This window comes from Scyliorhinus canicula, chromosome 20 (genome assembly GCF_902713615.1).
Source record: "Scyliorhinus canicula chromosome 20, sScyCan1.1, whole genome shotgun sequence".
Classification (NCBI taxonomy): domain Eukaryota; kingdom Metazoa; phylum Chordata; class Chondrichthyes; order Carcharhiniformes; family Scyliorhinidae; genus Scyliorhinus; species Scyliorhinus canicula.
In genome coordinates this window covers 79,123,120-79,267,298 of record NC_052165.1, presented here as the reverse complement: position 1 = coordinate 79,267,298, position 144,179 = coordinate 79,123,120, and the positions used below count along the sequence as shown (strand labels likewise).

Genomic DNA, 144,179 nt, shown 5'->3' with positions numbered 1-144,179 from the left:
CCAGACATGAGGAGCAGGAAGAAGCTCAGAGGAATGCCAGCTGGCAGGAATTCCTCGGACCTTTGGGGGGAGGGGTGTAATGAACTCCAATTGGCTTTATAGGTTGGCCAATTGGAGTATGAGCTCCCTCAATGATAACTCATTGAGAGGGCCCATATAATCACCTGTGTAGGCTTATGTGAGCCAGTCTTAAGTTGACTGGACTGCTAGCAGCACTGTTTGTAGCTGCTCCTGTAATATTGTTATTGTAAATAAATATTGGTGTGGTGACGGAACTCCTGCCTCCCGTGGATTACTACAATCCCTCTCCCTCCAGGATCACCTGGCCCACCCCTGGATTCCCTCTCCTGGCCCCATTCTGACCGCCCACACCCACTGATCACCCAACACCCCTCCCACCCACCTGAACACTACAACCATCCACTCGAATCCCTAACCCCTCACCCACTTACCTTCTCCATGGCTTCCCAAAGTGGTAGGGAGCTTTAATCGTACCTTCTTTATGACTGCTTGTGTTGTAGAAAGGGTATGTGGTTTCCTACCCCAAATGCTACTGCTCTCTACTGGAAGAAGTTCAGAGCTATTGCGCTGCTTGTTTCTCATCCATCCTGGGTCGAGAAATTGGACGTGAAATGTCCAGCTGGGTAAGTGTGAAGGAATGGAGTGGCATTCGGACGATGTCACTCAATATGTTCTGGCCTAGGTAAATACAGATTTTTCTCTGGAAACTGCAGTTTTGCAATTCCAGTTTGGTGCTTGTTTGTGAAGCTCTCTTTTGTCCCAGCTGCCCCTTAGTAACTATGCAAAATATTAATTTTATTCTTTCACGGCATGTGGCTATTCTGGCTAGAGCAGAATTTTTACTACCCTTGAGGTGTAGTAAATTCCTACAATTGAAGGAATTCTTCCATCTGGGGGCTAAGTCCCCTGGTGGGGGTGGGAACGTGAAAAATGAAAATCGCTTATTGTCACGAGTAGGCTTCAATGAAGTTGCTGTGAAAAGCCCCTAGTCGCCACATTCCGGCGCCTGTCCGGGGAGGCTGGTACGGGAATCGAACCGTGCTGCTGGCCTGCTTGGTCTGCTTTAAAAGCCAGCGATTTAGCCTTGCGAGCTAAACGTGGAGTGTATCCTGCAGAAGAGGCAGAAGAGACTTCATTAATTGCACATCTGGGCATTTTGTGCCATATTCTGTGCCAGAAAGGTGACATGCAGTCCGCTGTCATTTCTAGGCACTGCATTGAAAAGTCGCCCAACATCACTGACCCACAGATGCAGAAACAAGGCGGACCTCCTGAAAAGGATGATGGAGTTCCAGGAGCATTCGGAGACCGGAAGATAGACCTCCTGGAGATGGATCTCCAGGAATACTCTGAGGCTAGAAGATGGACCCCTCCAGGACCCCGGATCTGGGAGGACTCACTGCTGTGATGTTCTGGGATCCGGAGCAGCCCCCAAGCATTGTTCAGGTTCGTCCCCCATTGTTGCAGTTGTGTTTTGCACTGGTGTGTTTTACCGCAGGTGTGACAGAGAATCGGTCGTGGGTGTTCGGACCTGCATCTGCATCTCAAGAGCGGGATGTAAATCCGCTTCTGGCCTCCAATGGCTTTCCCAGATCCAGATGGCGGGCACCGATGGAAGATCCCACGGGAAATTCACACCATCAGTAAAACTGATGTTCAGCTTTCCTGCCCAATCCCGCCCACCCACCATTGAACCCACCAAAGGGGGCATGGGAAAATTCCACCAGACTATGTCACTTACAGATAAAAACAAAGTTAAATATTAAAGTTATTATCCCATTGTAACTGCAGACTGGGTTTCAGTGAGCAGGACAGGACATAAGAAGAATTTTTGTGAGTTCCGTGTAAGATCCAGCAAAGTCAGGAGTAATAGATTTTGACTGTGGAAGAGAATGAGAAAATGTTGGACTTCAGGAGATGATGCAAACCAAGAGGAACTTCAGTCCACCCCCTCCCCCCAGGGATTCTTGACACATTGTTATATTCCTGCTGAATTAAACAGTTCCCTGATGAGTCCAGCTCCAACAACACACAAGATACTTGACACCATCCAGGACAAATCAGCCCGCTTGATCAGCACCACATTAACCAACTTAAACATTCACTTCCTCCACCAACAATGCACAGTGGCAGCCATGTGCACCATCTTGAAGATGCACTGTAGGAACTCACCAAGGCTCCTTTGACATTAAAAGGAAGGACAAGGTCAAGGGAACACCGCCACCTTCAAATTCCCCTCCAAGTCACTCACCATCCTGACTTGGAAATATATCGCCGTTCCTTCACTGTTGCTGGGTCAAAATCCTGGAATCTCCTCCTTAACAGCACAGTGGGTGCACCCACCTTGGAGCCTGCAGCGGTTCAAAAAGGCAGCTCAACACCAGCTTCTCGAGGGCAATTAGGGATGGGCAATAAATATTGGCCTAGTCAATGATGCCCACATTGCATGAAAGTGCAAAATTAAAATTCAGAGCGTGATTTCCTCTGGTAAAGATGTTCAGGTTAAATTCTTTTGTCTGATATTTTATTACTAAATTTTAACAAGCACACACAAATTACACACAACTGAATTTTACGAGAATGTGTGAATGCCAGAGGGCAATAAATACTAATATAGATTTTCCATGGGAAAGGGACCTATTTTGTTAAACGCGGGAAACAATTGGGAGCTCTACTCAATAGAAAATTAATTTCAAAATGGGTAGCAGATTGAATGAGACTGACACAAAGGACCCCAGAAGCTTCAAGTACCAGAAATATTCTTCTCCTGCTTTGATGATCTGGAGACCAGAGAATTTGTGGCTCTCTGTATCCCAGATTCGGTCAATCCTGAGTTAGCTGATTTAATCATTTAATCATTTAATAATCTTTATTGTCACAAATAGGCTTACATTAACACTGCAATGAAATGGATTCCTGCAGGGATGGTAACTGGGCGACCCCAGTTGGGTTTCAGCAACCTGGGTGAGGGTGACCAGAAAATCCTGTCAGAAGGCGACACAACGAATATAGCTTGAGCGATATTTGCTCTGACAAGTAAAGTCGCCATAGTCCGAGATAGCCATAGGCTGCTTTCCTCTTTGAGGGGTGAGATTTGAACCCACATCCCTAGAAAGGGACCAGGACTCATCAGGACTCCAAGTACTGGGTATTGGGCTAATGGTAAGATTCTTGGTAGTGTGGATGAGCAGAGCGATCTCGGTGTCCATGTACATAGATCCCTGAGAGTTGCCACCCAGGTTGAGAGGGTTGTTAAGAAGGCGTACGGTGTGTTAGCTTTTATTGGTAGAGGGAGGGAGTGAGTTTCGGAGCCATGAGATCATGTTGCAGCTGTACAAAACTCTGGTGCAGCCGCATTTGGAGTATTGCGTGCAATTCTGGTCGCCGCATTATAGGATGTGGAAGCATTGGAAAGGGTGCAGAGGAGATTTACAAGGATGTTGCCTGGTATGGAGGGAAGATCTTATGAGGGAAGGCTGAGGGACTTGAGGCTGTTTTCGTTAGAGAGAAGAAGGTTGAGGTGACTTAATAGAGGCATACAAGATGATCAGAGGATTAGATTGGATGGTGATGGCTAGTACGAGGGGGCATAGCTTTAAATTGATGGGAGATAGATATAGGACAGATGTCAGAGGTAGGTTCTTTACTCAGAGAGTAGTAAGGGCGTGGAATGCCCTGGTTTAGCACACTGGGCTAAATCGCTGGATTTTAAAGCAGACCAAGGCAGGCCAGTTCAATTCCCGTACCAGCCTCCACGAACAGGCGCCGGAATGTGGCGACTAGGGGCTTTTCACAGTAACTTCATTGAAGCCTACTTGTGACAATAAGCAATTTATTATTATTATTATTAGTAAGGGCGTTGAATGCCCTGCCTGCAACAATAATGGACTCGCCAACATTAAGGGCATTCAAATGGTCATTGGATAAACCTATGGATGATAAGGGAATAGTGTAGATGGGCTTTAGAGTGGTTTCACAAGTAGGCGCAACATCGAGGGCCGAAGGGCCTGTACTGCGCTGTAATGTTCTATGACTCCAAGGGCAGAGAATCACACTCCTTGGGCGGATTCTTCATCCCGACAGCCCCATTTTCCAGCCCACCCCCGTCGGCAGCTGATTCCAGTCGGCCAATGGGTTTTCCCATTGTGGCCACCCCCACGCCGTCGGGAAACCCGAGGGCTTGGGTGCACTGCTGGCGAAGCGGAGTATCCCGCCGATGGAGAATCCCGCAGCTTAATCTGGGGCCTTAAACCACTCAGCCATCCTGACAAGTTCTGATATCCGCACGTTGAAAACCTACAAACCAGTGCTCAGCAGAAAAATGGCAGCACAAAGTCTTTTGCTGGTGAGCAGGGAGGACATAGGATGCGTGTCAATTTCCCATTGAAGCCACCCCATTCCGCCGGGAAACCCGAGGGGGTGGGGGTGCACTGCCGGCGGAATGCAGAATCCATATGGCCAGTGAGTTTTGGCCCAGGTTTTAGCAGGTCTAAACTGCAGAATCCAATTCGAATAAGCCTGCTCCACTATCATTTATTGATCCAAAGACAATGTTAATGTAAAAGACAGTTAAAGATGCTGCCTGGCTAAGCTGGTAACCATGAGCGGCTTTGAAATAACTGCAGAACGTATGGAGCTGCGACTACCTGACTGGACATTCCCATTAGTGCTGTGCATTACAACAAGGAAAGGTGTTACAATGTGAAAATACATCAGCAAAGCCTGTACAGCAACCCCTGCTGCTGTTGAACACAAAGACTAATTGTCAGCAACACATTTCAATCGTCATCTGTCAGGACTCATACTGAAAATGCATGTTGACCCTGCTCAGTGATCCATTGTCTTTTCTGATAGGCTGTTTCATCAACACTGATGAAATTGTGTTCTCTCTCTCTCTCCATCTCTCTGTCTCTCTATCTTTCCATAATGGCACTTTCTAGAGGCGGGTTCTAATGCTTTTTTTCTCAGCTGAACTTTAAGTAGTTTGGCACTGCATTGCAGTAAATTCACTCACACAGTGTTCAGCGTGTCCTCTCCTGATCTTTACTGTGCTTCTCATTATTTATATTTAGCTCTTGAGAGAGCAAAGTGTGTAGATGACATCTGACAAGACAGCAAGAAATGCATGGACGCCTAAGAGTAATATGCAATGGATTTATTGGCACGACTCCACCAGTTCTCGACGAGTGTAAAGCCTCGACGTTGGGGAACCCCTTCGGGCCGACGTGGTCTTCTTCGAAACATAGAAAATAGGTGCCATTCGGCCCTTCAAGCTGCACCAGCATTCAATATGATTATCGCTGACAATGCAAATTCAATATCCCCCTCCCGCTTTCTCTCCATAACCCTTGATTCCTTTAGCCACAAAGGAATATCTCCCTCTTGAATATATCCCACAAACTGGCCCCAACAGCCTTCTGTGGTCGAGAATTCCACAAGTTTACAACTCTCTTGAGAGAAGAAGTTCTTCCTCATCTCAGTCCTGAATGGCTTACCCTTTAGTTTTAGGCTGTGAGCCCGAGGTCTGGACACCCCCAATATCGGGAACATTCTTCCCACATCTAGCCTCTCCAGTCCCATCAGGATTTTATATGTTTCTATGAGATCCCCTCTCATTATTCTAAACTCCAGTGAGTACAAGCCCAGTCGACCCAGCCTTTCTTCATGTGTCAGTCCTGCCATCCCGGGAATTAGTCTGGTGAACCTTCGCTGGTCACCCTCAAGAGGAGGAATGTCCTTCCTCAAACCAGGAGGCCAAAACTGCAGTCAATACTCAAGGTGTGGCCTCACCAAGGACCTGTATAACTGCAGCAAGACATCCTTACTCCTAAACTCAAATCCTCCCACTATGAAGGCCAGTATGCCATTAGCTTTCCTCACCACCTGCTATGCCTGCATGCCAACCTTCAGCGACTGTTCCACCATGACACCCGGGTCTTGTTAAGACTTCCCATTTTCCTAAACTGCCACCATTCAGATAACAATCTGCCTTCCTGTTTTTGCTACCAAAGTGGATAACCTCACATTTGAAGTATTTGCCCACTCAGCCAGACTGTCCAAGTCACCCGGGGTCTCTTTGCATCCTCTTCACAGCACACACTGCCACCCAGCTTGGTGTCATCTGCAAATTTGGAGATATTGCGCACAATTCCTTCATCCAAATTATTCATGTATATTGTGAATAGCTGGGGTCCCAGCACTGAACCCTGCGGTACCCCACTAGTCACTGCCTGCCTCTCTGAAAAGGACCCGTATATTCCTGCTCTCTGCTTCCTGTCTGCCAACCAGTTCTCTATCCACGTCAATACATTAACCCCAATACCATGAGCTTTAATTTTGCTCACTAATCTCCTGTGTGGGACCTTGTCAAAAGCCTTTTGAAAGTCCAGATACACAACATCCACTGGTTCACCCTTGTCCACTCTACTGGTCACATCCTCAAAAAATTCCAGATTTGTCGAGCATGATTTCCCTTCAGTGAATCCATGCTGACTTGGACCGATCCTATCCCTGCTTTCCAAATGCTCAGTTATTTCATCCTGAATTATTGACTCCAGCATTTTCCCCACCATCGATGTCAGGCTAACCGGTCTATAATTCCCCGTTTTCACTCTCCCTCCTTTTTTAGAAAGTGGGGTTACATTAGCGACCCTCCTTTTTAACGTATTGACGTGTGCTCCTAGGATGCAGCTGAGCTGAAGGCAAGCTGCCCCCATGGTCTGAGATTATCTTGATGGCTGCCTGTTGTCTAGAGGTCCCGAGCACAATCCGCTTGCACAGGCAGAGGACGATCCTCTCCCTCAGTCCCCCCAGATCTCTGCAGCTGTCTTTCTGGAGACATGCATGAGAAAGAATAAACATTTTGAGGTGAAGGGCTCCACCTCTTCTCATCCCAACCATGTCTGATGTGGAGCTCCAGATGTGCTGTGGCGGACCCGCAAACCCGGGTGACCGTCTGTGTGGAGTTGGTATGTTCTCCTCGCATGGGTTTTCACGGTTGCTCCTGTTTCCTCCCACACTCACCACCCTCTGCGTAAAAGCCCTGCCTCGCATATTGATGTACCATCAGTTGGACTCGAAACACGATGAAGATCCAAACTGTGGCTTTAATCAGCTACTTGTTAGCCCGGTGGTCGACTACAGAGAAAGGCCGACCGCCGGGAACTCTGGGTACTTATACCCCACCTCGGAGGCGGGGTCTACTTGCCCCTCGGCCAATTGGTGAGCAGTCACATGACTAGTCCCAGCCAATCGGACGAGAGGCACATGACCAGCCAGAGCCAATGGGAAACCCATGCTCTGCACCAATGGCAGTGCTTACATTCATACCACCACACATATCTCCTCTAAACTTTGCCCCACGGACCTTAAACTTATGCCCCCAAGTGACTGACCCCTCTACCCTGGGAAAGAGTGCCTGCCCATCCACTCTATCCATGCCCTTCATAATCTTGTAGACCTCTATCAAGTCACCACACAACTTCTGTCTTTCTAATGAAAACAGTCCGAGTCTGTTGATGTTTGTTCAAACTCTACCTTTTGTCTTACCTGACAAAGTTAATTGATGAGGGAAGGGCTGTAGATGTCACATACATGGACTTCAGTAAGGCGTTTGATAAAGTTTGCCATGGCAGGTTAATGGAAAAAGTGAGGTCGTATGGGGTTCAGGGTTTACTAGCTAGATGGATAAAGAACTGGCTGGGCAACAGGAGATAGAGAGTAGTGGTGGAAGGGAGTGTCTCAAAATGGAGAAGGGTGACTAGTGGTGTTCCACAGGGATCCGTGCTCGAACCACTGTTGTTTGTGATATACATAAATGATCTGAGGAAGGTATAGATGGCCTGATTAGCAAGTTTGCACATAGAACATAGAACAGTACAGCACAGAACAGGCCCTTCGGCCCTCGATGTTGTGCCGAGCAATGATCACCCTACTCAAACCCACATATCCACCCTATACCCGTAACCCAACAACCCACCCCTTAACCTTACTTTTGATACTAAGATTGGAGTTGCAGATAGTGAGGTGGACTGTCAGAGAATACAGCAAAATATAGATAGATTGGAGAGTTGGGCAGAGAAATGGCAGATGGTGTTCAATCCAGGCAAATGCGAGATGATGCATTTTGGAAGATCTAACTCAAGAGCAGACTATATGGTCAATGGAAGAGTCCTGGGGAAAATTGATGTACAGAGAGATCTGTGAGTTCAGGTCCATTGTAGCCTAAAGGTGGCAACGCAGGTTGATAGAGTGGTCAAGAAGGCATATAGCATGCTTGCCTTCATCGGACGGGGTAGAACATAGAACATAGAACAGTACAGCACAGAACAGGCCCTTCGGCCCTCGATGTTGTGCCGAGCAATGATCGCCCTACTCAAACCCACGTATCCACCCTATACCCGTAACCCAACAACCACCCCCTTAACCTTACTTTTTAGGACACCGGGCAATTTAGCATGGCCAATCCACCTAACCCGCACATCTTTGGACTGTGGGAGGAAACCGGAGCACCCGGAGGAAACCCACGCACACACGGGGAGGACGTGCAGACTCCGCACAGACAGTGACCCAGCCGGGAATCGAACCTGGGACCCTGGAGCTGTGAAGCATTTATGCTAACCACCATGCTACCGTGCTGCCCACAAATTGAGTACAAGAGTCGGCAGGTCATGTTACAGTTGTATAGGACTTTGGTTCGGCCACATTTGGAATACTGCGTGCAGTTCTGGTCGCCACATTACCAGAAGGATGTGGATGCTTTAGAGAGGGTGCAGAGGAGGTTCACCAGGATATTGCCTGGTATGGAGGGTGCTGGCTATGAAGAAAGGTTGAGTAGATTAGGATTGTTTTCATTGGAAAGACTGAGGTTGAGGGGGGACCTGATTGAGGTCTACAAAATTATGAGAGGTATGGACAGGGTGGATAGCAACAAGCTTTTTCCCAGAGTGGGGGTGTCAATTACAAGGGGTCACGATTTCAAGGTGAGAGGGGGAAAGTTTAAGGGAGATGTGCGTAGAAAGTTTTTTACGCAGAGGGTGGTGGGTGCCTGGAATGCTTTGCCAGTGGAGGTGGTAGAGTCGGGCATGATATGTAGCATCATTTAAGATGCATCTGGACAGATATATGAATGGGCAGGGAACGGAGGGACGTAGGCCTTGGAAAATAGGGGACTGGTTTAGATAATGGATCTGGATCGGCGCAGGCTGGGAGGGCCGAAGGGCCTGTTCCTGTTCCTGTGCTGAAATTTTCTTTCTTTCTTTCTTTCTTTTAACCATTTCATACTCACACACACTTTCCTGTTGGCAGCCGATTTAGATAACCCTGACTGACTCTCTGTGTCCCTGAACAGATCTCTTAAAACTCAGCAGAAATAAAGCAAAAGAAGTTAAATGAAGGCAATTGTTGAATTTCCCGAGGTTTCTAAGAATGACCTTTAATTCAGAAATGCGAGCTCCCTGGCGACCAATAAATTTGATTTAAAGTTCACACCTGCAAGTAGAATAACTGAAATGAATGATGGGAAACGCATGACTTTACCTGACTGGGTTGGACACTGATGGGTTGTCCAAACCTTCCTTTCACCAAGGCCTCCTCACAAAGGCCTCATTGTGTTCAGAATCAATCAGCTCTTGTTTGCCCGACTCCATCTTATTAAAACAACAATGCATTTGAAGACATTGTTAACGGTATTGTAATGAAACACCGGAATGTATCAGGAAAGGTTTAGTGTTTCCCAGGCTTTTCGCCTCCTTTGTCCATCTTCTAGGTCACTGACTCATCCACTGCACCTTAAAACTCTCAAAGTGAAAGCTTCAGGAAATGGTCCCCTTTCCCTCGTGCTATTTGATTTCAGTGAGGGTCCAAAGGATTCCCTGTTAGCTGCACAGTTCCAGCTGAATTGATTTCAGCACAAGAACGTTCATTCATTCCTCACTGTCTTTCCTGCCACTGAAACAGGGTCGGACAGGATGGCCCCTGAAACCTACCTGCACATGTACACTTGTCAGTGGATACTGTGCGTGTGCTGACGTTGGGTGAGATTTAGCGGGCCTGTTTAGCGGGCGCAAATGCCGTAATAGCAGCTTTATTTCGCGAGGGGCCAAAAACAGAATTTGCGGCGGCGAGATTTCTGAACGCTCTCCCCCAGGAAGGGCACAAACCTGATTTACATTATTTTGAATCCACTATAATATACTTAGCGTGGTTAATGTCGCATGTTCAGCTTTGGTAAAATCTTCCCACCCACCAGGCTTCACGTCAGCTCTTCAAAAACAGGAACCAGGCGTCAAGATGGAGGATTGAGGTGAGCATCACTATCTCGACCTAGCACCAGGGAGCCCAAGGGGACGGAGCCCAATGACCAGTTCCCCTGGGGGGAGGTGAAGGGGGCACCATCGAGCTCATCTGTGCCCGGTGGCCACAGCAGGCTCTGGGTGCTTTATTGACCCTTTAATCACCTTTTTGATGTTTTTTAAGTTTCATTTGCTCTTTGTTTTTGCTCAGGGCAGTATCCCTTTAAGGAACAGCCCCTTTCAATTTGTCCCTCCGTTTGTTGATTTCATAGAATTTTCATAGAACTTACAGTGCAGAAGGAGGCCATTCGGCCCATTGAGTCTGCACCGGCTCTTGGAAGAGCACCCTACCCAAGGTCAACACCTCCACCCTATCCCCATAACCCAGTAACCCCCCCCACACTAAAGGCAATTTTGGGCACTAAGGGCAATTTATCATGGCCATCTTTGGACCGTGGGAGGAAACCGGAGCACCCGGAGGAAACCCACGCACACACGGGGAGGATGTGCAGACTCCGCACAGACAGTGACCCAAGCCGGAATCGAACCTGGCACCCTGGAGCTGTGAAGCAATTGTGCTATCCACAATGCTACCGTGCTGCCCTCCACAATGCTACCGTGCTGCCCTAGTTTAATTAGCTGGAACTAAAATAGTTCAAAGTCAAGGGAAAGGCTGAAAACTCAGGGTTCAAAGCTAAACACAGGTGAGTCGGATCGTGAGGCCCTGTGATTGCTTATGTGCCAGACCCCAATGCCTGCCAGTGAAGATCCATTGGCCCCTGAGGCAGATATCATTGGGCAGTTGACCCTGCCTATTGGGATGCCTCCTATTAGAACCCCCAGGGTTACAGAGATAAAGGGAGGGGAGAAGTAGATGGGAGGCCAAAGATGGCTCTGATTGTGGTCTTGCAATGGAGATGGGAGGGCACCAGAGCTGTGAGTGAGCAGCAGCCACCACATACGGTGTGGGACTCGCTGCTTCCAGGTCTCGGAGGACAATGGGTCAGGGGAGATACATGTTATCCGGCTGTGACCCCAACCTGACTCACCCTCTTTCCCTCTCACTATCATCCCTCACAGGTCACCGAGTGATTTCTGTTCGGAGCCAGTGGAGCTGGCTGTTCTTCTTATTATAGCACTGGAGGAGCACAGACTGCAGCAGCAACCTGCGGTGGCACCCAGGAAAGATGCAGTGGCAGAAAACCCAGGGGCCGCAAGGTAGGCTCAGGGGTCAAAGACCGCACCAGCCATGCAGGGGGTGCAAAGATGCAGAAGGAGGCCGAGGATGTACAGGGCTCGAGTGTTCTTCATGAGGCTGCTGGACAACATGTGGTTGGACAACAAGATGTTGGAGAAGACACTGAGGGACAGGATCTATTCCCATTTGGAAGAAAATGGGCTTATCAGTGATAGGCAACATGGTTTTGTGCAGGGAAGGTCATGTCTTACCAACTAAATAGAATTCTGATTGATGAGGGAAGGGCTGCAGATGTCATATACATGGACTTCAGTAAGGCGTTTGATAAGGTTCCCCATGGTAGGCTGATGGAGAAAGTGGTCTCATAGCTAGATGGATAAAGAACTGGCTGGGCAACAGGAGACAGAGAGTAGTAGTGGAAGGGAGTTTCTCAAAATGGAGAACTGTGACCAGTGGTGTTCCACAGGGATCCGTGCTGAGACCACTGTTGTTTGTGATATACATAAATGATCTGGAGGAAGGTATAGGTGGTCTGATTAGCAAGTTTGCAGATGACACTATAAGATTGGTGGAGTGGCAGACAGTGAAGGGGACTGTCAGAGAATACAGCAGAAAATAGATAGATTGGAGAGTTGGGCGGAGAAATGGCAGATGGAGATCAATCCGGGCAAATGTGAGGTGATGCATTTTGGAAGATCCAATTCAAGAGCGAACTATACGGAAAACGATAAAGCCCTGGGGAAAATTAATGTACAGAGAGATCTGGGTGTTCAGGTCCATTGTACCCTGAGGGTGGCTGCGCAGGTCGATAGAGTGGTCAAGAAGGCACACGGCATGCTTTCCTTCATTGGAATGGGTATTGAGTACAAGAGTCGGCAGGTCATGTTACAGTTGTACAAGACTTTGGTTCGGCCACATTTGGAATACTGCGTACAGTTCTGGTCGCCACATTACCAAAAGGATGTGGATGCTTTGGAGAAGGTGCAGAGGAGGTTCACCAGGATGTTGCCTGGTATGGAGGGCACTAGCTATGAAGAGAGGTTGAGTAGATTAGGGTTATTTTCATTAGAAAGACGGAGGTTGAGGGGGGATCTCATTGAGGTCTACAAAATCATGAGATAGAGACAGGGTGGATAGCAAGAAGTTTTTTTTCCCAGAGAGGGTGGACTCAATTACTAGGGGTCACAAGTTCAAGGTGAGAGAGGAAAAGTTTCAGGGAGATATACGTGGAAAGTTCTTCACACAGAGGGTGTTGGGTGCCTGGAACGCATTGCTGGCGAAGGTGGTAGAGGCGGGCACGATAGCGTAATTTAAGATGTATCTGGACATATAAATGATTGGGCAGGGAGCAGAGGGATACAGATCCTTAGAGAATAGGCAACAGTTTTAGATAGAGGATCTGGATCGGCGCAGGCTTGGAGGGCCAAAGGGCCTGTTCCTGTGCCTGTAATTTTTCTTTGTTCTCTTTGTATGTGCCGTGGGAGGTTCCACCTCACCAGGAGGGTGGTGCAGTACCTGTGCCACATCCTTGCAGACTTAAATTTGGATGTAACTTTTCCATCTAATCATTTAAAGGTCCTTTTCTTCAGTCTTCTGTCGACTGCATTTGAACATTCCCATGTGGCTGGCATGAGTGTAGTTCAGCTTCAGGAGTAATAACTTCCCTGCGTCTATCACATTGGGGATGGTTTGGTCCCCAACCTTTATCACCTCCGATGGAATCTTTGTCTCTTCCTCAGTATTTGCACCTGTGCAAATTTCTTTTGATTTTCACCAATCTTTCCGGTCTCTCTGGACTGTCCTGGATTCTTTGGAGGTTCTATCGTTCAACTGGCCAAGTCATTTCCTGCTGGCATGGGCAAGTTTGGGATCACACCCATCATTACATAGAACACACAGTGCAGAAGGAGGCCATTTGGACCATCGAGTCTGCACCGACCCACTTAAGCCCTCACTTTCACCCTATCCCCGTAACCCAATAACCCCTCCTCACCTTTTTGGTCATTAAGGGCAATTTAACATGGCCAACCCACCTAACCTGCACGTCTTTGGACTGTGGGAGGAAACCTGAGCGCCCGCAGGAAACCCACGCAGACACGGGGAGAACGTGCAGACTCCGCACAGACAGTGACCCAGCGGAGAATCGAACCTGGGACCCTGGCGCTGTGAAGCCACAGTGCTTGCCACTTGTGCAACCGTGCTGCCCATTACTGACCCCATAACAAGCTTGTAAATGCTCACTAGTCGCATGTCTGTACACTGTCAAGTGAGTCACTTGAAGTACATCCTGCTCTTGGTGGGAACCTGCTGATCCCTGCTACCAGTAGAAGCCGACACCTCGGAGAATGTTGCACTACTTCGGTTTCTTTGAATAACTTGGGGCCACTTTTCTCTCAAATATAAAATCCTGGTAGGTACCTCAGCCTTCAGTTATATTTGAAAAGAGATTCACAACTTTCCTTGCCACAGACAGTGCCGTGGCTGCAGTATCTCCTGTGCAGCTTTTTGCATGAAGCAGTTTTCTTCGATGTGGCCTGGCTTGACACAATGATATCCAGCCGGGCGTGGTGCTGCTGGTTTGCTTTTCCTCTTCTCTCTTTCAAAAGTTGTGGATTGGTTAGCTCTGTCTTCTCCGCTCTTCCTTCCTCTGGAATCTGTTTCCTCCATCTCCATTTAACAGCTCCGTTGTTGATAAGAGCTGTCTGTCCCAAATTTTCGTTGGCTTTTAATTCAATTTAGCACTTTCTATGAGCTTGTTAGTGTATGGGTCCTTCCTGTTTACTCCTTTATTTCCTCTAAATCTAATTTTGCCGTTATTAATATTGATCCATGGATGATTAATGGCCATGTGTCATTATTTCAAGCAGCAGAGAGGAGTGAGGAATTCAGACATTACTGGAGAGGGCACTTTGGTAGTGGGAACAGGAGACCGCAGTCTTTTCGGCAGCAGAGAGCGGGATGGGGTGGGACTTGGTTTCATTGATTGGCTGGTTGCCAATGAATTGGTCAAAATGGCCGTACTCTGCCTGGTGACAGTGGTAATTTGATCCTATTCCAGTGGAATGATTTTCAGAGTCCTGAGGATCTCAGTTTAACTTCTGGAAGTACAAAGACAGGGATATACTCTCTTTCCTTCAAATTTTCTCCAAAAAGGCTGTGAGTACTGTATTTCTGAAGCTACGGAGAATCTGAATGAATGAATCTACAGGGAATCCATTCCAGGCTGCAAAGTCCAGGGCCTGCTTTCTCTCTCTCCAGAAAGGCTGTGAGTGCTGTAGCCCTGAAACTATAGAGACCTGAAGGGATCTGCGGTGAAACATTGAACTGAAAGCAAAGTAAGTTGCTGGAAACAACCCCCTGAAATAAAGACTATTTTGTTTAATTATGATTTTTCTCCCTTTCCTCCCATCTGTGTTTGTTTGTCTTGTATGCATGTTAAAGTGGGGAATCAGGAATGAAATAATAGTGAACCAGTTGTATTTGCTGCAGTATTGTTCTTGTTATGGATAAACAATAATTGTGTTTAAACTTACATACCTGGTGACTGTAATTGTTGGGCAGCCAAGGGCCAAACACTTTGGGTATTTTTCAAAGAATTATTGGTTGATTAACTTGCATTGTGACTCTGGGTCAAGTGGGGCTGGAGTTGACCGCTCACCAGCCCAAAGTGGTTGTTCCATAATTTGGGGGCTCGGGTCTGGAATCTTTGGAACAGCAGATAGTGATGTTTGGGTCACAGTATAAATTAAAAAGAGACACCAGGTTTGCAGTGATATAACAAAATGGCTCTGGAAGCTGCAAAGGCTTTTCTTCAGGTGGTCAACTTGTCTCTGGTTTATTTAAAAGAGGGCCAAAGACTTTGGGCGGGATTCTCCCCTACCCGGTGGGGCGGGGGGTCCGGGCGGGATGGAGTGGCGTGAACCACTCCAGCGTCGGGCTTCCCAAATGTGCGGAAGTCTCCGCACCTTTAGGGGCTAAGCCCTCGCATTGAGGGGCTAGGCCCGCGCTGGAGTGGTTGGCGCCCCACCGGCTGGTGGGAACGGCCTTTGGTGCCACGCCAGCCAGGGCCGAAGTTTGCGCATGCGCCGGAGCGTCAGCGGCTGCTAACGTTATCACCGCGCATGCGCAGGGGATGGGGTCACTTCCGCCTCTGCCATCGTGAAGACCATGGTGAAGGCGGAAGGAAAAGAGTGCCCCCACGGCACAGGCCCGCCCACCTATCGCGGGCCAGGCCACCGTAGGGGCACCCCCCGGAGCCAGATCGCCCCGCGCCACCCCACCGGAGCCCGCCCGTGCCGCCTGGTCCTGCCGGTAAGGTAGGTGGTTTGACTCACGCCAGCAGGACCGGCATGACAGCGGCGGGACTTCAGCCCATCGCGGGCCAGAAAATCACCGGGGGGGGGGGGCCCGCCGACAGGCGCGGCGCGATTCCCGTCCCCGCCGAATCTCTGGTGCCGGAGACTTCGGGACACGGCGGGGGCGGGATTGACGCCGGCCCCCGGTGATTCTCTGGCCTGGCGGGGGGTCGGAGAATCCTACCCTTTGTTTTTTTTGGAAGAATTATTGGTTATTCCACTAGTGTTGGAACTCCTGGTTGAGTGGGGCTGGAATTGACTGCACCCAGGATGTCCTAACATTAGTCTGTTGAAGTTGAGAAAGCCATCTGAACCTCCTGGTAACATTTCATCAGGATCCAGTTTGAAAGAAATAGAGTTTTTAAATTTTTAAAAAAATATTTTTATGTCCATCCTAGATGACATGTGCAAACAGATAGAATAATAGCATCATAGAATCCCTACAGTGCGAAGTAGGCCATTTGGCCCATCGGGCCTGCAACGACCCTCTGAAACAGCACTCCACCAGAGCCCTCACCCCAGCCCTGTCCCAATAATCCATTAACCTAACGTACACATCTTTGGACACGAAAGGGCAATTTATCATAGAATCATAGAACTTACAGTGCAAAAGGAGGCCATTCGGCCCTTGGAAAGAGCACTAAACTCACACCCCCACCCTATCCCTGTAACCCAGTGTAACCTTATTGAACACTAAGGGCAATGTATCATGGCCAATCAACCTAACCTGCACATTCCTGGACTGCGGGAGGAAACCGGTGCACCCGGAGGAAACCCACGCAGACATGGGGAGAACGTGCAGACTCCGCACAGACAGTGACCAAAGCCGGGAATCGAACCTGGGACCCTGGAGCTGTGGAGCGACAATGCTAACAACTATGCCACCGTGCTGCCCTACAGATGGGAGACTGCGCACTGTGTGATAATTAAAACACTGACCCAGATTCTCTCTGGTTGCCGAGGAAATTGGAATCTCACCTGCTGCTTTAGAATGAGGCTGAAACTTCCTGACACTCACAGCCTCATTAATACTGTTGTTAGTCGACCTTACAGCCAACAGGAAAAAGTGAAATAGAGTGCAGCCCCGAAGTCATCTGGTTACAAAGGCCCGAATTCGTCCGTCCGCTGGTGGTGGGATTCTCTGGTCCCTCTGGCAGCATGCCCCCACCCGTGAGTTTCCCAGCAATGTGGGATGGCTTCAGTGGGAAATCCCATTGACAGGGATGGGAGCAGATAATCCCCACTGCCAGCGGATGGCGCGTTGCCTCCCACTGTCGAGAAACACAAGGGGCGGCCAGAGAATCCCACCCAGAGATTCTAACGCATCTCATCAAAGCCTCATCAGGACAGAATGGGGTTGAGATTTTGTAGCAGGTGTGACCTAAGCTTTGGCTGTTGAGTTGCCTTAGACCCTAAGAAGGAAAGAAACCTTTACGTTCCTGGTTCAGCTGGGCAAGCAACGTCCCACTCTTCAGGCCTGGTTTCAAGTTGCAGTTAGTCTCCATGACATCATTAAGACACATAAGAAAGACTCCAGCCATTCTTGGTGAGTCCCTTTGCCTGCTGCCGGAGAAAAAGATTCTGATCGCAGACAGCAACATCCTGGGGGATCTCCCATAGCTAAATTACAGCAAAAATGATCCGATTCTCTTTCATGCTTTTTACCATCAATCAGATATCAGGACCGCAGTTCTCCAGCCGTTGCGATTCACTTTTTCCACTGGCAGCTCATCCCCGACAGCGGGTTTTGCTGCAGCATGGGATGGTTTCAATGGTAAATACCATTGACAGACGACGGGAAGATAGAATCCCGTCTCCAGCAAACGACTAGACACCGAGAAACACGGGCTGGGGAACAGGTGCATCGCGCTCAGGGATCATAGAATCATAAACCGTCAGGTATCATAACATAAGAACTAGGAGCAGGAGTAGGCCATCTGGCCCCTTGAGCCTGCTCCGCCATTCAGTGAGATCATGGCTGATCTTTTGTGGACTCAACTCCACTTTCCGGCCCAAACACCACAACCCTTAATCCCTTTATTCTTCAAAAAACTATCTATCTTTATGTTAAAAACATTTAATGAAGGAGTCTCAACTGCTTCACTGGGCAAGGAATTCCATAGATACACAACCCTTTGGGTGAAGAAGTTGCTCCTAAACTCAGTCCTAAATCTACTTCCCCTTATTTTGTGGCTTTGCCCCATAGTTCTTCTTTCACCCGCCAGTGGAAACAACCTGCCCGCATCTATCCTATCTATTCCCTTCATAATTTTATATGTTTCTATAAGATCCCCATGCATCCTTCTAAATTCCAAAAAGTACAGTCCCAGACTACTCAACCTCTACTCATAATCCAACCCCTTCAGCTCTGGGATTAACCTAGTGAATCTCCTCTGCACACCCTCCAGCACCAGTATATCCTTTCTCAGGTAAGGAGACCAAAACTGAACACAATACTCCAGGTGTGGCCTCACTAAAACCTTATACAATTGCAGCATAACCTCCCTAGTCTTAAACTCTATCCCTCTTGCAATGAAGGGCAACATTCCATTTGCCTTCTTAATCACCTGTTACACCTGCAAACCAACTTTTTGCGACTCATGCACTAGCACACCCAGGTCTCTCTGCACAGCAGCATGCTTTAATATTTTATCATTTAAATAATAATCCCTTTTGCTGTTATTCCTACCAAAATGGATACCCTCACATTTGTCAACATTGTATTCCATCTGCCAGACCCTAGCCCATTCATTTAACCTATCCAAATCTCTCTGCAGACTTCCGGTATCCTCTGCACTTTTCGCTTTACCACTCATCTTAGTGTCGTCTGCAAACCTGGACACATTGCCCTTGGTCCCCAACTCCAAATTATCTATGTAAATTGTGAACAATTGTGGGCCCAACACGGATCCCTGAGGGACACCACTAGCTACTGATTGCCAACCAGAGAAATGAAAAATGAAAATCGTTTTATTGTCATGAGTAGGCTTCAATGAAGTTACTGTGAAAAGCTCCTAGTTGCCACATTCCAGCGCCTGTCCGGGGAGGCTGGTACGGGAATTGAACCGTGCTGCTGGCCTGCTTGGTCTGCTTTAAAAGCCAGCGATTTAGCTGAGTGAGCTAAACCAGCCCCAGAAACACCCATTAATTCCCACTCTTTGCTTTCTATTAATTAACCAATCCTCTATCCATGCATCTTTATCTTATGCAGCAACCTTTTGTGTGGCACCTTGTCAAAGGCTTTCTGAAAATTTAGATATACCACATCCATTGGCTCCCCATTATCTACCGCTCTGGTAATGTCCTCAAAAAATTCCACTAAATTAGTTAGGCACGATCTGCCCTTTATGAACCCATGGTGCGTCTGCCCAATGGGACAATTTCCATCCAGATGCCTCGCTATTTCTTCCTTGATGATAGATTCCAGCATCTTCCCTACTACCGAAGTTAAGCTCACTGGCCTATAATTACCCGCTTTCTGCCTACCTCCTTTTTTAAACAGTGGTGTCACCTTTGCTAATTTCCAATCCGCCGGGACCACCCCAGAATCTAGTGAATTTTGGTAAATTATCACTAGTGCATCTGCAATTTCCCTAGCCATCTCTTTTAGCACTCTGGGATGCATTCCATCAGGGCCAGGAGACTTGTCTACCTTTAGCCCCATAAGCAACATCATATAGTAAACAGTGCAGAAGGAGGCCATTTGGCCCATCAAGACTGCATCGACCCTTCGCAACACTTGCCCGAGGCCCAATCCTGCCCCCAATCCCTGGACACGAAGGGGCAATCCAGAATGGCAATCCACCTAACATGCAGATCTTCGACTGGCAATTGGATTGGATTGGATTGGATTTGTTTATAGTCACGTGTACCGAGGTACAATGAAAAGTATTTTTCTGCAAGCAGCTCAACAGATCATTCAGTACATGGGAAGAAAAGGGAATTAAACAGAATTCAAGAAAATACATGAGAATACATAATAGGGCAACACAATATATACAATGTACTACATAAGCATTGGCATCGGATGAAGCAGACACGGGTGTAGTGTTAATGAGGTCAGTCCATAAGAGGGTCATTTAGGAGTCTGGTGACAGTGGGGAAGAAGCTGTTTTTGAGTCTGTTCGTCCGTGTTCTCAGACTTCTGAATCTCCTGCCCGATGGAAGAAGTTGGAAAAGTGAGTAAGCCGGGTGGGAGGGATCCTTGATTATGCTGCCTGCTTCCCCCTGGCAGCGGGAGGTGTAGATGGAATCAATGGATGGGAGGCAGGTTCGTGTGATGGACTGGGCGGTATTCACGACTCTCTGAAGTTCCTTGCGGTCCTGGGCCGAGCAGTTGCCATACCAGGCTGTGATGCAGCCCGATAGGATGCTCTCTGTAGTGCATCTGTAAAAGTTGGTAAGGGTTAATGTGGACATGCCGAATTTCCTTAGTTTCCTGAGGAAGTAAAGGCGCTGTTGTGCTTTCTTGGTGATAGCGTCGACATGAGTGGTCCAGGATAGATTTTTGGTGATGTGCACCCCTAGGAATTTGAAACTGCTCACCATCTCTACCTCGGCTCCGTTGATGCTGACAGGGGTGTGCACAGTACTTTGCTTCTTGAAGTCGATGACCAGCTCTTTAGTTTTGCTGGCATTAAGGGAGAGATTGTTGTCGCTGCACCACTCCACTAGGTTCTCTATCTCCCTCCTGTATTCGGACTCGTCGTTATTCGAGATCCGGCCCACTATGGTCGTATCGTCAGCAAACTTGTAGATGGAGTTGGAACCCAGTTTTGCCATGCAGTTGTGTGTGTACAGGGAGTAGAGTAGGGGGCCTTGTGGGGCACCGGTATTGAGGACTATTGTGGAGGAGGTGTTGGTGTTCATTCTTACTGACTGTGGTCTGTTGGTCAGAAAGTCAAGGATCCAGTTGCAGAGTGGAGAGCCAAGTCCTAGGTTTTGGAGCTTTGATATGAGCTTGGCTGGGATTATGGTGTTGAAGGCGGAGCTGTAGTCAATAAATAGGAGTCTGATGTAGGAGTCCTTGTTTTCGAGATGCTCTAGGGATGAGTGTAGGGCCAGGGAAATGGCGTCTGATGTGGACCGGTTGCGACGGTATGCGAATTGAAGTGGGTCAAGGCGTTCCGGGAGTATGGAGGTGATGCGCTTCACGATCAGCCTCTCGAAGCGCTTCATTACAACTGATGTCAGGGCCACCGGGCGGTAGTCATTGAGGCACGTTGCCTGGTTCTTCTTTGGTACCGGTATGATGGTGGTCTTCTTGAAGCAGGTGGGGACCTCGGAGTGGAGTAGGGATAGGTTAAAGATGTCTGTGAAAACCTCTGCCAGCTGGTCCGCGCAGGCTCTGAGTGCACGACCGGGGATCCCGTCCGGGCCCATCGCCTTCCGTGGGTTCACTTTCAGGAAGGCCGATCTGACTTCGGAAACTGTGATGGTGGGTATGGGTGAATTATGGGTTGCTGGGGCACTCGATAGCGGATTGTTGGTTACCTGCTCAAACCCAGCATAGAATGCATTAAGTTCATCGGGGAGGGGTGCACTGCTGCCAGAGATACTGCTCGGCTTCGCTTTGCAGCCCGTTATGTTGCTTAGTCCTTGCCACAACCGCCGAGAGTCTGTCTGTGACTCTAGCTTAGTTTGATATTCTCTCTTGGCATCTCGGATGGCTTTGCGGAGGTCGTACCTGGATTTCTTGTATAGGACAGGGTCGTCTGCCTTGAACGCCTCAGATCTGTCCTTCAGTAGGGAGTCAATCTCGCGATTGAGCCATGGTTTCCGGTTGGGGAACGTACGTACTGCTTTCTTTGGCACGCAGTCGTCCACACATTTGCTGATGAAGTCTGTGACGGTGGTGACATACTCATTTAAGTTAGTCGCTGAGTTCTTAAATATGGACCAGTCCACTGTCTCCAAGCAGTCACGTAAGAGCTCTTCTGTCTCATCGGACCAGCACTGCACAACCTTCTTAGCTGGGTTCTCCCGCTTGAGTTTCTGCTTGTAAGCCGGGAGAAGGAGCACAGTCTTATGGTCTGATTTCCCAAAGTGCGGTCGGGGGATGGAACGGTAGGCGCCCTTGATTTTTGAGTAGCAGTGGTCAAGAGTGTTGTCGCCCCTGGTGGTACAGGAAATGTGCAGGTGGAATTTTGGCAGTACACTCTTGAGGTTGGCTTTGTTGACGTCTCCGGCCACAATGAACAGGGCCTCCGGGTGTTCTGTTTCATAGTTGTTTATGACTGTGTACAGTTCATCCAGCGCCTTCCTCACTTCTGCCTGGGGTGGGATGTAGACCGCTGTGATAATGGCTGAAGTGAACTCACGTGGAAGATAGTATGGGCGGCACTTTACGGTCAAGTATTCCAGGTCTGGGGAGCAGTAGGCCGCCAGGGTCACCACATCCAAGCACCAGGAGGAGTTGATGAGGAGGCAAACCCCTCCACCCTTCGCTTTGCCTGAAGATGCCGTGCGGTCCGCCCGGTGAATAGAGAAGCCTCGCTTTCTCGGTTGGCGGCTGCTGCTGGATGATCCTGGGATCCGATGGGAGACGTCCGCCCTTGTGGAAGGTAGGTGGTTGTATCTGGCGGGGTCCAGGGCGCTGGCGGAGTCCAGGGCGCTAGCGGGGTCCAGGGCGCTGTTTACATTTCCGGGGTCGCGTCTGGCAGGGCCCCGGGCACTGGTTGAGGTAGAGGGGTTGCTGGGGGGGGGTGAGTTTGCGATCCGGATGGGTCCCGGCGTTCTGCGGGTGCGGGAATACCTTGCAGCGCGTTCGGGTCCTTGCGCGCGGTCTCCGTTGTTTTTGGGGTCCTGGGTCGTGGGCAGGGGCTTCCTGGGGCAGATTGGGCTAGGTCCCATGGTCTGTTCCCTTCCTGGGCGCTCCTGGGGTCGGATTTTGAAGTCGGCACGGTGGGGCCTCCATGTGGATTTTTTTTTTTTTTCTTTTCAATTATGATAATTACCATCACTGATGCTGCCCCCCCTCCCCCCCTAACTCCCCCACCACCAACATCCTGGCGGTTAACGTCGACTGCAGCAGTTCAAGAAGGCAGCTCACCACCTGCTTCTCAGGGGGAAATTCAGGAAGGGAAATAACTGCTGGGTTATCGAGGGGCGGCTACGCCTCAGAAATGAATTTGTAAAAATGAAATGCTTATGTAATTATTCATGTAATCCACAGAATGCAATTTAAATCCCACTGTAGCAGTTTTGGAACTTGAAATCAATTTAATTCAGAAATAAAAAAAGCCAGAATACATAAAAGAAACCCAAATGCTGTTTTTTTGATGTGAAAACATTTCATTAATGTTCTTGAGGGACGGAACCCTGCTGACTGTCTTAACGCTCTATGTGGCTCCAGTCGCACAGCATCATGGCCTAGCAAGGTATTCAGTTACATCCTACTGCAAGCAATGGTGCAGGCAAAAGGCCCAGCACCATTTTTCACCGGAAGAAGGATGACCATTAAATGCCATCCCAAGAGGCCCTGCTGCTCCCACCCAAACTACCACAGGTGACAGAACGAATGGAGGATTCTGCCCCCCTTCCCCCCCCCCCCCCCTCCCTCCCCCCCCCACCCACACTCCTTGGTGTGATTTGCGGCAGAGGTGATTCACCATTGGTTGGTCCCACTGCTATAATGGGATACCTCGTTGTGCGCACCTTCTTCTGCCGGGGAACCTGCGGCGGAGAGTTGCCATCGGCGGGACCTGACCATCAGGCAGGAATGATCAGTAAATCCTGCCCAATGTCCCTTGTCACGCACTCTCATCTCATACACACACACTCATCCCAAACACACACACTCTTCTCACACACACACATCTCATACACACACATTCATCCCAAACACACACACTCTTCTCACACACACACACATCTCATAGGCACACACTCATTCCAAACACACACTCATCGCCCTGACACATTCTCTCTCAGCATACTGCAAATTCTCAGCAAAGTCAAGGCAGCATCATCACCTATCATGAATTCGTGCCATCTCCTTTTGAAATTTTAAGTGCTACAAAGTGGTCAGCTCAAAATGAGATGCTGCTTGAAGGCTACATGAATGAATGAAAATCGCTTATTGTCACGAGTAGGCTTCAATGAAGTTACTGTGAAAAGCCCCTAGTCGCCACATTCCGGCGCCTGTCCAGGGAGGCTGGTACGGGAATTGAACCGTGCTGCTGGCCTGCTTTAAAAGCCAGCGATTTAGCCTGGTGAGCTAAACCAGCCCCTATTGCCCAAATTGCCCAAACCGTCCGTTTTGATTCTTCCCCGGTGCCTGTATCCATGCACATTTGAAGCACGGGATGCAGGCCCATCTTGTTTCTTCAGGCACACTTGTTGTCCAGATAGAAAGTTCCAGGTGTTGGATAGATGAATCATTGGTCAAACCTGTACCCGCTAGAAATCAATGCAGCTAATCCCACAATGAGTCCTTTGAGTATTACCAACCAGAAAACACAGCAAGGTCCCACAATGAGATAAATCACCAGATAATCTGCTTTAGTTATGCTGCTTGAGGGAGAAACAAACTGACCAGAGTGTGGGAGAGGATCTCCCCCCCAACCCCTCCCCCCACCCCGGTTGTCCTTCGAAGTAACTCATTGGGCTATTTTACATCCACTCGAGAGGGCTTGTCTGAAGGACACAACTCTGGTAGTGCAGCACTCCCTCAGTACTGCGCTGAGAGTGCGAGCCTGGGTTAGGTGCTCAAGCCTGTGGACTCCATGGTGAGCTGACTCCCACTGAGCCAGGATTGTCGTAAATCTCCAGCTCGGAATGTTGGATACCAGAAGCTCATGATTAAAAAAAGAACAAATCTCCCAGAGAAATCAGTTCGAATCTTTAGTCAAGGTGAATATATTTAGGTCGAAACAATTATCATGAGCTTTTTCCTCCAGTATAAATTTGAATTCAGCACGGACTCAGCTGGGATGTGAGGTTGGCTATGAGCAAACACAACCTCTCAGTGAAGTTCTTGAGTTCTCTGTGACAATTGGCATGACGCATCCTAGGATAAAGCAGGAGGGGAAAATCAGCCAGTGTACCTGATCATGATCATTAGTCGACAGTCCTTCCTGAACTGGCTGAGAATAGAATCCCTACTGTGCAGAAGGAGACCATTCGGCCCATTGGTTCTGCACCAAATCATATCCCCTATCCCTGCAACCCCACAACCTAACCATCACAACGCTGGACACTAAGGGACAATTTAGCATGGCCAATCCGCCTATCCCGTACATCTTTGGACTGTAGGAGGAAACCAGAGCACCCGGAGGAATCCCACGCAGACATGAGGAGAATGTACAAACTCCACACAAACAGTGACCCAGAGCTGTAGTTGAACCCGGGTCCCTGGCGCTGTGAAACAGCAGTGCTAACCACTGTCCTACCGTGCCGCCAAACTGCGCTACCGTGCCGGTTCATGTGGATATCACCAAGGACCAATAGCTGTGAAGCACTTCCTAGTGGAATAGCTTGCTTTCATTCAGTCAGCAAAGGGCAATCACTCAGGTGAAGGATTGGAGAATGACTCAGAACCAGTCACCAGCTTCAGGAAAGAATAAGAGGTGACAATGACCACAATAAAATATGTTTTAAGATCCCTAACTGCTTCCTTGCCCTATTTAATGGAGTTCTGTTGGCAGCAGATGTCGCTTGCATTTGGGTGAGCTGGAGAAGCTGTTAAGGACTCTTTTAGCTTTGCTTTTGAATTGCAATGAGTTCTCAATTTCCATGCTGTGTTGCACTTGCTCTCCCAATCATTACACCTCCAGGTACATCAGCTTGATTTGCAGATTGAAAGGGTTGTTTTAGTCAAACATAAAAGCTATTGGGATAGATTTAAAGGTTACCCATCACTCACTGTAATAACCAACAGAGAGGTTTCTTTTTCTTTTCTTCTTTGCGACTGTGGTGTCTGATTGACGGTAAGTTATCAAAAGATGTGCTTTGTGAAAGGAGAGCTCCTTTATTACATGGCTTCAATCAGCCTCCTATAATTGCTGGAGGTAGCACGGTGGAAGTAAGTGTGGAGTTTTGATTTACTGCTCCCTCTGGAGCAGTTTTGATAATTCTGTAATTTCTGGACATTGGGATTGACCTTCCAACCCCGTGATACAATAACACAAATATCCGTAGACCCAATAGCTTTGTTATTCAATTGGGATAATTGCATTGCAGATAACAGCGCTCCATACCTCCTGGGTGGCTCCTCAATACATCTTATTAATGGACCAGGTACCATATTCTCTGGCCCCGTCTGATTCTACGGACTTCTGGCCCGGTAATCATGTGGATGAGAATTGGCGCAGTTCTTGACAAACGTGGCCCAGACACTATGGACTTTGCGGTGGACCAAGGGGGTAACTCTTCAAGAGAGCTGCCCACAAAGTACATCAGAGGGCCAATCTCCACACCCACCCCACTCTCCCATCAATCCAAGACCTGCCGACCCCATGCCCACTAGAAACCCTCCGTTCCTGGAAAGTGAAAACCAGTCGGCTGGGTTTCAAACCCCTCAGATCTTTAATCTGCAAGCCTTTCATTCATATCTCTGTGAAATTACTTTTACTAGGCTACAGTAAGAAGTCTTACAACACCAGGTTAAAGTCCAACATGTTTGTTTCAAACACTAGCTTTCGGAGCGCTGCTCCTTCCTCAGGTGAATGGCTATGATTGACAGCTTCTGTCCACACTCAGCTGTCTGCATTGTTTAATTCATCTCCCTTTAGGCTTGTAGCTTTGAAGTAACCAGCTGTGAAACTAACCAGTTAAGTGCTTTCAATGCTCTCACTTCCTCTTTTTCACTGCAGAAAGTACTTAACTGCATTTGGTGCGGTCCCACCAAATGCCGGCCCGATAGCAGGATTTCCTAGAGAATCCCTCGCAATCCTCGCCATTCATGAATTTGCATGGCGAAGGATTGTGACTCACTCCCGGCTTTCGCGCAAATCAGGTGCAATTCACCTCCGATGGGAATCGGAGAATCTCGGCCACTATTTTGAAGCCAAACCAAGAAGTTCTGCCCAGTGACCAGGCCAACATTTGTCCTTCAACCAACATCACTAAAAACAGATTATCTACTTATTTGCGCATTTCTGTTTGTGGGAACTTGCTGTGTGCAAATTGACATCTACGTTTCCAATATTACAATAGTATTTACAGTTCAGAAAAGTACATAAGAACATAAGAACATAAGAACTAGGAGCAGGAGTAGGCCATCTGGCCCCTCGAGCCTGCTCCGCCATTCAATTAGATCATGGCTGATCTTTTGTGGACTCAGCTCCACTTTCCGGCCCGAACACCATAACCCTTAATCCCTTTATTCTTCAAAAAACTATCTATCTTTACCTTAAAAACATGTAATGAAGGAGCCTCAACTGCTTCACTGGGCAAGGAATTCCATAGATTCACAACCCTTTGGGTGAAGAAGTTCCTCCTAAACCCAGTTCTAAATCTACTTCCCCTTATTTTGAGGCTATGCCCCCTAGTTCTGCTGTCACCCGCCAGTGGAAACAACCTGCCCGCATCTATCCTATCTATTCCCTTCATAATTTTAAATGTTTCTATAAGGTCCCCCCTCATCCTTCTAAATTCCAATGAGTACAGTCCCAGTCTACTCAACCTCTCCTCATAATCCAACCCCTTCAGCTCTGGGATTAACCTAGTGAATCTCCTCTGCACACCCTCCAGCGCCAGTACGTCCTTTCTCAAGTAAGGAGACCAAAACTGAACACAATACTCCAGGTGTGGCCGCACTAACACCTTATACAATTGCAACATAACCTCCCTAGTCTTAAACTCCATCCCTCTAGCAATGAAGGACAAAATTCCATTTGCCTTCTTAATCACCTGTTGCACTTGTAAACCAACCTTCTGTGACTCATGCACTAGCACACCCAAGTCTCTCTGAACAGTGGCATGCTTTAATATTTTATCGTTTAAATAATAATCCCGTTTGCTGTTATTCCTACCAAAATGGATAACCTCACATTTGTCAACATTGTATTCCATCTGCCAGACCCGAGCCCATTCACTTAACCTATCCAAATCCCTCTGCAGACTTCCAGTATCCTCTGCACTTTTCGCTTTACCACTCATCTTAGTGTCATCTGCAAACTTGGACACATTGCCCTTGGTCCCCAACTCCAAATCATCAATGTAAATTGTGAACAATTGTGGGCCCAACACGGATCCCTGAGGGACACCACTAGCTACTGATTGCCAACCAGAGAAACACCCATTTATCCCAACTCTTTGCTTTCTATTAATTAACCAATCCTCTATCCATGCTACTACTTTACCCGAAATGCCATGCATATTTATCTTATGCAGCAACCTTTTGTGTGGCACCTTGTCAAAGGCTTTCTGGAAATCCAGATATACCACATCCACCGGCTCCCCGTTATCTACTGCACTGGTAATGTCCTCAAAAAACATAACATAATTAGCTGTAAAGTGCTTTGGGGCAACCTATGGTCATGAAAGATTTCAATGAAATGCAAACCACATAACTAGGGAAATGGAGAGGTTTTTAAAATAAATAATGGGGGCAAGGAACCAAATTTGGCAAGACACGGTTAATCAAAGAGTTGAAAAGAAGCAAAAGAGGAAGGTATCAATACGGAAAAAGATAAACAGACCATGGCAGGAATGGACAGCCAGAGAGTACAAATCTAACAGTAAATCGGGAGATAAGGCTATAATAATAATAATAGGACAACATGAAAGGCTCTGGGCTGGATCCTCCGTTACCGGGATTCTCCGTTGCGCTGCCAGCGCACTTACGCCCAGGGATTTCCCAAAGGCGTGGGGCTGCCCACAATGGGAATTCCATTGGCCGGATGGTGGGATAGAATATCCAACAGCCAGCGGGAGGGCGCCACTCCAGAAAACTGGGGCGGCAGGACGGAGAAGCCCGCCCTCTGTTTCTGAATGCAGGTAGGTTTCAAAAGAAAACAGATGAACTGATAGAGGAAATAGAAATAAATAAGTCCGATCTGATGACCATTTCAGAGACATGGCTGCAGGATGAAATAGACTGGGACCTGAATATGGAGGGTACATGACATTTAGGAATGATAGAGAACTAGGAAAAGGCATAATGATGGCTCCGTTAATGATGTATTAGCATATTGGAGAGGGATAACTGTTCAGAAAACCAGGATGTGGAAGCAGTTTAGGAACATAGGAATCGGAATAGGCCCTTCAACCCCGCAGTCCTGACCCGCTATTTAATGAGATCATGGTTAATCTGTTTGTGTAGAGATGAGAAACGATTAAGGGAAGAAGTCACTTTTGGGACTGGGGTACAGACCCCAAACAGTAACTGCACTGTCGCATTGTGGATAGCACAATCGCTTCACAGCTCCAGGGTCCCAGGTTCGATTCCGGCTTGGGTCACTGTCTGTGCGGAGTCTGCACATCCTCCCCGTGTGTGCATGGGTTTCCTCCGGGTGCTCCGGTTTCCTCCCACAGTCCAAAGATGTGCAGGTTAGGTGGATTGGCCATAATAAATTGCCCTTAGTGTCCAAAATTGCCCTTAGTGTTGGGTGGGGTTACTGGGTTATGGGGATAGGGTGGAGTTGTTGATCTTGGGTAGGGTGCTCTTTCCAAGAGCCGGTGTAGGTTCGATGGGCTGAATGGCCTCCTTCTGCACTGTAAATTCTATGATTCTATGGGGTGTAAGGGAAGAATTAATGGGAGCTTGTCAGAAAAGCGCAGAAATAATCATGGGGGATTTTAATTTTAAGGCAACACACTAGAGCATTGTTCTGCAGTTTGAAAGCAGGACATGTTTCATCTACTTTCTTTGTTTGTTGTGCCAGATAAGAAGATATTAGGGCAGAAAACAACCTTGTCCCTTTATACGTCCCTTATATGTTAATGACAATCGTAATGGACTTCCCCAGCCTTTCCCCCGTTGCTGTGCAACCCTTTTCTCGTCATTTACTTAACCAATTCCGTTTTTAAAGCCATGGTTGAATCTGCCCTCACCATACTCTGAAGCTATGCCTTTCAGATCCTGATCACTCACTGCGTAATGAAAGCAACCCAATGGATGAACTACTGGATCTACTGCACACTGGTTACCTCATTTACCAGTGGGTATGGAAGGGCGAGAATAGGAACAGAAGCTAGCCATTCAGCCCCCGGAGCCTGTTTTGCCTTTCAGTTAGATCATGGCTGGTCTGTACCTCATCGCCACTCCATATACCTTGATACGCTTGTCAAACAAAAATTTGACGATTTGCTCTTGAAACCTTCAATTATTCCCCAGTATCTTTCCTCAGAAAGATGGGTTAGATTAAACTGAAATCATGGGAATGTCAGATGAAGAGGAGTCCATTTGGACCCTGCTGCTCACACTGGTGCTGCCTCTACATCGAACGCCCCCATTCTAATCCAATTTCCCTCTTCCTCCAAGGCAATCTTTAATATTTTTCTGCCTTGTATTTATCTAATCCCCTGTTACATGTTGTGATTGAATCCGTTCCAATAGCCACTCATCGTCATGCAGTCTATATCCTAATAAGTCTTTGGATATAAACGCTTCTTCTAATATTCCCTTCACGCTTCGAGGACTAATCCTAAATCTCTGCCCGCTAATCTTCCTAACCTTTTGAAGAACCAGAATAATTGAGTCACAGGACAATGAACCATTCAGCTAACAGCTCAATGCTGATCAATCCCTTTCAAATTCAAAGGGGTAAAAAAAGAGCTACCGAAGAGATATCTGTCTGGGAGATATTCTAAAAATAGGAGCGGTACGGTGACACAGTGGTTAGCACTGCTGCCTCGTTGTGTCAGTTACCCGGATTTAATTCCGACCGGGGCGACTGTATGGAATTTGCACTTCCTCCCCGTGTCGGCATGGGTGTTCCAGTTTCTTCCCACAGTTCAAATATGTGTAGGTTAGGAGGATTGGCCATGCTAAAATTCCTCCTTAGTGTCCAAAGGTTAGGTGGGGTTACGAGGACAGGGTGGGGGAGTGGGCACAGGTAAAATGCTGTTGCGGACTCGATGGGCTGAATGGCCTCCTTCTGCACTGTAGGGATTCTATGGATTCTATGAATTGCATTGCATGAGGAAGGGTGGTCAAAGGAATGAGAGCCCTTTAAAAACAACTGCAGGTCATGGTTTTAATGAAAAGACGGCTTGTTGAATAATTATTTCATGTTGATCTTCACAGCAGAGAAGGAGGATAATATTCCTGGGAAACTAACAATGAATCAAGGATTGGAACTCACTAAAATAGACGTAATCAGGAAAACAGTATCATAAAAATTGTGGCATTAAAGACTGACAATCCCCAATATCAGCTGGGTTCCACGCCAGGAGGTTTATGAAGGTGAGGAAGTGAACAAACGAATATGATGGACTGTAGGACCCTGAGGGTAATGAGTTCACAGACGGAGAACAAAGGGATGAGCACAGCTTGGCTAGGAAGGGGGAGGGGAGCTTTGCCTCGTGGAGAGAATAGTGAAAAGGATGCTGGGTAACAAGAGGCCAGGATTGGGAAAATGCGAAGTGAGTTGTAAAATTTGTCAGAAGGTGTATACATTGGCCTATGGGAAGCTTGTATGCGAATCTTGGTGTGATTCAATATGTGCTGTGATTCCTTTCTCTTAGCCCTCACTAACATTTGGGAACTTTAGAAGACAGCTGTGTGTGTTCTAATGTCCCAAGAGTGAGTCAGCCTTGCAAGCTGGTGGAAATAAAACAATAATTGATACCTGCTAATCTATCTCAGATTTTATTGAGTCCAGACTGGCAAAAAAGAATCAGGGATTAACAAAGGCGAGAGAGAAATTTGCAGCAGATTGAGAAATAATCTTCTCTAGGTCTCTCGATTCAGGATTTGGCCTCATAGATTGAAAAATTCCAGATCTCAAGAGACAAATGGGAGAGAGAAACAAGGAAATGATGGACCTGTTGTGAGGATGGTACACACAAGTACAGCCTGAGCTTGACAGCTGGTTTGTGATGCGGAGCAAGACCATCAGCGTGGGTTCAATTTCCCTACCGCATGAGGTTCTTCATGAAGGTCCCATCTTCTCAATCTTGTCCCTCATCTGAGGTGTGGTGATCCTCAGGTTAAATCAAGGGTGGCACGGTAGCACTGTTCCTTCACAGCATTAGGGATCCAGGTTAGATTCCAGGCTTGGGTCACTGTCGGTGCGGAGTCTGCATGTTCTCCCCGTGTGTGCGTGGGTTTCCTCCGGGTGCTGCAGTTTCCTCCCACCAGTCCCGAAAGATGTGCTTGTTAGGTGAATTGGACATTCTGAATTCTCCCTCTGTGTACTCGACCAAACGCCGGAGTGTGGCAACTCGCGGATTTTCCAGTAACTTCAACCGGTTTAGCACACTGGGCTAAATCGCTGGCTTTTAAAGCAGACCAAGGCAGGCCTCCCCGAACAGGGCTTTTCACAGTAACTTCATTTGAAGCCTACTTTTGACAATAAGCGATTTTCATTCATTTCATTTCAAAGTAAGCCTACTTGTGACACTAATAAATATTATTACTAAATCACCACCAGTCAGCTCTCCTCCTCAAAGGGGAAAGCAGCCTATGGTCATCTGGGGCAATGGCAACCTTACTGTACATACAAGTCCTGCATGGATACTCAACTTCATCTCATTCAGGTTTTTTGTGTCGGTCTGCACAGTGGAAGACACAAATAACATGCCAGTGACTGATAGAAATGAGGCTATGACAGGTGAGGACCTTGAGAGGATTGCTATCACTAAGGAGGTAGTGATGGGCAAGCTAATGGGGCTAAAGGTAGACAAGTCTCCTGGCCCTGATGGAATGCATCCCAAAGTGCTAAAAAAGATGGCTAGGGAAACTGCAGATGCACTAATGATGATTTACCAAAATTCACTAGACTTTAACTGGACTGTGTTCAAACAGTACATTGCATGCTCCTCCTCAGAGCTCCTCTCCATTATGTTCAGTGGCGCTGTGGAATGCAGCTGCTCTTGTTTTCTTTTGCATTGGTGTGTTCTGTCTTGTGCAGCAACATGCATGAATACGCCCTCTACGATTACAAAGGCACGACAGTGGCAAGTCAGGCAGGGACCCCTCCCCCTCACAATGATAGCAGTCCACCCCTGTCTTGGGTCCACGCCCTACGTGCTTTTCCCGGTCCTTTGACTCCAGTCCGGTTTCGAGAGCCATGCCTGGTTCTCTCGCTGTGCCTGCTGCTTCAGCCGCACACCTCGTGGTCACACTGCCTCTGGGGTGGTCCCGGTGGATTGGAAATTAGCAAACGTGACACCACTGTTTAAAAAAGGAGGTAGGCAGAGAGCAGGAAATTAGAGGCCAGTGAGCTTCACTTCAGTAGTAAGGAAGATGCTGGAATCTATCATCAAGGAAGAAATAGCGAGGCATCTGGTTAGAAATTGTCCCATTGGGCAGACGCAGCATGGGTTCATAAAGGGCAGGTCGTGCCTAACTAATTTAGTGGCATTTCTTGAGGACATTATGAGTGAAGTAGATAACAGGGAGCCAATGGATGTGGTATATCTGGATTTCCAGAAAGCCTTTGACAAGGTGCCACACAAAAGGTTGCTGCATAAGATAAAGATGTATGGCATTAAGGGTAAAGTAGAAGCATGGATAGAGGATTGGTTAATTAATAGAAAGCAAAGAGTGGGGATTAATGGGTGTTTCTCTGGTTGGCAATCAGTAGCTAGTGGTGTCCCTCAGGGATCCGTGTTGGGCCCACAATTGTTCACAATTTACATAGATGATTTGGAGTTGGGGGACCAAGGGCAATGTGTCCAAGTTTGCAGATGACACTAAGATGAGTGGTAAAGTGAAAGTGCAGCGGATACTGGAAGTCTGCAGAGGGATTTGGATAGGTTAAGTGAATGGGCTAGGGTCTGGCAGATGGAATACAATGTTGACAAATGTGAAGTTATCCATTATGGTAGGAATAACAGCAAACGGGATTATTATTTAAACAATAAAATATTAAAGCATGCCGCTGTGCAGAGAGACCTGGGTGTGCTAGTGCATGAGTCACAGAAAGTTGGTTTACAGGTGCAAAAGGTGATTAAGAAGGCAAATGGAATTTTGTCCTTCATTGCTAGAGGGATAGAGTTTAAGACTAGGGAGGTTATGTTGCAATTGTATAAAGTGTTAGTGAGGCCATACCTGGAATATTGTGTTCAGTTTTGGTCTCCTTACTTGAGAAAGGACGTACTGGCACTGGAGTGTGTGCAGAGGAGATTCACAAGGTTAATCCCAGAGCTGAAGGGTTGGATTATGAGGCGAGGTTGAGTAGACTGGGACTGTACTCGTTGGAATTTAGAAGGATGAGGGGGGATCTTATAGAAACATATAAAATTATGAAGGGAATAGATAGGATAGATGCGGGCAGGTTGTTTCCACTGGCGGGTGACAGCAGAACTAGCGGACATTGCCTCAAAATAAGGGGAAGTAGATATAGGACTGAGTTTAGGAGGAACTTCTTCACCCAAAGGGTTGTGAATCTATGGAATTCCTTGCCCAGTGAAGCAGTTGAGGCTCCTTCATTACATGTTTTTAAGGTAAAGATAGATAGTTTTTTGAAGAATAAAGGGATTAAGGGTTTTGGTGTTCGGGCCGGAAAGTGGAGCTGAGTCCACAAAAGATCAGCCATGATCTCATTGAATGGCGGAGCAGGCCCGAGGGGCCTGATGGCCTACTCCTGCTCCTAGTTCTTATGTTCATTCATTACCTCAGGTACTCACAGAGACCATACATGGGGAGGAAGTCAATGTCAGACAGGAACATGTAGGGTGTGTTGACATGTTTCATCGCTGTGTTCCGCAGCATATTGACAGGGTAGAATTGTCCTTCCTTGTAGACGATGTGATAGCCAAAGTTGCTTCTGCTCATCAGAACCTCAGAGCCCTGGGCGTAGCGGAGGAACTGCTGGGCCTCAGCATCAGACAGATAGAGCGTGAGACTGATCGGGCCCTCCCAGTGCTTACAGATTGCCTCCAACATCTGCAGCCTGAGGGAAGAGCAAGGATAATCAACTGTGAGCAGGCGGTAACACGAGAATACGAAATTTGAAAGGGATATCAGGGCTAATGCGAGTTGTACAATTCCAAACTCCACACAGACGGTCACCCAAGGCCGGAATTGAATCCGAGTCCCTGGAGCTGTTAGGCAGCTGTGCTAACCACTGTGCTACCATGCCGCCCCAGAAGGTCACCTCTCATTCTTCTACATTCTGAAGGCATATCCAGCAGGAGATGGGGGAGCAATGAGATCATTCACAAATTTAATCCCCAAAAAAATAACCCAGCATTCTAGATTTGCTGGAGCTCCTCACTTGGACAGTGTGTGCTGAAGAATTCCAGGCATATACAAGGTCTCCCAGGCATGGCATAAGGCCCTAGATGCCGGGAGAATCCCATGAATGGCAGCACGGTATCACAGTGGTTCGCACAGTTGCTTCACAACTCCAGGGTCCCAGGTTCGATTCCCGGCTTGGGTCACTGTCTGTGCGGAGTCTGCACATTCTCCCCGTGTCTGCGTGGGTTTCCTCCGGGTGCTCCGGTTTCCTCCCACAGTCCAAAGATGTGCAGGTTAGGTGGATTGGCCATGATAAATTGCCCTTAGTGTCCAAAAGGGTTTAGGTGGGGTTACTGCGTTACCGCGATAGGTTGGAGGTGGTGGGCTTAAATGGGGTGCTCTTTCCAAGGGCCGGTGCCGACTTGATGGGCTGAATGGCCTCCTTCTGCACTATAAATTCTATGATTCTATGAATTCATCTCCTCATTCACCAGGCTCTGTCTCCCACAGTCTTGTGTTACTACGGCATCTGCCTGTGTGTATCTGAGCGCGGGTGTGTGGAACCAGCAATTGAGAGATCATCTGTCTCTTTCTTAAATTCCTATAGCTTGTAATTTATACTTCACAGACAGTTACAAGGTTGGCTCGAACACAGTTCACTTGCCTGAACAGAGAAAGCTGCTGCATTCCGTTACCCTGCACTCCTAACTCACAACTAAGCAATCTTAGGTTCCCCAGCGTGAGCTTTCAGTGTTCTGCTGATACACTAAGCATTAGAGACGTAACAAAAGTTGTTCTTTACATACATTCCACCCGCTTCCGCTCAAACACAAGGCCATTATATAACACCGTTCATGCTTCAGAATGCTGAGAATTAGCTTGAAAGGACCTGCAGGAACCTCTCCTCCTTCGCAGTAATAATAGTATGCTAATCTAGAGAACAGTTTGGATCACATCTAAAGCAGGAGTGAAAGTTAAACCTTGTACTTCTTGTACTTTGAAGATATAAGCCTGGAGGCGTTACCAATAATTAATTGAATCAGGAAGCAGATTTGTTGAACCATAATTAATGCGTTGGGACCAGGGCAGTTCACAAATTAGACTAATATGTAATGTGTAAGGGGAAATGCAACGAGACCTGGGTGTCATGGTGGGACAGTCGCTGAAGGTTGGCATGCAGGTACAGCTGGCAGTGAGGAAAGCTAATGGCATACTGGCCTTCACAGTGAGAGGATTTGAGTATCGGAGTAGGGATGTCTTGCTCCAGCTATACAGGTCCTTGGTGAGGCCACACCTTGAGTATTGTCTGCAGTTTTGGCCTCCTAGTTTGAGGAAGGGCATTCTTTCTATTGAAGGTGTCTAGCGAAGGTTCTCCAGACTAATTGCCGGGATGGTAGGACTGACATAGAATTATATAGTTTACCCTGCAGAAGGAGAACATTCGGCCCATCGGGTCTGCACCAGCCTTTGGAAAGAGCACCCTATCTCCACCTTATCTCCTTTATCCTTTAACCCTACCTAACCTTTTTTTGGACACTGAGGGCAATTTAGCACGGCCAATGCACATATTTGGACTTTGTAAGGAAACCGGAGCACAAAGGAGAAAACCCACGCAGACACAGGGAGAACGTGAACCTGGAACCCTGGAGCTGTGAAGTAACTGTGCTAATCACTGTGCTACCTTTCTGCCTCTATGGAAAAGTCTGAATCGACTTTTCTTGTACTGTACTGGAGTTCAGAAGAATGAGAGGGGATCTCATAAAAACATATAATTATGACATATAATTATGCATTATGGGCAGCACGGTAGCATGGTGGTTAGCATAAATGCTTCACAGCTCCAGGGTCCCAGGTTCGATTCCTGGCTGGGTCACTGTCTGTGTGGAGTCTGCACATCCTCCCCGTGTGTGCGTGGGTTTCCTCCGGGTGCTCCGGTTTCCTCCCACAGTCCAAAGATGTGCGGGTTAGGTGGATTGGCCATGCTAAATTGCCCGTAGTGTCCTAAAAAAGTAAGGTTAAGGGGGGGGTTGTTGGGTTACGGGTATAGGGTGGATACATGGGTTTGAGTAGGGTGATCATTGCTCGGCACAACATCGAGGGCCGAAGGGCCTGTTCTGTGCTGTACTGTTCTATAATTCTCTATAAAATCCTGGTGGGACTGGACAGGCTAGATGCATGAAGAATGTTCCAGATGCTGGGGTCGTCCAGAAAGCTATTGGGGCCAGTTCGTTGAAAATATTCAAGAGGGAACTGGACGTGGCCCTTCCGGCTAAAGGAATCAAGGGGTATGGAGAGAAAGCGGGAGTGGGGTACCGAATTTGCTCAAATAGCCATGATCATATTGAATAGTGGTGCAGGCTTGAAGGGCCGAATGGCCTACTCCTGCACCGATTTTCTATGTTTCTACGTAACAAACTCCAGAAATGAGATGTAACCCACATTCTGGCCATCTGCACTCACGCTTTATCCTTACAGTCAGGGGTTTGAAGTAAGGTTGGAATGGAAGCAATTGAAGCTTCAAGGCTACATCCAAAGATATTTTTGTAAAGATTCTTTCAAAGGACATGGGCATCACTGCGACAAGGTCATCATTTGTTACCTGTCGCTGTTTGTCCTTGAGATCAGTATAGAGTCAACCACATTGCTGTGGGCCTGGAGTCACAAGTAGGTCTGTCTGGGTAAAGGTAGCAGATTTCCTTCTCTATTGCAGCACTGCACTGCAGGAACTCACTAAGGCTCCTTCAATGCACCTTCCTAACTCATGGCTTCTGCCACCTGGATGACAAGGGCAGCAGACACATGGAAACACCACCAAAGAAAAAAGAACAATGCAGCACAGGAACAGGCGCTTCGGCCCTCCAAACCTGTACCCTTGGCCAAAACCTTCAGCAATTCTTTGTGCTGCATCCCTCTATACCCATCCCATCCATGTTTTTGTCAAGATGCCTTTTCAACGCCGTATAAAGCGTCATTCCCTGACCGGGAATCGAACCCGGGCCACGGCGGTGAGAGCACCGAATCCTAACCACTAGACCACCAGGAAACACCAGAATCTAGTGCAGAAAGCCATTCGGCCCATCGAGTCTGCACCGACCATTAGAAAGAGGACCCTACTCAAGCCGACACCTCCGCCCTATTCCCGTAACCCCACTTAACCTTTTTGGACACTAAGGGCAATTTAGCTTGGCCAATCCTCCTAACCCGCACATCTTTGGACTGTGGGAGAAAACCGGAGCACCCGGAGGAAACCCACGCAGACACGGGGAGGATGTGCAGACTCCGCACAGACAGTGACCCAAGCTGGGAATCGAACCTGGGACCCTGGAGCTGTGAAGCAACTGTGCTAACCAGTGTGCTGCCCAAAGGCTGACGGATTTCCTTCCCTAAAGGACATTAGTGAACCAGATGGGTGTTCATTAATGACAACAATCGACTATAGTTTCACGGTCATCTTTAGACTTCTAATTCCAGATTTTTACTGAATTCAAATTTCACCATCTGCCATGGCGAGATTCGAACTCAGGTCCCCAAAGCATGACTCTGGGTCTTTGGATTACTAGTCCAGTGACAATACCATTACGCCACTGTCTACCCACTTGGGACTACATCACCGTTTCTCCACTGTCACTGGGTTAAAGTCTCTCCCTTACTGCCCTGTGGATGTCCTATCCCACATGGACTGCAACGGTTCAAGAGAGCTGCTCCCTCCCCCTGGGGCAGCACGGTAGCATTGTGGATAGCACAATTGCTTCGCAGCTCTATGGTCCCAGGTTCAATTCCGGCTTAAGGTCACTGTCTGTGCGGAGTCTGCACATCCTTCCCGTGTGTGCTCTGGGTGCTCCGGTAACCTCCCACAGTCCAAAGATGTGCGGGTTAGGTGGATTGGCCATGATAAATTGCCCTTAGTGTCCAAAATTGCCCTTAGTGTTGGGTGGGGTTACTGGGTTATAGTTATGGGGATAGGGTGGAGGTGTTGACCTTGGATAGAGTGCTCTTTCCAAGAGCCGGTGCAGACTCGATGGGCCGAATAGCCTCCTTCGGCACTGTAAATTCTTTGATAATCCTCAAGGGCAATTAGGGACGGGCAACAGTGACCTTGTCAGGGATGCCCACATTCTTTGAAGCAATTTTTTAAAAATCCAAAGGGGCTCAGCCGGCTTCAAAAGGTGTCCTGCAATTCAATAGTGTGAAAACAAATGAGAGGCATTTCCTCCCTCGGGGAACAGATTAGAACTTCTATTTGTGCCAACGTGGGCAGCAATACTGACTGGAATTATTGCAATCAGATCACACTTTTCTTGCCTCTCTGGCTGAGACTGAAAACTTCTCATGCAATTGATTCAAGGTCCATAATATACATTCTCTTTATGTAACCTCTATTTGGGCAGCTGACACTGCTGATTTAACAGTGGTGCACCCTTCAGTAGCAAACATTAGCAACTATGCATCCTACATCTCTTCATCAAAAACTCTCCACACACCTCTGCTCCCACAATCTCTTTGTGCAGTAGGCAGGATGTCTTCATAGAGTCAGTGTTCCTACATTGCAGAAGACCATTTGGTCCATTGAGCCTGCACCGCCCTTTTCAAAGAGCGCCTTACCTCGGCCCAGTCCCCACCCTGTCCCCATAACCCCACCTAAACATCTGGACGCCAAGGAGCAATTTAGCATGGCCAATCCACCTAACCTGAACATCTTTGAACTGTGGGTGGAAACGGAGCACCCGGAGGAAACCCACGCACACACGGGGAGAACGTGCAAACTCCACACAGACAGTCACCTGAGGCCGGAATTGAACCTGGGTCCCTGGCACTGCGAGGCCATGCTAAATTTCCCCTCAGTGTCCAAAACGTTAGGTGGGGTTACTGGGTTACAAGGATTGGGTGGGGCATGTGTCTAGATAGCGTGCTCTTTCAGAGGGTCAGACTTGATGGGGTGAATAGCCTCCATCTCTACTGTAGGGATTCTATAATTCTCTGATTCTATGTATTAGGAGCAGTAGTAGGCCATCCGGCCCTTCGAGCCTGTCCTGCCATTCTATAGGATCGAGGCTGACCTGATTGCAACCTCAACCCTACATTTCCACCTACCGCTGATAGCCTTGCTTATCCTGTTCTGCCTTGAAAATATTCAAAGACTCTGCTTCCAGAGACACAAGACCCTCCAAGAGAAAACGATTTTGCCACATCTCTGTCTTTAATGCTTGACCCCTTATTCTTAAACAGTGACCCCGAGTTCTCGATTCTCTCTCAAGAGGAAACATGGGGCGGAATTCCCCTTTCCTGAGACTAAGTGTTGACGCTGGGGCAGGATTCGTGGACTTCCACGACAGCAAACCTGGGGCCGAACGTGGACTGATTCAGTGACCATTGAGGGGCTAGCACCGGCACCATGTGGAACACAATCAATTCCAATGGGAAAAGGTGCAGGATTCACCGGGTCCGTGATTGACACTCAGGAAGCTGACAAGCATATACGTATTACACTCCCCACACACACTCATTCCAGCCAACAAGATGGCACTGGCTTAGCCTATCCCATTGATGGGTCGGCTGGGGTCAGAGGGCACCTTGGGGGTTGGCCTGGGGGGACACACCAATACATGATATGCAAATGGTGTTTACTGATTGTGCATTCCAGAACACATTGACGCCACTGTCAAGGTGACGGAGAATTGTGATTTGGCGTGAAATCGGCACCCGGCGCGATTCCTGTCCAATCGCGTTTCGTGATTCCTGCGTTGGCTGACGGAGAATCCCTTCCATCTTCTCTGTTGAGTTCACAGAAGTAGCCACACGGAAAGGTTTGGGAACAAAAGATTTATTCACAGAGGTGTAGAAATGCTATGTTCACAGGGCGGGCTGAGTGTTTTTGTGGTCTGGTTTCCTCTCCCACTGATAAGGGGCTTCCGCCCCCTCAGTGGGGAAGCTCATACTCAGTCGGACCTGCAAGGGGGAGGCGGGGTAGAGCAGTCGGGCCTGTGACTCAGTGGGGGGTGGAGGGTAGTACTGCTCACAGTGACTCCAATGGTGGTCTAAGCATCACGTTGTGTAGCCAATGCATTAATTTTATCTTTTCTATTCCTGTCCTCTGTTTATAAAGACCAGCATTCTCTTTGCCTTTGACCAATGTACCTAGACCCAACAAGTCTCTTTGGACTTTCACTGTTTCTAACTTTTCACCATTTAGAAAGTGCCCTGTTCCATCCATTTGGCTCCAAAGTGGATGGCAGCATACTTGTCTGCATTGTAATCCATTTGCTACACAACACTGCCCACTCACCAATCTATCAATATTCCCTTGCAATTTTACACTTCGGTCTGCTCTGTTTAAAATCCTTATGTCATCAGAAAATTTGGACAAGTGGCTTTCTATCCCATCAGCTAAGTCATTGATGGGTATAGTGCATGTTGGGGTAAATGGGTGTGAATCATGCAAAAGTAGTTCTCTTGAGTTGAACAATGGAGGGGGACGGATGGAGTGGTTGACTCTGTCACGCATTGTGGAGAGATTAAATGGGGATAATGCATCAGTAAAGTGCTGCTATTCTGCTTGAGCAATTTTAAATCGTCCATGAGCTCAGGTGGTCTAGAACGCTCAAGAGTTCAGCACACCAAGTGAAACTATAATGTAGCCCAATAGTGAATGGCCCTGGTATTTACTGTGAGTTTTCTTTTTATGTGGGATCTCTTACTTCCCTATTTGAGGGACCACCCTGTGAGAGAATGAAGCACTTTCCAAGGCCAAGAGGTACACTTTCTATTACCCATCCCCTTAGAAAAGCCTCCCCTCGATTGGTTACCCACAATAGATGGAGAATTTTGTCGACCACCTCAACCTATTCTCAATATGCATCAGGCATGCACATTTATTAAACCAGTTTGGTAATATCGCAATCAAGGATTCCTAGGGTAGGCAAAGCACTTTTTCAATGAAGAGTGAAACTTACTCCACACTCATTGTCAAACAATGTATCTCAGCCCCAACTGGGTTGTTTCCAAGTTTGTTTTTTGGATCACATTTTCAGTCTCAGGATGAAAAATGGAAGACTGCTCCTGTAGCCTTGGCCAGGATTCTCCGCTCCCCAACGCCGAAATCGCGTTCGGCGCCGGGACAGAGAATCCAGTTTTATGCATGAAATCAGGACCAGCGGCGGTTCGTCGATTCTCAGCCCCCTGAAACGCGACATATCCACCGCCCAGCTACCGGCCCAAGCGGCCGAATTCCCGACGATTGTGTCACACAGACACAGAACAGTACAGGACAGAACAGGCCCTTCGGCCCTCGATGTTGTGCCGAGCAATGATCACCCTACTCAAACCCACGTATCCACCCTATACCCGTAACCCAACATTTTAGGACACTACGGGCAATTTAGCATGGCCAATCCACCTAACCCGCACATCTTTGGACTGTGGGAGGAAACCGGAGCACCCGGAGGAAACCCACGCACACACGGGGAGGACGTGCAGACTCCGCACAGACAGTGACCCAGCCGGGAATCGAACCTGGGACCCTGGAGCTGTGAAGCATTTATGCTAACCACCATGCTACCGTGCTGTCCTGTCTGGTGATTGGCTGCTGTGTTCTGTGTGCTCACTGGTCATCCTGTGTGTCAATCACTGCCTGTCTGCACTCCATTATATACATTGATGTATATTATGAAAGGAATGGGGCTGATCAGGATGGCATAGGACTTGGAGTGTAATCGGGAGGTGATGATATTCCCGTCACATTATTACTTGAGTCAAAAACAGAAAATGTTGCACAATCTCATCAGGTCTGACAGCATGTCTGGAGAGAGAGAAGAGCTAATGTTTGGAGGCTGGATGACTCTTTGAGATCAAAACAATCTCTCGCCACAGATGCCATCAGACATGCTGAGATTGGCCAGCACTTTCTGTATTCGTCTCAGATTCCAGCATCCGCAGTAATTTGCTTTTAGATTATTATTTGAGTCCTGCTGAAAAATGAGACATGCTATCAAAGCTTTTCGTTTTGCACTTATCAGGATAGCTCACAAGAAATTAATGACAGCAGAGGGGGAACAACAATATATATTGCATGAGAAAAGAGTGCTGATTGGTAGTCCAGTTGTCCTGATCATCTCTTCTCATGCAACATACATTGTTGTTCCCCTTTGGTTATTGGTAATTTCTTGTGAAATGTCCTGATGAATGCAAAATGAAATGCTTCACTATGTCCTATTTGTCAGCAATACCCAAATTCCATCATTATTGCTCTTGCCTTTCATGCTGGTCGATGTCAGAGGGGAGTGATGAATATTTAATTAGACTCTTGAATAAATCTTTCTGATGTAGGCGAGGGATCAGGAGGTGAGGCACTTGTCCAGACTCTCTGCCCTGTTCCTGTAGCCCTGAGGTGGTCTCACAGAGTTATCATCACTCTCCTGCCTTGTATAGTGACCCACTGATTGGGCCAACACAGACTCATCATGCTGAGGGGATGGTACATACACCCTGGGAGGGTGTAGCAGGGTAGTTGGTGGGGGGTGGGGGAGGGGATAGTGGGTGAGTAGAGGGATGGGGCGGAGGAGGGGAATGGGGAGGAAGGGCAAAGCTTCACCATATGAGAAACGGGTGAGGATGAGGGCCTCCCTGGTCCTCCAGGTATGCCGGACCCTCACCACCGCCTGTCCTCCATCCTCCGGCTCCTCCTGCGGGTCCTCCCCGGGCGCGACCTCCATCCCCTTTTGGTCCGGCTTTTCCTCCTCAGACGAGGCCTCATTTCCCTCCTCCTCCAGCATATCAGGCATCACAGAGACGTGGTTGCAGGGGGTTCAGGACTGGCAGTTAAACATCCAGGGATTTACAACCTATCGAAAAGACAGAGAGGTGGGTAGAGGGGGCGGGGTTGCCTTGTTAATTAGAAATGAAATTAAATCAATAGCACTAAACGACATAGGGTCAGACGATGTGGAGTCTGTGTGGGTAGAGTTGAGGAACCACAAAGGCAAAAAAACCATAATGGGAGTTATGTACAGGCCTCCTGACAGTGGTCAGGACCAGGGGCACAAAATGCACCACGAAATAGAAAGGGCATGTCAGAAAGGCAAGGTCACAGTGATCATGGGGGACTTCAATATGCAGGTGGACTGGGTAAATAATGTTGCCAGTGGACCCAAAGAAAGGGAATTCATTGAATGTTTACAGGATGGCTTTTTGGAACAGCTTGTGATGGAGCCCACGAGGGAACAGGCTATTCTGGACTTAGTGTTATGTAATGAGCCAGAATTGATAAAAGACCTTAAAGTAAGGGAACACTTAGGAAGCAGTGATCATAATATGGTAGAATTCAGTCTGCAATTTGAAAGAAAGAAGGTAGAATCAGATGTAAAGGTTTTACAGTTAAATAAAGGTAATTACAGGCGCATGAGGGAGGAACTGACGAAAATCGACTGGAAGCAGAGCCTAGTGGGAAAGACAGTAGAACAGCAATGGCAGGAGTTTCTGGGAGTAATTGAGGACACAGTGCAGAGGTTCATCCCAAAGAAAAGAAAGGTTATCAGAGGGAGGATTAGGCAGCCATGGCTGACAAAGGAAGTCAGGGAATGCATCAAGGCAAAAGAGAGAGCCTATAATGTGGCAAAGAGTAGTGGGAAGTCAGAAGATTGGGAAGGCTACAAAAACAAACAGAGGATAACAAAGAGAGAAATAAGGAAGGAGAGGATCAAATATGAAGGTAGGCTAGCTAGTAACATTAGGAATGATAGTAAAAGTTTCTTTAAATACATTAAAAACAAACGGGAGGCAAAAGTAGACATTGGACCGCTCCAAAATGACGCTGGTAATCTAGTGATGGGAGACAAGGAAATAGCTGAGGAACTTAATAAGTACTTTGCGTCAATCTTCACAGTAGAAGACATGAGTAATATCCCAACAATTCAGGAAAGTCAGGGGGCAGAGTTGAATATGGTTGCCATCACAAAGGAGAAGGTGCTAGAGAAACTAAAAGGTCTGAAAATTGATAAATCTCCGGGCCCAGATGGGCTACATCCTAGAGTTCTAAAGGAGATAGCTGAAGAAATAGTGGAGGCGTTAGTTATGATCTTTCAAAAGTCACTGGAATCAGGGAAAGTCCCAGAGGATTGGAAAATCGCTGTTGTAACCCCCCTGTTCAAGAAGGGAACAAGAAAAAAGATGGAAAATTATAGGCCAATTAGCCTAACCTCGGTTGTTGGCAAAATTCTAGAATCCATCGTTAAGGATGAGATTTCTAAATTCTTGGAAGTGCAGGGTCGGATTAGGACAAGTCAGCATGGATTTAGTAAGGGGAGGTCATGCCTGACAAACCTGTTAGAGTTCTTTGAAGAGATAACAAATAGGTTAGACCAAGGAGAGCCAATGGATGTTATCTATCTTGACTTCCAAAAGGCCTTTGACAAGGTGCCTCACGGGAGACTGCTGAGTAAAATAAGAGCCCATGGTATTTGAGGCAAGGTACTAACATGGATTGACGATTGGCTGTCAGACAGAAGGCAGAGAGTTGGGATAAAAGGTTCTTTTTCGGAATGGCAACCGGTGACAAGTGGTGTCCCGCAGGGTTCAGTGTTGGGGCCACAGCTGTTCTCTTTATATATTAACGATCTAGATGACGGGACTGGAGGCATTCTGGCCAAGTTTGCCGATGATACAAAGATAGGTGGAGGGGCAGGTAGTATTGAGGAGGTGGGGAGGCTGCAGAAAGATTTAGACAGTTTAGGAGAATGGTCCAAGAAGTGGCTGATGAAATTCAACGTGGGCAAGTGCGAGGTCTTGCACTTTGGAAAAAAGAATAGAGGCATGGACTATTTTCTAAACGGTGACAAAATTCATAATGCTAAAGTGCAAAGGGACTTGGGAGTCCTAGTCCAGGATTCTCTAAAGGTAAACTTGCAGGTTGAGTCCGTAATTAAGAAAGCAAATGTAATGTTGTCATTTATCTCAAGAGGCTTGGAATATAAAAGCAGGGATGTACTTCTGAGGCTTTATAAAGCACTAGTTAGGCCCCATTTAGAATACTGTGAGCAATTTTGGGCCCCATACCTCAGGAAGGACATACTGGCACTGGAGCGGGTCCAGCGGAGATTCACACGGATGATCCCAGGAATGGTAGGCCTAACATATGATGAACGTCTGAGGATCATGGGATTATATTCATTGGAGTTTAGGAGGTTGAGGGGAGATCTAATAGAAACGTACAAGATAATGAATGGCTTGGATAGGATGGACGTAGGGAAGTTGTTTCCATTAGCAGGGGAGACTAGGACGCGGGGGCACAGCCTTAGAATAAAAGGGAGTCACTTTAGAACAGAGATGAGGAGAAATTTCTTCAGCCAGAGAGTGGTAGGTCTGTGGAATTCATTGCCACAGAGGGCGGTGGAGGCCGGGACATTGAGTGTCTTTAAGACAGAAATTGATAAATTCTTGATTTCTCGAGGAATTAAGGGCTATGGGGAGAGAGCGGGTAAATGGAGTTGAAATCAACCATGATTGAATGGTGGAGTGGACTCGATGGGCCGAATGGCCTTACTTCCACTCCTATGTCTTATGGTCTTATGGTCTTATATCACCCCGCTGCTGTGCCAGGTTGTGAAGGGCAGAGCAGGCCACCACAAATCGGGTGACCCTCTTGGGGGGGGTGTTCTGCAGTGCACCGCCAAGTGGTTCAGGCATTGGAACCGCATTTTGAGCAGTTTATGACAGCACAGGTGGCAGCATGGACCTCGTTATATTGGGTCTCCGCCTCCGACTCCGACCTCTGTACTGCATCATCAGCCAGGACCTCAATGGGTACCACCTATCCACCAAGAGCTAAAGCTTGGTATCCATATGTTCCAGTGGCATTCAAGGTGGTAAAACAGCCTCAACATCCACTGTTTTTGACTCGTGGCAACATGCGAGTCAACATGCAGCATGCAGCATTCAACACACTCACAATAAAATCCCCTGCAATCTGCAAGAGCATTTCTGCAACACCTGCACGTTCAGATCAATCTGCCTCTCTCCCTCCTGCAGATCCCAGCAGTAGACTCCTCAGCAGTGGAAAATTGCACTGACCCAGAGCACGCAGGAAGAGAGAAAGAGCCCCCCTTCCCCTTCTCTAACCCAGGAAGCAGGTCATCTTCCCATCCTCCCTTTGCTTGCTCCAAGCTACAGAAAAAGGATACAGCAGCAGCAGCATTTGCAGCTAAACGCAGCAGCAAACACAACCTGCAACACCACTTGAGAACTGTGAAGTTCTCACATAACTAACAACACCAATTCCCTATCAGCATTAGCTTTCAGCTGTGAAGCAAGAGGCTGCTCACAGTCAGAGGGAGTTAAAGTGATCTTCAGCATATAACCAATGACAGGACTCGGGGCTGGAAGTGTTTGGTAGGACAGCCAGGCAGCACCTGTAGTTGTCCCTGTTATGGATATCCACAATATTTAAAGATAACTTGAAGGCCTCACAAATGAAACACACCACTCCCCCCCCCCCCCCAGCTCAGGGGCAATCCCCACCTGGATTTCTTCAGCCCCCCAACCAAGTTCAACCCACCTGAACATAGAACATAGGACATAGAATACACAGTGCAGAAAGAGGCCAGTCGGCCCATCGAGTCTTCACCGACCCACTTAAGCCCTCACTTCCACCCTATTCCCGTAACCCAATAACCCCTCCTAACCTTTTTGGTCACTAAGGGCAATTTATCATGGCCAATCCACCTAACCTGAACACCTTTGGACTGTGGGAGGAAACCATAGCGCCCGGAGGAAACCCACGCAGACACGGGGAGAACGTGCAGACTCTGCACAGACAGTGACCGAGCGGAGAATCGAACCTGGGACCCTGGTGCTGCGAAGCCACAGTGTTATCTACTTGTGCTAACGTGCTGCCTGAGCGGTTCAATCTTGCTAATGAGATGGAAATTAATGCAAATTGGCGTTGATTACATGCTCGCCATATTTGGGCAAGATCCCAAACTCACCATTGGGAGCAGGCAGGTTAGATAGTAAACCAATTTGTGCCCACTATAAATGTCAATTTTGGCCTTTCCCACTACTTAACCGATGCACCCATATCCACACCAGATAGCACGGCAGCACAGTGGTTAGCACAGTTGCTTCACAGCTCCAGGGTCCCAGGTTCGATTCCTGGCTTGGGTCACTGTCTGTGTGGAGTCTGCACGTTCTCCCCATGTGTGCGTGGATTTCCTCCGGGTGCTCCGGTTTCCACCCACAGTCCAAAGATGTGCAGGTTCAGTGGATTGGCCTTGATAAATTGCCCTTTGTGTCCAAAAAGGTTAGGTGGGTTACTGGGTTACAGGGATAGAGTGGAGGCAGAGGGTTAGGTAGGATGCTCTTTCCAAGGGCTGAATGGCCTCCTTCTGCACTGTAAATTCTATGATTCTAAAGCGGTGGTTAAATTACATCCTGAGTACCATGATGAAGATTTTTGGTGAGTAGGTGGTGCTTGATTGGATTATTCAGAACTTTTCCCATCCTTGCCAATGATTGAATGTGTGAATACAACGTTTCTGGGCAATCTTCCATATTGTTGGGTAGATGCCAATTTCACAGTTGTACCAGAGCAGGTTGGCTCTACCACACAGGAGCTCAGCAGAGCCAGGATATTGTCATCAATCAGCACCTCATGGGCTGGAGCTGGATTGAGACCGGTCTCAAATCTTTGCACCCAGTAATTTTGTGGAAATGAAAGGATGAAGACTTTAAACTACTTGAGACTGCAGTGAGAACACCACCCTTTCATCACTGTTTCCACCTCACTGCTGGCAGCAGATCTGCCTCTGAATCACGACCCAGGTCCAAGTCCCGTGCGAGGAACTGAGTACAGAGATCAGGACTGACACTCCAGAGGGAGTGTTGCAATTTTGAGCTGCTGTCTGTCAGCTGGGTTGGAAGTAAAAGATCCTATGGCACTATTCTTAAGAAGAGCAGATGTTATCCGCATTGTCCAGGCCAATATGTATCCTTCAATCACCATCACAAGAAAATTATTATCTGCTCATGATCACTTTCTCCCTCCTTCCTTCTCTCACTCCCTTCTTCCCTCCCTCCCTTCCCACCCCCTTCATTTTCAATTCCTTTCTCGCTCCCTTCTCAATTTCCTCCTTCCCAAATACATGCTTCCCAATTCCTTCCTTCCTCCCTTCCCAAAGCCTTTTTTCACAAATCCTTCCTTCCTTCCCTTACCTTCCTTCAATCCAACCCTCCCAGAAACCTGGTATAGACAGCACGGTGGCACAGTGGTTAGCACTGCTGCCTCACAACATCAGGGATTCGGGTTCAACTCTGGCCTCAGGTGACTGTCTGTGTGGAGTTTGCACATTCTTCCCCTGTCCTCCGGGTACTCCGGTTTCCTCCCATAGCCCAAAGATGTGCAGGATAGGTGGATTGGCCATGATCAATTTCCCCTTAGTGTCCAGGGATGTGATGGTTAAATTATCCAGTTACGGGGATGGGGGATTGAGCCTGGGTAAGGTAGTCATTCAAAGAGTCCCTGCAGATTCGATGGGCCGAATGGCCTCCTTCTGTACTGTAGGTAGTCAATTCTATGATGATTTCTGAACATTCTGAAAATGAGGGTGTGCGAAGAACATATTGGACACGTCAGCAAATATTGCAAAGCTTACAAAATTACTCGAACGGTACGGAGGCTCCTTATTTATGTTTTCGATCTACTTACTAATTATAGCCCGGGGTTAGAGCCTAGCTGCAATCTTAATCAGGGGTGGATTCAAACCCATGACCCTAAAGTCTGTGCATGACACCTACTAAACCCCCTCGGAAGGAATAGTTGAGCAAAATTGTCTTTGACTCTCTCAAGGAGCTCAATTAAGCAGAAAGTGTGCGGAGTTTGTACGTTCTCCCCGTGTTGCGTGGGTTTCCTGCCGGGTGCTCCGGTTTCCTCCGATAGTACAACGATGTGCAAGATAGGTGGATTGGCCATGATAAATTACCCCTTAGTGACCAAAGGGTTAGGTGGGGCTAGTGGGTTATGGGGATGTGGATGGAGGCGTGGGCTGAAATAAGGTAGTCTTTCCATTGGTGCAAACTCAATGGGCCGAATGGCCTCGTGCACTGTAAATTCTACGATTCTATGAAAAACATTTGACTTAATTTGTAGCCATCCATTCTATTCACCTCCTATTGCAATGTTTTAGGAAAGGCTGTGCCCTAAACTGTCTGCTGTCAAATTGCAATGGGACTGACGTGAATGAAAGTTTGATTTCTACTGTGCTTTGTTCTCCCATTAAACCATGGTGTGTGGATCTGTAGGATAGAATATTAGGCAAAAGCTCTGAGTATCAGAGATTAGCCATTGTGAAGTTCTGAGAACTCCGCCAGTGAGGGAACTTCAATCCAGCAGCAAACTCCTTGATTATCCCCAAAATAGCAGTCGCACAATATGGATGGAGTGGGCCTTCACACTGCTTTCACAATGGCTTGCTTCATGTGCTGCTGGGCATGATGAGGTGTAGGAGAGAGAGATGCTCTTTCCCCAGCAATGGGTGGAGGAAACCTGCCACTGTTCTACAGAGGGTTGTGTCTGGATCTGGCCCAGGAAGCCAGCGCAGGAAAAGTGTGCCACACTCCTGGTTTTGGGGCAGGGAAGGTGGGTACAATTGCACAGTTAACCTGTCCATCACCCAACACCCTCACTCTGCTTTGTCAAGCCTACTTCTTGCACCCTCTAACCTGGCAAGTGTGCCCATTCTCAATCTAAGCATGTCTTCACATCCATATCTATCCATTAGGCCAGTTTAGCTCAGTTGGCTGTACAGCTAACTCGTGATGCAGAGTGAGACCAATAGTGCAGGTTCAATTCCCTTCCCGACATTGCCCCTCGCCTGAGGTGTCGTGATGCTCAGGTGAAACAGCACCAATCAGCTCTCCCCCTCAGAGGGAAGAGCAGCCTATGATCATCTAGGACTAAGGCAACGATGATTCAATTCCGGCCTCAGGTGATCCTGTGTGGAGTCCGCACGTTCTCCCTGTGTCTGCGTGGATTTCCTCCGAGTGCTCCAGTTTCCTCTCAGTCCAAAGGTATGCAAGCTAGGTGGATTAGCCTTGCTAAATTGCCCCTTAGTGTCCAAAGATGTGTAGGTTAGACGGGGATAGGGCAGGGGAGCGGGCCTAGGTAGATGGGCCGAATGGACTCCTTCTGCACTACAGATTTGATGGACTTTCTATGGACTTTAGTCAGTAAAACCTCACCTATTCCCTTTGAAATAAAGGCCAGCATTACATTTGTCTCTTCGAGAACCATTCTGTTCATCCATGTTGGATATAGCTGGATACAGCTGCTAGATCCCTACCCAGGAGCCATTGTGGAAAGGGATGATCATTGAGGGGCAGCAGAAAATCTGCCATGTGATGGAATGGCGCCCATGCACAATTACAGAGCGAATGGAGGAGTCCAGCTTGAGCATTGGTGGGTTGATGTCTCCTGGCTTTGCAAGGGGAAGGTTGTGTGCATCCAGGTGATGAGATTTTGCTCATAGTGAGTAACTGACCCAATGTGAATCCACTTTGTAGTTGTGCAGGTTGGAAGCGGTCATTGAGCCACCAACACAAGGCCAAAGGGGAAACAAGGAATCTCAGCCACCATGATCGGGTCTGGTAAACCCACAGACATGGCTCACCCCAGGCATGTGTGCTTGGGAAATTACTCAATTAAGCCTTGACTTCCTAGAGGAGGGTAGAAATAAAAAATGCAACTTGGTGAAAATTCCACAGGTTTTCAACCATGAGAAAGTATCTGGCAAAAGGTAATTAGTTCCTAATCCTAACCAGAGACTATTAACAAAATGATCTTTAATGACAATGCTGAAACAATTAGAACTAGCACAGAACAGTTTGAACCTTGTTGAACTTAAATCTGTTTGTCATCCAAGGATAGATACGTGAAATATATCGATAGAGGGATTTTTCCCGCCCTCCTACACCGGGGTGTGTTTCTCTGCGGAGGCAGGTGGAACCGCCATTAGCTGGGGGCGGTATCTTCTTGTCCCGTCGTTGTCGGCGGGATTTCCCATTTGTTACACGTTTAAATAATACCTCCCTACTGGTGGAGCGCCACGTGATCTGAAGTGATGTCAGCAGGGTATTTGCGCAGACTTCAGTTCTCCATCTTGGATTGGGAAGGGTTTTCTGGTCCTCTTACTGCGTGTTTCTCGGCATTGCGCCATTCGCTGGTGACGGGGTTCTCAGTCCCTGCCGCTATCAATGGGATTTCCCACTGAAGACAGCCTAAGCCATCGGGAAACCTGCGGACAGGGGGGTGGGGTGGACTGCGGGCGGAACAGAGAATTCCAATGACCGGAAAATTCTGACCTAGGTAATAATAATAACAATCTTTATTAGTGTCACAGGTAGGCTTACGTTAACACTGCAATTAAGTTACTGTAAAAATCCCCGAGTCGCCACACTCTGACGCTTGTTCGGGTACATTGAGGGAGAATTCGGAATGTCTAATTCGCCTAACAAGCACGTCTCGGGACTTGTGGGAGGAAACCGGAGCACCCGGAGGAAACCCACGAAGACACGGGGAGAAAGTGCAGACAGTGACCTAGCGGGGAATCATGGAGCTGTGAAGCAACAGTGCGAACCACTGTGCTACCGTGCCGCAAACATCTCCTGAATAAACCTCGCATCAGGCCTGGAAGAAACCCAAGTGTGTGACACCTCCACATCTTTCCTATTTGCAACACCATTGAGAATATAACACAGTTGAATCCACCTCCCACCATTGGGAAACGCACAGATGGGGGGGTTCACCGTCAGCGGCACTGGAAGATCCCACTGGTGTGAATGGCGGGAATTTTTTTTAATGTGCAATTTTATCATTTCAATTTACTTTCAGGTTTACGTTCCACCAACTTTTAAAAGAATGGACATCATTATAGAACATAGAACAGTACAGCACAGACAGGCCCTTCGGCCCTCGATGTTGTGCCGAGCCATGATCACCCTACTCAAACCCACAACCCCCCCCTAACCTTAACTTTTTTAAGACACTACGGGCAATTTAGCATGGCCAATCCACCTAACCCGCACATCTTTGGACTGTGGGAGGAAACCGGAGCACCCGGAGGAAACCCACGCACACACGGGGAGGACGTGCAGACTCCGCACAGACAGTGACCCAGCCGGGAATCGAACCTGGGACCCTGGAGCTGTGAAGCATTTATGCTAACCACCATGCTACCGTATTGCCCAAATGCCGTTATGTGCCTTTTGGTTTACTGGACCCGAGAGTATTCAATCTGTTAATTATTTTCACGATTTAATGATATACAGAAATATTTACTCATAGCTGCTTATATTTTTGTCAAACTCAATGAAAACTCGGCAAATATATTTTATGTCATTGTTCTAATTACCTTAACCCCCCACCCCACCATGAGAGCTGCAGCTCATCCTGAAGTGCAATTGCACAGGAATCGACAGTCACCTAGTCCCCATCCTCAAAGAGAAGAGCCCAGACCTCAAACGAGCCTGACCCTAATCCTCACACATGGATACGGACAGACAGTGTGAGTGAAGGCTGTTTTTGTTTTAACATCCCTCTGACTCGGGAACTGCAAATGTTGTTGCAATGGTGTATAACATTACTGGGGGCCAATAGATAATGTGCCTTTGCAGGAAGGTCAATAATGAAGGCGTAGAGATTTAAAATAATTGACTAAAGGATTAGAAAGGAGTTAAGCAGTTATTTTTTTTTTCATTCAGAGATTAGTAAGCATCTGGAACTTACTACCTGAGAGGTGGCAGAGGCAGAAACCCTCATCACATTGAACAAAAGCACTTCACATGTGCTTGAAGTGCCTGAATGTGCAAGGCTGTGCACCAAGAGCTGTGAAGTGGAATTAGGTTGGAGAGCTCTTTTCCAGCCTGCACAGATATGATGGGCTAAATTGCCTCCTTCTGTAAATTTATTTAATTCTATTCCACGAATTCCTGAAACAGCACAGAGAAGAGGATTCACCCAGGGACCTTTCTGGTCCCAGTTATTCAATTACTCACTGACTTAACTGGCTGAATCAATTCTATTCCTGGCTTTTATAGGGTGGCGCCAAAGCACGGGGTGTGTGCCTCAGAAAACAAACTGAATTGCAGCTTCAGATTGATGATAGTGACACGATCTCCACTGACTGCCAACCCAGATTATGCACTCAGGTTCTGGCGATGCATTACAAGCCACAACTTTCCAAGCTAGAGCCACAATTGAAATCAAATTGGCACGTGACAAAGAGATTTGCATTTCTGCTGCATCTTTCACAACCCTCGAAGGCGTCCGTCGCGCTTTAAAGCCTTTCTGGAACTGTGGTCACTGCTGGATGAAAAGTGCAGCCGTTCGCACGTGGCATGCTCCCACAAGAAGCAGAGCGAAAAAGACCAGACAAGTTACCCTGCTCTCCAGAAGAGTCTTGCTGCCTCGAAACGCTAGCTCCGTTTCTCTGCCCGAATGTGCAGCCAGACCGGTGGGGTTTGCAAAGCATTTTCTGCGTTCATTTCAAATAATCTCCCCTGTTCGTGTTCAGACAGTGGCAAGAGATCTTTTGCACCCATCTGAGATGGGACCACAGGTTCGTGTCTCGCTGCAGTGTGGCACCTCCTGCAGTGCAGAACCTGCTTATCACTGTATTGAAGTAACAGCCCAGATTTTGCTCTGAAGCACAGGTTTGATTAATGGTCCCCAATCTTTTTAATAATACAGCACACTTCAATGAGACAAACAATTCCACAGCGCATCCATTCAGACTTTAGTGAAATTGGGAAACCTTTCTTCCACACAAAGAGGGGATTGGTAATCTGGGAATCTCTTTCCCCAAGAGGCTAGGGGTCTGTCAATACTGCGAATAATAGATTTCAGTTTGATGAGTCTATCAAGATCAATGGGAGGTCTTGTGACGCAGTGGTAATGTCCCTACCTCTGGTCCAGAAGCTCTGGGTTCAAGTTCCCCTACAGGACATGACGACCATGGAAGGTCATATAATCTTGACCACAAACCCCACCCCCCTCCACTATTGGTGAATGAGACTCTCATGCTGTGCTCTGGCTTGGGTGAGCGGTCTCCATTGCTTGTCACATTGATGCTGTCCCAGACAACAACAGTGCAGTTACCTATGGCACAATGACCCCTTGTGCTTTTCTCTGGATTGTTCCCGAAAGATGTGCTGTTAGGTGAATTGGACATTCTGAATTCTCCCTCAGTGTACCCGAACAGGCGCCAGTGTGTGGCGACTAGAGGATTTTAACAATAACTTCATTAGAACATTACAGCGCAGTATGGGCTCTTCGGCCCTCGATGTTGCGCCGACCTGTGAAACCATCTGAAGCCTATCTGACCTACACTATTCCATTTTCATCCATATGTCTATCCAGTGACCACTTAAATGCCCTTAAATTTGGCAAGTCTACAACTGTTGCAGGCAGGGCGTTCCACACCCCTAGTACTCTCTGAGTAAAGAAACTGCCTCTGACATCTGTCCTATATCTACCACCCCTCAATTTAAAGCTATGTCCCCTCGTGTTGGTCATCACCATCCGAGGAAAAAGACTCTCACTGTCCACCCTATCTAACCCTCTGACTATCTTATATGTCTCTATTAAGTCACCTCTTAGCCTTCTCCTCTCTAACGAAAACAACCTCAAGTCCCTGAGCCTTTCCTCGTAAGACTTTCCCTCCATACCAGGCAACATCCTAGTAAATCTCCTCTGAACCCTTTCCAAAGCTTCCACATCCTTCCTATAATGTGGTGACCAGAACAGCACGCAGTACTCCAGGTGCGGCTGCACCAGAGTTTTGTACAGCTGCAGCATGACCTCGTGGCTCCGAAACTCAATCCCCCTACTGATGAAGGCGAGCACACCATATGCCTTCTTAACAGCCCTATTAACCTGGGTGGCAACTTTCAGGGATTTATGTACCTGGATGCCGAGATCTCTCTGTTCATCTACACTACCAAGAATCTTGCCATTAGCCCAGTACTCTGCATTCCTGTTACTCCTTCCAAAGTGAACCACCTCACACTTTTCCGCATTAAACTCCATCTGCCACCTCTCAGCCCAGCTCTGCAGCTTATCTATGTCCCTCTGTATCATATAACATCCTTCAGCACTATCCACAACTCCACCGACCTTCGTGTCATCTGCAAATTTACTAACCCATCCTTCTACACCCTCTTCCAGGTCATTTATAAAAATGACAAACAGCAGTTGCCCCAAAACAGATCCTTGCGGTACACCACTAGTAACTGAACTCTAAACCGCTAAAGCACCTTCAATCCCATACTTCCGTATTTTCTGCAATAGCCTACCGTGGGGAACCTTATCAAATGCCTTACTGAAATCCATATACTCCACATCAACCGCTTTACCCTCATCCATCTGTTTGGTCACCTTCTCAAAAAACTCAATAATGTTTGTGAGGCATGACCTACCCTTCACAAAACCGTGTTGACTATCGCTAATCAACTTGTTCTTTTCAAGATGATTATAAACCCTATCTCTTATAACCTTTTCCAACATTTTACCCACAACCGAAGTAAGGCTCACAGGTCTATAATTACCAGGGTTGTCTCTACTCCCCTTCCTGAACAAGGGGACAACATTTGCTATCCTCCAGTCTTCCGGCACTATTCCTGTTGACAAAGACGACATAAAGATCAAGGACAAAGGCTCTGCAATCTCCTCCCTGGCTTCCCAGAGAATCCTAGGATAAATCCCATCTGGCCCAGGGGACTTATCTATTTTTACACTTTCCAAAATTGCTAACACCTCCTCCTTGTGAACCTCAATCCCATCTAGCCTGGTCGACTGTACCTGAGTATTCTCCTCGACAACATTGTCTTTCTCCGGTGTAAACACTGACGAGAAATATCCATTTAACGCTTCCCCTATCTCCTCTGATTCCACACACAACTTTCCACTACTATCCTTGATTGGCCCTAATCTTACTCTAGTCATTCTTTGTTCCTGATATACCTATAGAAAGCCTTAGGGTTTTCCTTGATCCAATCCGCCAACGACTTTTCGTGTTCTCTCCTCGCTCTTCTTAACACTCCCTTTAGGGCCTTCCTGGCTAACTTGTAACTCTCAAGTGCCCTAACTGAGCCTTCATGTCTCATCCTAACATAAGCCTTCTTCTTCCTCTTGACGTGTTTCAACTTCCTTAGTAATCTACGGTTCCCTTGCTCGACAACTTCCTGACTGACAGGTACATACTTATCAAGGACACGCAGTAGCTGTTCCTTGAAAAAGCTCCACATTTCGATTGTACCCACCCCCTGCAGTTTCCTTCCCCATCCTATACATCCTAAATCTTGCCGAATAGCATCATAATTGCCTTTCCCCCAGCTATAATTCTTGCCTTGCGGTATATACCTATCCCTGCCCATCGCTAAAGTAAACATAACCGAATTGTGATTACTATCACCAAAGTGCTCACCTACATCTAAATCTAACACCTGGCCGGGTTCATTACCCAGTACCAAATCCAATGTGGCATTGCCCCTTGTTGGTCTGTCTACATACTGTGTCAGAAAACCCTCCTGCACACACTGCACAAAAACTGTCCCATCTATAGTACTCGAACTATAGTATTTCCAGTTAATATTTGGAAAGTTAAGGTCCCCCATAACAACTACCCTGTTACTCTTGCTCCTGTCGAGAATCACCTTTGTTATCCTTTCCTCTACATCTCTGGAACTATTTGGAGGCCTATAGACAACTCCCAACAGGGTGACCTCTCCTCTCCTGTTCCTAACCTCGGCCCATACTACCTCAGTAGACGGGTCCTCAAACGTCCTTTCTGCCGCCGTAATACTTTCCTTGATTAATAATGCCACACCCCCCCCCCCCCATTTTACCATCTTCTCTGTTCTTACAGAAACATCTAAATCCTGGAACCTGCAACAACCATTCCTGTCCCTGCTCTACCCATGTCTCCGAAATCGCCACAACATTGAGATCCCAGGTACCAATCCATGCTGCAAGCTCACCCATCTTATTCCAGATGCTCCTGGCGTTGAAGTAGACACACTTCAAACCAGCATCTTGCTTGCCGGTGCCCTCTTTCGAACTTTTAACCCTATCCCTGACCTCATTACTCTCAACATCCTGTACACTGGGACTACAATTTAGGTTCCCATCCCCCTGCTGAATTAGTTCAAAACCCCCCGAAGAGCACTAGCAAATCTCCCCCCCCCAGGATATTGGTACCCCTCTGGTTCAGGTGAAGACCAGCCTGTTTGTAGAGGTCCCACCTACCCCAAAATGAGCCCCAATTATCCAGGAAACCAAAACCCTCCCTCCTGCACCATCTCTGTAGCCACGTGTTCAACTCCTCTCTCTCCTTATTTCTCACTTCGCTAGCACGTGGCACGGGTAACAACTCAGAGATAACAACTCTGTTTGTTCTAGCTCTCAGCTTCCACCCTAGCTCCCTGAATTTCTGTCTCAAATCCCCATCTCTCTTCCTACCTATGTCGTTGGTACCTATGTGGACCACGACTTGGGGATGCTCCCCTTCCCTCTTAAGGATCCCAAAAACACGATCAGAGACATCACGAACCCTGGCACCTGGGAGGCAACACACCAACCGTGAGTCTCTTTCGTTCCCACAGAACCTCCTGTCTGTTCCTCTAACTATGGAGTCCCCAATGACAAGTGCTCTGTTCCTCTTCTCTCCTTCTGAGCAACAGGGCCAGACTGTGTGCCAGAGACCTGTGCCCCATTGCTTACCCCTGGTAAGTCATTGCCCCCAACAGTATCCAAAATGGTATACTTGTTATTGAGGGGAACAACCACAAGGGATCCCTGCACTGCCTGCCGGCTCCCTCTCCCTCCCCTGACGGTAACCCATCTACCTTCTTCTTTTACCTGAGGTGTGACTACCTCCCTATAACTCCTCTCAATAACCCCCTCCGCCTCCCGAATGATCCGAAGTTGCTCCAGCTCCAGGTCCCTAACGCGGTTCTTGAGGAGCTGGAGTTGGGTGCACTTCCCGCAGATGTAGTCAGCAGGGACACTCGAGGTGACCCTTTCCTCCCACATTCTGCAGGAGGAACATTCAACTGCCCTAACCTCCATTCCCACTGAACTAACTTCCCAACTACTGAAAACGAAAAAAAAAACTTGTTAGTTTAGCAATTGCAGTGTTAATATAAGCTTGCTTATGACATTCATAAAGACTTATTATTATTGGATTTTCCAAACTTTGCTCAATGTGCAATGAATTGAGAGAGACTTTGCAGTGTGATGTTGCGGCCACAATACATATGCCTGCACTACCATTCCCTAAACATCCAGGAATCCCATTCCCACTGACTTCTGTTACTTCCACAACCCCTCCAATTGAAATCTTTAACCTCATAATTAAATGCCTCCATTGCTTTGCCCCTCCCTAGCTCAGCAACCTACATCATTGACATTCTAATCCACATGGTGACACAGTGGTTAGCACTGCTACATCACAGCACCAGAGACCTGGGTCAATTCTGGCCTTGGGTGACTGTCTGTGTGGAAATTGCACATTCTTCCACGTGTCTGCGTGAGTTTCTGCCGGGAGCTCAGGTTTCCTCCCACAGTCCAAAGATGTGTAGGTTAGGTCGATTGGCCATGGTAAATTGCCCCTTGTAAATAGTTTGCGGGCATAAGGAGGGGAAGTGAGCCGAGGTCGCATGCTCTTTTGCCAGATTGGTGCAGATTTGATGGGCCAAATGGCCTCCTTCAGCACTGCACAAATTCTCTGATTCTATGAATCTTGTCAGACGCCAAGTCCTTCCAAGAGGTCTGATGATGGGCAGTAAGAGCAGGAGTGTTTCCTCCTCAGCCATACTGCAGAAGGCAATGGCAAACCACTGCTGTACTCTGCTGAGTACCAATCCTATGGAAGTCATGGTTCCCAATTGCTTCTTCGGTCTTTGAACCTGAAGAAGCGTACTAAGTAATAAAAACAAATTTCAGAGTTCCGGGATAAATCTGATGTAATTAAATGCTGGAATAAGCTCAAGGGCCTAAGCGGAATTCCCAGAATCGTATTATATCAGTTAATTTTAGTTTAATTGTGACATGCAGCTGTTTCCTGTGAGTCATTATGCATCAAAGATTCATCAAACTCATGCTCTTTGCTAACTTATCCCGCTCTCCTCACTGATGTCTCGTTACTGTACCCCCATCACCTCGCTCAGGACACCCGCTTTACCCCCCTGCTTACCACACTGAAATCTCCCTTTATTGTAGATTAGTTATACCCTCTATTCACTATTTAAAGTCCATTTCCTCACTGAGGTCTCGCTCGATCCAGTCCGTTAAACGCGCTGGAGTCTCATACTTGCTGCTTGCCTGTTTGCTGAAATATCTCTATTTACAGTTACACACTTTTTCCTGAAATCTCGCCTTATGCACGTTGCTATTCTGACTGAATTCTCGCTTTTTGCACAACAGCTCTCCTCACTGAAGATCCTCTCCCTCCAGCCCCACTCTCCTTACTGAAGATTCTCCCCCTCCAGCCCCACTCTCCTCTCTGAAGATCCTCTCCCTCCAGCCCCACTCTCCTCACTGAAGATTCTCCCCCTCCAGCCCCACTCTCCTCACAGAAGATCCTCTCCCTCCAGCCCCACTCTCCTTACTGAAGATTCTCTCCCTCCAGTCCCACTCTCCTTACTGGATTCTCTCCCTCCAGCCCCACTCTCCTCACTGAAGATTCTCTCCCTCCAGCCCCACTCTCCTCACTGAAGATTCTCTCCCTCCAGCCCCACTCTCCTCACTGAAGTTTCTCTCACTCCAGCCCCACTCTCCTTACTGAAGACTCACTCCCTCCAGCCCCACTCTCCTTACTGAAGATTCTCCCCCTCCAGCCCCACTACTTACTGAAGATTATCTCCCTCCAGCCCCACTCTCCCTACTGGACTCACCCTCCAGCCCCACTCTCCTTACTGAAGACTCTCTCCCTCCAGCCCCACTCCTTACTGAAGATTCTCTCCCTCCAGCCCCACTCTCCCTACTGGACTCTCTCCCTCCAGCCCCACTCTCCTTACTGAAGACTCTCCCCCTCCAGCCCCACTCCTTAGTGAAGACTCTCCCCCTCCAGCCCAACTCTCCTCGCTGAAGATTCTCTCCCTCCAGCCCCACTCTCCTTAGTGAAGACTCTCCCCCTCCAGCCCAACTCTCCTCGCTGAAGATTCTCTCCCTCCAGCCCCACTCTCCTTACTGAAGATTCACTCCAGCCCCACTCTCCTTACTGGACTCTCTCCCTCCAGCCCCACTCTCCTTACTGAAGATTCTCTCCCTCCAGGCCTACTCTCCTTACTGAAGATTCTCTCCCTCCAGCCCCACTCTCCTTACTGAAGATTCACTCCCTCCAGCCCCACTCTCCTTACTGAAGATTCTCCCCCTCCAGCCCCACTCTCCTCACTGAAGATTCTCTCCCTCCAGTCCCACTCTCCTTACTGAAGATTCTCTCCCTCCAGCCCCACTCTCCTCACTGAAGATTCTCTCCCTCCAGTCCCACTCTCCTTACTGAAGATTCTCTCCCTCCAGGCCCACTCTCCTTACTGAAGATTCTCTCCCTCCAGCCCCACTCTCCCTACTGGACTCTCCCCCTCCAGCCCCACTCTCCTCACTGAAGATTCTCTCCCTCCAGCCCCACTCTCCTTACTGAAGATTCTCTCCCTCCAGCCCCACTCTCCTTACTGAAGATTCTCTCCCTCCAGCCCCACTCTCCTTACTGAAGATTCTCTCCCTCCAGCTCCACTCTCCTTACTGAAGATCCTCTCCCTCCAGCCCCACTCTCCTCACTGAAGATTCTCCCCCTCCAGCCCCACTCTCCTCACTGAAGATCCTCTCCCTCCAGCCCCACTCTCCTTACTGAAGATTCTCTCCCTCCAGCCCCACTCTCCTCACTGAAGATTCTCTCCCTCCAGCCCCACCTCTCCTTACTGAAGACTCACTCCCTCCAGCCCCACTCTCCTTACTGAAGATTCTCCCCCTCCAGCCCCACTCTACTTACTGAAGATTCTCTCCCTCCAGCCCCACTCTCCTTACTGAAGACTCTCCCCCTCCAGCCCCACTCTCCTTAGTGAAGACTCTCCCCCTCCAGCCCAAATCTCCTCGCTGAAGATTCTCTCCCTCCAGCCCCACTCTCCTTACTGAAGATTCACTCCAGCCCCACTCTCCCTACTGGACTCTCTCCCTCCAGGCCCACTCTCCTTACTGAAGATTCTCTCCCTCCAGGCCTACTCTCCTTACTGAAGATTCTCTCCCTCCAGCCCCACTCTCCTTACTGAAGATTCACTCCAGCCCCACTCTCCTCACTGAAGACTCTCCCCCTCCAGCCCCACTCTCCTCACTGAAGATTCTCTCCCTCCAGCCCCACTCCTTACTGAAGATTCTCTCCCTCCAGGCCCACTCTCCTTACTGAAGATTCTCTCCCTCCAGCCCCACTCTTCTTACTGAAGATTCTCTCCCTCCAGCCCCACTCTCCTTACTGAAGACTCTCCCCCTCCAGCCCCACTCTCCCTACTGAAGACTCTCCCCCTCCAGCCCCACTCTCCTCACTGAAGATTCTCTCCCTCCAGCCCCACTCTCCTTATTGAAGATTCTCTCCCTCCAGCCCCACTCTCCTTACTGAAGATTCTCTCCCTCCAGCCCCACTCTCCTTACTGAAGATTCTCTCCCTCCAGCCCCACTCTCCTTACTGAAGATTCTCTTCCTCCAGCCCCACTCTCCTTACTGAAGATTCTCTCCCTCCAGCCCCACTCTCCTTACTGAAGATTCTCTCCCTCCAGCCCCACTCTCCTCACTGAAGATTCACTCCAGCCCCATTCTCCTTTTTGAAGATTCACTCCAGCCACACTCTCCTTACTGAAGATTCTCTCCCTCCAGCCCCACTCTCCTTACTGAAAATTCTCTCCCTCCAGCCCCACTCTCCTTACTGAAGATTCTCTCCCTCCAGCCCCACTCTCCTCACTGAAGATTCTCTCCCTCCAGCCCCACTCTCCCTACTGGACTCTCCCCCTCCAGCCCCACTCTCCTCACTGAAGATTCTCTCCCTCCAGCCCCACTCTCCTTACTGAAGATTCTCTCCCTCCAGCCCCACTCTCCTTACTGAAGATTCTCTCCCTCCAGCCCCACTCTCCTTACTGAAGATTCCCTCCAGCCCCACTCTCCTTACTGAAGATTCACTCCAGCCCCACTCTCTTACTGAAGATTCTCTCCCTCCAGCCCCACTCTCCTCACTGAAGATTCTCTCCCTCCAGCCTCACTCTCCTTACTGAAGATTCTCCACCTCCAGCCCCACTCTCCGTACTGAAGATTCTCTCCCTCCAGCCTCACTCTCCTTACTGAAGATTCTCTCCCTCCAGCCCCACTCTCCTTACTGAAGATTCTCTCCCTCCAGCCCCACTCTCCTCACTGAAGATTCTCTCCCTCCAGCCCCACTCTCCCTACTGGACTCTCCCCCTCCAGCCCCACTCTCCTCACTGAAGATTCTCTCCCTCCAGCCCCACTCTCCTTACTGAAGATTCTCTCCCTCCAGCCCCACTCTCCTTACTGAAGATTCTCTCCCTCCAGCCCCACTCTCCTTACTGAAGATTCTCTCCCTCCAGCCCCACTCTCCTCACTGAAGATTCCCTCCAGCCCCACTCTCCTTACTGAAGATTCACTCCAGCCCCACTCTCTTACTGAAGATTCTCTCCCTCCAGCCCCACTCTCCTCACTGAAGATTCTCTCCCTCCAGCCTCACTCTCCTTACTGAAGATTCTCCACCTCCAGCCCCACTCTCCGTACTGAAGATTCTCTCCCTCCAGCCTCACTCTCCTTACTGAAGATTCTCTCCCTCCAGCCCAACTCTCCTTACTGAAGATTCACTCCAGCCCCACTCTCCTTATTGAAGATTCACTCCAGCCCCACTCTCTTACTGAAGATTCTCTCCCTCCAGCCCCACTCTCCTTACTGAAGATTCTCTCCCTCCAGCCCCACTCTCTTACTGAAGATTCTCTCCTTCCAGCCCCACTCTCCGTACTGAAGATTCTCCACCTCCAGCCCCACTCTCTTTACTGAAGATTCTCTCCCTCCAGCCCCACTCTCCTTACTGGATTCTCTCCCTCCATCCCCACTCTCCGTACTGAAGATTCTCCACCTCCAGCCCCACTCTCCTTACTGAAGATTCTCTCCCTCCAGCCCCACTCTCCTCACTGAAGATTCACTCCAGCCCCATTCTCCTTTTTGAAGATTCACTCCAGCCACACTCTCCTTACTGAAGATTCTCTCCCTCCAGCCCCACTCTCCTTACTGAAGATTCTCTCCCTCCAGCCCCACTCTCCTTACTGAAGATTCTCTCCCTCCAGCCCCACTCTCCTTACTGAAGATTCTCTCCCTCCAGCCCCACTCTCCTTACTGAAGATTCTCTCCCTCCAGCCCCACTCTCCTTACTGAAGATTCTCTCCCTCCAGCCCCACTCTCCTTACTGAAGATTCTCTCCCTCCAGCCCCACTCTCTTTACTGAAGATTCTCTCCCTCCAGCCCCACTCTCCTTACTGGATTCTCTCCCTCCATCCCCACTCTCCTTACAGACGATTCTCTCCCGAGAGCCCCACTCTCCTTACTGGATTCTCTCCCTCCAGCCCCACTCTCCTTACTGAAGATTCACTCCAGCCCCACTCTCCTTATTGAAGATTCACTCCAGCCCCACTCTCTTACTGAAGATTCTCTCCCTCCAGCCCCACTCTCCTTACTGAAGATTCTCTCCCTCCAGCCCCACTCTCCTTACTGAAGATTCTCTCCCTCCAGCCCCACTCTCCTTACTGAAGATTCTCTCCCTCCAGCCCCACTCTCCTTACTGAAGATTCTCTCCCTCCAGCCCCACTCTCTTTACTGAAGATTCTCTCCCTCCAGCCCCACTCTCCTTACTGGATTCTCTCCCTCCATCCCCACTCTCCTTACTGAAGATTCTCTCCCTCCAGCCCCACTCTCCTCACTGAAGATTCTCCACCTCCAGCCCCACTCTCCTTACTGGATTCTCTCCCTCCAGCCCCACTCTCCTCACTGAAGATTCTCTCCCTCCAGCCCCACTCTCCTTAGTGAAGATTCACTCCAGCCCCATTCTCCTTTTTGAAGATTCACCAGCCCCACTCTCCTTACTGAAGATTCTCTCCCTCCAGGCCTACTCTCCTTACTGAAGACTCACTCCCTCCAGCCCCACTCTCCTTACTGAAGATTCTCTCCCTCCAGTTCCACTCTCCTTACTGAAGATTCTCTCCCTCCAGCCCCACTCTCCTCACTGAAGATTCACTCCAGCCCCACTCTCCTTACTGAAGATCCTCTCCCTCCAGCCCCACTCTCCTCACTGAAGACTTTCTCCCTCCAGCCCCACTCTCCTTACTGAAGACTCTCTCCCCCTCCAACCCTGTTTCCTCATTGAAATCCACTCGACCAGCCAACTGTCCTCACTGCCAACTCACTTGTGAAAATCCTCAGTGAAGTTTGACTCTTCACATTCGCGTTGTCCTAGCTGTGGTATTCTTTGTGATGCTGTTTACATGATGGAAGTTGTGTGTTCACAAGGACCACAGAAGCTAAGTTCATTGACAAATGTATTTGCCCCACTTAAATTAAGCTCGACCACTTACTCCCACAGTGAAACAGTAATTATAGTAATCTACACTTTACTAACACTGGTCTCTACACTCTAACTCTAACTGTACTCTATCCTCCCTAGATCTCTCCTGTGCACTCTACTCTCCTTCACTATGCCTCCACTCTCTCTCCCAGAAGCCTAAGAGTCAGTGCTTTATATAGTACTGCATCTAGTTTCATCTAGTGGTTAATTGCAACATGACATTAACTCAGTAAACTGTAATGTTACAGTGCCTTCACTCTTTATACGCCGCTGCCCTCACGCGGATACACTTTCACTTTCACATCTGATCGCTCAGTCTCTGCATTCCATCCGGATCCAGTGTAGATTCCCCAACCCGGAGCAATTCATCCCGACCCAGAACTTCCTCTCCGGCGGAATGGTGCCAGTCTCAAAATGCGGAAATATTGTACCTTTGTATATAATTTCACGCCACACTTAGACAGTTCGTATGGCACACAGGTGGCTGCGTCACACTGTTTGAAAACCACTGGGTTAAATGCCGCCACGCTGCATCATATCATACTGCACCCTCCATACTTTATGTATTTCCGTTTGCCACTCCGATTTTTCTCAATGAAATCTTATATAGTTAAAAGTTATGGGTTGCTTTATGTATTCACCAATGTTTACCAGACTATTCTGAGTACAGTAAATATCATTATATGTTTTCTTCATTACCTTTTCATTTAGCTTAATGTGAATATCTGCCCTGCGGAGAATTGGAACTGGTGACATCGGGTTGATTGATAACACAGCTCCCCAGAGTGTGGCTAATATGAAACCTGCTACATGCTACTGAGAGCCATTCTTTCGGATAATCTTCCCTTCCGTTGGGACGGTCCTCACCTGAACTGCGCTACGCTCAACGTGCTGGTGAATCGAATGACTAGAGCTGCAGAGAGGGCTTTAAACTAAGGGCAGGGAATGGGGTATTGCGTGAGGGGAAAACGTTAAAAAGGAAGAACAAATAATGCAGGGTGGTGATGTGGGTAAGGATAACGAAAGTGTGACAGGGAGGGGTAGAGCATTCAATGGTCAGCATGTTTAAAAGACAGAAGATTGTCCATCCCTAATTGCCCTCGAATTGAATGACTTGCTCGGCCATTTCTGAAAGGGGCAGTTAAGAGTCAATCACATTGCTGTGGATCGGGAGCCACATGTAGGCCAGACCAGGTAAGGATGGCAGATTTCCTTCTGTAAAGGACCAAATCAGTTTTTAATGACAATCGATAATGGTGTCAATGGTCCAGATATATATTTTTTAACACCATCTGCTGTGGTGGGTTTCAAACCAGGTTCCCAGAGTATTACCCTGGGTCTCTGGATTACTAGTCCAGTGACAATACATCTACACCATCGCCTCCTCTGAGTATTATATGATAGCCGGTATGGAGACATGGGCCAGAATTTTACACCTTATTTTCAGGTCCGCTTCCGACATGGAAAAATGTGAAATCACGAGAGAAGATGTCGGATGCACATCCCAGCGTCTTCGCGCATTCACGATATTCCAGTTGGCGACCACATGTGGGAGTTGGAAGCACGCCCGCAACAATTAATCAGCTAGTTAAAGCATTAAAAGGGAAATTGACTGGAATTTTATACTGCCTATGCAATTTGTAGTGCATCACACAGGCAAACCTGGGTGTGGTGATTGTCACTTTAAGACCTTAACTGGCCAGCCAGCGGGATATCGCGTCTTCTTGCTGGTCGCAGGTGGAAGCTGATAAACACGGCCACTTTGGAGCCCGCCTGCACTTCACGCCGGACAAGAGCAAAATTCAAGTCATGGTTGCAAAGTTACCATGGCTCAGGCAGCACGGTGGCGCAGTGAGTTAGCTCTGTTGTCTCACGGCGCTGAGATCTCAGGTTCGATCCCAGCTCTGGGTCACTGTCCGTGTGGGGTTTGCACATTCTTCTCATGTTTGTGTGGGTTTCGCCCCCACAACCCAAAGATGTGCAGGCTAGGCGGATTGGCCACGCTAAATTGCTCCTTAATTGGTAAAAATGAAATGGGTACTCTAAATTTATTTTAAAAAAAGAAAAAAAGGTGACCGTGGCTGAGACCCGAATATTCAAATGTATTTGGTATTTCAAAAGGACAGGAGGAGAGGAACAGGAGGTGGTATTTGCTCTGTTAATGGCGCATATTTCCAGAACAGGATCAGGCTCAGCAGCTGGGGCCCTTCCACAGCTGGATAGCTTCCGACATTCACTGCATGGATCCACACAACCAAAGTGGTCAGTTGACTGAAATAGGAGAGGGACCTATTTGGTGCATGTAGAGAATTGGAAAACTACAGCTGAGCTGAAGGAACAAGGGTTTGAGCACAATTTTAATATCATGTCTGGTGTTTGCTGCTGGCCAAGCAGAAACTTGAAGATTTGTTTCTTTCCACGCTGTTGAATAAATAACAACCGAGCCCCTCGAGGGAGAGAAGCAGTTTGTAAGTAGCAGCACTGGACAATTAGCTGTTCCTGAAGTATTTGCTTGCTGTGAGACTGAGAGAAGACGCAGGTCTCCTCACTTAGCTGCACATTGATTTCCAATCGAACATCATTTCTTATTGCAGAATAAAACCTTAACCTTTGAGGAAATGAGACGAACCACATCAATATACCAACACGCACATTCTTTGTGAGTACCCTAAACTAGCGAGTGTAAATATATCCCACCAAAACTCTTCAAACGCACCAACCTTATTTGGCTTTTATCATTCATCCAGAACAAAAGTATTTTCAATTCATCTTTTGTTTCCTTACTGTCGTGTGTTTGGTAGCACTACTGTATGTAACATGCTTTACTCAATCCAGTTGCGGCAGAGGTTTCTGCACCTTGATTAAGAAGGCTCGAAGTTTCTTACTTTAAGATCGATACCAGTAGAAAGGTTACAACATTTATATACAGCAGCTATGTCTGACCACACTAGTAACCCCGAGCTTGATTTATGCTCCTGCTCTCATCACAGTCTAATCACCTAGAGGCCAGGGCCGCTTAAGTCTGGCCTTTATACCCAGCAGTGCTGCCCCATTTCAATTTCCCATTAACCCCTTATGTACATACCCATGTAAAGATCACTACATCCCCCCTTTTTTTCTTTTTCTTTTTTTTTTACATAGTTTCAGTGTTGTTACTAGAATGGAACAAACATAGTTGGTATCGTGCGCAAATGCATTACAGAAATCAATGATTGCATCAGTCCAATGTTCACAGGTTCAGACGGTTGGGTGGGCGTCTGATTTGAGTTGATCTCCTAAGTGGGCAAGGAGACACTGAGGTTTTAATGTCCGCTTCTGTTCAGGGGCTGATGGTGTCAAGTGTTGCCGAGTGAGTGAGTCTTGTAGATTTAACGTCGGAAAGACAGGTTCAGGAAGTGGAACCATTAGCAGGTCTATTCGATTGTGTCAGAACAGCACACCTTCATCGGACTTTACAATGTATGATCGTGGTGCTACTTGTCGTAGCACTGTTGCTGCGTTGGACCATCCTCCATCTGGGTGTTGCAGGTGAACCATGTCATTGACAGCTAATGGTTGCAGTGATTTTGCATCTCGGTCACAGTGCTGCTTTTGTTTGTGATGTTGGTGTTGTATCTTGTCAAGCACTTGTGAGTGATCCGGATTGCTGAAGTGTAACGCTGGTAGCGCTGGTAACATTGTTCTCACATCTCGATTGAAGAGCATTGAGCTGGTGATAGCCCTGAGCTCAACGGTGATGATCTGTATGATAATTGAGCCAAGTGGATGTCGGAATTCGGGTCAGTGGCCTTTCTTATGACTTGTTTGATAATGTGTACACATTTCTCTACTTTGCCGTTGGATTGGGGAAAGTGTGGACTCGATGTCACGTGCTTAAAGTTGAATTTCTTGGAGAATTCCGTCCACTCCCAGCTCGCAAAGCAAGGACCATTATCGGACATGACTGTGGAATACCATGCCTCGAGAATGTTTCCTTGCAGGCTTTAATAACTGATTAAGACATGAGACCTGGGAGTTTCATTACTTCCCGAAAGTTGGAGTAATAGGCAATGATAAGAACATAGTTTCAACCCATGGAGTGAAACAAATCTATGCCAACTTTGTTCCACGGTGACATAGCCATCTCATGCTGCTGGAGTGGCTCCTTGCATTGTGCCAGTTGATGTTTTTGACACGTGTCACATGTGAGTATCATGTTTGTAATGTCCTCATTTATCCCAGGCCAGTACACGGATTGCCTTGCTCTTCTTTTGCATTTTTCAATTTCGAGATGTCCCTCGTGAATCTTGCGGAGCATGTCTGACCTGGGCGTTAGGGGCCTCACGGTAGCATGGTGGTTAGCATCAATGCTTCACAGCTCCAGGGTCCCAGGTTCGATTCCCGGCTGGGTCACTGTCTGTGTGGAGTCTGCACGTCCTCCCCGTGTGTGCGTGGGTTTCCTCCGGGTGCTCCGGTTTCCTCCCACAGTCCAAAGATGTGCGGGTTAGGTGGATTGGCCATGCTAAAATTGCCCGTAGTGTAAGGTTAATGGGGGGATTGTTGGGTTATGGGTATACGGGTTACGTGGGTTTAAGTAGGCTGATCATTGCTCGGCACAACATTGAGGGCCGAAGGGCCTGTTCTGTGCTGTACTGTTCTATAGTTAGTGGAATGACGATTCTGTCATTTCTCAATATTAATCCGTCCACTATTGACAGTTCAGTTTTGATGTTTTGGAACTGTGGGCACCGTCCTTTTGGCCAGCCATGCTGAAGGTTGGGCATGACCTGGAGCAAGGACGCATCTTCTTGTGTCGCCAGACGAATTTGCTGCAGCTTCTCGTCAGATGCTGGGAGAGTCTCTCTGCACAACTGTGCGTGAGCTTCTACATCGTCAATGGACGCAGGAGGTGAGCTGTCAGTATCAATGGCTCGGGACAGTGTGTCAGATATGATGAGGTCCTTCCCAGGAGTGTAGACCAGAGTGAAGTCACACTTCCTTAGCTTAATTATCATGCATTGTAGACGCGACGTCATATCATTGAGATTTTTTTCAATTATGTTGACCAGCGGTCTATGATCAGTCTCAACTAGGAACGTGGGAAGGCCGCACACATAGTGGTGAAATTTTGTTTATACCTGTGATCAGCCCCACTTCTCTATCTGTGCATACCTGCACTCTGTGGCGGTCATCGCTCTAAACGCATATGCAACTGGGACCCAGTCAGCCTGTTGGAGGAGTACTGCACCAATTCCATGTTGACTGGCGTCGGTGGAGATCTTTGTGGGTTTCGTTGGGTCGACGAATGTCAGAGTTGGAGCTGCCATCAATTGGTGCTTTAGATCCACCCACTCATCTTGGTGGCGTGGAGCCCAGTCAAACTCTGTGTCCTTCTTTATCACGTTTCGAAATGCTGACATCCTTGTTGACAAGTTCGGTATAAACTTGCCTTGGAAGTTGATGAATCCAAGAAACCTGAGCACAGCTTTCTTGTCTCTTGGCTGCTTCATGTTCTGGATTGCCACGATCTTTTCATTATCCGGCCTCAACCCTTGCGCTGATATAGTGTCACCTAGGAAGGTCAGAGATGAGTGTGCGAAGGTGCACTTAGATTGGTTGAGTTTCAATCCAAATAGGTGAATTCTTTTGAAGACTTGTCTTAATCGAGCAATCTGGTCTTCTTCTGTCATTGACCACATGATGATGTATTGACATATACTCTGACACATTCAATGCCCTCCGTCATCTGCTCCATGACTCTGTGAAAAATTTTGGAAGCGGAGATGATCCCGAAAGGCATGCAATTATAGCAGTATCGTCCAAACGGCATGTTGAATGTGCACAACAGTCTGCTGGAATCAGCTGCATCTGCCAGAAGCCTTGGGAAGCATCAAGTTTGGTGAAGTTGCGAGCGTTCGCCATTTCACATGTTATCTCCTCTCGCTTGGGGATGGGGTTCCCTGCGTATGTTTTTGTTCAGATCTTTGGGATCTAAACAGATTCTGAGGTCACCTGATGGCTTCTTTTTTTAAAAATAATATTTTAATAAGGTATTTAAAAAATTTTATAACAGTAACAAAGACAACTACATCAATATGGTAAAATACACATCCCCCCCCCCCCCCAGCCCAATCTTCGCACACCTCAAACATACAACAACAATCCCTCCGCCCCTCCTTGGAATGCTGCATCTGCTGACATTTGTAATTTTCCCCAAGAAAGGCAAAGAACGGCTGTCACCTCCGGGAGAACCCTAACATTGACCCTCTTAAGGCATAACTTTATTTCCTCAAGACTGAAAAACCCAGCCATGTCACTAACCCAGGTCTCTACACTAAGGGGCTTTGAGTCCCTCCACATTAACAAGATCCATCTCCGGGTTACCAGGGAGGCAAAGGCCAGAACGTCGGCCTCTTTCTCCCCCTGAACTCCCGGCCCTTCCGACACTCCAAAGATCGCTACCTCCGGACTCGGCATCACCCGTGTTTTTAGTACCGTGGACGTTGCCTTAGCAAAGCCCTGCCAAACCCCTCTGAGCTTCGGGCATGCCCAAAGCATGTGGACATGATTTGCTGGGCTTCCCGCGCAACTTGCACACCTGTCCTCAACCCCGAAAAACTTGCTCATCCTAGCCACTGTCATGTGTGCCCGGTGGACTACCTTAAATTGTATCAGGCTAAGCCTGGCGCACGATGAGGAGGTATTAACCCTGCTCAGGGCATCTGCCCATAGACCCGCCTCTATCTCTCCTCCTAGTTCGTCCTCTCACTTGCCCTTAAGCTCCTTCACTGTAGATTCCTCCGCCTCCGACAGCTCCTGGTAAATATCCGATACCTTCCCCTCTCCCACCCAGGTACTGGAAACTATTCTATCCTGTATCCCCCATGGCGGCAGCAGCGGAAAGGCCGGCACCTGTTTTCTCAGGAAGTCTCGCACCTGCAAATACCTAAAACCATTCCCTGCTGGCAATTCAAATTTATCCTCCAAAGCTTTCAAAGCTGGGAAAGCTCCCGTCTATAAATAGATCCCCCATCCTTCTAATTCCTGCCCTCTGCCAACTCCGGAACCCAACTCCAGCCTACCCGGTACAAACCTGTGGTTGTTATAAATCGGGGTCCAAATCGATGGTCCCTCCACACTCTTGTATCTCCTCCACTGCCCCCAGATCCTCAGAGCCGCCACTACCACCGGACTTGTGGAGTATCAGGCCGGCGAGAACGGCAGAGGTGCCGTTACTAATGCTCCCAGACCACCTCCATCTGCTCCCATGCCGACCCCTCCCCCACTACCCACTTCCTAATCATGGCTATATTAGCCGCCCAGTATTAATTGCAGAAGTTCAGCAGCACCAACCCAACCTCCCCCCAACTGCACTCCAGCAACACATTGTTCACTCGCCGGGTTTTCTTGCCCAAACAAAGCCCAAACTACTTATTCACCCGCTTGAAAAAGGCCTTAGGGATGAAGATGGGGAGGAATTGAAAGACAAACATAAATCTGGGGAGGACGGTCATTTTCACGGTCTGTATCCTCCCCCCAGTGACAGCAGGAGCATGTCCCATCTCTTAAAGTCACCTTCCATTTGTTCTACCAACCGGAATAGGTTTAACTTGTGCAGTACCTCCCACTCTGGGCCACCTGGATTCCTAGATATCGAAAGCTCTTCCCTACATTCTAAGCGACAGCTCCCTGTGGTGAATGTACATTGCGTAACTCACACTGTATACTATTGTGTCCTTGTGGGCTCTGTCTGTGAGCCGTTGTGCAGCTCTGCCCACAGGGGGAGATGAGGAGCTTGTACCCTTGGTTCTGCCCATGGCCCCTCCCACTACTGGAGCTTCAGCCTTGTGAGTCTGCCCTCAGTTCTTCTGGTCACAGGCAGGCTCAGTTGTAAGTCTATTAAAGCCACAGTTTACTTCCTATCGTGTCTCGAGTGAATTGATGGTCACATCAATTTAATAGACTTACGAAAACCACGATGGAATCAGCCCTCAAACCTGATTGACTAGAACTCGACCCGCAGGCTGCAGAAGCGAAGGAAATCTTTCTACACTGGCTTCGGTGCTTCAAGGCCGACCTGGCTGCGTCGACTACCTCCGCTGCTACAGATGAGCAGAAACTCAGTCTACTGCACGCATGGGTGAGCCATTGCATCTCTACACAACTCAACAGTACCAACTCATACTCCAAGGCCCTCGCGATGCTCGACCGACTATACATGCGGCCTGTAAATGAAGCAGACCCCATAATGTAGCAGCGTGTCTGCCAACTCTGCCTCCGCCCGGCATTTGCGACTCATGGGGGCCGCCATCTTGGGCGGCATCTTCCTCGCCGCCCGCCACGTACGATCCACGGGGCGGCCATCTTGGACACCATCTTTGTCATCGCCCGCGACGTGCGATCAACGGGGGCCGCCATCTTGGCCATCACCCGATGTTCACCTCGACGACTACGACCTCCGTGGACAGTCATCACGGGGCCATCCCAGCACTGCTGATCGAGCCACCGACTACCCGCAACTCAACGCAGTCACTTTGGACCAGTCACATCCAAAGCACCTCAGGAGCTCGATGTGTCCGTTCAGGTCAACGGATACAAGACACCGTGCCTCTTTGACTCCGGGAGCACAGAGAGCTTCGTGCATCCAGACCTGGTAAGACGCTGTTCGCTCCCTATCTTCCCTGCACGGCAAACTATCTCCATCGCCTCGGGTTCGCACTCGGTCCAAATACAAGGGCGCACCGTTGTGACCCTAACGATACAGGGCGCCAACTGCTCTAATTTCCAGCTGTACGTACTCCCAGACCTCTGCGCCCCACTCTTACTCGGGCTCGATTTTCAGTGCAATCTTAGAAGCCTCTTACTCAGCTTCAGCGAACCCCTATCTCCTCTCACGATATGCAGCTTAGCGACTCTAAAAATCGACCCCCCTCCACTCTTTGCTAATCTAACGGCTAACTGTAAACCTGTAGCCACTCGCAGCATGCGGTATAGCCTGCAGGGCAGGGTATTCATTAGAGCTGAAGTCCAGCGGCTCCTATGTGAGGGAGTCATAAAGGCCAGTAACAGCCCCTGGAGAGCTCAGGTGGTGGTCGTCAAGACCGGGGAAAAGTTCCGGATGGTGGTTGATTATAGCCAAACCATTAACCGGTTCACGCACCTCGATGCGTAACCCCTCCCCAGAATTACAGACATGGTCAACCAGATCGCCCAGTACCGCATATTCTCCACGGTTGATCTGAAGTCTGCATACCACCAGCTCCCAATCCGCCCGGAGGACCGCCACTACACGGCGTTCGAGGCGTTCCATTTCCTCCGGGTCCCCTTTGGCGTCGCGAATGGGGTCTCGGTGTTCCAACGTGCGATGGATTGAATGGTGGACCAGTACGGGCTGCGGGCCACGTTTCCGTACCTGGATAACGTCACCATTTGCGGCCATGACCAGCAGGACCACGATGCCAATCTCCACCGATTTCACCAAACCGCCCAGAAACTCAATCTCACCTACAATAAGGAGAAATATGTTTTCCGCACTACCAGACTAACCATCCTCGGCTATGTCGTGGAAAACGGAGTCCTGGGCCCCGACCCGGACCGTATGCGTCCACTCCTACAGCTCCCTCTCCCTCATTGTCCCAGGGCCCTCAAGAGGTGCCTGGGATTTCTCTCCTATTACGCCCAGTGGGTCCCCCAGTATGCGGACAAAGCCCGCCCACTATTTAAGACCACACTTTTCCCACTGTCAGCAGAGGCCCGCCAGGCCTTCAACTGCATCAAGGAGGACATCGCCAAAGCCGCCATGCGGGCGGTGGATGAATCTGTCCCCTTCCAGGTGGAGAGCGATGCCTCAGATGTCGCTCTCGCCGCCACTCTGAACCAGGTAGGGAGACCAGTAGCTTTCTTCTCCCAAACCCTCTCCGCTTCAGAACTTCGACACTCCTCAGTCGAAAAAGAAGCTCAAGCCATTGTGGAAGCCGTACGGCACTGGAGGCACTACCTCGCATGTAGGAGGTTTACCCTCATCACCGACCAGAGATCGGTTGCCTTCATGTTCGACAACTCGTAAAGGGGCAAAATAAAAAACGATAAAATCTTGAGGTGGAGGATCGAACTTTCCACCTATAATTATGACATCATATATCGGCCGGGGAAGCTCAACGAGCTCCCAGATGCCCTGTCCCGCGGAACATGCGCCAGCGCGCAAGACGACCGATTACAGGCTATCCACAACAACCTCTGCCACCCAGTGGTCACCCTGCTCGCCCACTACGTCAAGGCCCGCAATCTGCCTTTCTCCACCGAGGAGGTAAAAGCCATCACCAGGGATTGCCCGATCTGCGCGGAGTGCAAACCGCACTTCTATAGACCAGACAAGGTAAAGGCTTCCCTGGCCCTTTGAACGCCTGAGCATCGATTTCAAAGGGCCACTCCCCTCGACCAATCAAAATGTGTACTTCCTCAACGTCATAGCCGAATTCTCCCGCTTCCCGTTTGCTATCCCATGCCCCGGTATGTCCTCCCATACAGTCATCAGAGCCCTGCACAGTGTCTTCACCCTGTTCGGCTTCCCCAGCTACGTACACAGCAACAGGGGTTCGTCCTTCATGAGCGACGAGCTGCGTCAGTACCTGCTCGACAAGGGCATCACCTCAAGCAGGACTACCAGCTATAACCCCAGGGGGAACGGGCAGGTAGAGAGAGAGAACGCGACGGTCTGCAAGACCGTCCTACTGACCCTACGGTCCAGGAATCTCCCGATCTCCCACTGGCAGGAGGTCCTCCCCGACGCGCTCCATGCAATTAGGTCCCTCCTGTGTACGGCCACTAACCAGACCCCTCACGAACGATTATTTGTTTTCCCTAGGGGCACTACCACGGGGGCTTCACTCCCATCTTGGTTGAGGACACCGGGCCCGGTTCTCCTCCAGAAGCACGTCCGGACACATAAAATGGACCCACTAGTAGAGAGGGTACTACTGCTACACTTGAACCTACACTACGCCTTTATAGAACACCCCGACAGCTGTCAGGACACCGTTTCCCTCCGGGACCTGGCGCCCGCAGGATCCACCACCACCACCACCGCCGAGGTACCCCTCACACTACACCCCACCTGACACCCCACGCCCTGCGCTCCCGCGCCTTCAGGTTTCCTGCGACCCCCTTCGCCCGTCGCACCGGTCAGGAACGAAGCTCTGAACGATCCACCCCCGGAGTCCACCCTCAGATCCACACCGCCCATCACCACAGCCATCCGAAGAGGCTGCAACCCCAGTGCTCCGCCGATCCCAAAGGACGACTCGGCCACCGGACCGGCTCAACCTGGAGACCCGTCACTCCTGCCGGACTTGATTTTTTTTTTACGGGGGGGTGAATGTGGTGAATGCACATTGCATAATTCACACTGTATAGTATTGTGTCCTTGTGGGCTCTGTCTGTGAGCCATTGCACGGCTCTGCCCACAGGGGGAGATGATGAGCTTGTACAGGGCTCCACCCTTGGCTCCGCCCATGGCTCTGCCTATGGCCCCTCCCACTACCGGAAGTATAAAGTGCTGCAGCCTTGTAAGTCTGCCCTCAGTTCTTCTGGTCGCAGGCAGGCTCAGTTGTAAGTCTATTAAAGCCACAGTTTACTTTCTATCATGTCTCAAGTGAATTGATGGTCACATCACCCCCCAGTCACTTCTCCTGCCCTCTTGCCTGGATCGCAAACAACTCGCTTTTCCCCATGTTCAATTTATACCCTGAAAAATTGCCAAATTCCCCCAAGATTCGCATTACTTCCCCCATCCCCTTTAACGGGTCCAAAATGTATAAGAGCAGGTCATCTGCATAGAGTGAGACCCGGTGCTCCATCCCCCCCTTTCCCCGAACCAGCCCTTTCCAGTTCCTAGAGGCTCTTAACACCATTGCCAATGGTTCTATGGCCAGAGCAAACTGTAACGGGGAGAGGGGGCACCCTTGCCTCATCCCTCGGTGTAGTTCAAAATACCCTAACCTCAGCCGGCTCGTATGCACACTCGCTACTGGTGCCTGATAGAGCAACCGCACCCAGTCAATAAAGCCCTCACCACAGCCAAACCTTCCCAGCGCATCCCATAGGTAATTCCACTCCACCCGATCAAAAGCCTTCTCCGCATCCATCGTTACCACCACCTCCGCCTCCTCTCCTTCTGAGGGCATCATAATAACATTTAGAAGCCTTCGAACATTGGCCTTGAGTTGCCTGCCCTTAACAAATCCCGTCTAGTCTTCCCCTATCACCCCTGGGACACAGTCCTCTATCCTTGTGGCCAGTATCTTAGCCAGCAGTTTTGCATCTACATTCAGTAGAGAAATCGGCCTGTATGACCCGCATTGCTCCGGATCCTTCTCCCGTTTCAAGATCAATGAAATCGAGGCCTGTGACATTGTTGGGGGGAGGACTCCCTTGTCTCTTGCTTCGTTAAATGTCCTCACCAGCAGTGGGCTCAATATCTCCGAAAACCTCTTACAGAATTCCACAGGGTAGCCGTCAGGCCCCGGGGCCTTGTCCGACTGCATGCCCTCCAGCCCCTTGATTATTTCCTCAATCTCAATTGGGGCTCCCAGCCCCTCCACCAGGTCCTCCTCCACCCTCGGGGACCACAACTGATCTAGAAATTGCCTCATCCCCTCCACCCCAGCCGGGGGTTCTGACTCATCTAATTTACTATAAAAGTCCTTAAACACCCCGTTCACCCCCGATGGGTCCACGACAGTATTACCGTCTCAACACTTTACTTTACCTATCTCCCTGGACTCCTCTCTTTTTCTGAACCGGTGCTCCAACATCCTGCTTGCCTTTTCCCCATACTCATAGATCGCCCCCCACTTGCCTTCCTCAACTGTTCCACTGCTTTCCCTGTGGTCAACAGCCCAAACTCCACCTGTAACCTCCGCCGCTCCCTCAGTAGCCCCACGACCGGGGCCTCTGAGTATCTCCTGTCCGCCTGGAGTATCTCCTTCACTAATCTATCCCTCTCAGCCCGTTCCACCTTTTCTCTGTGGGCCCATATCGAGATTAATTTCCCTCTGACCCCTGCCTTCAAAGCTTCCCAGTCCGTCGCTGCAGATACCTCCCCCGCATCATTTGTTTCCAGGTAGTTCTGGATGGACTTGTTAACCCGCCCACGGATTGCTTCGTCCGCCAGCAACCCAACATCCAGTCTCCACGGCGGGCGTTGCTCTCTCTCCACACTAACCCGTAAATCCACTCAGTGCGGGGCATGAACCGACACTGCGATTGCCGAGTACTCAGTATCCACCACCTTCGGTATTAGCGTCCTGCTCAGAACAAAAACGTTGATGCGGGAGTATACCTTGTGGGCATGTGGGAAAAAAAGGAAAACTTCTTCATCCTCGGCCGTGCAAACCTCCATGGGTCTACTCCCTCCATCTGTTCCATAATACCCTTCAATTCCTTTGCTGCAGCCAGCCTCCTCCTGGATTTTGACCGGTCCAATTCCGGATCAATGATTGTGTTGAAGTCCCCTCCCATGATCAGGTTACGTGACTCTAAGTCTGGGATCTTACCTAACACCTGCCTCATAAATTCCATGTTGTCCCAATTCGGAGCATATATGTTCACAAGTATCACTCACACCCCCTCCAGCCTCCCACTCACCATTAGGTACCTACCCCCTGTCTGACACAATTCTCCCTGCCTCGAATGCCACTCGTTTGCTGATCAAGATCACTACCCCCTAGTCTTTGAGTCCAGTCCTGAGTGGAACACTTGGCTAACCCATCCCTTCCTCAATCTTGTCTGGTCTGTAACCTTTAGGTGTGTCTCTTGTAGCATTGCCATGTCCGCCTTCAGTTCCCTCAAATGCTCCAACATGCGAGCCCTCTTAACCGGCCCATTCTACTCTCTGACGATCAGCCTTAACCGGGGGCCTTCCAAACCCACCCCCCTCCTGCCGACTAGCCATCACCCTTTTTAGGCCAGCCTCGAGCTCGCGCCCTCCGCTTCCTCGAGTCCCCACTCGGGCTGTCGCCGTTCCCGACCTCCCATTTGTCCCCTAGTAACAGTTCCTCCCCTGTGAGCAAAGCCGTTCCCCTCCCAGCAACAACACTAAAAAACCCAATCCCCCAAGTCAAGCTCCAGCTTAACACCTGTCCACCCCCCATTGCGCTTCCGAGAGTCAGCTGGCCCATGCTGACTCGATAACTCCCGCCCCTGGCACCAAGCAGTCTGTTTCCCTATTGTACTCTCCTCTCTCGCCCTCCACATGAATAAACATTTTAAAAGCATCACATTCCCCAGTAAACAAACAACAGAAAAAAAAATAGGGAAGAAACAATCACTTTTGAAATATAGTCAACCAAAAAGCAGAACTAAATTCTTAACCCATCCCCCCTCTAACAAGGTCCCAAAAGACAAAGCAACCTTTAACCATCCATACAGCCCATTATTTCACCTAAAGCTACTTAAATTTGTACAATCCAGCGCCACAAATCGCCGCCACAGTACTTCTCCAAGGCTTAAGTGTCTTTTAATTCGCCTCCAGCTTCATTTATCATAGATCATAGAATTTACAGTGCAGAAGGAGGCCATTCGGCCCATCGAGTCTGCACCGGCTATTGGAAAGAGCACCCTACCCAAGTTGAACACCTCCACCTTATCCCCATAACCCAGTAACCCCACCCAACACTAAGGGCAATTTTGGACACTAAGGGCAATTTATCACGGCCAATCCACCTAACCTGCACATCTTTGGACTGTGGGAGGAAACCGGAGCACCCGGAGGAAACCCACGCACACACTGGGAGGATGTGCAGACTCCACACAGACAGTGACCCAAGCTGGAATCGAACCTGGGAACCTGGAGCTGTGAAGCAATTGTGCTATTCACAAGGCTACCGTGCTGCCCGCTTTATTTATTTAATAAAGGTCCATACTTCATCTGGCGTTTCAAAGTTGAAGTCCCATTCCTCATGTGTGACCCACAGACAGGATGGGTACATACCCAAGTAAAGATCACTACTATTCATACGCCATTTATCGTATCCTCGAAACAGCTCATACAATTTGTTTGCAGGTCAGTGATTTGAAAACTGACTGGTGTCTCTGACGAAACAGTTGGTGTTGGCCCAAGGGGGAGGAAACAGCCCTCGGACAATGTCACAGCGTCCTGTACATCTTGCTTCAACAATGGTTCTTCGCACATTACAACAGCAGAAGGCTATCGACTGATCCAAGTGAAGTTGGCACACGTCATTCCACTCCTGAACTTTGTACTGATTCATCCACTGAGGAATTGGAGGGGGGGCAGGGGGTGGGGGGATGGGGGAACAGGCGGGCTTTCAACAGTAATCAGCAGGAGGTTTCCCTGTTCCATGTTTGTCCTGTTGCTGTGGAGATCTCTTGGGGGTCATGGGGTCAATGTGAAGGACTCCCAGGGCAATTCTCTCATGACTGTATACCATTACGCCTGCACCTCTGCTGGGTCTGTACTGCCTGTGGTACAGGATGTAACTGAAGGTGGTGATAGTGGTGACTGGAACATTGTTTGTAAGGTATGATTCCGTATGACTATTTGAGCCTGTTGCGTGAGTGGAAAAGCCCTCACAATTTTGGAACCAAGCCGCCAGACGTCAGCGCGTGGGATTTTCCAAGTCGACAGGGTTCACTGTTGTCATTTCCAGCATCTAAGTCTTTTTTTAAAGTCTTTTAGAGTACTCAGTTATTTTTTTTCCCAATGAAGAGGAAATTTAGCGTGGCCAATTCACCTCCCCTGCACGTCTTTGGAATGCGGGGGTGAGACCCACGCAATCGCGGGGAGAATGTGGAAACTCCACACAGACTGTGGGATCAAACCCGGGTCCCCGCCGCTGTGAGGCGGTAGTGCAAACGACGGTGCTGACCTTCCAATGCCAGGTGGTCTGTCTGGTTTCACAAACAGAGTGGCCTGCTCGTCCATTTAAGAGCCACCCAACATTGCTGTGGATCTGGAGCCACATGTAAACCAGGCTGGGTAAGGACGGTAGATTTACTTCCCCAGAAGAGGAATTCGGGAACCAGATTAATATTTTTTTTTAACGTCAGTTGATTCATGATCATCATTCGAACAGCCTTTGATTCCAGATATATTAATTGAAGTTAAATTTCGCCAGGTGCCATGGTGAATCCGTGTCTCTGGATGTATTAATCTGGTGACGTTACCACCATCTCCCGACCTGCCTTAATTGCCACCTCCCCTGCCCAAAAACAGGATGCAGACTAATTCAAAGCTCCTTATGATCTCATAGTTAGGGATCCTCTCGGAAGGAGCGGTCACAATATGGTGGAATTTAAAATACAGATGGAGGGTGAGAAGGTAAAATCAAATACTAGTGTTTTGTGCTTAAACAAAGGAGATTACAATGGGATGAGAGAAGAACTAGCTAAGGTAGACTGGGAGCAAATACTTTATGGTGGAACAGTTGAGGAACAGTGGAGAACCTTCCAAGCGATTTTTCACAGTGCTCAGCAAAGGTTTATACCAACAAAAAGAAAGGACGGTAGAAAGAGGGAAAATCGACCGTGGATATCTAAGGAAATAAGGGAGAGTATCAAATTGAAGGAAAAAGCATTCAAAGTGGCAAAGATTGGTGGGAGACTAGAGGACTCGGAAATCTTTAGGGGGCAACAGAAAGCTACTAAAAAAGCTATAAAGAAGAGTAAAATAGATTATGAAAGTAAACCTGCTCAGAATATAAAAACAGACAGTAAAAGTTTCTACAAAGATATAAAACAAAAAGGAGTGGCTGTGTTAAATATTGGTCCTTTAGAGGATGAGAAGGGAGTTTTAATAATGGGAGATGAGGAAATGGCTGAGGAACTGAACAGGTTTTTTGGGTCGGTCTTCACAATGGAAGACACAAATAACATGCCAGTGACAGATTGAAATGAGGCTATGACAGGTGAGGACCTTGAGAGGATTGTTATCACTAAGGAGGTAGTGATGGGCAAGCTAATGGGGCTAAAGGTAGGCAAGTCTCCTGGCCCTGATGGAATGCATCCCAGAGTGCTAAAAGAGATGGCTAGGGAAATTGCAAATGCATTAGTGATAATTTACCAAAATTCACTAGACTCTGGGGTGGTCCCGGCGGATTGGAAATTAGCAAACGGGACACCACTGTTTAAAAAAGGAGGTAGGCAGAGAATGGGTAATTATAGGCCAGTGAGCTTAACTTCGGTAGCAGGGACGATGCTGGAATTGGACTGGATTGGATTGGATTTGTTTATTGTCACGTGTACCGAGGTACAGTGAAAAGTAGCAGCTCAACAGATTATTCAGTACATGGAAGAAAAGGGAATTAAACAAAATTCAAGAAAATACAAGAAAATACATGAGAATACATAATAGAGCAATACAAGATATACAATGTAACTACATAAACATTGGCATCGGATGAAGCATACAGGGTGTAGTGTTAATGAGGTCAGTCAATAAGAGGGTCATTTAGGAGTCTGGTGACAGTGGGGAAGAAGCTGCTTTTGAGTCTGTTTGTGCGTGTTCTCAGACTTTTGTATCTCCTGCCCGATGGAAGAAGTTGGAAAAGTGAGTAAGCCGGGTGGGAGGGATCCTTGATTATGCTGCCTGCTTTCCCCCGGCAGCAGGAGGTGTAGATAGAGACCATGGATGGGAGGCAGGTTCGTGTGATGGACTGGGCGGTATTCACGACTCTCTGAAGTTCCTTGTGGTCCTGGGCCGAGCAGTTGCCATACCAGGCTATGATGCAGCCCGATAGGATGCTTTCTATAGTGCATCTGTAAAAGTTGGTAAGGGTTAATGTGGACATGCCGAATTTCCTTAGTTTCCTGAGGAAGTATAGGCGCTGTTGTGCTTTCTTGGTGATAGCGTCGGCTTGAGTGGACCAGGACAGATTTTTGGTGATGTGCACTCCTAGGAATTTGAAACTGCTAACCATCTCCACCTCGGCCCCGTTGATGCTGACAGGGATCTATCATCAACGAAGAAATAGCGAGGCATCTGGAAAGAAATTGTCCCATTGGGCAGACGCAGCATGGGTTCATAAAGGGCAGGTCGTGCCTAACTAATTTAGTGGAATTATTTGAGGACATTACCAGTGCATTAGATAACAGGGAGCCAATGGATGTGGTATATCTGAATTTCCAGAAAGCCTTTGACAAGGTGCCACACAAAAGGCTGTTGCATAAGATAAAGATGCATGGCATTAAGGGTAAAGTAGTAGCATGGATAGAGGATTGGTTAATTAATAGAAAGCAAAGAGTGGGGATTAATGGGTATTTCTCTGGTTGGCAGTCAGTAGCTAGTGGTGTCCCTCAGGGATCTGTGTTGGGCCCACAATTGTTCACAATTTACATCGATGATTTCGAGTTGGGGACCAAGGGGAATGTGTCCAAGTTTGCAGATGACACTAAGATGAGTGGTAAAGCGAAAAGTGCAGAGGATACTGGAAGTCTGCAGAAGGATTTGGATAGGTTAAGTGAATGGGCTAGGTTCTGGCAGATGGAATACAATGTTGACAAATGTGAGGTTATCCATTTTGGTAGGAATAGCAACAAATGGGATTAGTATTTAAATGATAAAATATTAAAGCATGCCGCTGTGCAGAGAGATCTGGGTGTGCTAGTGCATGAGTCACAGAAAGTTGGTTTACAGGTGCAACAGGTGATTAAGAAGGCAAATTGAATTTTGTCCTTCATTGCTAGAGGGATGGAGTTTAAGACGAGGGATGTTATGTTGCAATTGTAGAAGCTGTTAGTGAGGCCACACCTGGAGTATTGTGTTCAGTTTTGGTCTCCTTACTTGAGAAAGGACGTACTGGCACTGGAGGGTGTGCATAGGAGATTCACGAGGTTAATCCCAGAGCTGAAGGGGTTGGATTACGAGGAGAGGTTGAGTAGACTGGGACTGTACTCGTTAGAATTTAGAAGGATGAAACATATAAAATTATGAAGTGAATAGATAGGATAGATGCGTGCAAGTTGTTTCCACTGGCGGGTGAAAGCAGAACTAGGGGGCATAGCCTCAAAATAAGGGGAAGTAGATTTAGGACTGTGTTTAGGAGGAACTTCACCCAAAGGGTTGTGAATCTATGGAATTCCTTGCCCAGTGAAACAGTTGAGGCTCCTTCATTAAATGTTTTTAAGATAAAGATATATAGTTTTTTGAAGAATAAAGGGATTAAGGGTTATGGTGTTCGGGCCGGAAAGTGGAGCTGAGTCCACAAAAGATCAGCCATGATCTCTGAATGGCGGAGCAGGCTCGAGGGGCCAGATGGCCTACTCCTGCTCCTAGTTCTTATCTTCTTATGAAGCTGTACATAACCTCATGCCGTAGTTTGCCCATTGCATTCTATTAATCAGAGTTTTATTATGTCCTTACATGTGCCACAATAGAATAAACAAGACCCACAATGTGACAAGCTGAAAAACTGCAGGGCAACCTAATTTGTCCAAAGAGATGGAAGGTCTGGATAAAGTAGACGATAACCGGATGCTTCCTCTTGTGAAGCATTCGAGAACGAGAGGTCATAGTCTCAGGATTAGAGGTAGCAAATTTTAAGCAGGGCTGAGGAGAAACTACTTCTGCCAAAGGCTTGTGAATCTGTGGAATTGGCTACCCCAGAGTGCGGTGGATGCCGGGACAGGGAGTAACTTTAAGGAGGAGCTAGACGGCTTTTTATATTGGTGATGGGTTGAAGGGTTATGGAGAATGGGCAGGACAGTGGAGTTTAGGCCAGGATGAGATCAGCCATGATCGAATGGCAGAGCAGACTCGATGGGCCAAATGGCCTAATTCTGCTCTGGTATCTTATGAACTTATGGATGTAATAATCAGGCCCCATGCAGAAATGATTCATAGCATTAGAGAAGTTACTATACACATTTAACAACTAGGCGAGTCTCTTTTTTGACCTCCCACTCCTTTCTGTGGGTTATTCCTTGTGAACTGCTGATTGAAGTGAGACCAGTTTGAATTTTACCAACAAGAGACCATTGTGAGAGAACCATTTGCGCTTTTAATTGGAGATTTCATCACCTGGAAATTTGCAGCATTTTCTTGTCAGCAGATCTGTACAATTATCAATCCAAGGACAGTTTCAGAGGCCCAGACTGAATGGTAATGACGCAAATTGTAATTAGATTTGCGGAGGAAGTGGTGGCAAATTGCGAATGGAAGCATTAATGGGAGAAATCTGAAACTCCTGAAAGGTTTCCTGTAATGGAGACTCCAAATAATTTTCTCGAGTTCAAGTGGAATGTCTCCGACCTCGCTGTGAATTGAAATGGAGAGTCTGCTGTTGGTATGAGAGTGTATGGTAAATGATGGCAACATGACTCGTCATCATACCGAGCCACTTAATAAATACTTCAATACCGTAGCCAGTAGCTTTCATTTCTAGTCTCTGTATCACCCTAAGAAATATAACTTCTGGCCAGAGGGGTTTGTTAGTCTGAAACCTTTTTAACTTTACAGTTCCCCGATCTCAATGATTTCAGGAGAATTGACAATGACAGTACAGAAACACGTTTGGTCTATTGTGCTTTTGTAGGCTCTCACAAAGAGCACTCACGCTTTGTCCCACATCCTCACATTTGGCCAGGATGTTCTGGTCCCTCCATAGTGCGTTTCCCTACGGCGGATGTGGCAAGCCATTGGCTGCTACCAGGATTTTCCGGACGCGCCGAAATCTACGGGTTTTTACGGCTTTTCCCCCTTCCCCTGTCCTGAGCGCTGCCGGTGGACTATGGCAGTACCAGAAGATTTCGCAAGCGGAAAGGCTGGAAAATTCAACCATTTATCGATAACCTTGATAGTTCCTCATCCTCACTTACACGGTCTAACTCCCGTTTTAAGTATTCAATGAATTAGGTACCACCATCTTTGCAGGTGGAACATTCCAGATCCCAGCGCAGTCTGAGTGAAAACACTTCCCCCCCCCATCTTTCCTTTAGTAAGAAGTCTTACAAACCAGGTTAAAGTCCAACAGGTTTGTTTCAAACATGAGCTTTCGGAGCGCTGCTCCTTCCTCAGGTGAATGGAGAGGTATGTTCCAGAACAATCTGGTGTTGTAAGACTTCTTACTGTGCTCACCCCAGTCCAACGCCGGCATCTCCACATCACATCTTTCCTTTAGACGCCTTGACAATGATTTTTAAATACCCGTTTATTGATCCACTCACCAGTGGATTAATTTTTCAGTCTCTCCACTGTCGGAATCTGTCATCATCTCAAAAGCTTCCATTAAGTCACCTTTTCACCTTCTCTGCTCCGTGGAGAATTATCCTAACTTTTCCTATTTTTCCCCATATTTGAAGTTCCTCATCTCAAAGGTAACATCCTAAAGGCCTATTGAAGGCCTTTATCATCTCTTTCCTGAAATGTGATGCCTAGAATTGTCCACAATACTCGATGAGACCTAACCAATGATTTATAACGTTCTCAAATGATCTTTACTTACCTATTTAATTCCTTCCTTAATTTATAAACCCAAGTCCGATTAGCATTTCTAGCCACCTTATCAATTTTCCATGCAAGATTCGTGTATAGACACCAAGGTCTCTCTGATCATCCACAATTTTCACAAGTGTGTCACTGACATGTCTTTCTTTAACAGTCTCCCAAAATGCATCACCACGCTTCACACTGAGCACCATTTGCCCGGCTTCAGCCTATTTCACCATCCAACACCATTTTGAAGCCTACAATTATGCGCATCACTATTTACTACTTTGCCAAGTTGTGTAAGGTGCTATGTCTTCTGGCTCCCATAGGTTAGATCATAGAATTTACAGTGCAGAAGGAGGCCATTCGGCCCATCGAGTCTGCACCGGCTCCTGGAAAGAGCACCCTACCCAAGGTTAACACCTCCACCCTATCCCCATAACCCAGTAACCCCACCCAACACTAAGGGGTTTTGGACACTAAGGGCAATTTATCATGTCCAATCCACCTAACTTGCACATCTTTGGACTGTGGGAGGAAACCGGAGCACCCGGAGGAAACCCACGCACACACGGGGAGGATGTGCAGACTCCGCACAGACAGTGACCCAAGCTGGAATCGAAGCTGTCTGGGACCCTGGAGCTGTGAAGCGATTGTGCTATCCACAATGCTACCGTGCTGCCCGTTAGGAAGGGTGTGAAGGCTTTAGAGACGGTACAGTAAAGATTGACAAGAAGGGTTCCAGGAACCTCAGTTACCCGGATAGACTGAAGAACCTGGCACTATTTTCTGATAAGAGAAGATTCAGAGGGCAAGATCACCAGGGGTCCAGGCAGTATGGATAGTCATAGATGTTTACAGCACAGAAAGAGGCCCTTCAGCCCATCTTTTCTGCAGTGAGAAACTGTTCTTGTTGGTGGAAAGGTCAACAACCAACGGAGCATCCATTGACAAAAGAAGCAACAGCTTCTTTTTTGTAAGCAGAGAGTGGAAGAAAGTGGCCGAGAGTGTGGAGGAGACAGATTCAATTGAGGCATTCAGTAGAGAATTGCAGGCTGACAGGGAACAGGCAAGCGAGTGGTACTGGTTGAGTTGCTCTGATAGAGAACTTCTATGATCTCCTCACTGTCGTTTTCAGTGGCGCTGCCCTTGCTAAGCAACTGTTAATTCTGTAACCTCTCTCAGTCCTGCACTAACCTGAAACACTGGGCTGGATTGTTGGATCAGTTCAGAGTTTGGATAGAAGATGGGTGGGTCGGATCGCAATCTGCCACCAATGGACTCCACAGCAAAGGCTGAGATTGGCAAGCGCCGGGCAGCCAATCGAGGCCGAGTATTGTTAATTATGGGGCCCACACATTAATGCTCCATCCCCACACAGACTGTAACATATTTGGAGCCAATGTGATGGGCTCAGGGCAGGAAATGGCACCACGATGGATCACATGAAGGAACTGCCCCCTACCCCAAACCTCCTGCAACCCATAGCAGCTGCCAGACCACAGCTGGAGGCGCCGGCTGAATGCTGTTGGGGTTTCCCATTGAGGATCAAGGCCTTGCAGCTGTGGCTTTTGGAAACAGAAAAATAAACCAACCTTCCCTTGTCCCTGTCTGTCTCCATCCAAGCTCCCATCACAACCAGTGGCCGTGGGCAGGTGGAGGGGATGGCGAGTGGGCGGGGGGCGGGTGGGGGGAGGGGGGGGGGGGATCCCATCTGTCATCCCTTATTTGATTGCAAACTCGCTTCCTGGCCTTTCATAGATTCATAGAATTTACAGTGCAAAAGGAGGCCATTCGGCCTATCGAGTCAGCACCGGCCCTTGGAAAGGGCAGCCCACTTAAGCCTACATTTCCATGCTATCCCAGTAACCCCACCTAGCCTTTTGGACACTAAGGGGCAATTTAGCATGGTCAATCCACCTAACTTGCGCATCTTTGGACTGTGGGAGGAAACCGGGGCATCCGGAGGAGACCCACGCAGACAGGGGGAGAACGTGCCAACTCCACAGTCACCTGAGGCTGGAATTGAACCTGTGTCCCTGGCACTGTGAGGCGGCAGCGTTAATCACTGTGCCACCGTGCTGCCCGTTGACAGTTTAAAGATCCAGGTGGGTGTGTTCTTAGCCCACTACCAGTCTTGACTTCTGCTTTGAAACTCCAGCCCATTAACTCCATTGCTCTTTCCACAACCTGACCACTTCAGTGTTCCAGCCTTTTGAAGTGTTTCAAATCCCAAATTTCCACCATATATGGGATTTGAATCCTGGCTTCAGCTCTATTTGCTACGTACCTCATTTTCTGCAGACAAAAGAGTTGCAACGTGACTCACATTGCGAGCACATTCAAACTCACCATTAATTACCAGTTTGTGTTTGACAAGCACGCTCGTGAAGGCACTTTTGATTTCAATTAGACGTATTAAGAGGTTATTTTTCACATTTTAATACTCATCAAACACAAACCAGTGAATTAATGATCTCATTTTCACCATTGCAAAAGCCAATCGTCCCGTTGTCCAGGATTTTCTGTGAATGGATCAGTTTAACAATATCGAGTGGAGTATGCTGCATTAGGACATAAATTAATCAAATGTTTAGCTGCTGCAACCTGCAAACAGCAGATTTCTTGTTGTGCCAAAGTACTGGTGTAGGAGCATTAACAAATATTCCTGTAATATAACTTCAATTAAACCAAATTGAGCAAGAGCCAAAGATCTAGGGTTTAATTAAAATAAAATAATTATCTTTGTCAGCCATTGCTTGTACGGACCCTCCCAGCAGTTCACAGTGGGACTGTTTTGCAATGTTATAGCCCTACTGTGACCTGCTCCCCCGGGTCATCGACTTTAACTGTCCCGATTTACCAGCATTCACCCAGCCGATGGAAGGAAGCTAACATCATGCCATGCAAAAAGGGATCAGAATCAAACCCTGATGAGTACAATGTAGCATCTCTGCTCTCAATAGCATCTAAGCTCAGTGGAAACCATAAAGCAGTCTCGTTGGCTATTTGGTTTCGAGCCAAATTGTTCCGCTCAACGGTTTTCAATGTTATGGCCCACAGGTGTAGCAGTTTCATCAATGCCCAGTGCAAAGTTAAATCAATGGGTCTTGGAATTTCAAGAGTTCCACTACAGCTTCATTGAGCTGGTGGCCTCTGGTGGATTCATTGACCTGCTGATCCGGACTGGCCACCTCCTTTCAAACTGAAATTGGTGTGTCCTCATGTTGAAGCACCAATGAAGAGGTCCCTAGGGAAAAAATACTTAATTATACTCTATTTCATCTTCATCCAGCTGATGACGATCTTCAGACTAAAGCCCATAGGCAAGGAACACTGAGCAATCTAATTTTCAAATGTTAGGTGTTACCACCCAATGGCAAAGAGGAGAAAAAAGCACTTCTATTTCTCAATAAGGACGACACTTTATTTAATAGGCTTACACTCGCTAACAAAAGAAAATGCATATAATTGGCAGCTAGTAGTAGGGTAGAAATTACATAACCTTTGTATAATTATTTCTATTGTTACTCTTTCAAGGTTACCATTATCCAGAGATTTACCATTCACATCCTTATCCCCACCCTCTCTGCTTTAACATATACATCACATATCCTAATCAATGAACTGGCAATTGATGCTCTGCAAATGTTCCTTCCATTGCAGCTTTAGCCCTGGGAGTTTGTTAGTGTTTCAAGTCTATTAGAAACTCCATATTTGTTCTCTCATCACCCAAACAGTGGTTTCTTCAGCCTGCGATGGTCATTCAGTTTTGCAACTTGTATTCTTAGTTAGTTTCCCACCGTACTGGCCACATGTGCCATCATGCCTACAGTATTGGCTACATTTCCCATCATGCTCGGAAAGAGTTGGTATAACTACATTCTGAAGCTATTAATGCACATTTTAATATCTAATGTCAATCTTAATAAAATCACTTCTATTGTCTCACTTCAATTTTTTGGTTTTAGTTTATTACGCATTGGTTGCACATAATTACTAAGATTCCTGGGTCTCTTTCAGCTACATCCTATATTGTTAGGCCATCACTCTGCTGGGTATAAACAAAGTCTGCTTCATGTGAACCAGACAAGAAAGGAGGTTGAATGCTGGGGAAGCCAACCAAGAGTATGTTGGAGTATAGAACATAGAACAGTACAGCACAGAACAGGCCCTTCGGCCCTCAATGTTGTGCCGAGCAATGATCACCCTACTTAAACCCACGTAACCCGTATACCCATAACTCAACAATCCCCCCATTAACCTTACACTACGGGCAATTTAGCATGGCCAATCCACCTAACCCGCACATCTTTGGACTGTGGGAGGAAACCGGAGCACCCGGAGGAAACCCACGCACACACGGGGAGGACGTGCAGACTCCACACAGACAGTGACCCAGCCGAGAATCGAACCTGGGACCCTGGAGCTGTGAAGCATTGATGCTAACCACCATGCTACTGTGAGGCCCCAATAGTTGAATCTGGCGATAACAAAGGCAAGGATGAAGTTTTCAACAACCATGTTTTGGGGCAGGTTTGGTGAAAATGAAGGACAGCATTATAGAGGTGGAGGTAGGTGTGTTAGGGGAGGTATTGAGTTGCAAGCTCAACTCAAGATCCAACAGGATGCTTAGAGTGTGAAAAGCCACAGAACATGAGCAAAGAGGGCGGGGGAGACTCTGGCCAGAGAACAGAGATTGTGATGAGAACTCAAAACAGTGGCTTCCACCTTCCCAATATTCAACTGAAGGAAATTTCGGCAGAAGTGGTGGTGAGGTAAAGGTACGAGGCATCAGCTGAGATGTGAAAACTGACATTGTGTTTACAAGTGATGTCGCCTGGACCAGCAATAGGGAGGCACGGTGGCACAGAGGTCAGCACTGCTGCTTCTCACCTCGAGGGTCCTAGATTCTGGCCTTGGGTCACTGTCTGTGCGGAGTCTGCACGTTCTCTCCGTATCTGCGTGGGTTTCTGCTGGGTGCTCCGGTTTCCTCCCATAAACTAAGATGTGCGGGTTAGGTGGATTGGCCACGCTAATTATCACTGTTGCTTCACAGCGCCAAGGTACCAGGTTCGATTCCCACTGTCAGTGCGGAGACTGCATGTTCTCCCCGGGTCTGAACAAAGAAAAGTACAGCACAGGTACAGACCCTTCGGCCCTCCAAGCTTGTGCCGACCATGCTGCCTGTCTAAACTAAATCTTCTACACTTCCTGGGTCCGTATCCCCCTATTCCCATCCCTTTCATGTATTTGTCAAGATGCCCCTTAAATGTCACTATGGTCCCTGCTACCACCGCCTCCTCCAGCAGCGAGTTCCAGGCACCCACTATCCTCTGTGTAAAAAACTTGCCTCGTACATCTCCTCTAAACCTTGCCCCTCGCACCTTAAACCTATGCCCCCTAGTAATTGGCCCCTCTACCCTGGGGAAAAAGCCTCTGACTATCCACTCTGTCCATGCCCCTCATAATTTTGTAGACCTCTATCAGGTCGCTCCTCAACCTCCGTTGTTCCTGTGAGAGCAACCCGAGTTTATTCAACCGCTCCTCATAGCTAATGCCCTCCATACCAGGCAACATCCTGGTAAATCTCTTCTGCACCCTCTCTAAAGCCTCCACATCCTTCTGGTAGTGTGGCAACCAGAATTGAACACTATACTCCAAGTGTGGCCTAACTAAGATCCTTTCCAGCTGCAACATGACTTGCCAATTCTTATACTCAATGCCCCAGCCAATGAAGGCAAGCATGCCGTATGCCTTCTTGACTACCTTCTCCATGTGTCGCCCCTTCAGTGACCTGTGGACCTGTACATCTAGATCTCTCTGACTGTCAATACTCTTGAGGGTTCAACCATTCACTGTATATTAGACCTTCCAAAATGCATTACCTCACATTTGTCCGGATTAAATTGCATCTGCCACCTCACCGCCCAAGTCTCTAAACAATCTAAATCCTGTTGTATCCTCTGACAGTCCTCATCGCTATCCGCAATTCTTTGCGTCGTCTGCAAACTTACTATTCAGACCAGTTACATTTTCCTCCAAATCATTTATGTACACTACGAACAGCAAAGGTCCCAGCACTGATCCCTGCGGAGCACCACTGGTCACAACCCTCCAATCAGAAAAGCACCCTTCCATTGCTACTCTCTGCCTTCTATGACCTAGCCAGTTCTATATCCATCTTGCCAGCTCACCTCTGATCCAGTGTGACTTCACCTTTTGTACCAGTCTGCCATGAGGGACCTTGTCAAAGACCTTACTGAAGTCCATATAGACAACATCCACTGCCCTACCTGCATGAATCGCCTTTGTGACCTCTTCAAAAACTCTATCGTTACTGAGACACGACCTCCTCTTCACAAAACCATGCTGCTTCTCGCTAATACGTCATTTGCTTCCAAATGGGAGTCGATTCTGTCTCGAAGAATTCTCTCCAATAATTTCCCTACCAGTGACGTAAGTTTCCACTGCGTGTGTTTCCTCCGGGTGCTCCGGTTTCCTCCCACAAGTTCTGAAAGTGCTGTTAGGTGAATTGGACAGTCTGAATTCTCCCTCCGTGTACCCGAACAGGCGCCGGAATGTGGCGACTCGGGGCTTTTCACAGTAACTTCATTGCAGTGTTAATGTAAGCCTACTTGTGACAATAAAGATTATTATGATTATAAATTGCCCTTAGTGTCCCAAAAAAAAATGTTAGGTGAGGTTATGGGGATAAAGTGGAGCTGTGGGCTTAGGTAGGGTGCTCTTTCCAAGGGCCAGTGCAGACTCGATGGGCCGAATGGCTTCCTTCTGCACTGTAAATTCTATTTAATGAAGGTGAGAATTAGATTAGGAGGGATCCTGAGGGAATGTTGCTGGGGTGGGAAGTGATGCAGTTGGGGAAATCTTGTGGCTGTAACTGGACACGAAGGAATGGAACTGATTGACGACCAATTGGAAAATGTTGGGGTACGTTTGAAGGAAGATGGTGTGGTCAACCGTGTCAAAGGGTACTGTTAGGTGGAGAAGGGCGAAGATGAAATATACACCTTTATCACAAATACATAGGATGGCATTTGTGATTTTAATAAGAACTAGTTTGTTAACGTGGCAGGGACGGAACCCATGTGATTTAAAAACAGAATTCCAGGAAAGCTGGGTGTTGTAACATGTCTTTAATGGGATAGCAGAACTACATCACTAGAAGGGAAGCATGTCATGTTAGGGGCAGCACGGTAGCATGGTGGTTCGCGTCAATGCTTCACAGCTCCAGGATCCCAGGTTCGATTCCCGGCTGGGTCACTGTCTGTGCGGAGTCTGCACGTCCTCCCCGTGTGTGCGTGGGTTTCCTCCGGGTGCTCCGGTTTCCTCCCACAGTCCAAAGATGTGCGGGTTAGGTGGATTGGCCATGCTAAATTGCCCGTAGTGTCCTAAAAAAAAAAGTAAGGTTAAGGGGGGGGGGTTTGGGTTACGGGTATAGGGTGGATACGTGGGTTTGAGTAGGGTGATCATTGCTCAGCACAACATCGAGGGCCGAAGGGCCTGTTCTGTGCTGTACTGTTCTATGTGATCCAGTCTTAGTTTCACATTTGCTTTTGAGAGTTCAGATGGTTCTGCTGCTGGTGTCCAGGATTTATACTCATGTATAACAGTTCTCATGTACCTCGTCTTAATAACTAGGGCAACACAGCAGCACAGTGGTTAGCAGTGTTGCTTCACAGGGTCCCAGGTTCAATTCACTGTCTGTGTGGAGTCTGCACGTTCTCCCTGTGTCTGCGTGGGCTTCCTCCGGGTGCTCCGGTTTCCTCCCACAGTCCAACGATGTGCAGGTTAGGTGGATTGACAATGCTAAATTGCCCTTAGCATCCAAAGAGGTTAGGTGGGGTTACTGGGTTACATGGATACAGTGAGGTCTGGGCTTAAGTAGGGCGCTCTTTCCAACGGCTGGTGCAGACTCGATGAGCCAAATGGCCTCCTTTTGCACTGTAAATTCTATGATTCTATGAATAAATGGACACAACTTGTTCACCAAATCCCTTATGAGTGGTGATGCCTTTGTACCATTATAAATCGGTGTCAAAGTTGTTAGCCCTGTTGCCTCACAGCGCCAATGACCTGGGTTCAATTCCACGTCGGATCACTGTCTGTGTGGTGTTTGCACTTTCTTCCCTTGTCTGCTTGGGTTTCCTCCAGGTGCTCCGGTATCTTCCCACAATCCAAAGATATGCAGGTTAGTTGGATGGTCAAATTACCCCTTCTTGGGGTTACTGGAATAGGGTGGTGGATTGGGCAGAGGGTCGGTGATGACTCGATGGGCTGAATGGTCTCCTTCTGCAACTGTAGACAGTCTATGAAAACAATGTGGCAGCAAGGTTAATTACAGGCACGACATAGTGAAAAACCTTAGACTAGGCTGCATGACATGTGATGACATGACATATTCGTCAGACAGCAATGAATTCTTGGCATCAGAGGGTGTTGAAATCATAACATGGGGGCTGCACAAAAAAGCTTTGCAGACACAGGCTGAGAGCTCTGCTGCTCTTGTAAGATATACACCCATATATTGATGTGTTGGGTAAGCTGGGTCTGTGAGGACTGCGTTTACCAGAGCAGTAAGATAGACAGGCTACCAACACTTGTAGAAGTACAACACTATTTTATTTAACTATGAGCTGTTAAACATACTTGCACTGTGGGTCGACACTATGTTAGATTGACTGAAGACCTATGGCTAACCTGACCAGCCTATATTGCTAGCACATGGTAGATGTTTGTGCTACTGACTGCAGGCTCTGTCTGTCTCAGAGGCTGCATCCCGAATGAGCGGGAAAACTAGTGCCCTCTGGCTTTATAGTGACCGCGCCCTGTCTGGTGATTGGCTGCTGTGTTGTGTGTGTTGATTGGTCTTTCAGTGTGTCAGTCAGTGTGTGTCTATGCACCATCATATACTTATGTGTATATTATGACATATATGTTGTCTTGTGTCTAGTCCGAAGAAATAAACCCACAACAGTTTTACCCAATTCCTGATGAGTAATTGGTGCCGTTATATCATTGTAAAAATACCACACTGTGTACAGATCTGAGAGGTAACGTGTTCAAGGACTTTGGAGTCAAAGGGCTGGTTGGAGATGGGGTGGCAGTTTGCAGTGGGATCAATGATGAGCTATTTTGTGGTGGGGAAGATGACAGCTGATTTGAAAGTGAGAGGGAATAGTACCTGAGGAAACAGGCCAAAATCAGCTCGCATGGGAGATTCAGGAAGGGAAGTTGGATGGTCAACAGTTTAGTAGCAACAGGGTGGATGTAGTAGGAGGTGGGTCACATGAAAAGATGGGCTGAGAGACAACAAGGCAGGAGGCAGAACAGCAGCTAGAGAAAGATGCTAATGTAGAACGAGTGCAAGTGTGCGCTGGGGCTGGGCAGACCTGAGACCACGGGGACTCAGAGTAGTCAGCGAAGTAGCAGAGACAGTCAACTAAATAATTTCAATCTTAAGACAAAGCAGTCCTGCACATGTTGATGCTGAGGGTGGAGGATAGCTTACGCTCAGATATTGTGTAGTGTATATGGGAAGACAGGAATTGATTTTGAATTCCAGATAATCCTGGAATAATCAGTCATTTTATTTTTAAAAATAAATTTAGAGTACCCAATTCATTTTTTTTTTTCAATTGAGGGGCAATTTAGCGTAGCCAATCCTACCCTGCACATTTTTTTGGGTTGTCGAGGTGGGACCCATGCAGACACGGAGTGAATGTTGCAAACTCCCCACAGGGCTGCGATTGAACCGGGGTTCTCGGCGCCGCAAGGCAGCAGTGCTAACCACAATGCCACCGTGCCGCCCTTAATAATCAGTCACCTTAGCAGACAAGAGCGCAGCCAGATCTCGGGTCAATGTCCAAACGAGTTGTCCACCATATCCATGCGCTCCTAAGATTAAAGGGAGTGGAATGATGAATGTGTCAGAGAGAGTGTGGGTTTTATTGGGGAAAAGAGAATCAGTGTAGAGGTGATGATGCCATTGAGAAGTTTAGTAGGTAAAGAAATATCAAATGCAATTTAGAAACATTACTGTCCCACTATTGAACATTCACCTCTGACATAAGTCATCAGATAATCACTTTGTGTTCTCCCCCCTTCATTTCTTATCAAGTCTCAGAGTTTACCTTGACCAGCATTATGACTGTTGTCAGCAGCACAGTGTGTGGGATGTCAGAAACACTCAGCAGTCAGCATTTTCAGAATGACACGTTATAATAATTTCCTTGTTTTTTTGATTCTTCAAGGTGAAGGTTGTTCACGTTGCGAAACAAAGGCCTCGTTCCTCTTTGGGTAGCAACATCAAGCGTTTTCCAACCAGAGCAAGCTTCCTCTTCCATTTTCAGCAGCAACACACTGCAACCCAGAGGGACTAGCGTGGTGATACTGTCACTAGCCCAGTAATCCAGAGACCCAGGGTAATGCTCTGGGGACATGGCAGATAGTGCAATTTGAATTCAAAAAAATAAATCTGTCATTAAAAGGCTAATAACAACCATGGTCGATTGTGGTAAAAACCCAGCTGTTTAACTAATGTCCTTTAGGGAAGGAAATCTATCATCCTTACCTGGTCTGGCCTACTTGTGACTCCAGACCCACAGCATTGTGGTGGACTCTTAAATGCCCTCAGAAATGGACAATAAATGCTGGCCCAGCCAGCGATTCCCACATCCCATGATCAAATAAAAACAATCTCGTCTCAAAGCTGCACTCGGCACGGGTGCCCAAGGCTGCCCATAGAAGGAATCAATAGCCACGACATGTGTGTGGAAAGATGGAGGCTTCCGTCCTGTCAAACAACACCCAGCTCAGGGAATTTCAGGGAAAAAAAACATTTGGATGGATGGCCACGTATTCAAAAAGGGAAGTAGAGAGTAAGCAGGGAATTATAGACCCGTAAGCCTCACATCGGTAGTGGGGTAAATGCTTGAATCCATTATCAAGGACGTTTTAGTGGGATTTTTAGAAAGCAGTGGCAGGATCAGTCAGAGACAGCATGGATTTATGAAGGGGAAATCATGCTTGACAAATCTGTTGGAATTCTTTGAAGAGGTGACCAGTACAGTTGACAAGGGGGCACCAGTCGATGTGGTATATTTGGACTTTCAGAAGGCGTTTGACAAAGTCCCGCATAAGAGTTTATTGTGCAAAATTAAAGGGCATGGGATTAGGGGAAATGTATTGAGGTGGATAGAAAACTGGTTGACAGAGAGGAAACAAAGAGTAAGGATTAATGGATCCTTTTCAAATTGACAGGCAGTAACTAGTGGGGTACTACAGGGATCGGTGCTGGGACTCCAGCTGTTCACAATATATGTTAATGATTTGGATGAGGGAACAAAATGTAACATCTCAAAGTTTGCAGATGATACCAAGTTGGGTAGGAGGCTGAACTGTGACAAGGATGCAGGGATCCCACAGCATGATCTGGACAGGTTGGGCAAGTGGGCAAATCAATGGCAAATGCAGTATAATTTGGATAAGTGTGAGGTTATTCACTTTGGAAGCAAAAACAGGAAGGCAGATTACTACCTGAATGGTTGTAAATTGGGAGAGGGGTGTGAAGCGGGACCTGGGTGTCCTTGTACACCGGTCGTTGAAGGTAAGCATGCAGGTGCAGCAGGCGGTAAAGAAGGCTAATGGTATGTTGGCCTTCATTACGAGAAGTTTTGAGTATAGAAGCAGGGATGTGTTGCTGTAATTATACAGGGCCTTGGTGAGGCCACACCTGCTGCTTTGATCATAGATCATAGAATTTACAATGCAGAAGGAGGCCATTGCAGGTGCACCTGCTCCTGGAAAGAGCACCCTACCCAAGGTTAACACCTCCACCCTATCCCCATAACCCAGTTACCCCACCCAACACTAAGGGCAATTTTGGACACTAAGGGCAATTTATCATGTCCAATCCACCTAACTTGCACATCTTTGGACTGTGGGACGAAACCGGAGTACCCGGAGGAAACCCACGCATACACGGGGATGATGTGCAGACTCCGCACAGACAGTGACCCAAGCCGGAATCGAACCTGGGACCCTGGAGCTGTGAAGCGATTGTGCTATCCACAATGCTACCGTGGTCTCCTTCTCTGAGGAAGGATGTTCTTGCTCTCGAGGGAGTGCAGCAAAGGTTTACCAGACTGATTCCAGGGATGGCAAGACTGTCATATGAGGAGAGATTGATTAGGTAGCGATTGTTCTCGCTGGAGTTCAGAAGAATGAGGGGGGATCTCATAGAGATCTCAACGGGACTAGACAGGGTGGATGCAGGGAAGATGTTACCAATGATGAGTGTGTCCAGAACCAGGGGTCACAGCCTGAGGATTCTGGGTAAACCATTTTGGACAGAGATGAGGAGACGTTTCTTCACCCACAGAAAGTAGTTGATGCTAAAACATTGAATATATTCAAGAGGCAGCTGGATAGAGCACTTGGGGACAATGGGATCAAAGACTATGAGGAGAAAGCAGGATTAGGCTATTGAGTTGGATTAGTAGCCATAATCGTGATGAATGGCGGTGCAGGCTCGAAGGGCCAAAAGGCCTCCCCATGCTCCTATCTTCTCTGTATCGATGTATCGATGTATTTATCATCAAACAGTATTCAAAATGACTGGGAGTCATCGAAATCCCAATCGTTGCAATTACAAACTATCTTTCCCCTTACCCATTGTCCTCTTAACTGGGAGAGTTTGCTGGTAGCAATGGCTAGCAGACACCTGAGAGTATTCTATTCCACAGTACCGACATCCCTCAGATTGATGTGTACACAGTTCACACAGAGAGAGTTTGTGTCTCACAGATGTGTTTTGGGAGCAGTTAATTCTTTCAGCTCAGCCCTCAATTGTTTGTTGAATTGGTCGCGATGCTGAATTAACTGAATTTATGTCTCTTTGTAAATTGAGCCTGTTCTCTTCAAGAACCCAAATAAAAAATGACTGGTTTCTCAACCCAACTCAACCGAGTTCCAGCGAGCGGAGCTCCCCAGTACGAGAAACGGGACTAAGTGTGGTCTCGGTGGGGCGCTCTACGCTGAGGCTCTCAATTGAAAGAGAGTCCGATAGATAGCGTGGTGTTTCTCAGCACTACAAGTGCCAGGAAACACCTGGCTAAACGTGCTTGACACAGACGTTACAGGCAGTGAGGGACATGACCGAGGCAGTGAGGGACGTGACCGAGGCGGTGAGGGGCAGTGAGGGGTGTGACCAAGGCAGTGAGGGGTATGACCAAGGCAGTGAGGGACGTGACGGAGGCAGTGAGGGACGTGACCGAGGCAGTGAGGGACGTGACCGAGGCAGTGAGGGACGTGACCGAGGCAGTGAGGGACGTGACCGAGGCAGTGAGTGACATGACCGAGGCAGTGAGGGGCGTGTCGGAGGCAGTGAGGGGCAGTGAGGGGCGTGACGGAGGCAGTGAGGGACGTGACCGAGGCAGTGAGGGACGTGACCGAGGCAGTGAGGGACATGACCGAGGCAGTGAGGGACGTGACCGAGGCAGTGAGGGACGTGACCGAGGCAGTGAGGGACGTGACCGAGGCAGTGAGGGACGTGACCGAGGCAGTGAGTGACATGACCGAGGCAGTGAGGGGCGTGTCGGAGGCAGTGAGGGGCAGTGAGGGGCGTGACCGAGGCAGTGAGGGACATAACCGAGGCAGTGAGGGACATGACCGAGGCAGTGAGGGACATGACCGAGGCAGTGAGGGACGTGACCGAGGCAGTGAGGGACCTGACCGAAGCTGTGAGGGACGTGACCGAGGCAGTGAGGTACATGACCGAGGCAGTGAGGGACATGACCGAGGCAGTGAGAGACATGACCGAGGCAGTGAGGGACGTGACCGAGGCAGTGAGGGACCTGACCGAAGCTGTGAGGGACATGACCGAGGCAGTGAGGTACATGACCGAGGCAGTGAGGGACGTGACCGAGGCAGTGAGGGACATGACCGAGGCAGTGAGGGACATGACCGAGGCAGTGAGGGACATGACGGAGGCAGTGAGGGACGTGACCGAGGCAGTGAGGGACGTGACCGAGGCAGTGAGGGACGTGACCGAGGCAGTGAGGGACATGTCTCACTTGCTGCCAGGTCCCAGCCTCAGTGCCTATGGCTGAGCGCATCACGATCATGGCTCAAACAAGGGTGGGCCTCCAGGACTGGCAGCACCAGTGACGTTGGCACCTTTGGCGCTCACTCAAGCCTCACCTCCATCTCATGGAGTAGCCTGGGGGTCAGCAAGTCCCCCGAGGGAGGAGGAAGTGATGGGGCCCATGCCGGTAGCTCCCACAGGGGAGGAACTTGAACAACTCCGTACGTCTTCACCCCCCCACCTTACACTGGCACATCCCATGGCAGCGGGCAGAACAGGGTGGCACATCGTCACCTTTGACACCCGAATGTCATCTGGGCCAGTCAAAAGAATGGCCACCAAAGGCGCCTGTCTGAGGAAACACCAAGAAGAAAATGGCCACAAAACTATTTGAAAGATAGATGATGCTTAGGTTGGCATGGATGTAGTAGATAGATAGTTCAAGGTCAGGGCACACCATTGTAAATAGTCACCATTGCAGACATTTACACCACCAGTCTGACCTGCCTCTAACCTACCCCCAAAGATGTGCGGGCTCGGTGAATTGGCCTTGATAAATTGCCCCTTAGTGTCCAGGGATATGCAGTTTAGGTTACAGGGTTACGCGGATAGGCAGATTGGAGGGGGGAGTAGATATGGGTCGAGTGCTCTTTCAAAGGGTCAGTGCAGACTCGATGGACCGAATGGCCTCCCTCTGCACTGTGGAGATTCTGTGATTCTAACCTCTGTGCGGTGGGTGTGAAGGATGGACTGGGGCTGGGTGCAGAGTGCTTGCTGGGTGGGAAGAAGCCAGGTGCTGGAGGTTAGGGTTGGGCAGGGTGCCCAGGACACATGAAGGCCCCACATGGTGATACCCTTACCGAAAGGTGGCAGGGCATGGGGGCAGCAGAGTGACCCTGCCTTGTATGACAGCACCCCCAGTGAGTGAGCCATAACTGTTCACCATCTTCCACCCCCACCCCTCCCAAGATATTTGGATCTGGGTTTGGCCGGCATTCATGCAGGATCACCTGGGTGGACAGTAGAATGTTATCCTAAAGGCAGGAGTCAGACTTTGTTGAATGTTGAGAAGCACCAGAGCTCATCTCACAGCGAGTCGTCATCATCCTCCATCTCATGGAGAAGACCCGCTAATACTGTCAACTCAGGGCCAGCACCCTGTGCAGGACCCGCAGAGGGGGAGGGGAGGGAGGGGTGGGAAGCTGTGGCAGTGGAAAGAATTTTGAAAGGCTAGGGGGAAGGTGGGAGTGAAGGACTGAGGGAGAGGGAAGGGCGAGTGAAGGACTGAGGGAGAGGGAAGGGGGAGTGAAGGACTGAGGGAGAGGGAAGGGGGAGTGAAGGACTGTGAGGGAAGGGGGTAAAAGGGCTGAGGGAGAGGGAAGGGGGAGTGAAGGGCTGGGAGAGAGGGAAGGGGGAGTGAAGGACTGAGGGAGAGGGAAGGGGGAGTGAAGGACTGAGTGAGAGGGAAGGGGGTAAAAGGGCTGAGGGAGAGGGAAGGGGGAGTGAAGGGCTGAGGGAGAGGGAAGGGGGAGTGAAGGACTGAGGTAGAGGGAAGGGGTGAAAGGACTGAGGGAGAGGGAAGGGGTAAAAGGGCTGAGGGAGAGGGAAGGGGGAGTGAAGGACTGAGGGAAAGGGAAGGGGGAGTGAAGGACTGAGAGAGAGGGAAGGGTTGGAAGGACTGAGGGAGAGGTAAGAGGTAAAAGGGCTGAGGGAGATGGAGTGGACTGAGGGAGAGGGAAGGGGTGGAAGGATTGGGAGAGAGGGAAGGGGTGGAAGGACTGGGAGAGACGGAAGGGGTGGAAGGACTGGGAGAGAGGGAAGGGGTGGAAGGACTGGGAGAGAGGGAAGGGGTAAAAGGACTGAGGGAGAGGGAAGGGGGAGTGAAGGACTGAAGGAGAGGGAAGGGGTGAGGGGTTCAGAGGAAGGGGGATTCTGTGATGAGGAGGGGAATGAATTTGTGGGGGGGCGGCGAGGCGAAGAGGTGGGGCCGGGCGGTGGAGCTGCAGATGGCCGGGCCTCCTAGTTGGTAAATTGGGAGGTGATGAGGTTATCCCATGTGGGTCGGCCCTGGAGCACACATTGCACGGCCTGCCGTGCCAGCTCAGACTCCATGCCCTGGTCCTCCTGGACATCATCCTCCTCCTCCTCCAGTGCATCTGGAATAAGCGGGTGCATCGATCAATGATGCTCCTGGTTGCTGAATGAGCATCGTTATAATGGTTCTTCGCCTCTGTCTGGGGACTCTGCACAGGCATCATTAGCCATGAACTCAGTGGGTAACCCTTGTCAGTCACGAACCGACCCCTCACTCAAGGAAGCTCCTCGAAGATGCTGGGAATCGACAAGTGCATGGTGCACACATACTGGGTATTGCCACAGACATACATGATGTGCAGCTGGTGGTCACACAACTACTTCACATTCGGGGAGTGGAAGCCTTTCCTATTGATGAAGTGGACCTTGCTGAATTGGTGCTTGGAGGGCGACATATCTGCCGTCAATCCCCCCGCCCGGGCCTGGGGCATGTCTGCATTGGCAGAAATTCCTGCTGCCCAGGCATCTTGTTGGGTCTGGTCCATGCTCAAGGTGATGGGGTCTGATGCCCGGGCACATGGTGCATCCATCACAGCGGGATGGGACCAGGTGTCCTCCTCCGCTGCGAACGCCGGGAAACACACGGCTAAACACTCATTCTGGTCTATGTTCCCATTTAGTTAGATCGCACCCTGTATTAATCTGGTGTATTGACACTGCAGCCCCATCAAGATCATTATGTACTGTTACAATCTCCATGGAGACGAATAGTGTGAAATAACCAAATTGCACAAACCAGATGGACAAGATTCCACTACTTAAAACTTTTACTGCAACGATCAGAATAAAATCAACAAGAAATAAATGTTAATTAAAAGGCAAACTGTGTTGAGTAGAAACGATAAGTTACGCTTTAAATAGCTGATACAACAGAGGTAAATCTCACCGATCTTTAAGCTTGCCCTCTTCGCTCATTGCTGGCATCAATATGCGGTCCCAAAGTCTTTTCCAGCACAATCCTCCTCCAGTGCAACTGCTCTTTAGAACATAGAACAGTACAGCACAGAACAGGCCCTTTGGCCCTCGATGTTGTGCCGAGCAATGATCACCCCACTTAAACCCACGCAACCCGTATACCCGTAACCCAACAATCCCCCCATTAACCTTACACTACGGGCAATTTAGCATGGCCAATCCACCTAACCTGCACATCTTTGGACTGTGGGAGGAAACCGGAGCACCCGGAGGAAACCCACGCACACACGGGGAGGACGTGCAGACTCCACACAGACAGTGACCCAGCCGGGAATCGAACCTGGGACCCTGGAGCTGTGAAGCATTGATGCTAACCACCATGCTACCGTGAGGCTTTGTCGTGGGGGATTATATCATCAGATAGATCCCGAACCCCCCCCCCAACCAACCCCACCCCACCAGCACCGGATTTACTCCATCCGAGTTCCACAGGTGCAATTATCACCGACAAGGCCCATCTCTGCAGCACCTCCGTCACTCCTGCTGCAAAATTCCCGATGGCGTGACTTTCCCGCAGCTGATCACTCACGAGCAGCTGGCACAGGGCATGGTCGGCTGTGATTAGAGCTCCCCCAGCTCTTCAGAATGCCTGGGCTGCTCACATTGTTTTTCTAAGCCTTTGCGTGGGATTGTTTTGGGCCTTCCTACCAGCGAGATCCTCTGGTCCCGCTGACGGTGACCCGCCCCCCGCCCCCCGTGTGTGTTCCCTGCCAGAGGTGAGTGAAAACCCCATTGACAACGGCGGGACTGGAAGGCCCCAACAGTGGCCAATGGGGGTGGCCCCCTCCTCTGCCTCTAGCTGGGGCGAGGTAAGGGGAGAGTGGGTTGGAAAGTCCCACCCCTTCATACTGTTTTCTCTCTGCTCAGAAGAAACTGAATTATTTAAAGGCCTGCCTGTTTTGATGATTGGCTGAAATACGCTGAGCACTAAGTGCCTCAGCGTCTGTTCTTCCCACAAGCTGAAATCCCATCACCCAGACTGGTTTAGTTCTCCCAATTAGCTTCCGTTTCCCTAACAACCAAAGGCACAGGCTCATTTCACAGAGGTCTGATGCCACACCCAGGAAATTCAATTAACAAACCCCTCCCAGAAATCAATTTTGTATCTGTTTTAGGAAGGGACCGTCTCAAAAGATTGTAGGCTGGGAAACCATTTAATTACATTTCTTCCTAAGGTACAGTTCCCAGGATTGAACCCAATACTTCAGATGCATTCTAAAGGAAGCTTTATACAACTACGCATAATTTCCACTCCTAATCCTCACCCAAATGTTCCAATCCCCTGACACAATCTCATTTGTCTACACGTGCATTCGCTTTTTATGATTTAGCCTCCCAAAACCTTTTGTTCCTCCATAATTCCTAATCTGTTCCAATTTGACCTCTTCCAGTTCAAAGTGAACAACCACATACTTCATCTACTATCGTTTAATTTTTGCCAACCACTCTTCAGAATTCCTGTTCCCATCTACACAACTAACTGTGATCTCCAAGCTATTGTAGCCACCTCAGATGACCATGGGAATTATGGCCAACCCAGGACTCAGACAGACTCAGAGCTGGTATGTGTATTTGCAACCTAGATATCTAGATGCGATCGAAACCCCCGCTCGTTTGCATTCTAATGGTCCATTTCCCCAGAACTAAAGAACTGTACTCAGGAAACTGATACAGATATAGACTAATCGGCACCACTCCTTGTAGAAGTAGATCCTTGGAAAATAGGCAACAAGTTTAGATAAAGGATCTGGATCGGCGCATGCTGGGAGGGTCGAAGGGCCTGTTTCTGTGCTGTAATTTCTTTGTTCTTTGTTCTTTGTACTCCCTTTACTCAGAGAGCCCAAACAGCCAAGGTCAATGACTGCTAAGGACACGTCCAGCCATCAAGGCACCCACCCCTTTATTGGCCAAAATCGAAGGCAGTGATCGAGCCTGGTGAATTATTGGGTCCAGGTTAAGGACCACCCCAAAGAGCATGAAATCCCAGAGGGATGAGAAGAGACACAGCCATGTGCTCGGTCTTTCTTGGATCCGGCCTATGCCAACCCGTGCAGAATTATGACCAGACAGACAAGTTCAAGACCAACGACCGCTACCAGACGGATGAGCCCAGCAGAAACAGAGCCACTTCTTCCACCCAGCCACACAAGATCCGGACAAAGGCCTTGTCCATCTGCATAGAGCCGGTTGCCCTGAAGTTAAGTATAGGTTATTGTAGTTGTTAGGTGTAGTTTAACTTGTAGTGTTTTGTGTTGCATGTCGAAGTAATCCTTGTGTGTAAATGAGCCACCTTTGAACTTGAACTGACTAACTGGTTGTGTGGTCCTTTGATCGATATCCGGTAAAGCCTTGTGGTGGTATCATTTGATACCTGGCGACTCCAAAGTGCATTATTATTAATTGGCAACATTATTGCTGACTCTGGTGGTGATTGGCAACACTATCCATTCATTTCTCTGTGAAATTGTTTTCCCCAGGCTGTGATTGACAGTTTCCACACACACACACACACATATACAGCTGTCTGGATTGTTTCATTAATCCCCCCCCCCAGACTTGAATGGCTTTGCAGTAGTCAGCTGTGAAACTGACTGAAATATTTATAAACATCAAGCTATGATTGATTCAGTCAGCTGTGAAACTAATGGAAAGCACTTAACACTATTTTATGTGGTCCAGAAGCTGTCAAACATCGCTTGACATTTATAAGCATTGAGGTTAGTTTCACCGCCGACTATTTCAAAGCCACCATGAAGGGAGATGATTGAAGCAATGCTGACAGCTGGGCATGTGTGAAAGCTGTCAATCAGAGTCTCGGGAAAGCAATTTCACAGAGAAATAAATGAATGGCTTGCAGATCAAAGATTTGAGGGGTTTAAATCCAGCTGATTGGTTTTCTCTCCCCAGGGAAGCGTATTGCACATTCTCCGGGGCTCCGCTGATGCTCCTCCTCCGCCAGGCGGAATTACCGACAGCGGGGTTCACTTGTGGTTTTAAAAATCAGGTATCAGGAGCAGTGGTTGCTGAGGGGAGAGGAGACATGTTACCAGAGGGATGAGCTGCCAGTCCTGCCACTTGTGTGGCTGGCTAGGGGGGATGCATCTGCCAGGGCTGGGGGGGCGGGGGTGAGGGTGAGTAGCGGGACTGACCAAGGAATGGGCCATGGGGATGGGGTGTTCCCCCGGGACCAGGGTGCCCAGGTATGGACCGGCAGGTATGGACCAGCAGGTATGGACCGCCAGCGTCGCTGCTTGGCAGCCATCCTCACCACTTACCGCCCACTGTGGCCGTGGTTGCGCAGAGCAACACCGTCAGTACGTCAGCGGTGACAGAAAGTCGGTGTCGTCTCTGGACTGGTGCTCTGGGGTGCCGCGGGCTGGTGTTTGGGGACTCACATCACCGTCCGGTTCCGCCCCGTTGCCAGGTGATCCTGCAAGACACAAGATATGTCTTGGATCACAGGTTGGGGTATTGGAGGGGTGCTGTGGATGTGGAGGAGTGGTGCAGAGGTGGAGGTGGAGGTGTGGGGTGGAGGGGTGTTGAGGTAGTGGGGTGGAGCGGATGTGGTGGAGTGGTATGGAGTTGGAGGAGTGGTGTGGTTGTAGTGATGTGGATGTGGAGGGGTGGTGCGGAGGCGGAGGTGGAGGTGTGGGGTGGAGGGGTGGAGTTGAGGTGGCGGAGTGGTGTGGAGTTGGAGGAGTGGTGTGGAGGTGGAGGGGTGCTGTGGATGTGGAGGTGGAGGAGTGGGGTGGAGGGGTGGGGTGGAGGGGTGTTGAGGTAGTGGGGTGGAGTGGAGGTGGTGGAGTGGAAGTGGTGGAGTGGTGTGGAGGTGGAGGGGTGGAGTGGAGGTGGAGGAGTGGTGTGGAGTTGGAGGAGTGGTGTGGAGGTGGAGGGGTGGTGTGGAGGTGGAGGAGTGATGTGGAGGCGGAGGAGTGGTGTGGAGTTGGAGGAGTGGTGTGGAGGTGGAGGGGTGGTGTGGAGGTGGAGGAGTGATGTGGAGGTGGAGGAGTGGTGTGGGGGTGGAGGAGTGGTGTGGGGGTGGAGGAGTGGTGTGGAGGTGGAGGAGTGGAGTGGAGGTGGAGGGGTGGTGTGGAGGTGGAGGTGGAGGAGTGGTGTGGAGGTGGAGGAGTGGAGTGGAGGTGGAGGGGTGGTGTGGAGGTGGAGGTGGAGGAGTGGTGTGGAGGTGGAGGAGTGGTGTGGAGGTGGTGGAGTGGTATGGAGATGGAGGAGTGGAGTGGAGGTGGAGGGGTGGTGTGGAGGTGGAGGGGTGGTGTGGAGTTGGAGGGGTGGTGTGGAGTTGGAGGGGTGGTGTGGAGATGGAGGAGTGGTGTGGAGATGGAGGAGTGGTGTGGAGGTGGAGGGGTGGTGTGGAGGTGGTGGAGTGGTGTGGGGGTGGAGGAGTGGTATGGAGGTGGAGGGGTGGTGTGGGGGTGGAGGAGTGATGTGGAGGTGGAGGAGTGGTGTGGAGGTGGAGGAGTGGTGTGGAGGTGGTGGAGTGGTGTGGGGGTGGAGGGGTGGTGTGGAGGTGGAGGAGTGGTATGGAGGTGGAGGGGTGGTGTGGGGGTGGAGGAGTGATGTGGAGGTGGAGGAGTGGTGTGGAGGTGGAGGAGTGGTATGGAGGTTGAGGGGTGGTGTGGAGGTGGTGCTGTGCTGGGCTGGGATGGTGGTGGGTGGTGGGGTGGTGTGGGGGTGGTGCCACGCCTGCCATAGGGACTTGGTAACTCAGCAGGGGCTCACTTGGTTCCCCGATGCTGACCTGCGCCTCAGTGACTGCCAGCTCTGTGGACTCACTGACCAGGTCCAATGCCCGCTGCTCTGCGACGGTGAGGGGCCGCAGGTCTGGCGGGGCCTCCTACAGTCTTCTCTCTCCCCCTGTGGTTGTGCGCAGCCTTTTTCTGGGGGAGTGGGAACAGAAAATGCAGTGTTAGGCAGTCAACACGGGCAGCACAGGGGATGGCTGCTGGCGGCCTGTGTGGCAGAGCACCCGGCCATGGCAGGCGGTATGAGTGTTGGCATTTGTTGTAAGGGTGGGGCACGAGCAGACTGATGGCGGGTGGGTTCAGGTCACCCTCTGGGTGTGGGGGGGGGGGGTTAGGGGTACAGGTGCGAGGGGTCGGGGCTGGTGCCAGGGGCACGGTGCTAGCCTAGCCACCCTGAGGTGGTTGTGCAGCTTTTTCCAGCACTGCTGACTGGTCCTGGCAGTGGGGCACGCGGCACTCATGGCCTCTGTCCACCTGGGCCCAGGCCCGGTGTATGGCAGCGCATGGCAGCCTCCTTCCCACCCCGGGGAACAGGGTGCCCCGTCTCTTCTATACAGGGTTTTGAGCTCCGCATCTGCAAAACGGAGTGCCGCTCTTCGGGTTGCCATCTTGTTGGCTGGGATTGGTGTGTGTGGGGAGTGGAGTGGATGCTTATGCGCGGCTGCAGCTTGTTAGCCCCTCGACTGCCAATCCTGACCCTGGTGAATCGGACACCGTTTTGCATTGGAATTACTCTACTTCCACGTGGCACCGGTGCTAGCTCAAAGCGGATCCTGAATTGTATCAGGGACGGCCACATTTTTATGGTTGTAGCTCACCACCGATTCAGCCCCAGCCTCAGCACCGCCTCGGAGACAGAGAATCCCCTCCCCTTGTCTTTATTTCTCTCCCAACGAGATTTGATTCGTTTAAGAGATGCAGTGGAAGTTTTGTCACTCTCGAGAACAGTTTTCCAGTCTAGACACACATGTACGAATCCAAAACAGATTAATGGGCATCCATCTCACCTTTGCAAATACTAATCTGTTAATTCTTCATCTAAATGGCTCGTTTTAGCAGCTCATTATTCATTGCCCAGCCTGAATAAATGTCATCATTCTCAGAGTTAGAGTGAAACCAGTGCTTGCTGCAAATCGGAACGTCAAAAGAGTTAAAGCTGGAAGTACAAAGAGGGAAGTGAGGTGAAAGGTTTAAAGCTTGTCGGATACCCCAGAGGAGTGAACCAATCACCCTTGGAGATCTGGCCTGGTTTTCATTTTGAATGATTTAAAGAAATGACAACTGCGTTCTACAACTGACCGCTGCTTGGTCAGGCACTCAGCATCTGAAAGAGATTAAACCGGTTCTGAAGTTAGATGGGTCCCTTCACCACAGATAGCAGTTCAACTCGACATTTATTCTTATTTTCCTTGTGATGTGACCATCAATTCACGAGACACGTGCTTTAGGATGTGAACAGTGGTTTTAATCAACTTACAACAGAGCCAGCCTGTAACACGATGAACTCCAGATGAACTGGTGGCTGGCTCTTCAGCATCATCCTTTATACGTCAGTCTAGGGGGAGGAGCTGTGGGTGGAGCCAAGGGTGGAGCCCAAGTACAAACTCCTGTACATTCCCAGTGCAACTCCCCCTAGTGGTAGGGCAACGCAACTGCTCGTATGTCGAGCTTAGAGTGACATGGTATAATATATATTACAGTGTGAATTGCATTCACCACACCTTGCCAACACTTTGCTTTATAATTGTACCAAGCCGTGTTCACTCATCAACCCTCTGCTCACTGAATGGCGTTGACTCCTAATCGAACAATGCCCCACTTTTAAAATTCCCACCCATGTTTTCGAATGCCTCCCTGGTCCCATCCCTGCCCGTAACTGTAACCTCCTCCAGCTGGACACTCCAATACTGGTCTTTGTGGTGGTATGATTTGCATAGCTGCCTGCCATTGGTGCAGAACACCGACTTACCATTGGCCCTGGTCGGTCATGTGCCTCTCGACCGGTTGGTTGAGATCAGTCATGTGACGGCTCCCCGATTGGTCGAGAGGCTGAGTTAAGCCCGCCTCCAGGGCAGGGTATAAATACCCAGTACATCCGGCGGTCGTCCATTTACTGTAATCGACCGCAGGGCTAACATCTAGCTGATTAAAGCCATACTTTTGTACAACAACTCGTCTCGCGTTCAATTGATGATACATCAGTCTCGCTATATTTTTAAAAAAGAATTATAAGCACACACGGCCACTTAATAATTGGTACAGATAATAATTAAACCTGTTCCATAATTTATAACAAATCCCTGCAATGTCTGATGGTAAGTGTCGGCGCAATTTCCTGGAGCCTGTGCATCATAATTGTGGGGCTACTGATTGAACACTGAGCAGTCGATCGGACCAATAGGATCATAGAATTTACAGTGCAGAAGGAGGCCCTTGGAAAGAGCACCCCGTTTAAGCCCACCCCTCCACCCGATCCCCGCAACCCCAGAACCCACACAACATTTTTGGACACTGAGGGCAATTTAGCATGGCCAATCCACCTAACCTGCACATCTTTTTACTGTGGGAGGAAACCGGAGCACCCGGAGGAAACCCACGCAGACACGGGGAGAGCGCGCAGACTCCGCAGAGACAGTGAACCAAGTTGGGAACCGAACCTGGGAAGCTGGAGCAGTGACACAACTGTGCTAACCACTGTGCTGCCCGCACTAAGCTTAGTCTAAAAATGGCTTGCATGAGAAAAAAAAAGGTGCACTTCTGTGGCACCTTTGATGATTCCACCGGCGGCATGGCAGCACAGTGGTTAACACTGTTGCTTCACAGCTCCAGGGACCTGGGTTCCATTCCGACTTTGTGTGACTGTGTGGAGTTTGCACTTTCTTCTCGTGTCTGCGTGGGTTTCCTCCGGGTGCTCCGAGTTCCTCCCACAGTCCAAATATGTGCAGATTAGGTGGATTGGCCATGATCAATGCGCGGGGTTATGGGATTGAGTGGAGATGGAGGCGTAGTGGGCCTAGGTAGAATGCTCTTTTGGAAGGCCGGTACAAACTTGATGGGCCGAATGGCCTCCTTCTGCATTTCAGGGATTTAATGATCCAAAAGATCTTCACAGCTGACGAATTACGGTTGACATGTAGTCACTGTTGTAACGTTGGGAGCGCTGAAGCCAATTTGCACAAAGCCATTTCCCACAAACAGAAATGTGATAATGACCAGATAATCTCTTTGTGTTCTTATTTGAGGGCTAAATTTTGGTCAGGGCATCATCCACTGCTCTTCTTCAAGGAGTGCTGTAGGATCTTTCACATTTACCCATGAAAGCAGAAAATGTTTATTGTCTCATGTGAATGACAACGCCTCCCATGACACGGGATCATCAGCTGAGATCTCCAGAATGGGACTTGAACCCACAGCCTACTGACCCGCTAGCCACTGAGCCACAACAGGAACAGCACAACAGTGGGTTTAATACACTTCTTTTCCATATGTGTGAGAGCTGGAGACCTAATGGGAAGCAGTCTCGGTTTCCTGATGCGCGCTTCTGTCAAGTAAGGCTGAGCCTTTGCAAAATTAGCTTCTGTATTAGAGCATTAGTATGAGGAGAGCTTGGATAAACTTGGTTTATTCTCACTGGAACGACGGAGTTTGAAGGACCTGATAGAGGGCTACAAATTATGAGGGGCGAGGACAGTGGATAGTCAGAAGCTTTTTCCCAGGGTGGAAGAATCAATTACTCTGGGACATAGGTTTAAGGTGCGAGGGGCAAAGTTTAAAGGAGATGTGCGAGGCAAGTTTTTGACAGAGGGTAGTGGGTGCCCGGCACTCGCTTCCAGAGGAGGTGGTGAAAGGAGTTACGATGGTGAGGTTTAAGAGGCATCTTGACAAATACATGAATAGGATGGGAATAGAGGGATATGGACCCTGAAAGTGTGGAAGGCTCTAGGTTAGATGGGCAGCATGGTCGGCGCAGGCTTGGAGGGCATGTTCCTATGCTGTATTTTCCTTTGTTCTTAGTTCTTCGTTGTATATGAACAGGCCTGTTCACGCCAGGCGGGGAACATCATCACTGATTACAGTGTAGGACAAAGCAGGTATAGGTTTTCACAGTAAAGGGACAGTACTGAGCATCAAATGGGTAGATTGGATAAAACGAATCAGAGGAAACTAAGGTTACAAAAAAAAAACAAGGAACCAGGAACATAATGCAAGACAAGAAGCTTCTTGGTCGAAATTTTTAAAAATGAAGTGAGGATTGAATGACTGTGGGAGATGCCCAGAGGCGAGAGAATAACCGAGCAAAGGAGAGATCGTTCATCAGAACCATCTGTGACAGTAAGGCTTCAAAGGGGCCTGACTGAGGGCACTCTGAAACCCACTCTTCAAACAACTAAATTAAACCAGCAATGGTGTTTTTCCAGCACGGAACAGCCAGGCAACTGAATCTTCAGTTTAAAAAGCTGAGGTTAATCAATCAGGGATTAAAGTTCCTCAACTTCCCCTGACCTCATCCAGTTGGTTAAGATATACATACAGTTATATATAGCACTGTTCAGCACATCCCAAAGCACTTCAGAACTAAGGTAGCACTTTGGAATCAGATACGATTGAGAGCAAAGAAACCAGCAATTAACTCAACCAGTCTCCTCGTCAACATAATCTATAATCAGAGCTCTCGATCCCTCTCCCTGCTTGTCTGCAGTACTAGCTGTTGAACTGTAGCAACCAGTTTTTGCACAAGGATGGGGATGAGTCCATAACTTTCTGGCTCAGAGGCAAGAGATCCACTAACTGAGCCATAGATGAATTAATGGCAATTGAACAAGTGGCACACATGAATGGCCGAATCTAATCCATTCCATTTTGTTCCTTCTGCAGATGTGGGAAAGGCTGGCCTTTATTGACCATTGTGACTGAGGCTTGCTAGTGTTCAGACACCCTGGTCAATTCCATTCCCACTTGACCCAGAGTCACAGCACAAGGGAATTAATTCTTGTCAAAAATACCCAAAGTGTTTGGCCCTTGGCTGGCCAATAATTACAGTCACCAGGTTTGTAAGGTTAAACACAATTACTGTTTGTTTATAATAAGAACTATCAGGAAATGCATAGTAAACGCAACTAGTTAGGACCTAATACCCATTTTAACTGTCTCAACCTCTACCCACATCCACAAGGCAGACAAACACAGAAGGGTGGAAAGGGGTAAAAAATAATAAGGATGAAGGTGAAAAGAAAAGCCTTGGCTTCAGATGGCGGTTCTCAGCATGCTTTCTTCACAGTAAGCTTGTAAATCACAGTCTTTGTGTTGCAGCCTGGACTGGATTCTAAAAGCACCTACTCACACCTTTCCCGGAGAGACAGAGACTTTGTTTCCTCAAACCTTGCTTCCAGTTTATGGTTCGCCTTCAAGCCTCTGTCGATTAGAAAATGCAGTACCCCCCCCCCCCCCCCCCAGGCAGCAGGCCTTCTGGAGAAAGATAGTTGATTCACACCAACATTTTTGGGGAGAGTTAGCCGATTCTGAACTTTGCCTGCACAGCCTGCAATGGTTCTCCTGTAAACAGATCCATCCAGGCTTTCTGCCAGTTCAGAAATACAGCCTTTCTGGTGAAAAATGTAACAGGATCTCCTTTGGAGCTGCCAGGAGTCACATGGAAACTAAACTGGAACCTCGGGACTCTGAACAACATTCCAGTGAGATCCGATCCAATCACCACCTGTTACCAGGCACTACGCAGCCTTTTGGGACCAGGGAATCTCGCTGCCGTGAGCGGGAGGAGAATCTCACCCAAAGTGCCTCACATGAAGCTGGTTCATAGAATCCCTCCAGTGCAGCAGGAGGCCATTCGTCCCATCGAGTCTGCACAGACCGTTTGAAAGACCACCCTACCCAGATCCAATCCCCGCCCTACCCAGTAACCCCACCTAACCTTTTGGACATTACGGGGCAATTTAGCATGGCCAATCTACCTGCCCTGCACATCTTTGGACTGTGGGAGGAAACCGGAGCGCCCAGAGTAAGTCCATGCAGACACGGAGAGAATGTGCAAACTCCACAGAGGTCAGAGTCGAAACCAGGTCCCCTGGTGCTGTGAAGCAGCAGTGCTAACCACTGTGCCAGCGTGCCGCCCCAGTGGGGGATGATCTGCGGGATGATCTCTGCTGATTCCTTGTTTGCAGGGCTACCATCTCCGGCACAGTGGCAATAGACTTGATTATATCCTGGGACAGGTACAGGGGGTAGGGTGAAAGCATGGGCTTAAGAAGGCTGCTCTTTCCAAGGGCTGATGCAGACTCGATGGGCTGAGTGGCCTCTTTCTGCACAAATTCTATGATTCTATTCTATGATTCTATGAGGTATCGGAACATTTCTCCTGGTAGGTCAAAACCTCCAATAACTCTCAGGGATTGTGTCCAGTTCAGCCAGGATTCAGATAGGGCAATGGTTTTGTGGGGGATATGGGGCGGTGAGGGAGGAGGGGAGGTGGCGAGGAGTGGGGGCAGGGTCCTTGTTTCCGAAGCGAGGGCCCTTGTCGGTTCTGCTGCACCACCTAGTGTGGTGTCCTTTTGAGGGCTACTCTTGTGAAGCTCTATAAGACACACCTGCTTCGCCTTCAGCCTTCAGCATTTCGTTCTGGAGTGGTCCATTTTGTTACAGTGGGAACACACTGGTGTCTGGGTGTTCTCCTTTTGAATGACTTCTCACACCCTCATTTCTACCTTTCCTGTCTGGATAAGGTTCCCTTCCTATCCAATGGTATTTGATAGGTAGGGAATGGTAGGGGCTGGTTTACCTCACTTGGCTAAATCGCTGGCTTTTAAAGCAGATCAAGCAGGCCAGCAGCACGGTTCAATTCCCGTACCAGCCTCCCCGGACAGGCGCCGGAATGTGGCGACTAGGGGCTTTTCACAGTAACTTCATTGAAGCCTACTCGTGACAATAAGCGATTTTCATTTCATTTCATCTCATTGAGGGTGGTTTGGTGCTGGTGGTGGAGTTATTCCTGGAGCTGTTGGCAGTGCTGTGGGTTCCACTCATTCCTCCCAGTAGAGATGGAGGTAAAGTTGCCCCCATGCCAAGGTGAAGGCCCATTGATTTGGGATGGGATTCCCATTGAAGAGACCCCATGCTGCCGGGAAACCCCTGGGCAAGGGATGTGCTGCCAGCGGGATTAATAAATCCCGACATCAGCCAATGGCTGCAGGATTCCACTTCTGACCGCCACAGACCTAGAACCATAGAATCCCTTAAGCAGAGGAGAAGGCCATTCGGCCCATCAAGTCCACACCAAACCTCTGAAAGATCACTCTACCAACAGCTACTCCCTCTTCCTTTCCCTGGGGCAGCATGGTAGCATAGTGGTTAGCATAGTGGTTAGCACTATGAGCTTCACAGCTCCAGGGTCCCACGTTCGATTCCCAGCTTGGGTCACTGTCTGTGTGGAGTCTGCACGTTCTCCCCGTGTGCGCGTGGGTTTCCGGTTTCCTCCCACAGTCCAAAGATGTGCAGGTTAGGTGGATTGGCCATACTAAATTGCCCTTAGTGTCCAAAATTGCCCTTAGGTTGGGTGGGGTTACTGGGTTACGGGGATAGGGTGGAGGTGTGCGGTTCAGTAGGGTGCTCTTTTCAAGAGCCGGTGCAGACTCGATTGACCAAATGGCCTCCTTCTGCACCGTAAATTCTATAAATTCTGTAACCCCACCTAACCTGCACATCTTTGGACTGTGGGGGGAAACCGGAGCATCCAGGGGAAAGCCACGTAGACATGGGGAGGACTTGCAGACTCTGCACATTCACCCGAGTCCCTTCTCCTGTGAAGCAGCAGTGCTAACCACTGTGCCACCGTGCTGCGTGAACATTTCCAGAATGTTCTGAGTTTTACGTAAGGCTCCAGTACCGGCAGTATATTGTTGTTGCCAATTGAATGAGCATCTACTCAGAGAAAAGATGATGTGGAGATGTTGGCGTTGGACTGGGGCGAGCACAGTAAGAAGTCTTACAACACCAGGTTTATTTTCAATCACTGAAAGCTCCGAAAGCAGAGTTCCTTCACCTGAGGAAGGAGTAGTGCTTTGAAAGCTAGTGATTTGAAACAAACCTGTTGGACTTTAACCTGGTGTTGTAAGACTTCTCACTGTTCTCTGAGAAAACAGGCACAGACTCCTTTGTCCTTCCTTGAACACCCCTGTGATGAATGTTATCAGTAGCTGATATAATGGTACCTTACCTTTAATGCATTGGCCCTTTAAGACCGGGCTTGGAACCCTGGGGGACTCCGCCTCTGGCTCCGCCCCCAGGAAACGGTATATAAGATAAGGCTCACTCAGGCCACATGTGATGAGCACACTTCTCGGCTGCTGTACAGTTCTCAGATGATTAAAGCCTTTGAATTACTAATCTTCTCTCCTGTGTTGTAATTGAGCATATCTCAGTTTAATCATCTGACACATCAAGATGGACAGCGCTCAAAAGCCGGAGAAACTCAACCTGAACGCTCGGTCTCCGGAAGCCCCGGACATTTTTAAATATTGGCTGTGGTGTTTTGAGGACTATATTGACTCCTCAGCGACTGAGGTCGACGCCGCTCGCAAGCTGCATTTATTACATGCCCGGGTGGGCCACTGACTCTCCTCCGCGATCGAGAATGCTGCAAATTACAAAGATGCGGTCGAGATACTGACAAAACGCTTCGTGAAGCCGCTTAATGAGGTGCACGCCAGACATTTGCTCTCAACCTGCAGCCAGCGTTCCGGGGAAACTCTGAACGAGTATGTGGAGAGACTGTGCTGACGAGGAACTGCAACCATAAAGCAGTGACGGCAGAAACCCACATGAACTTGCATATTCGCGATGCCTTCGTGTCCGGTATCAGGTCCTCGTACATCCGGCAGCGGCTCCTAGAAGAAGGGGCGAAGGACCTGCAAGGCAAGGTAATGCTCGCCTCTTCCCTAGAAACGGCCCGCCGTAACCTCCGTACATACTCCACGGACCTTGCAAGCCCCTCTCGATCCCCTCCAGACTCGGCCACGCTACAGGCCTGCGCTGCGCGGCGATCCGTTCACTCAGGGGGTTTCCCCATGCTATTTCTGTGGGCAAGGTCAGCACCCACGGCAACGTTGCCCGGCCAGCTCCGCGATCTGCAACGACTGCGGGAAGAAAGGGCACTTCGCTAAAGTCTGCCTAGCTGGCCCCAAAGGCCGCAAACAAAATACTCATCAAGCCCAGAAATCAAGCTCCTGGTCTCACAGGCCCTGCAACACGGCCGCGCGGTGGCCAGCCATGCCCACTTCCGACGCGTCATTGACCTCGTGCGAGTCATGAGAGCAGCCATCTTGGCGGCGGCCATATTCGAACCCCGAGACGTGCGACCGACGGTGGCGGCCACTTTGTGACTCCGGGCGGCCATTTTGTGAGTCCGACTTAACCGAGGACTCTGACTACCCGCAACTAGGAGCAATCACGGTCGATCAATCGCGGCCGAAACACCTGCGTAACTCGATGATGCGGGTGCGAATTAACGGCCACGACACTCCCTGCCTATTCGACTCCGGGAGCACAGAGAATTTTATCCATCCAGACACGGTAAGACGCTGCTCCCTGCGCACCCAACCCGCCTCCCAAACTATCGCCCTCGCGTCTGGGTCCCATTCGGTCCAAATCACGGAGTATTGTGTCGCTGACATCGCAATTCAGGGCGCTGAATACACCCGTTTTAAACTTAACATCTTTCCTCAACTTTGCGCCACCCTGCTGCTCGGTCTGGACTTTCAGTGCAGCCACCGGAGCCTGACACTGAAGTTCGACGGACCCCTGCCTCCACTCACGGTATGCAGCCTGGCGACACTCAAAGTTGCGCCCCCCCCCTTCTTCGTGAACCTCACTCCCGACTGTAAGCCCGTCACCACCAAGAGTCGCCGGTACAGTACCCAAGACATGACTTTTATCAAGTCAGAGGTTCAGCAGTTACTAAAAGAGGGGGTCATAGAGGCCAGCAACAGCCCTTAGAGGGCTCAAGTATTGGTAGTCTGCTCCGGGGAAAAGCAACGAATGGTAGTGGATTATAGCCAGACCATAAACCGCTTTACGCAACTCGATGCTTACCCACTCCCTCGCATAGCAGAAATGATGACTCACATTGCCCAGTATCGGGTATTCTCCACGGTCGACCTAAAATCGGCCTATCATCAACTCCCTATCCGCCCAGAGGACCGCCCCTACATGGCGTTTGAAGCAGCCGGTCGGCTGTTTCACTTCCTCAGGGTCCCTTTTGGTGTTACAAACGGAGTCTCCATTTTCCAGAGGGTGATGGATCAAATGGTGGACCAGTACAGCTTACGGGCTACCTTCCCGTACTTGAACAACGTCACCATCTGCGGCCATGACCAGCAGGACCACGACACAAACCTGAGGAAGTTCCTCCAGACTGCCCGGGCCCTCAACCTCACATATAACAAAGAGAAATGCATGTTCCACACAACCCGGCTAGCCATCCTCGGCTACATCGTGGAAAACGGGGTCCTAGGCCCAGACCCCGACCGCATGCATCCACTTAAGGAACTCCCCCTCCCCCGTAGCCTTAAGGCACTCAAACGGTGCTTGGGGCTTTTCTCCTATTACGCCCAGTGGGTCCCCAGATATGCGGACAAAGCCCGGCCACTCATTAAAACTACGGTTTTTCCCCTGACGGATGAGGCCCAGTCGGCTTTCAACCGTATCAAGGCCGGCATCATCAAGGCCGCCAAGCACGCGGTGGATGAAGCCATCCCCTTCCAAGTAGAAAGCGACGCATCAGATGTCGCCCTGGCTGCTACCCTCAACCAGGCGGGCAGGCCAGTAGCGTCCTTCTCCCGAACCCTCACCGCCTCGGAAATTCGTCACTCTGTAGTCGAGAAGGAGGCACAAGCCATAGTGGAGGCCGTGCGGCACTGGAGGCACTACCTAGCCGGTAGGACGTTCACCCTCGTCACCGACCAACGGTCGGTCGCCTTTATGTTCAATAACGCACAACGGGGCAAAATAAAGAATGACAAAATTCTGAGGTGGAGGATGGAGCTCTCCACCTACACGTACGATATTAAATATGGCCCGGGGAAGCTCAGTGAGCCCTCAGATGCCCTGTCCCGCGGCACGTGGGCCAGTGTGCACAAAGAACGCCTGAGAGCCATCCACGATGACCTCTGCCACCCGGGGGTCACCCGGCTTGCCCACTTCATCAAGTCCTGCAACCTTCCCTACTCCACAGAGGAGGTCAAGACCATGACTAAGGCATGCCAGATCTGTGCAGAATGCAAACCGCAGTTCTATCGACCAGACAAGGCCCGCCTGATAAAGGCCTCTGGGCTCTTTGAGTGACTAAGTGTGGACTTCAAAGGGCCCCTCCCATCCACCAACCGCAACATCTATTTCCTCACCATGATCGATGAGTTCTCCCGCTTCCCTTTTGCTGTCCCCTGTCCCGATATGACCTCGGCCTCCGTGATCAAGGCACTGCACAGCATCTTCACACTGTTTTGTTTCCCCACTTATATCACAGCAACCGGGGTACATCGTTCATGAGCGATGAGCTGCGTCGATATCTGCTCATCAAGGGCATCGCTTCGAGCAGAACGACGAGCTATAACCCGCGGGGAAACGGGCAAGTGGAGAGGGAGTACGCGACAGTTTGGAAGGCCGTCCTCCTAGCCCTATGGTCAAGGAGTCTCCCAAATGCCCGCTAGCAGGAGGTCCTACCCGATGCCCTACATTCCATTAGGTCGCTCCTCTGTACGGCCACGAATGAGACCCATCACAATCGTTTGTTTGTCTTCCACAGGAAGTCCACCTCTGGGGCCTCGCTTCCACGTTGGCTGACGACTCCGGGACCAGTTCTACTCCGGAGGCACGTGAGGAGCCATAAATCCAATCCCGTAGTCGAGAGGGTTCAACTGCTACACGCAAACCTTCAATACGCCTATGTCGAGCACCCCGACGGCAGGCAGGACTGTGGTGGTATGAATGTGAGCACTGCCATTGGTGCAGAGCATTGGTTTCCCGTTGGCTCTGGCTGGTCATGTGCCTCTCGTCCAATTGGCTGGGACTAGTCATGTGACTACTCACCAATTGGTCGAGAGGCGAGTAGACCCCGCCTCCGATGCGGGGTATAAGTACCCAGAGTTCCCGGCGGTCGGCCTTTCTCCTTAGTCGACCACCGGGCTAACAACTAGCTGATTAAAGCCACAGTTTGGATCTTCTTGTCTCGAGTCCAATTGATGGTACATCAAGAACACCGTCTCCCTGCGAGACCTGGCACCCGCTGGCTCTCCCACCGGCCCTGCTAGCTCGCCCATCGACCCCGATGCTATCCCCACCGACCCCCCCCTCCTAAAGACGCTCCCCTCCCCGCACCAACCGCCGACCTGGACAGCGCCCCCCCCCTATAGCACCCCCTGCCCCCCCAGCCATCGCCGGCACCGATCACCCTAGTCATCCCGAATAACCCCCCCCCTGCTCCAAGGCGGGCAAAGGCTCAGTCAACCGTGCTACCGGATATACCACCATCAATACCGATCGTATCCATGGCACCACCACCGGAGCAGGGGAAGTCAGCACGGACGGTCAAACCACCCGCAAGACTGAACTTGTAACTCCACTTCACCCCCGACGGACTATGTGTTTTTTTTAAACAGGGGGTGAATGTGATGAATGTTATCAGTAGCTGATATAATGGTACCTTACCTTTAATGCATTGGCCCTTTAAGACCCGGCTTGGAACCCTGGGGGACTCAGCCTCTGGCTCCGCCCCCAGGAAACGGTATATAAGATAAGACTCACTCAGGCCACATGTGATGAGCACACTTCTCGGCTGCTGTACAGTTCTTAGATGATTGAAGCCTTTGAATCATCTACTCTCCTGTGTCGTGATTGAGGGTATCTCAACCCCCCTCCCCAAAATGATAAATTGCCCTTAGTGACCAAAAAGGTTAGGAGGGGTTATTGGGTTACAGGGATAGGGTGGAAGTGAGGGCTTAAGTGGGCCGGTGCAGACTCGATGAGCCGAATGGCTTCCTTCTGCACTGTATGTTCTATGTTCTATGTAAGGCAGGTGGAAACCCATCTGATGGAACCATCAATTCACCAGACACGTGCTTTCAGATATGAACAGTGGTTTTAATCTACTTACTACAGAGCCAGCCTGTTACCCGTTGATGAACTCTCGATGAACTGCAGGCTGACTCTGGACAAGGGTATTTATACAGCAGCACAGGGGGGAGGAGTCGTGGGCGGAGCCAAGGGTGGAGCCCTGTGCAAGCTCCTGAGCATTCCCAGAGCTTCTCCCCCTAGTGGTTGGATAACGCTACTGCGCTTACAATGGTATTGGTAAATACAGTGTGAATTACCAAGTTACATTCACCACACCGTCCTTACATGTACTTCAGGAAAGTGCCTGAACCTTTCCCCCGTTAGTAACAGTCCTCCCCCCCCCCCCCCCCCCCCCCCCGTTATAACTAGAGAATGTATGTTATTGTGGCAGGATTGCAACATCAACTCTACACAACATCAGCCCGCAAAATCACAACCTTGTTCCCAGTTAGCTTCCAACAACACACCCCGTTTGACTGAAGTTCCAACCTCCTGAGGGTAAATCTTGACTAGCTCTGAATCTAAATTGTGAATGAGAGACCTGTTTCACATCTCTCCTGGTGAAAATTCAGTCACCTGTTTCATGCTACTGTACAAAATCAAAGAGGAGACTGTTGTTCTCTGTCTTGCTTTATCCGGATGGCTTTGATGTGTTGTGCTGATCAGAGAATGAGCCTTGTAAACCAATAAAACTATTTTATTCAACACTACTAACTGGATTCAACACTTATCCCTAAGGAACAAACTGTTGATTGATCACACACAAACTACACTCACTGGACTCATCTACATCTAACTCACTAACAGATTAAACTACACTCTTGCTCTCTCACTATCTCCAATCCTCCTAGCCACCTCCTGTTCCTCCCACCTACTCCAACCTTCTGTCCCACAAGACTCAGCGTCATCCCTTGTATACTTCTAGGATCAGCTCCCTCTAGTGGCTGTCTGTATACATTTCATTAACCCTTACATTACCTTCATGTATGATAATACCACAGAGGACTTGTGGTTCAATGGGCCGCGACCCTGGCCCTGAGGCAGAATCTCCAGGTTCAGGTCCCACCCCGGGACTTGATGTCCATGTGTTTATAAACCAGCCAAACAGGGGTGTAAATCCTTCCAGTACACGCCAATGGCAGGCCGTAAGTGCGGCAGAGATTCCCCGTCAGCCGTGTGATGGAAAGAAATTGGAGCCTCTCCCATCACTATCTGTAGCTCCAGGGTACAACATGCATGTAGAAGTGTATGTTGCCATGGCAACTCAGAAACTCTGCATGACCTGCAACACGCCATCACACGGTGAACCCTACTCTAAGATTCCATGCCGGCTGACACAGAATGAAAGGACATACTGCCGCAACAGTAACAAGGAGCTCTGCTCTGCACTTTAGACCGAAGCTCATATATCAAAGTGGAGGGAGCTTTTCTGTGCATTGTGCTGAGCCAGACCAGAGAATCTTTACTGCTGACACTGGTTTACTGAGATGGGTATCGTCATCCGCCAAGCACAATATTCACACAAAAAGAAGTTTTCCAAACAAAAAAACTTCCAGCAAAGTTTCGAAGTGTTAATCCTGGCGGGGCTGTATTGCTGGATCAGCAGTTTTATTTGGCTCACAACACACCGCAGTCCATCAGCTTAGCAAAGTCCCTTAACGCAGGATCTAAAAATGTGCTTCTATCATTCTCTAAGAACCTTGAGTCGTACCTGAAGGCGCCAGTGTGTCTGAGGATATCATTGCCAAGGTATCTTTTGAAAATGATCTGAAGCCTGCCCTTGCAAGGGGCCAGTGGCATGTTTCATCACATCTCCAATTGAAGATTCATGGATTAAATCACGTCTTCTGAGAATCGAGGAACGCTCTTGTCCATTTGTTTCCCTGAGATCGTCCTTGGCAAATGATGAGGCTTCAAAGCAGAAGCTGCTGAAAGGAGTTTAATTTGTGCGAGCATTATACACTTAAGCCAGATAAGTAACGCCTCAACTATTGAACAGCGTAAGCAGTTTTCACCTTGAGTTGTCAGCACATTGAAGCCTTTGTTCAGGGCACAGTTGCAGAATCTGCTCACCGGAATGGCTGAACCCGTCCTTCTCATTTTAACAGAAACTAGCTTGGGTGCAGAAATGGAAATGGGGGAGTGGGGGTTTATCAGAGGGTGTGGGGGTTGATCAGAGGGTGGGGGGGGGGGGGGGGGGGGTGGGCGGGGGGGATTGCCTCTATAGGGCAGCATCTGCTTGGCCCTGGTCTGGTGCATTGGAGGTGCCAAAAGGTTGCAATTCTCAGATTCTTGAATAGTCCAAAGAATATGCAAAAACCTCACAAGAAAGCAGTGAAAACAGCCATGAATCTCGAATCTTAGGCCAAATTCTCACTGACTCCGACCAACTCAACCAGCCTTCTCTCTGGCCTCCTTTTACCTCATCCTTGGATGACTAATTGGCAAAAAGGGATTGGCCGCCTGCCCGTGTTGTCTATGCGCCACCATAAAAGTTGCGCGGAGAACATAAAATTCAAGTCAGTTGGAGTTTTAATCTCTTTAGCTATCTGCTTAATTGTCAGCGGAAGCATGATGATGTGGGACAGGATGTCACTGGATGTCTAGGGGGTTGAACTCGCCCAGTCGTGTTTCGGATGTCGTTATTCAACCCGCCCTCTGCTGGTAGCAACAGTTTGGCCGAACAAGGGGTGGAATTTTCTGGTCCCCAGATGCCGATCGCTGGTGGCGGGATTCTGACTTCAATGGGATTTCCCACTGGCAGGAGAGCGCTGGCGGGAGTGCGCTGTTGGCCGGAAAGATGATTCCCGATGACCGGAGAACTCTTGCCAGGGGTTCCCTTTCTCTTGGATACCTTTTCCAGACCCAATGAGCGGGACTCTCCATTGGCTGACGCCAGAATCACCAAATGTGATTTGGCGGAGAATCGATTTTGACGCCGAAATCATGGCGGGCAGTGGTTTCACGGCGAGTCACAATTCTGCCATGCCTTGACAGCAGTGTCAATGTGTTCCACTCTGCAAGTACAGTAAACACCGTTTGCATAACGTTAGAGGGCCTGAGCCGGTATTCTCTGGGGCCTCCGAAATCCTTTACCTCCATTGGGGTGAATTCCCGACAGTGCGGTTTCACTTGTGCTTTGAAAATTCCAGAAACAGGTCCCGTGGCTGATGAGGGACGGAAGGCAGGTAGGGCACGGAGAGGTGCCAACACGGGCTGTCGTTTCTGACTGTGGCTGGGCTGCATGTGGGGGAGAGCGCCAGGCTGACCCTCCATGGGACCGGGATGTCCAGGCACTACCCGCCATTGCCACGGCCAGCAAGGCCGCCAGCTTGCTGCACACCCCATTGTTCACCCACCATGGCCCCTGGTTCTGCAGAGTGACACCGGCCTTATGGGTGTGCCAATATCAACACCCCCACACACCAACGGCCACTATCCACCCAGCCCCCCCCCCCCCCCCCATGCACCCCATCCTCCACCATAGCACCACCCCCAACTTGCTGCCAACCCTCGGCGGGACATTATGCGGTCTGCCCAAGCGCGATGCCCACAGTAGCCCGTACAGGGGGGTGTGGGTCACGAGATGTGGGATACGGTGAATACCACTGCCATGGGCAATACCAGCCAACAGTATTGCTGGCAGCAGGGACGGACACCCGGGCCAGAGGCCCCCATGGTTCCGGGCACCGACAGGGCCAGGGGTATGGGAACGGGGGAGGAGGGCTGCGGGACATGCGAGGGTAGAGCCGGTGGGCCACAGGGGCCATCAAGTAGCCCGTTGGATCTGTTTGGGCATGGGGAACGCACCATTCAAACATGTCGGCCTATCACCCTCCTGCAGGTAATGGATATTGGAATACAACCAGCAATGGTGGCCTTCCTCCTAGTCTCCATGGCTCTCGGGGCGACACTGAGGATGTACAAGCTGGAGCTACTCGAGCAGGAGCAGGAAGCTCTAGCAGCAGAGCCTGCCCCAAAGGAACAAGAGGTAGTCAGTGAGGATGGAGAGCCGGCCGCCCAACAGGCCAAGGAGAGGGAGGTGCAAAGGAGACACCACATGGGGCCTCGTATGTACCGGCAGGGCCTGTCATTCAAGGACCTGATGGACCAGGCATGATATTGAAGGCTTCGGCTGAGCAGGGAGACAGTGTAACATTGCTTCCAGATCATGGCACATCTGACACTGTGGGGGGATGGGGGAGGACACCTGTTCCCGGTGGCCGTCAATGTCTACATAACAAGGTCCTTCCAGGTGCCGAGTAGGGGCCTGTCTGGAAACCCAGAGAGCTCAGTGCAGGTGCATCCGTGCCATCATGGAGGCCCTATATGTCCAGTTGGCACAATACATCCATTTCAATAGGGACCGAGCCCACCAGGCAGGCAGGCAGTGGGGTTCGCCACCATCACCGAGGTGCCCCGGGTCCAGGGGGTGATCAATGGGGTGCATGTCTCCCTACGAGTACCTGCAGATGACAGGCAGCTCTACACAAACTGAAAGGGGCTCCACTTGATGAACGTGCAGCTGGTGTGTGACCATCAGATACGCATCATGCACGTCAGTGCCCCGACTACTGCCATCTCTGGGATGGCGGAGGTGGGGTTGGTGGGGGGGGGGCGGGGGGGGGGATTGGGGGGGGGGGGGGGGGGGGGAGTAGAATGGGGGTAGGACACCAGAGCAGCAAGCGCTGACTGAGCTGTGGGATGCTATAATTTGCACCACCTTGTAGACTTCATAACATATCTTATTAAGGAACAGTTTCAGTGTCACAAACCATTTTTGATGCTTTCACTTACCTCTATGCTTTGTTTTCATGCTCCTTTTGTTCTTTGCACTATATTAATGCATAATGCCTTCATTCTGGCACACTCGGCGATTCCTGACCTCTTTGAGATGCACCCACAGCTGGGGGTTTGGCTCCTTGGCACTAGGATTTATCCACAGCAGTCGTGGCTGATGATGCCTATCCGGAGACCACAGACCGATGTGGAGACCTGCCACAGCGATGCCCGTACAGGACCAGGGGGTTGATCGAGCAGTTCTTTGGCATCCTGAAGATGCAGTTCAGGTGACTGGACCGCCTGGAGGGGCCTTCCAGTATAGCGCTGGCATGACCACCCACATTGTGTGGCCTGCTGCATACTCCACAACATCACGTAACAGAGGGGCAACGTGCTGGAGGAGGAGGATGAATGCCAGGCCTCGTCCGATGAGGATGATGTGTCGTAGGCCGAGGATGGGCAGGACATGAGGCCCAGGCAGGCATGGGAGGTCGCACAGTATGTGCGCCAGGTTTGACATGCACGGGGCACTCAGATCGCCTTCAGATTCAACAACTAGGAGGGGGGGAACTGGCCAGGGGCCTGGACACCTTATCCCCCCCACCTCCCCCCCCCCCTACCCCCCACCTCCCCCACACACTTCCAGCCACTCCCCCAGTTGCAACCCCTTCAGTGATACCTGCCTGCTGCACAACAGGCCCTGGGTAACAGCGGGTATGGTCCATGAGATGGACGATGATGACAATCCGCTCTGCGATGAGCTCTGGTGCTCTGTGTCATTTGACTACATCTGACCCCTGTCCACAGTAGCACTTTCCACCGCCCACCTGGGTGACCCTGCCTGCGAGCTGACCATTCTGTTAAACAGTCCCATCGAATCATCTGGGATGGCGGAGGTGGGGATGGGTGGGGCGGGGGGGGGGGGGGGGGGGGAGTAGGGGGTAGAATAAGGATAGGACACCGGAGCAGCAAGCGCTGGCTGAGCTGTGGGCCCCCTCATTTCCTCCCCTCCATCTCACTCTGGGTGCCCAATGGCCCCTGGGCTACTCCACGTGATGGGGTGCGAGCGGAGCTAACCCCTGTGGCTCCCTCACCACCTGGTGTTGCCACTGCGGGAGTCCTGCTGCCATATTGACCTTGGTCTACACGCTCGCTGCCATGGAGCACAGGGAGTCAACCATCTCCATCTGGGACTGCGCCACATTAGCCATTGACTGAGCCATCTCCCTCTGGGACTAGGCTACCTCCTCTATGCCTGTCCCCTGTCAGCCAGTGCCTGGGCAATGCCGGCGACATTCTCAGCCATGGCCTGCTGTGACTGAGCCACGCTCAGGAGCCATCAGGTTCCAGGGGCGGTAATCTCTGATCCTGAGGCTAAGTGTTGATGCCGTCGGAATCTCCGTTGCGTTTCTCGACGGCGTCAACACGGCCCCAGGATCAGCAATGCTGGCCCCTACAGGTTAGAATGCCGCTGGCGGGACTCGTTTTGTTTCTTATGGCCGCTCATCCGCTCTGCGGCGAATCGGGTCGGGGCGGCGTGGCGCGATTTGCGCGGCTTCCCCGCCGAGTGCTCTTGTTGACTTGAACCGGCGTAATGTCATTTCAATAACATTGCACCCCATTTAACCCATTCAGAATTTGATCCATCAGCCTTTGAAAAAGAGCAGGAACAGATGTTATTCCGAAAGGACGTTTTCTGTAATGGAATAGACCTTTGTGCGTCACGACAGTGAGTAGCAGCTGTGATTTTGCAGCCACATTCATTTGTAAACATGCCTGTGAAAGATCAATTTGACTGAATTTCTGTCCTCCAGAAGGTTGAGCAAACAAGCCTTCAATTGGCGGCAGTGGAAAGTGATCTGCGCATAATATCAGGTCTCTAGTTGTTTTAAAGATTATATATTATTTAGCTCAATTGGCTGAATGGCTGGTTTGTGCTACAGAGTGAAACCAACAGCACGGGTTCAACGCCCGCACTGGCTGAGGTTATTCATGAAGGCCTCACCTTCTCAACCTGGCCCCTTGCCTGAGATCTGGTGATTCTCAGGTGAAATCACCAGTCAGCTCTCCCCCCTCAAAGGGGAAAGCAGCCAATGATCACCTGGGACTATGGCGACTTTACATTGCTTATACTTTACCAGAAATTGTAGGTCATTCTTTGAGTCCACTGGTTGATACACTGCTCCAGAGTTGAGTTTGATTTTCCCCAACCGTGCTCTACTAAATAAAGCAGCAACATTTCCCCAGACAACAAGGAGCGGCAACTCTGCCGTTTGCCCATTTATTTCTACTTCTGCCATGATGTTCCTTTTAATGATATGACCTCTTCTGTGTATGTCCTCAGGATAACATTCAATGGGTTTAAAGGCAGACACTTCAACATCTGACTGTAAATTGGCTCGGGGATCAATGGCACCCGTATCCACTTCCATGGTGACTGGCTACCATCATGTTTTGGAAATACCCAGAATAGGTGTTGAAAAGACACCGAGTACAGGTTTTTCTGTCCCGCCGCACCAGGGGGGGCATTCTCCCCTACCCAGCGTGACGGAGGGTGCCGGAGTAGGGGAGTGGCGCCAACCACTCAGGGGTCGCGCCTCCCCAAAGGTGGGAATTCTCCCCACCTTTGGGGGCCAGCCCCGCGCCGGAGCGGTTCGTACCAGAAGACCGGCGCAAAAAACCGGCGCCCCCGGAAGCGGGGCTGGCCGAAAGGCTTTCGCCGGTCCACGCATGCGCCGGCAGTGACGTCAGCGGCCGCTGACGTCACTGCCGGCGCATGCGCGGTGCGGGGTTCTCTTCCACTTCCGCCATGGCGGAGGCCGTGGCGGCGCGGAAGGAGAAAAAGTGCAGCCAGGGAACTGGCCCGGAGTCTGAGGGGGGCCTCGATCGCGGGCCAGGCCACCGTGGGGGCACCCCCGGGGTTTGATCGCCCCCCGCCCCCCCAGGACCCCGGGGGCCTGCTCGCGCCGCTGAGCCCGCCTTTCCAGAGGTGGTTTAAATCTCGGCGGCGGGAGAGGCCTCCCAGCGGCGGTACTTCGGCCCATCCGGGCCGGAGAATCACCGCAGGGGCCTCTCCGATCAGCGGGGCGAGATTCCTGCCCCCGCCACTTCCCGGGTGCCGGAGAATCTCTGCCACGGCGGGGGCGGGATTTTAGGCACCCCCAGGCGATTATCCGACCCTGCTGGGGGTCGGAGAATTTTGCCCCAGATTCAGGATTCTCTGTTTCGTCGGCTGGTCAATGGGGTTTCCCATTATGGGGCAGCCCCACGCCGTCGGGAAACCCCTGGGCTGGTGGCAAAATAGAGAATCTCGACGGCGGAGAATTCAGCCCCTAGTTTCAAACCTTGAAGTAGTTTAGGTACATCATCTCCTGAGGGTCTTGAATTTCACATATTAACTTATAGATATGACTAGTCTGTTTAGATGTGTTTTTGCTGATACAGTTTAGGTGTCGGTGGTGTTTGCCATGTCCTGCATGCTTTGGCAATATGGCCCTTTTTGCCACGGTTCTTGCACTTATTTTCTCTACTTCAGCATTCACCCGCTGATTGTCCCAGCTGTGTACATCAATGACATGATTTTCCCCTTGTAGATTTCTTTGTGGCGGTCTCCCATCTTGTGAATCTTCGCTCCAGCCCCGATCTGCGAAACCTCTTTTATTGCTAGCTCCATTGACCTGGCAACTTTGACAGCAGATAGAACATAGAATAGTACAGCATAGCACAGAACAGGCCATTTGGCCCTCGATGCTGTGCCGAGCAATGATCACCCTACTCAAGCCAACGTATCCACCCTATACCAGTAACCCAACAACCCCCCCCCCCCCCCCCCATTAACCTTATATTTTTTTTAGGACACTAAGGGCAATTTAGCATGGCCAATCCACCTAACCCGCACATCTTTGGACTGTGGGAGGAAACCGGAGCACCCGGAGGAAACCCATGCACACACGGGGAGGACGTGCAGACTCCACACAGACAGTGACCCAGCCGGGAATCGAACCTGGGACCCTGGAGCTGTGAAGCATTTATGCTAACCACCATGCTACCCTGCTGCGCTTTGAGAGTTAAATCACTGACAGTAAGAAGCTTTCTCTGTACAGCTTCATTGAGGAGTCCACATACCAGTCGATTGCGAAGGGTGTCATCGAGTGTTGCACCAAACTCGCAGTATTTAGCTAACTTTCTTAAAGTCGCTACAAATTGTAAAATGCTTTCACCTTCTTCCTAACTACGACAGTGGAAAAGAAACCTTTCTGCAATTAAAAGTGGTCTTGCTGAGAAAAGCCTTTGCAGTATCTTAATTAATTTGTTACAGGTTTAATCTCCCTGCTTTGCTGAAATTCCCTTCTGTTTCTTTTTCGGAGAATAGATTTCCTTATTCACAATGCAAATCTTCCTTTTGCCTGACTGTGGATTGCCTTTCTCTTGAATAGTGGCTGGTACAGAGTTGGATTGCTTTTTGAATCCCCATTCCCAAAGTCTGTGGCAAGCAGGTTTTTCAACTGTTGTCCTATTCACTCACTGTGCTGTGTTGTTTTTAAACTTTCAACAACAGCGGCTCTTTCTTCAACCGATGCGTGAGTCCGGACCTGGGAAACCTTTTTTTACCGTCTTTGCTGTCTCAACTTTTCTTATCGCTGATTTTGTCCCTTAGCAAAACAGTTATTTTTCTTGCCTCTATCCTCGACACCAGTTTTCTCTTTTGTTATGTTCTCTAAGCATGGCACGGTGGCATAGTGGTTAGCACTGCTGCCTCACCGCGCCAGGGACCAAGGTTCAATTCTGGCCTCGGGTGACTGTGTGGTTTGCACTTTCTCCCCGTGTTTGCGTGGGATTACTCCGGGTGCTCTGGTTTCCTCCCACAGTCCAAAGATGTGCAGACAACAAGCAGAGGCAACATCGGGTGGCACGGTGGTCCAGTGGTTAGCACTGCTACCTCACGGCACTGAGGACCCGGGTTCGATCCCGGCTCCGGGTCTCTGTCCGTGTTGGGTTTGCACATTCTCCCCGTGTCTGCGGGGGTCTCACCCCCACAACCTAAAGATTTGCAGGCTAGTTGGCTTGGCGACGCTAAATTGCCCCTTAATTGGAAAAAAATAATTGGGTACTCTAAATTTTTTTTAAAAAGCAGAGTCAACATGCTGCATTTCCTCAACAGTCCAAGGATGTGTAGATTAGCTGAAGTTTCAGGGATGGGGGGAAGGAGTGGAGGGTCGGTACTGCCAAGAACAATAAACTTAATCAACATTTTGTCTTGAGTTACGCCCTCCAGCAAAGGTTGTACGCGAAGCCGCCAGCTTCCTGCTGATAAAACTATTGTGTCTGCATGTCAAATTAAATTCTTCACAACTGAAAAGTAATTACAGTGCCTTGCTTGACCCCTGTCCTTTTGTTTTCTTAGCGAGATGAAAATGAAGTCTTGCAGAGGAGTTCAGTTCAGTTTAATAGCACATTGCTCAGGTCAGAAGTGGGGGAGAGGGAAGGGTCAAACGGAGATCAATGAAGAGGAGAAAGGTTTTTATTTATTCACTCGTGGAACTTCCTGCTTCACTTGCTAGGCCAGCATTCATTGACCATTGCTAATCACCCCTGAGAATGTTGGTGGTGAGCTGCCTTCTCGATGCCAAGGGCAGTCAGTCTCACCTCACCTCTGGAGTTCAGCTGTAATGAGGTCGAGCTGAATGATGGCGCGGCTGAATGAGGCTGCACGGTGGCACAGTGGTTAGCACTCCTGCCTCCCATCACCAGGGACCCGGGTTCAATTCCGGCCTAGGGTGCCTGCCTGTGTGGAGCTTGTATGTTCTCCATGTGTCTGCGTGGGTTTCCTCCGGGTGCTTGGGTTTCCTCGCACAAGCTGAAGATGGGCAGTTTCGGTGGATTGGCCACGCTAAATTGTCCCTTACTGTCCAAAGATATGCGGGTTAGGCCGGGATGGGACATTGAGTGGGGCTAGGTAAGGTGCTCTTTCAGAGGGTCGGTGCAGACTCGATGGGCTGAATGGCCTCCTTCTACACTGTAGAAATTCTATGGAAAAGGGTCATGACTCGAAACATTAGCTCTTTTCTCCCCCTACAGATGCTGCCAGACCTGCTGAGATTTTCCAGCATTTGGTTTCAGATTCTAGCATCCGCAGTAATTTGCTTTTATCCAGAAATTCTGTGGTTCTTTGGTTCTAAGTGCTGCAAAGAGAAAAGGTCTGAAGGTGCAATTCCTCCAAACAGGGTGAGGGGTTTATTGAGATATAGTGCTTGTACAATCCAAGATGGAAAACTGAAGCCTGTGCCAACACTCTGCTGATGTCGCTACAGATCACTCGATGTTCCACCAGCAGGGATGTATAACAGTTAATTGCTGAGTGATAAGGGGTATCTATCCATTGAAATGATGGCTCATGAAGTCACTCTGGCATCCGAGGACAGAGGTGGAAGAGAGGTGCAGTCGGTGTCATGCCTCGATAAGAGTGATGACTGAAAGGGTAAGAGGGCTATTGAAGATGAGGTTCTGTTTTCTGGACCCTGCAATACCCTCCAGAGTGCATGTCGCTGATTGTCATGGTATGCTGCTCTCTGCACAATCTGGCCCTGGCAAGGGGGCCCACCCAAAGATGAGGGCACTGAGGCACCTCCACGCACCTCAGAGAAAGACCCCACAGATGGATCTAATTAAGAGCCCGGTCAGGCAGAGGGAGAGAATGAGGAGACGGCCTTGATGAAAGTTGAAGAGGCCACGGTCACTGGCAGAGGAGCTGCTACCCTTGACCAGAGCACCCTAAGGGAAGCCCCACAAGCAATGACAAGCAATTCGTCCGCCAGTGTGAGATACATCTGGACCTCACTGCTCACCAATGATGATCGGGCACATACCACAGAGACTGGGTGTTGCATCCATCTCTCACATTGGCAGGGACCTCCTGATGTTCAGGTATGGATGCAGCCCCAGGAACCCTTAACTTGCCCTGGAACTGCATCTCCATGAGAGTCGCCACTCTCTGAATGGAAGAGGCTGTGGGCCCAGTGCTCAGGGTTAGCGCACTGCTCAAGCATCGCATGGACTCCTCAGTGACAGATACAATGGCATGTAGATCCTCAGGGACATCCAGCACCTCTCACCTGATGGATGAAGCGGAGGCTTATCACCTGCCTCGGACACAGCATGGTCCTGCTCTCCGGCATCCCCCAACTGTCTAGGCCCTGGGACCACTCTGCCTCCACCAGCTCCTCCAGTAAGTCTGATGTGCCCTCATTGCAGTGCACTGCAAACTGAGCCGGCATGCTCTTCCCACCAAAGTGCCTGTGTCTGTGCTGGTGCTGGGTGCATAGGCCGGATGTGATGCAAGTGAATCCCTCGGAGGTTCCTCCTCGGGTGTCAAGGGAGGCTCCTTGGGATCAGTGATGCTTCTGAGGGAGAAACAGATAATGTCATTGGGAATATCCTCACCAGGTGCCTGTGTAACCATGACAGCAGCTTGCTGCAACCAACACCTAGCTCACTGAGGCAATGGGAGTCGCCAATCTATGGGAACTCTGGATTTGCCCTACTCGCTGGAGATGCCACAACACAGTCCATCCTGCACTTTGACCCAGTCTCTCATCTGTCCTCTGACATCTGTGCCTCTCAGCCACTTGAGGGCCTTGTTCCTCACTCATGTTCCATGTCCAGGGCATCCACCTCAAAGGTGGGCAGTATCAGGATGTTTGGCACTCCACCCCTCCCTCCCCCTGGTTTGTGTGCACTCGAAAGCATTTTGGCTTATCTTCTCCTGAACGTGAACAAATGCATTCATTATCATAGAATTTACAGTGCAGAAGGAAGCCAATCGGCCCATCGAGTCTACACCGGCTCCTGGAAAGAGCACCCTACCCAAGGTCAACACGTCCATCCCATAACCCAGTAACCCCACCCAACACTAAGGGAAATTTTGGACACTAAGGGCAATTTATCATGGCCAATCCACCTAACCTGCACATCTTTGTGACTGTGGGAGAAAACCGGAGCACCCGGAGGAAACCCACGCACACAAGGGGAGGACATGCAGACTCCGCACAGACAGTGCCCCAAGCCAGAATCGAACCTGGGACCCTGGAGCTGTGAAGCAATTGTGCTATCCACAATGCTACCGTGCTGCCCTTAGTCCAGCCTTTACCTGCTACTCCCTTCCAGCCTCAATAGCCACCCACAGAAGAGACAACTTCAAATACCCATGGAACCCCTTACCCTCATACGCACAAGGTGACCAGCCAAATCTCACACCCTTGACATTCACAGGGAAATGTGCACTTTGGCACTATGCCTCTATCGTCCAAGGGCACCATCACTTCTACCCACCCTCCAAACATCTATACTCAGCTCCATGCCAAGTTGGTACTCACCCTGGCGGAGCGCAGAAGATCATTGAACCATCTCCGACACGAGACTCATGTGCCACGCTCCACATCACGCCTGCTCACCCGCGCAGCCACCTCTGTCCAGGCCTTCTTCACCTGGTGGGCTGGCCTCCTCTTTCCACCCCACAGCATGTGTACGTCACACTGGACGCTCACTGTTCTCCACTGGAGCGGGCAGCCTGTCATCTGAGAGTTGTGAGTCTGAATGCCTGCCAACACTGGCAGCCCGCCTGTGGGGCACTCCTGTGGCCATCATTTCTGCCAGATTTCCCACTCTCTCGCTGACGACTCCATTCGGCTCCTCCCCAACGCCAGGCACCCTTCAGGGAGCTGGCTGGGCTCATTTTGTGCCCCCCTCTGTGTGTGTGGCCGACATGCTCTGACCCCCCCCACCAGCAACGCAGCACCAGTGTCCAGCCGCGTTTCAGTTAGCCAACATTTGCGGGTGCAGGCAGACACCGAGCAAATACCGCGTGCTCAGCAAGTGCAGAATTCAGGCCTCTGAGCTGAACACATTACTGGTCTGTTCTTGGAGCAGGCAGTTTTTTGAGTGGGTTCCTGTGACAAAAATGAAACATAATTGTCCAAAATGAATAATTCTTTGAATTCCAGTTTGAGGTGAAATGCTGTTAGCTGATTCATCCAGCTGCCGTCTGGCATGCTGAAGGCACTAATGATAGGTCATCGACCTGATATGTTCATCTCTCCACAGATGCTGCCTGAGTATTTCCAGCATTTTCTCTTTCTGTCTCCGATTTCCAGCAGTATTTTGCTCCTGTTATGCTGGAGGCACTGATTCCTGTACGGCTAAAGTTTGCTTCGCCTGTCAAACGCAAAACCAGGGGGCTCTGTCCGCCAGCAGATAACCGTCTAGATAATTATTAAATTCCAGTAGTTCTCAAGTTTTGAATGGACACGGCATCTGGAAAACTCGTCCTTCGTATTCTGTTTCATGGGGTTGAATTGACAGTTTTCTCTGTGTTAGGTAGAGGCAGGGTCATGATGTTTTGCAATGAAATGAAATGAAAATCGCTTATTGTCACAAGTAGGCTTCAAATGAAGTTACTGTGAAAAGCCCTTAGTCGCCACATTCCGGCGCCTGTCCAGGGAGGCTGGTACGGGAATTGAACCGTGCTGCTGGCCTGCCTTGGTCTGCTTTCAAAGCCAGTGCTAAACCACCCCCAGTATGTGTCGAGGGGATATTCCTTTCTGGTTCACGGTGGGCAAGCTGTGTCTCACTCTTGACTCAGTCGAAGGCCATTTTGGGTACAACATCAGTGAGTGTCTCATTAATGCCAACAATCCATGGAAGGAATAAAAGCCACTGGGTTTTGATGAGCGACATGGTCACACTCACTTACATTGAAGAGGGCCACCCACGTGGATTTGAAGTCTCATTGGAATCGGGTGCATGAACTGCCAGCACAAGCAGCTTCCCAGCGTTTTGCACTACCTGTCACTCAGTTGGGAATTGTTCGGCAGTTCGGCAGTTGTTGCCCAGTTCGGGCAGCAGGGTAGCATGGTGGTTAGCATAAATGCTTCACAGCTCCAGGGTCCCAGGTTCGATTCCCGGCTGGGTCACTGTCTGTGTGGAGTCTGCACGTTCTCCCCCTGTGTGCGTGGGTTTCCTCCGGGTGCTCCGGTTTCCTCCCACAATCCAAAGATGTGCGGGTGAGGTGGATTGGCCTGCTAAATTGCCCGTAGTGTCCTAATAAAAAAGTAAGGTTAAGGGGGGGTTGTTGGGTTACGGGTATAGGGTGGATACGTGGGTTTGAGTAGGGTGATCATGGCTCGGCACAACATTGAGGGCCGAAGGGCCTGTTCTGTGCTGTACTGTTCTATGTTCGATGTTCTATGTCTTGCTTCTGAGTCGGAAGGTTGGAGCTTCAACTCCCATTTCGGAGCTCACCTGCCCAAGCTGCCACTCCGGAGTCGTACTGAGGGAGTGCTGTGCCACCAAAGTGTCCTCTTTTGGAACAGACTTGTAAACAAGGCCACCGACTGCCCTCTCAAAGACCCCATTTCAAAGAGGAGCAAGGGTCCTTGCAATATTTGGTCAATCTTCCTCGACATCACAAAAATAAACAGATTATCTCATCATTATCACATTGCTGTTTGTGCATCTTGTTTTGCGCAATTGGCTGCCACATTTCCGACACCACGACAGTAACAACACTTTGATAAGTACTCCATTGGCTGTAATGTTGTGAAATAAGGCACAATATTTCTTTGGCCCTGGGCTCAAGTCCCACTCCTGGGCATGGTGGCCACAGGGACTGGTTTAGCTCACTGGACTAAATCGCTGGCTTTTAAAGCAGACCAAGCAGGCCAGCAGCACGGTTCGATTCCGTACCAGCCTCCCCGGACAGGCGCCGGAATGTGGTGACTAGGGGCTTTTAACAGTAACTTAATTGAAGCCTACTCATGACAATAAAGCGATTTTCATTTTTTTTTCAGAAGAACTGAGCCACTGATGCAGGGAAGCTGGTGTGTATCCGTGCTGGTTTCCCAACACGGATAAAGTCGGAGGCGTAGCAGTAGGGAGGGTGTCTGGATGTAAACAACGGGCAGATCCAAAAGTGAAGACTGATCGGAGAGGTGCTCAACCTGGGTTGTGACAACTCCATGTAAACATAGGAAAAGCCAGGAGAGAGATGAATGATGAGGTTACTCACAAATGTGATAATGATAATTGTGCTGGCGTTAGGCCATCTTCTTTTCCTAATGGTTTAGGAATATAGGAACAGGAGTCGGCTATTTAGTTCCAGGACTCTGTTCCACCCTTCACTGAGATTGCGGATTCCTCCCCGTGTGTGCGTGGGTTTCCTCCGGGTGCTCCGGTTACCGCTCACAGTCCAAAGATGTGCCGGTTAGGTGGATTGGCCATGCTAAATTTCCCCTTAGTGTCCAAAAGGTTAGGTGGGGGTTACTGCATTGCCGGGATAGGGTGGAGGTGTGGGCTTAAGTAGGGTGCTCTTTCCAAGAGCCGGTGCAGACTCGATGGGCCGAATGGCCTCCTTCTGCACTGGAAATTCTGTGATGTACGATCTAAATTCCAATGAATACAACCCTAATTCATGAAGTCTCTCCTTGTAATTCAAGTGTCATTCGAGTTACTTTGCACTGCACTCTTCCAAGATAAACAAGATAAGCATATCCTTCTGAAGCCGTGGTATCCAAAACTGCTCACAATATTCTGCAAGTCGACTAACCAGAGCTTTGTATGGTTGAAGCATGACTTCTAAACCTTGGGATTCCAATCCTCTAAATACAAAAGTCATTATTTCATTCCCCTTTTTGGATAATTTCTGTGCCTATTCGCAATATTTTTTGTTTTATTTTTTAATTTTTCCAATTATGAGGCAATTTTAGCATGGCCAACCCTCCTACCCTGAACAGCTTCGGGCTGTGGGGGTGAGACCCACGCAAACATGGAAATGAAAAAAAATGAAAATGAAATGAAAATCACTTATTGTCACGAGTAGGCTTCAATGAAGTTACTGTGAAAAGCCCCTAGTCGCCACATTCCGGCGCCTGTTCGGGGAGGCTGGTACGGGAATTGAACCGTGCTGCTGGGCTGCCTTGGTCTGCTTTAAAAGCCAATGATTTAGCCCAGTGTGCTAAACCAGCCCCTATTGGGAGAAATGTGCAAACTCCACACGGACAGTGACCCGGGGCCGGGATCGAAACACGGGTCCTGGGCGCCGTTAGATCGCAGTGCTAACCACTGCGTCGCCATGCCACCCTCTGTTCACAACATTTAATGCCCTATGTACCTGGTCTTCCAAATTAAATTCTTTTTCTAGCTTTCCGCCGTTTAGTAAGTACTTCGCTCGATTGCTTGGAGCCTTAAAATGGATGACTTTTCATGGGCCTATGTTGAAATCCGTTTGTCTCAGTGATGCCCATTCACTTAATCCATTAATATCTCTTTCTAGTTTCATACTTCCACACTGCTTACAATGTAGCCTATCTTTGTGTCATGGTTAGAATAGGATAAGTGCTTTCTACTCCAGCATGAGTCATTATGACAGACGGTTTATATAAAGACTTTAGTACGGAGTAATTGGGCATTAACATCAGGGAGGAAGCCAGTATTGGCATTAAATAGTTTGTGAAGAGAGAAGTGCTGAATAATCAAGTGCCTGGACTGTGATGAATAGCATGTGTGACTTACCTACCAACTGGCAGAATGAACTGAGTTAGCTCAAGCTCAGCAATGTGTGCCCAATTTTTCTTAAAAGCCAAAATGGTCCCATTCCTAACTTTAGCCAGTAGGCTGACTTGCCTCACAGGCCAGGGGTGTGTGGCCCTTAATTTGAGTTGTTCATTGATCACAGAATACTGTAACTGACCTCTCATTAAAGAGCACTGTAACTGTTCTCCTGTTATATTGCGCATTGTAACTGATCTGTTATTGGACACTGTAACTGACCTCTCACCATTGGACACTGTAACTGACCTCTCACCATTGGACACTGTAACTGACCTCTCACCATTGGACACTGTAACTGACCTCTCACTATTGGACACTGTAACTGACCTCTCACCATTGGACACTGTAACTGACCTCTCACTATTGGACACTGTAACTGACCTCTCACCATTGGACACTGTAACTGACCTCTCACTATTGGACACTGTAACTGACCCCTCACCATTGGACACTGTAACTGACCTCTCACCATTGGACACTGTAACTGACCTCTCACTATTGGACACTGTAACTGACCTCCTGTTAATGAGGACTGCATTTGGTCCTTTTGTCATTGGGCACTGGATAAGTCACCTTGTTATTGAAAGCTCTGAGTGTGTCGAACAAAATCTGACACCGAGTCACAGAAAGAGCTACATGGATTGTGTACCGCTTTGGTACACAGATCATGCGCTGCTCTGCTGTGCGGATCATGTACCGCTCTGCTACATGGACTGTGTATCGCTCTGCTACATGGATCATGTAGCGCTCTGCTACATGGATCGTGTAGCGCTCTGCTACATGGATCGTGTACCGCACTGCTACCCAGATCGTGTACGCTCTGCGACACGGACCATGTACCGCTCTGCTACACGGATCGTGTACAGCTCTGGTACACAGATCATGCGCTGCTCTGCTGTGCGGATCATGTACCGCTCTGCTACATGGATCGTGTACCGCTCTGCTACATGGATCGTGAACCAGTCTACGACATGGATCATGTACAGCTCTGCTACACGGATGGTGTAGAGCTCTGCTACATGGATCATGTGCTGCTCTGCTCCCTGGATCATGTACTGCTCTGATATATGGATCATGTACCGCTCTGCTACGTGGTTCGTGTAACGCTCTGCTACATTGATTGTGAACCGCTCTGCTCTATGTATCGTGTACCGATCTGCTACGCGGATTGTGTACCGCTCTGCTTCATTGATCGTGTACCGCGCTGCTACATTGATCGTGAACCGCTCTGCTATATGGATCGTGTACCGCTCTGCTACATGGATCATGAACCGCTCTGCTATATGGATCATGTACCGCGCTGCTACATTGATCGTGAACCGCTCTGCTATATGGATCGTGTACCGCACTGTTACATGGATCGTAAACCGCTCTGCTACGCGGATAGTGTACCACTCTGCTACATTGATCATGAACTGCTCTGTTATATAGATCGTGTACCGCACTGTTACATGGATCGTGTACCGCTCTGCTACGCAGATCATGAACCGTTCTGCTACATTGATCGTGAACCGCTCTGCTATATGGATCGTGTACCGCTCTGCTACATTGATCGTGAACCGCTCTGCTATATGGATCATGTACCGCTCTGCTACATTGATCGTGTACCGCTCTGGTACACAGATCATGCGCTGCTCTGCTGTGCGGATCATGTACCGTTCTGCTACATGGATCGTGTACCGCTCTGCTACATGGATCGTGAACCAGTCTACGACATGGATCATGTACAGCTCTGCTACGTGGTTCGTGTAACGCTCTGCTACATTGATTGTGAACCGCTCTGCTCTATGTATCGTGTACCGATCTGCTATGTGGATCGTGTACCACTCTGCTTCATTGATCGTGTACCACGATGCTACATGGATCGTGAACCGCTCTGCTATATGGATCGTGTACCGCTCTGCTACATGGATCATGAACCGCTCTGCTACATGGATCATGAACCGCTCTGCTACATTGATCGTGTACCGCTCTGCTACATGGATCATGAACCGCTCTGCTACATGGATCATGAACCGCTCTGCTATATGGATCGTGTACCGCGCTGCTACATTGATCGTGAACCGCTCTGCTATATGGATCGTGTACCGCACTGTTACATGGATCGTAAACCGCTCTGCTATGTGGATAGTGTACCACTCTGCTACATCGATCATGAACTGCTCTGTTATATGGATCGTGTACCGCACTGTTACATGGATCGTGTACCGCTCTGCTACGCGGATCATGAACCGTTCTGCTACATTGATCGTGTACCGCTCTGCTATATGGATCGTGTACCGCTCTGCTACATTGATCGTGAACCGCTCTGCTACATGGATCATGAACCGTTCTGCTACATTGATCGTGTACCGCTCTGCTATATGGATTGTGTACCGCTCTGCTACATTGATCGTGAACCGCTCTGCTACATGGATCATGAACCGTTCTGCTACATGGATCATGTACCGCACTGTTACATGGATTGTGTACCGCTCTGCTACGCAGATCATGAACCGTTCTGCTACATTGATTGTGAATCGCTCTGCTACATGGATCATGTACCGCTCTGCTCCATGGATCGTGAACTGCTCTGCTTAATAGATTATGAGCCACTCTATTACATGGACCGTGTACCGCTCTGCCACATGGATCGTGAACCACTCTACTACATAGATCGTGTACCGCTTTGTTACGCAGATCATGTACCGCTCTGCTACGTGCCCTGTCCTTATAAGCCCTCCCCACATTTCTGCTTATAAGGACTTGGCATCCTGGGCTGGGTCCTCAGCATGGGCCAACTGGCATCTTGGCACTGCCAACCTGGAAGTTCTCAGGTGGAATTGGGATTGCCGTGGTACCACCTTGCCCAGACCACTAGGGGGCCTCCTATCAGCTGGGAGATCCCCTCCCAAGTGCCATTACAGCTGGTCCATGTTTGTGGAATGCAGTGTTAAACGACAGGGTCTCCGAGGTGAGGTCAATCGATCATGCACTTTGGGTAACTCCAGTTTAGACATTTTTCTTTTGTTTTTTTAAATTTAGAGCACCCAATACATTTTTTTCCAATTAAGCCACTCCACATACCCTGCACATCTTTGGGTTGTGGGGGCAAAACCCACGCGAACACGTTGAGAATGTGCAAACTCCACACAGACAGTGACCCAGAGCCGGGATCGAACCTGGGACCTCGGCGCCGTGAGGCTACAGTGCTAACCCATTGCGCCACCGTGCTGCCCAAGCTTAGACATATTCAAGTGAGACTAACTATTCACTTGATAATGCAAATCTGGATCATAGCCATTGAGGGTGAGATCCAGATTGCAACGCCACGTGCGATCTTGCTGAACCTCGTGGAGGTAACAAACGTAGTAAATCACACGAGAGGCCTTTCGTGAGATTTAAAGACCTCGTCACATTCCGTGGTGCCTGGTAGATCGCATCCATGAAGCGATTTGATAGGTCAAATGTGGCGCAAACGTTTCCACTGTCATGGGGACCAGGACATGTGCTTATAAATGTAAGATATTCACAAATAATTACAATAGAGAATTCAGCAGCAGCTTCTTTATCTGGAACGTGGTTCGAACGTGCGTAACGCTGGGACAGGGAGCAGTTGAGGTGTGTAGCCATGCTGGCCACGCAAAATGGACACAGAGCCAAACTAAAATGGAAGACAGCAGGGAAAGCCTGTTTAGTGAGAACAGACAGCCTGCTCTCAACTAATTAGCATTTTGCAAGCAGCAAACCAGTTTTCTGGCCAGGTGCAGATCTCCAAGCCAAAGGTGTTAATGGCAAAGCGCTTAACATTCTGATGAGGCAGCCCAGATCCAGGCACACACAATGGCAACATTTCCATCTCAATGTAGCACTTAATTGGTTGTGCAAACAGGATGGCACCAGAGTAACGAATATCGAAACCACCCCCCAACATCGAGGGAAGCCCCCGCATTGGAGGATTTCGAAGGTAGCCGTTTGGAAACGTTCCAATCGGTACCGAAAGGTAGAGCCCGCCTAGAAGGGGGCAAGGACATTAGAGAGGGGTATAAAAGCAAATCCCCCACAGAGCCCGGTCTGTTAAACTCGTGCTCCGGCTCTGACTGACATCTTGCATCCTGACTCCAGCCGTTGAGCACCAGCCGCCGAAACCGTAAGTTCAACGCTCGCTACGCGATCCAAGCCCACTAGACCCCAAGTACCAGAACGCTTGCTGAAGGCTGCAGCACAAGACCAGGACGAAGGCCTCGTTCTCTGACCTTGCCTGTTCCTGTTAGATAAGTATTCTGCTCACTTAAGTTTAGTTATAGCTTAGTCTCTTAGTGTGCATGAGTATTTATTAATAACTGTATAATAAATATTGATCGTTTGAACTTTACTAATCGGTGTACCGTCTTTATTACTTTGAACTTGACCTTGGAATACTTGTGACGTTGCCTATACGGCAACTGGCGACTCCAGAGCTAAATAATTACATACAACAGAGCCTAGTAGTGTTAAGCACACGTCGAACTCGGAGGCGTGTTAATACACTCCAATAAACGCGT

At 49.3% G+C, this 144,179-nt stretch overlaps 1 protein-coding gene and 1 non-coding gene across 2 annotated transcripts; both read right to left on the bottom strand.

Annotated features, from left to right (window-relative positions):
• Positions 1–34,590: 34,590 nt before the first annotated feature.
• On the bottom strand, positions 34,591–124,352 carry LOC119954771 (LARGE xylosyl- and glucuronyltransferase 1-like). The gene is made up of 2 exons (XM_038780312.1): positions 123,983–124,352; positions 34,591–34,873 (listed from the first exon to the last, which is right to left on the bottom strand). The coding sequence occupies exons 1-2, from the start codon at positions 124,069–124,071 to the stop codon at positions 34,591–34,593; spliced, it is 372 nt and encodes a 123-aa protein (XP_038636240.1). The 5' UTR covers positions 124,072–124,352.
• On the bottom strand, positions 38,132–38,203 carry trnae-cuc. The gene has a single exon. It is a non-coding gene; the product is annotated as a tRNA-Glu (tRNA).
• Positions 124,353–144,179: the final 19,827 nt, after the last annotated feature.

What these genes read in the sequence shown, in the direction of transcription:
- LOC119954771 (XM_038780312.1), bottom strand. Translation starts at nt 124,071, where the DNA reads ATGCCACTGGCCCCTTGCAAGGGCAGGCTTCAGATCATTTTCAAAAGA. An exon ending in AGACACACTGGCGCCTTCAG is followed by an intron (nt 34,874 to 123,982) that starts GTACGACTCAAG and finishes CTCTTCCCTCAG; the next exon opens with GCTGCAGATGTTGGAGGCAA.